We start from the raw sequence: 143,283 nt of genomic DNA, 5'->3' as shown, positions 1-143,283 counted from the left end.
TGTATGTTGACCCTGTAGGAACACAACTGGGGAATGGAGGGCTGGAAAGGACCTTAAGCAATGCCTCGTCTAATCCCCTGCGGTGCCTGAAAGTGAAGCGTACTTTTAAAAAATGTGTCTGTTACTGAATCCCATTTTAGAGTTTGCAGGGAACAACTGAGGCTGAAACTTCACACTGCTCATTGGCTCACTGAAATAGCTGCTACGTTTTATGTGATATTTTTGTTTTACAAATTTAGGACACGGGGACTATAGCATCAAGGGCAAACACGAAACTTACTGGCAAGTTGTCCTACTTGCTGTGTCAATTCTTCCGTGCTATGAAAAAGCAAGCTCTAGATGTAGAACAATAAAGATTAGAAAATTATTTTAATTAGGCTTGAATATCTTCATCTAGTCCCTAAGGTAGGCGGTGTAAATTAGAAAAATAATTGGTGTAAAAATCTTTGACGTGAGACAAATGCAGTGTCAAAGTTTCGTATGAGCGGCCTGTTAAAAATACAGCCATGGGTGTATCAAATCTCATGGAAGATTGTGCATGTTGATGGCCTTCTGAAAAAATGCCCGCACACTGCTGATGACTAAGTTGCTGATTTATATTTAAATCAGTATATGTGGTAAATTCATAGCAATGATACATGTGTTCTTTTTAGCGTTACTGCTTACAGGACTTGAAAGGATTATCGCAGAGCCAGCAGTTGTCACATTAAGTCCTGCAAGACCAGAGGAATTGTTATGCTTAGTTCAGGAAGTATGAACTGCACCTACTACAAGAGGCAGTTGCACTTTATATATGCAGTCCAGCTTTATGCTGGAACAGGCTGCTGAGATAGTGAACACCATGGACGTTTTTTGTCCATGGACTTTTCATCCCTTGGTGATTTTCTTCCACTTAGACTATTCTGTAATATTGATTCCACTTAGAACATTTTGCAAAATATTCTCTCTTTAGCCTTGGAGAACTACAAAGACTCATTTGTTGTGATGATTAATTGAAGTGAGTCGTTTGGTTTGGGTTTTTTTTCCCCTTGGCTTTAAGGTACGTTATGTGAATGATAAACTTCAGTTTATCAGAATGAGTTTGTTTTGCTACAGGCTTAGTAAATGTTCCTGAGGAGCCTATTGAGGAGGAAGAAGAGGAGGAAGAAGTTCAGGATATGGATGAAGATGACAGAGTTGTGGTAGAGTACCGTGATGAACTGCAAGCTTTTAAACAATCCCGAGATCGCAGTGCAGCAAGGCGATCGAGTGCTAGTGCATCTGATTCTGATGAAATGGACTATGATCTTGAACTGAAAATGATATCAACACCCTCTCCTAAAAAAAGCATGAAAATGACAATGTATGCAGATGAGGTGGAATCACAACTGAAAAATATTAGGTAAAAATTTCTTATTCTTTGGAAGTATTGGTGAAAAGGCATGCTAAATTTTGATTAGTGACAGAGCTGTCAAAGCTTAAAGACAAACTGTTGAAGCTACTTTTCCAATCCTTAATTTTGTAGTAGATATTTTAAAAAGCAATACAAAATATAGAAAACACTGATACAGGTTTTTAATTACACTTAACATTTTTAAAATACAGCTTCCTTTGCAGATTTGTATAACCCTGCTTATTGATAATAATGAAGCTCGAAGTGGAATCCACAGAAATGTATACAAACAAGCACAATTATCTGCTTGCATTTCATAGAGCATATTTCTCCCTAGTCTAGCTATCTTTTCCCTTTACCCCTTCCTCTTTTCTCAGAAAGAAGAATAATCCTTAAGTGTTGATGACAAAAAGGAATTTACATTCACTATGGCCATATTAATCAAAATTGCATACAGTGTAGATTATTAAAATAACTTCAACATGTGTCCCTTCAGTACCATGATTATACTTTATTATAATGTCAAGTCCTTCAACAATTTTGAAGTTGCTTATATGTTCTGAATTTTGACCAGAGGCACAGCCTTAAGGAGACAAACTTGATACCTGCCTTGAAGTGGATACTGAGGTGTTCATGTGATTGTTGCTAAACTTAGGATTCTGAGTGGAATACGTGCTCTTCAAAGTGATGTTTTAACTCACTCTCTCAGTAGAGAAATCCTGATATTGTTGTTTTCTGTGATGTAATTTTACATACAAGAGGACTTAAGAACTATACTAGATGTCATTTAAAGGATGTTAAATATCTCTGTCTGTATATATTATTTTTTTAGGAATTCCATGCGAGCAGATAGCATAGCAACCAGTAACATAAAAAATCGGATTGGCAGTAAAGGATCATCAGAGAAAGTTGCAGATGTAAGACTACTGTTAGAAGAAAAACGTCAGAATAATAGTGGGCCACGTCAGCCAAACAACACTGTAAAATCAGGTAATTTTGAACTCTTATGTTGTGCAACTGGTTCATTAAAATCGATATATTCATTTCACATCTGTGCTCCACTGCAACTAACAAACCTGAGAGAATTCTGTTCAGCAGCAGTTTCTGCATCCATACAGTTAATTTTTCTTCACCAAGAGACGGAGTTGGGGATTGCTTTGGGGAAAAATAAGTACACTTGAGTGAAAGTGATGTTTATTTTTATCCAATTTACTTGCCTGTTTCTGTTTCCCCCCCATTTTGTCCTTTTTTATTTGTTCATTCCTTGAGGCAGAGATTCTGTAGGACTCTGAGAAATGTAGCATGCAGGGGAGATCATATGCAAAATGAAACATGAAACACTAGCTACTTACATGAAAGAACGTGTGTTACATGGATATGGAGGCAATTTTCAATTGGCAGTCTTAATTGACTGTTGCTTTTTTGACTCAGCTATGTGTAATTTAAGCTACTCCTGACATACGTAGTATCCAGAGGATTATCTGCCTGAAAAACAAAAGATACTCTTTTGTATCAATGTAATGGAGAAGTTAGGTTAGTATATTTTACCCCTCATGCACATTTTGGGGCTCTGACAAGTTGGCACATAAATCCTATAACTTCCTTTGCCTTCATGTTGTTGTTTGAACCTTCTTTAAGACGAGGAATATCTACCTAAACCAGACAAACTTCAGAATGTAAGACTGGCATCATGGTTGAAGTATCGATATATTTAGGATTCTTGTATTCTGGTTTTCATTTTATTCTGCAGAATATCAAGCAGTATTAGACTAATAGCATAGCAAGCTATTATCTGAAAAGAATCATTGAAGGTATATCAGTTTTTGTATAATCATACTTCATGCTGGATAAATACATGTTGTGCTGCTACCACAGAAATGCAGTAAGCCATGGAATAGCTTACTTTTTAGATCTTCTGGACAGAGCACTACCTGAAAACATTAAATGTCAAATTTATTGCAAAAAAAAAAAAGAAAAATGAAATCTGGATAAATTGTACTGCAGACATTGCCAGGAGTGAAATCTGAGTATGAAATATTTAAATGAAAAGACTGCAGGAAAGATGAAAACAGAGAATCTGTCTAGTTTCAAGTTGTACAAATTGTGAATGAGCATAAAATTATCTGGCAGAACTAGAGTAAATGCAACATGATTTTTTTCATTTTAATCACTGAAAATATCCCTAGATGTGCGGCAAAGACTGGGAAAAAGACAACATTCTCCAGAAATTAAACCTCCAAGTAGTACCTCTGCTCCTCGTCGAGAACCAATATCAGATGTACACAGCCGGTTAGGAATCCCCAAACAAGATGTGAAAGGCCTCTACTCTGATACCAGAGAGAAGAAATCAGGTTAGTTTTATGGCGCAAATGTAATGCTGCAGTGCCTTTGATTTCAGAGTATAAGAGAAATTTCAGCAGAAAATCATGAGGGATGTTCAGTTTAGTGAAAATAAAGATGAATTAGAAAATTCTTGTTCAGAGCTTTGAAATCTGTGTGGGTAGGTTGAGCTGAATATTTTTATGAGCAACATTTTCATATAGGTATGCTTAAAAGTAGAGGACTACTTTAAAACTGTGGTCAAAACAGGGCATTGCAAATGGGAAACAGTGAATGAGACTGCACTGAGCCTCTCGTATTTTAATTTCAACTAGCGCTTCAAAATGTAGCAAGTTTCATGCCAAACGTTAAGCTGGGAGTAGTACAAGGAGTTTAGAGATGCAGTTAATACCAGGTTCCTCAGACTTCCTCCAGAATTCCTCTTAGTCCTGTTTTTTTTAAAAAAAGTCTGTTTTTCGTCTGAATAGGTAATTTATGGACCCGATTAGGGTCTGCTCCGAAGACACAAGAAAAGCCTTCAGATAAACCTGAAAACTCTGCGGCATCTCCAGAGGAAGATGATTCAGAACTCCAGCGAGTTTGGGGTGCTCTCATTAAGGAAAAAGAACAGTCTCGGCAAAAAAAGAGTCGATTGGATAATTTACCATCTCTACAAATTGAAATCAGCCGAGAAAGCAGTTCTGGATCAGATACTGAATCATGATTGTTTTTACATTCTGATCCTCAACATTGTGACTCTGCAGTGTGGCAAGATTTCCTTTGCCCAAAAGCCGGACGCTGGCAAAGACTCTGCAGTGAAGGTTCCAGAAGTGTCTCTGTTCCTTTTATACAAAAGCAGAGATGCGTATACCACTTGAAACCTAAAGCAATCATGTTTGTCTGGAGTCTGTGGTTGGCCCTGTGTTATGTAGGGCATTGTCATTTATGTTTATTACAGCAAACTTGTAGTTAATTCTAGCAAAACACTTTTCCCCCAGCTTTGAACTGAAGAGAAGAGGCAGAAATGCTTTGTATTTTTAAGACGACCTTTTTGTTCTTAATATTTTTAACATGGAGCCTTTTAACAAAATGTTTTACACAGTTCATCCAAAGAACAGGGCATTTCATAATCGACATCACTGCCCTTCTGGCTCTTACCAGCACCTTTCCTTTCCTCTTGAAGTAATAACAATAATGCTTCCTGGGTAGGCAGCCAGCAAGAATAAAGCATGAAGGGACTATCATGTTTCCTTCCTCCAAAATACTGAATGTAAACCTAAGTTACATGTTTCAGTACAGTGAAATTTCACATAGTATCCAAGTAGCATCACCGCTCTCAAGGAATTCTGCTGATTTATTTTGGTGATACTATGTTGTGCTGTAGTAGGGATTGAGATGTTCAAGACTGCGAAGTTGGAGGTTTGAGAATTGTGTGAATTCCCAAGGGTTTAATTGGGGTTTTTTTGTTACAAGATGAGAAATTATATTTCTTTCATTTCATCTGTATTATGTTTTGAAGAAGTCTAACAATTTAAAAGCATACGTTTTTATATTTGTGAGAATTTTCCTGGTGGCCATGGTGAAAGCTATAGTGGTGTTTTCCTATGTGCTGTTTAACTATATATATAACTGAAAGAGAAAAGGAAAACTATAAGATCACTGTCTCATGTCAATATTTTTGAATGTTCTTATTGTATAGTACATGTGGATGTGGACATGGTTGACTTGTTACATTCAGCTTTTTTACCCGCGTACCCTCTCTAGGTAGGAGAAAGTTGGATCAGTGTGCAACTGCAATTTTTTCTTGTTGCCTATGGCATTTATTTTGATTGCCAGTAATTCTAAATAAGGAATAAGGCTAGCACATCACACTCTGGTAAACAGAACAGGTAGCAAAAACATTGTCTGCTACATTTTGATAGTCTGAAAATTTGTTCGCATTGTCCTTACTTCCTAGGTTCTGTCAGTCCAGAATGTCTTTGAATTATCTCTTCCCCTTTCTGCTTTTTAACAAACAAATGTTTTCTTTTTTTCTCCTATTTTTGTACTAAGTTGAAATAGGTTTGAGGCTTCACAAAAGCAAGGAATCTGCAATTAACTTTTCTTATTGCTTTATTATGTGTAAGAATAGCAGCATGTAAAATTAAAGGTAAAGTGAAAGATACAGTGACTAGAAGGGTAATCTGGGGACTGACTGGGCTTCAAGCCTCATTATTTCTTTGTTTTGTGACACTCATCCTCGATTTTATATTTAATTATTGAATATATAACTATGTCTCATAAAAGTACTGTTGAGAGTAAATGACTGCAATGTCTGATCACTGTAATAATTCATTTTAACGTATGCTTTTGTTAATATCCCTTCCGAAGTTTTCAAATAGAATCATACCCATACTGTACCCGTTTCTCAAGAGCCTGATAAAATTCATTTAACCAGTGTCTTTTTGCCAGTAAACCTCTGTATTGTATTACTGCTTTCAATCCATTATCACCTTTCCTTTTCCCAAGAGGAGATGGTAGATGTGAATCATGCACCTGGTCTATGAAGACCAGCCTCTGCATTGTTGTGAAGCCCTCCCGTCTTTTTAAGCTCCGCAGCTGGTTGTGGTCTGCTGTTAACGTTGCTGATAGCCACTGTGTTCCCACGTGAAAGTTTCTGACTTGAGCCTGGTGAAGGACAGACTAACTGCTACCAAGGGCAGGCTGGGAGCAGAGAATCTTGTCAACTGATACAAATAATCTGACCTAATAGATGTATGAAATCAAGAAAAACGGTGTAGGCAAAGGCTTGCATTTGAGGAAGAGGAGCCATGAACACTGGGTCTGTCTTCCATCAACAAGGCCTTACAAATGCCTCCCCGTTCGTCAGGTCTGTCGTGTTTCTGGTTTGGGGGGAGGGTTATGTGTGTTAATGAGACCATTGTAGCTTAGCTGCAAGAAAAAGAGGTTTACTGTTGAAGGGACCTATAGAGAGGTTCTTTTGCGATTTAGTGTTTGCCTGGTTTTGTGTTTTGATGATGTACAGAGAAGCCTTGAAAAGTGTTTGCTGGTATCTGGAATTTTAGCTTTGCTCTTCCTTAGTTACTGTACATGAACTGCTGGGTTTTGATAATTAAAAATAAGCACTGAATCACTAGTTTTCGTCAATGTGGTAAACTTAAATCTGTTTGACCTAGAGAGAGATTGCATAGAGAATTTTGTTGAAAGTCCCCTTCTCTTTGTGGTCAGCTGTTTTGCTGTTAGCTTATGTGTTCGTGATCTTTCACTGAACTCCCAAATATCATGTATATTCCTTCAAGGAGTTTGATGCAGAAATTAATGTTCTGATACTGAGGTGTGCAACCTGTGTATTTTACTAAAATGAACTTATGTTGAAAAGTGCAAGAAGTTTGGCTTTGGCTTTGGCTGGAGGATCTATGCCTCGTAGGAAAAAATGATTCTGGATTTTAGGTGGCTTGTTACAGGACCACACGAGGACTTCTAGGAAGGTTTTGCTGTTTTTAAAAGCTGGGTTTTTGGTAAATGGTTCAGGTGACTGTTACATTGTGCAAAAGAAATCATGGCAGCTGTGGGCTCCGTGCCTCCAGGTTTCCGCGGGCAGCCTCTGACTGTGCTGCTGAGGGCGAGACGTGAGTGAGGGCTGTTTTTCTTTAAAAATTTATTTTTCTATTTGAAGATGATGGCCGATGTGTTTAACGGGGAAAAGGAAAGCAAAAACCCCTCTTATTTTCAGTTCAAGATTACATTATAATGTGAAAATAACGAAACTTTTATTTAAACGAAAGTGGTCTGACATCCCACTGACCTCCTCAGTTTCACTGGAACACCCGACAGCGCTGCGCCTCTTCCTGGCGAGGGGCCCGCGGGTGCTCCCTTGGCTGCCCCGCGCGGGGCTTGTGCCTTCCTGGGGGCAGGATGAGGGGCTCTGCTTCGCGGGGTGGCCTGTCCCAGCCCTGTCCTAATGAACCAACTTCCCTGCTTTTAACTGAGGAGAGAGGAGGCCAAGGTTTGGCTCCGGGCGAGGCTGACAGTATTCCCGAAGCACGGCTGCTTCCCGCCCCGCGCTGCAGGAAATGGACGCCGCCCCCGCCGCCCCCCCCCGCCGTGGTGGAGCAGTGGCACGGCCCACCTACCTCCGCCCCCCCCGCCGCGAGTGGTACCTCCCGAGCCTTCATAAGCGGCCGCCGCGGAGCTTCCCGCCTTTTCCTGTTGCGTCCCGGGCAGTGGGTAAGGGTGGCTGGCTGGGGCAGCGGCCGGTTGGGCGCTGGGGCAGGCCCTGCTTGCGGAGCGAGGCGGGGGTGAGGCCCTCCCCGTCGCAGTGGCATTCTCCGCCGTGTCTCCAGGGCCGCTCGGGCTGGGCCCGACCATTCGAGGGAGTGGCGTGGGGGGGGTGGGGGTGGTGACGGGGTGGCCGCGCAGCGCGGGGTGCCTGACTCCTCGTGTCCCCGCAGGCCGACCATGGAGGCGGGCACCGGGCGCTGCCGGCCGCCGGGACCACACGAGCTGGGCCGGAGCTGCCCTGGGGCTCCTGGAGCGGCTCCCCGGTGAGTTAAAAGGGGCTCGGTCGGGTCGGGAGGCCTGAGAGCCCGCTGCGTGTGTGAGGTGGCGCCGGGAATCGCTGCCTGGGCCGAGGTCGGGGCGGTGCTGCCCGCGGCGGGTCGCGGAGCTCGGAGCGAGAGGCTCGGAAGGGTGAAGCCCGTTCGCCTTCGGTTCCCTCCTCCTCATCCTCCTGCCAAGCCCCTGGCAGGGCCCAGCGCAGAGCTCCGCGGGGGCCGCGGCGCTCCGGGGCCTGCGGTGGGTTTGTGGCTTTATGGCCCCGCTTCCAGCGAACGGGTCGCTTCTTTTTGGTGGTTGGATGGGCCAGGCCCCGTCTCTGCAATAGACGTTACAACCTTGGAATTGGTGCTGCGTGGAATTTCAATTGAAAAATTGCCCTCACGGTAAATGCAGCCTGGCAACCTGTATAAGGGAGATTTCTAAGTTTCCTGACTGAAAACAGTTTAGAGACGATTGTTGACTACTAATAACTGTCCGGTGTAAATACTTCGGTGATTCATGATACCAGCGCAAGCGTGGGTAGAAGTACAAGGAGGCTGTTGGTGTTGGGGTTCCGGTTTTGGTGGGGGGTTGATTTTTCGTTGTTTGGGGTTTTTTTTCCCTGGATAAACCTACTTTATAATTTTCTAAAATTACTGCTGAAGAGTATTCTAGTAATGCTTCTTTTGCTTTTGTTCCACAGCAGAAAGATGTCTTGAAGTAAAGAGTAAGTTAACGTTTATTTTGTACTGAGGCACACATACTAAAGAAAGTTCCAGGCCTTTACTTGCATGCTAATGATGTAAAGCAGTTTAATACAGAACAGTTACTCGAAATTAACCTTTGATAATTACATCTTAAAGCAAGTTAAGATTAATTAAATCTAGTTTTATGTATCAAGTTAACAGAGTTAATGAGTTGTCTAAACGAAGTGGAAAGTGTGCAAGTATTGGTTCAAAATGAAACAATCACTGTGTTTTAAGTAATCAAATAGAAAAGTTTGTGGCTGTCGATGATGATAACCCTGAATAGGAAGTGCCGTCAGATGCGAGAACTGACGATAACCTTCTTCTTTGTCTGACATACAGCTACATGCATGCAACGTTTGAGTTGTCTGGAAATTTGTCTTCCAGAACTAACCAGGCAACTTGTATTCATACTTGCTTTCTGTGAAAAGTGCTCTTGTAATATCTAATGTAGCTCCATGTCCATCTGTTTCACTTTATCTGCAGAACCTGGTCTTTCCAGATCAGTGTCACAGAATTAGGACTGGGAGCAGGTCGCTCTTTGAAGATGGCCCTAATGTGAAGGTAAGTGAGCTTCGCTGGGCCATGTAGAGCTTTATACCAGGTCGAATCTAAGCTGAGAAGAAATGAGGCTTATAGACTGCCAAAAATTTGAGAGGCATATTTTGTAGGTTCAAACTTTATAGCTTAAATCAATCTGCTTTCCCTCCCTCCTCTCTTCCTCAAAATTTAAAGCCTGATACTTATTTTCTGGTATCTCTATATTCAGATGGAGCTTGTATGCCTCTGCTGCTGTGTGCTGATTGTTACTAATGGCTACCAGTTGATGTTACAGCTCTTCACGAAGGCAGTGAGACAGCAAGAGCAGGAGATTCTTCTGGGTGAGTTTAATATTCAGCATGCTGTTAGTTTAACGAGGTGTTTTTTGGCTATGCTCTCAGAAACATTACCTAGTTAAAAACACTCTCATTTGCTGTGTTTGTGTGTTCTTAGCTCTAAAAGTATAATCAATGAAGTTCTAATCTAGGCAAAAAAAGATACTATAAAATACAGGCAATACATTTATAAAAGCAGCTGTCTTCTGCACTAGTTTTGCTGACAGCACTGTAGAGCAAAGGGATAAAAGTCTTGCTTCTGCTAGAAATGCATTAATTTGCCTAAAGATATCATATGATGAAACTAACCAACAATTGCTGGAATTACCGGCAGATTGACTGGTGGTGAGCAAAGGTTTTTCTGATGATATCCCTTACACTAACTAATGGGTTAATACTTGGTGTTGAATGGTTAACTTACACATGCTGTTGTATTACAGGTGTTTGTGCTGAAGAGGTTTTGTCTGAGGAAGAAGGAATCCAGTAAAACATGCCCGTGAGCATGGTGACCAGAAGTTTCTAGAAGTAGACTAAAAGACTACCTATTTTTCTGCCCTAAGATGTTACAAAATGGTAACAGTTACACTGTTTTGATTACACATACATTAAAATTCTCTCAAAGAAACCACAAAACCAACTGGGTCTGTTTTTGTCACTTTACTGCATTAAGAAATGACTTTCCATTACGATACACATTTTTAATAAACATGTTGAGTACTCCTATAATTTGCTATTATATGATGTATACACACTGCAGTACAATTACTGCAGATAATGTAAATGGGTTTTAGCTGTGTAAGTATTTTGTCTGGTGTTTAGTAATTTACTTTAAACAGTTTAAACAGGTGATACTAACATGGCTGCTGTAATTACTGGAGAGATTAGGCCTTAAATACCCCCAACAGCAAGAATTGCAAATGGAACTATTTCTGCAGCTTGTTTCCAGGCTTGTTATTTCTTCATTATTTTTGCCTCAGCCTTTTCTGAAGTCTGCTGCTGAGGTAGCAGAATCTGTTCCTGCAGCAGTAGTGCTCTAGCTGGTATTCTGCATCTCTCCTAAATAGTGGTCCAAATGCATGCATCTAAAATTGAGTGTGGAGAAAGAGAGAAGAGACTCAGACTCTGCAGTTTGTTGGCAATTTTCATTGTTGTTAGTAAGGCTAAAAAAGGCTGCTTTTGTCATAGTTGCTCGTTCTAAGATTGGTCTGCAGTGGAGGTTGATAAAGGGTTTGGGAGTAATCTTGGGGACTTACAGTGGAGGTGCTTAAATGAGAAAAACAGCATCTGAGGCTGAAACTTAGGTTCATTATGTCTGTAACTGGCAGGCTGTAACTCTTCTGTGCTCTTTAGAGGAGGTGTGGAATGTGAGGTTCTCAAACCTAGAGCAGCTGAGCATGTCCACTGAGACAGACTTAATAATGCAGATGTTGCTGATCGTTTTGCCCACTTGGTGTCACCAAATGAGAGGTTATAGTACAGTCTTCTGCTAGCACATGCTTTTGGAAAAAGGTAAACATCATTAATAAACTAATTGCTTGTGAGCGCATACTCCTTCTGTCCAACAAGAACTGAGGTAGTGTTAACTGTACATTTGCAAGCAGAGGATGTCTTGATACTGCTGCTGAAAGTAGTGAAACTTGCACCCAGTTGGAAATTTTCCAGTTGGGATGTGGTGAGGAAAAAGTAATTCAGGACCATGAACAACAGTCAAAAATGGTAGTTTGTGATTAGTATTTTTACTGTAGTAATTTAGGTGAACAGTTCTTGGGTTGCCATGAAATAAAAAGTTGGATACAGCTTCACCCAAGGGTTTGTAGTCCATGAAATCACTCACAATGTGAAGTTGCTTATTTTTATGATGGGGTAAGGGGCATAGTGGTGACAGCAGAATATAAAGGTTATTCTAGTCCTGTGTCACAGGTGAGACTTCAGGGGCTGCCCCTGCTGTGACTGCTCCTCCCTGTGTAGTTCAGGTAAAGACCTGAATCTGTTTTCTTGACAGTTTTACATCCTGACGGTCCCCTGAAAAAAAGATGCTATGGCTTGTTGCTGTCCGTGTGGTGTCACAGGGCAGTGTGCCTGTTCCTTGGATAGTGCTGGTGAGGTCTGGTGGCGAAGAGACTGGTGGAACTCCTACCTACATCTCTGCTTGGGGTGTGAATTGTGTGAAATCTGGGATTTCAGAGGTTTCTCATGGAAAAGTCACGAGTTAGTTACTTCAATTATGGAAGAACAGGTTTAACATTTTCAGAGAAAGTCAAAAGCAAGAAGAGTGCCTGATACTATAATGCACAGGTAAATTAACCTGGATTTTTCCTAGGAACGTTACTGTGATACATGCAGGGCTTAACAGAAACATTCAACCTTGGTAATTGAGTGTGCAAAACTTACTTGGAACTAATTCGTTTCTTTTTACCTGAATATGTATTTGAGCAGGATGAAGAACAGGTTGCTCCAATGTTAATTAAAAGTCTAAAGTAGAGTTACATTCTGTTCAAAGTGTTTAATGAAACAAAACTATTTTTGCCCCATTTTAAGAGCTTGTGTATTAGAGCATGTTGACAGAAAGCATTTCTTAGCTGGTACGATACACATTGGAAATAAAAATGGTTTCAAAGGTTTCAGAGCAAAAAGAATCCGCCTTCATTTTTTAAATGGCATTCTGTACACCATTAATGATAATAGCGGCAAGTGTAGCCACATGCCCTCCGTAAACAGAAACACCTCGGCAGATTTTTGCTAGACTGTTTAATGTGCTGTTTAATTTGCTCAAGATAGGTTTGCTGCAACTTGTTCTTGTAATTGTTCCTTCTAGTATGTATCAGAATTATCTCATTACAGTAGAGAAGAGTTGATCTGGGAATATTCATGTAAACAGGAAACAGTTTATCTGAGTTTGAGGTTCCAAGTTGGTGGTATCTATTACAGTTAACTATTCATGAGTTTCATTTCAGTATTACTGGTTTATTGTTTTCATCAAAACCAAAGTTCCTCATCAGGGATCCTCCAACAGGCAGTTTTTTTGCTAAGATGAATGAATGGAAAAGTGTTATTCCTATTAGAATATGGTGCCTTTTGAACAAAATAGATGCCCTAAACATATTACTATGATCTTACATGGGAGCATATATAACCTACTATTTATCTTGTAGTGCTTGAGGGGAAGGGAAATGAAATCACTCTGTTTTGATTACATTTGGAGCACATCAACTATACAGTGTTGGGGCATAAGCAGAAGAAAAAATCCTGATACTAAAATACAATTATTTTGGATTTTCTAAAGGTTTAAGAGAACAGTTGGCAGGAGTCCCTGGCACTTAACAGCCAACAACCATGGATGAATCTAAAATAGATGAAAGCATTAAAGCAGAAAGAAAAAATATCTTGCGCAGCGAAGCTGAGAGTGGCTGAGTACCAGCTTTTAGCAAGGAGAGATGGCAATGTTATGTAGTAATTGGTTTGTGAGAGAAAATGCAGTGGTTATGTACTACCCACAAAATATGTGACTGCTGACCTGATGTAGAGCAGCTGCACTGGGTGCTGCCCTTCCCGTTGGCGTCTTTCCTTCTGTGCCAACTGCAAAAATCCCTCTGTGATGTGAATATGCGTTCAGTAGTAACTGGGCTCAAATCCTCAGGTTCTGGGGCACTAAACAAGATGGGGTGGGACTGAGCCGTGATCTCTCTTCAGGGAATTTGTCGTGAGACTTTAGGAAAGAAGCACAAATTGTGGGCAGGTCATCACGTGTCACGTTTGAGGTAGAATGAGTCGGAATGGGCATTGTGCACATGGTTTCCTTGCATGTGCCCGGGAAGCTGCGCTGGTTTCATCCCTGCATCTCTCCAGTGTTGCATGGAAATGATGAAGGGCAAGAAAGCAAGTGTGAAGAGGCTCGTGTCTTTGGGAGGAGAGATGTTAACATGGGGAAATGGCTGCCTTGCAAGCACAGTGTCCTTTATGTAAATCATAGGCTTCATGTTTCATATAAATGCTGGTTATCATCATTATTTCTTGCTTAGTATTATAAAGCAATCGTATCTACATCAGCATTAAAATAATCACTGAGGCAAAACCATAAATTACTATAATTAATATATCCCAGCTATTAGCTAAAATCTAAAGATGTGGATTTTGTTGGCTTGGTAGCTGCTGTTTCAGCTGAATCAGTTTTAGCTGGCTTTATCCACTTAATGAGAAGGGAGGAAGGGGCAGACCTTTGCAGAATGAAATCAGTCCTAAATTTTGAAACTTCACTCCTCTTCTCTCAAAGGCAGATGGAAGAGCAGTTAATTTTTCAATTTTTCTCTCATTTCAAATTAGTGAAAGAGGTGCAAGGCCCTGTCAAAGGAGTTGCTCTTTTCTAGCAAGAAACAAGTAAGAGGATACTAGTGTTGTGCAAGGAAAATTTATGGGTTTGTTTTCTTCCATCTGCCACATTAGCAAATGCTTTGTCTGTAATAATTTCTCAGATACTACAGGCAGTGACTGTGAGCAAAGAGTGAAGGCTCAAAATAGCCGGGGGCTGTTTGGTCTTTCTCACGCTTGCCCAGGCTCCGGCTCAGCAATGTTCCTAGCACCTGATTGACTTTGTGCTGCCAAAGCTTTATCACATTTCAAGTGTTCCTGTAAAGAAAGACAAGGTTGACACATCATTTAGTGGTCTGGTAGGACAAGCATCCACCTTATTTTGTCAGTTCATGTAATTTATTGTCTTGATTTTATGCTTAAAAACAATTTTAGCCCAAATGTTATGAACTGATCCTAATACTGCTTAAAATTGTAAGAATTTAACAGGTGGAATTTGATTTAGCGCATGCAAGAACGACAAATTTTAAAAAACAGTAAGCATTCTATGTTCCTGTAGTCTAATTCAGGATGAGGGAGAATAACATCGGCCCTGTTTTACCTCCCGGTGCTCGAGCCCACGAGATGGTGCAGTGACCCAGTTCAGAGCAGTTGTAGAGGAAGAGATGTTGCAGCCTTGGAAGATGCTTGTTTTGGTTTTACTGCTGGTTCCTTCTTGGTTGTCTAATAAGATTTGCAACTTTCATTAACATGCAGAGAATCCCCCACACAGTGAATATATGACTCTTTAATTAGCTGCTAATAATGTTTTTTAGTGCAGGACCAGCAAATGCTGAGCCTCTGCTTTCCTTGACACTATGCAGGCCTGTTGCAGTAGTGGGCCCAGCCCCAAAGAGTTTCTGGCCTAAGCAGACAGCAGCAACACAAGAGTGCATACATAAACAGTGTGATGAGGAGCCAAAGGAGCTAAAATTTGGTTTTCTTTAGTAAAAATAAAAATACTACGTGAAGAATTACTTGCCCTTCATTACCTTTCGTTCAGATGCATACAGCCTCAGGACTTGCAAGCCCGGCTGCTTGCTGAAGCTGGCGACTCGAGGCGGCAAAGCCCTGCTGCGTCTGCTTGGTGGTGGGTGGTGAGCTTCAGCTCAGCTGAAGTCCATAAGCACCGCGCAGCCCGGCACCTGTGTGGGGAACTGTAAAACCTGAGCAAAATGCAAATGAGAAAATCAGTTACGCCGTGGAGACGGAATTTGAAATCCCTGCTGTTTTAATCAACTTGAAATGTTAAAAGTTTCATCTCCAATAATTAAGACATTTCCTGTAGGTGCTTTTTTTTTTTATTAGAATCCTGTTAGTTTTTGCAAGTCAATACTTACAAATTTTTTTTTTTTTGTAACAGGCTTTTTATTTGTAATGGATTGTGGTAAAATAATTGCACAGCACAGCTGCAAAATGAACTCTCTAAACAAATGAAATAATGATCCATATTTCTAAAGCTGCCTATGGCTTTTTTGTGGGCTGTCCTTGGGTTTTTTATTGGTTTATTTTATAGGGATTTTTTTTAAAATTACTTTCTTGCTTGGGATTTTCCAGATCCTGTAGGAGGATAGTTTCTTCAGGTTTGGTTGCCTCTGTTTTTCTTGTATCCTGTAAGCATGCTGTCTGCATCTGATGATGTGTTTGTGTTGGCTGTGTGTTTACCTTGGGTGCCATCATTAACTGAAAGGTGGCATAGGTTTGATGGAACATTCAGAGACAAACTTCCTAGCTAAGAAGCAAAGTCTAAGCTTATAACAAATTTTCCTGAACAGCGTAAACTCTATGAATAAATACCTGGGTCAAGATACTAGGGGTATAGAACACTGCCTGTAGTCATTCAGTTACCACAGCCCTTACCTGACAGAAAATGCAATACTGGTGTTTCAGGCGATCTGTGAACGTGTCCAGTCGTTTTATATGGCCAGCAGAGGAAATGCCTGACAATGCTTAACATCTCTGGTGCCTTCATCAGAAAATCTTGAAACGGTCTGCCAGCGTTCCTGTGAAGCTGTATGACTTCCTCCTTAGAGACGAAGAAATGAGATCAGAGCCTTGCTGGGGTGAGTGAGGAAAGGGAAGGCCAATTTGGTCAGTTGTTGGATAAAGCAATTTTACTTAACTGTGTTAAATCAGATATTTATTACCTTCAACTGAGGCAGTAAATAATAAAATCTTTGTGCCGAGTGCTCCTCGGGGTGTGAAGTACATAGGATACCTGCTGTGAAGTTGATGAGAATTGTTTCAAAGCAAAGTGCGAACTGTGAGGTTTGAAATGCACAGTGATTTCGGAAGGTAATGGGAAGATGCTGTGGCAAGGTACGTGCACTTTGAATTTGATTTAATATGTATCCAGTCATCTCCCTAAACCAGCCTGTATGCTGCTGAGATGCTCCGTGTTTGCAGGAGGCAACATAAAGCTTATGTGTCAGCGCCAGGCTGTTTGGTAGCCAAAAATGGGAGACCACATCAAGGAGAAAGTATTTCAAAGCTGCTGCTTTTAAGCTTCAAAACGGTCTTTGGAGATGACAGCAACACTGTGTCACTTGGCAGCGTATCCGCAGCTCAGAGGCTAAAGCCGGGAAAAAGAAGGGTTGTGGGGAGGAGAGCAGGACCCGAGGTCACAGCAATGACACCAAAATTATCTGAAGCACTGGTGTGATGGCCGGAGCTGGTGACACGGGTGAAGGGACAGCTCTGGTCTGATGGCTGCCCCTGCCCTGGGTGGCTGGCTGTTGGTGAAGTTCAGCCCATTTTGGGGGTTGGTTTGTTTGGTGGTTGAATGAAAGCTCGTTAGCTTGTGTCTTTGGAGGGAGTTTCTGCTACCAAGGGGAGAGGGAGAACACTGCTCTGCGTCCAGGGGAGCTCCTCTCATCGAGGGAGCAGCAGGTTAAGGTCATGGAGTTTGTAGATGGGATGCTGCAAAAGACATGTGAAGTGCACAGAGGAAATCTGAGATCGTGGCACAAGAAACGGATAAAAAGAAAGCAGAAACTGGCAGTAAAGTTACACTGGACTTGGGGAAAGTTTTTCCCTCTTTAGCACCTCAGGAGAGTACGTTCAGGGGCCGAGATGTGGTGGGTGTGGATTTTCGGTCAGTTCAGAGAGGATATTTGTGCAGAACTGTAACTACAAAATAAGATTTAAGCTGTCAGATGCAGCAGAGACTTTTCACCAAAGCGCACAGGTTCATCCTTCACAGGCAGGTCTGACTCCTGATCTGAGGCATTAAAATTGCATCCAATCAGTCTGGCAATTTTCCTCCTCCTGCCCTACAGCCCCTGGCAATCTGATCACCTGTTAAAAAGCCAGGTCTGCTGGTCATTGGAAGAAGGGGTGGCCCAGTCTGTGCTGAACAATGTTAGAGCTTGAATAATCTCGTTAAAAGCCTTGAGGATGCTCACAGACTGATGCAGGGCTTGGCTTGAACGAGGTCAGGGCATTTGCTGACCTTTATTGATTAAACAGCTGGTATTTGCTGGGGGTCCCAGGTGAGGCTCTTTAGCTCCATTTCATTTTAAACATCCAGCCCCATTTAACACTGCCCCTGAAGAGGCACAGAGCAGGGACTTTGGGTTTTCTTTTACTTTCTTTCTTTCTTTCTTCCCTTAGCAGAATCCAATACTTTATAAAAATAATACTATGGTTTTCTAATTTCTCCTGCTGCTCGCAGGGTGGCAAGCTCCAAGGATGAAACAGCAAACTTCTGGGCAGCGCTGGGTGGTTTTCGAGGTAGGCGAGGAGGAGAAGTTTCATTTTCCATCAATGATTAAGTAAGAAGCCTTTGAAAGAGGAGACTAGCAGGCAGAAGGTCACCCTTGCAAGAGGAAGAAGAGGTGATACCTATGTCCGTTAGAAGAGGAAGTTAAAGCAGGTAGGAAAAATTATGATTTCCCAGAGAAGCTGGTGTCTAATCGCACCCTCCAGATTTTCCTAGAAATTAAGGAGGGAGAAGGGAGTAATTGGTGGTCATGGGAAAATACTGATCCTGGTGTGCGGAGGGGTTTCGAGAGGAGGCTGTTAGTGTCTGTTACTTTGGAAGATGCTTTGGTGGGCTAGGAGGGAAAGGGAAAAGAAATGGATGACTTGGAGGAACACACAGATTAAAATAAGGACAAGATAATAGAGACCTCTAGACAAATATGCAAGAGTTGTACAGGACAGGCGATGTTTAGCTATGGCTACATGGCATTGCTTCAGAAATGCCCTGGGCTGGAGCTGATTTCCCGTCAGGTATCACCGCTGGCTTGCCTCTTGCTTGGCAGTTACCATCAGAGAATGCTGGTTTAATCCCTTTCGTGTGAGCTGTGCTGAATTTGTGTGGGACTAACTTTTACATGAGGCTTTCTTGGCACAGGTGGTGTTGGAGCAGAATTTGCCCATCAGATGGGTGATTTTGCTGATGTACAAACCTGAGCTGCTAAGATCAGCCTGCGAGATGTAGTCTATATGAAAAGCACTACCTAAATTAGAGCTGCAGTTCCACTGTGCGTGTTGTGTAGGTGTGGGGAAAATAGTTCTCGCCTTCTACCACTTCCTAATTAGTATTATCGCTTAAAGAAGCAATATCCACTCAGGTTGATGAGCTAGAACGAGGACAGTTTAAGCAGCGAGAGATGTGCAGAAGACTGAATTTAACTACCTCTGGGACAGAAAGCCAGGTTTTCTCCCAGTGACGCTGGGGACTTGATTCATTTAGTTTAGTGCATTGCAAACGTCTTCCCATGCTGCCAATTTACCGAACGGGCCTGACGTACCGCTGATGTGAGCTGAGGTTAGAAATGAGCAGTAGTGAAGTACAGCTCCTATCTCCCGAGTGTTGCAATGCTTTAAGCTGTTCTGCTGCTTGGTTGTTTTTTTGTTTGTTTGTTTCTTTTTTTTTTTTTTCCTGGCTGAACAATGGAGTGATCTTTGCAGTAACTTTTGCCAGTTGTTGGGAAAATGCGTATCACCCAGTTGGCTTTACGCACGCTTGCAAAGCCTCTCCAGCTGCTTGGAAGGGAGAAGTAGATGCTTTGTTCCTTTGAAAATCTCCCCCTTGTAATTTGCCTGATTATCTTTTTCTTTCCGTCTCTCACAAAGAACCTGAACATAGTTGGCAGGCTTTCATGGCAAAGGGAGGCACGTGAAGGGCACAAATAAAGGCTAAGTTTTGCGTTTCAGCCTGCAGCTCTGTGCAAAGCTGTTTCCTGTGCACGTGGTGGAGGGGAGCTCTGAGCTTGCAAGAAACCGCAGCTTCCCCCAGAGTGGCTGGAAAAACACTCAGCCTTTAAAGTCGTAATTTAACAAGCAGAAGTGTGCAGTGAAGGAGATGAAATGAAACAAAAAAGCAATGGTGAAGTTCTCCTATTAGAAAGCGATGTGTGAAGGCATGCAGTCAGAAGCAGATGCCTTTTGTTTTGTGCGTTTGAAAATCTGTCTACCTCTGAGATCCTCTGCCTGCATCTTCATGTGCAGGATTCAGTGGGAGTTTGGTAAGAGCAGGTTAGCAGGTACCAGAGCGTGATGCGCATGGTGCTCAGAGATCGATTCTTTACTGCCTTATATTTAATTTATATAAGACAACTGGAACTGCAGGTCTTACCTGGAGGTAGTAGCAAGACATGAGGCAGCTGCAAAAAAGAAAAAGGGAGGCTCATTCCTGTGGTGATGCAGCTGGATTTTCCGTATTTGTTATAGCCAATGTCCCTTCCTTTATCTTACAGTTTTGCATATAAATTCTTGTAGTTTTCCTTATATATATGAGTCTCTGCATATCTATTCCAGGAGTTTACACCTGTAGGACAGGCATGCCTTTAATAAGGCGCATCATGTAGCTGTGATTTTTCACATTGTGTTTAGCATGTCCATCGCTATTGCTCATGGCCGTGCTGCTGGCGGAGACCTTCAGCTGCTGTTTGCGATGCAAAATCCTGATCACAGAGCACCTCCGCAAAGGCTTGCACAGACCAAGGGGAGCTCTGGTTCCCGCTGGGAAAGGACACAACTGACAGGTAACCCAGTGAGCCATGGGGAGAGCCAGAAACAGAGCAACCTCACCTAGAAAAATCTTCAGTGAGTGATACATTGATTTTTCTCCTCTTCTTGGCACAGCACAAAGCAGTAGCCCTATGCGTCTCTTGTAAACCTCAAACTCTTAATTTTTGCTTTTGCTAACAATTCACAGAGGGATGTAGCGTGCAACAGGGTCACTAAAGAGCTGTGCTGGCAACTGATGGCTCAGCCCAACCCGCCAGATGCAGCTAACCGAACCCTTCTTGGAGGGTGTTATATAGACTTCGCAGGTTCATTTTCTCCTCCAATTGAATTAATGAAATAGCAAAGAAGAATGAAGGATGGCACAGAAGCCACAGAATCAATAAGCTGTTATGGGGCAGAAAACCTGGGGAATGAATTTAGAAATCGGCACAAACATTTAAAGGTGGTGGTGGACGGGTTGCATCTTTTCCAACTCTATTAAAATCAGGTCTTCAGTGTTATGCAAAACCATAAACTAAGCCAAAGGTAAAACCAGCTGTGTTCCCTGCATATTTACAGAAGAGAAGATAAAAAATGCAAGCCCAAAGCTGCCAGAAGGAGCTATAAACAAAGCGTCTCCAATTCCCCATCGACCAGGAGTAATTGAGCCATGGGCTTAGGCAGTTTTCATGTAAACGGTTGGCACTGTATTCCTAAATACCTGTCCTGCAGGGCCAGCTTGGGATTCAGGGTTCCTCCCCTCCTTTCCAGTTAGCAAAGCTCTTGCAGTACGTCCTCGTAAACAAATTCTGCGCTGACATTTGTTAATGGTAATGCACAAGCAAAATAGATTGAATACTTTATTTCCCTGCCAGCTTAGTGATTATGGCTGCTCAAAGAAATACGGTAACATCCACATTTTATTCCCAGCAAGCTTTCAGCTCAATATAAAGAACATATTTTGGATGTACAGCTCTTTTTCGGCATTCTTTTATGAAGTTCCTTGGAGACATTGGTTATTGCAAGGTCTAAAAAAGGAGGTCAGTAAGTTTGGTTATAAGCTCGACCATCTCACAAGGTAGCAGAAGAGCAGTAGTTGCTACCGCCTGGTTAATTGCTACTGTGTTTCTCTGTAATAAGCTTCCTATGAGCGATCTGTTGTAAATTAACTGGTCGTCCATCATGCTGCAGCTTTCTGCTGGGCAGGCAATTAATGGTGCTATCAATGAAATCTACTCAATTTAGCTGTGACCTCTGAAGGCTGAGCTGCCAACTTAGTACTCAGAGGCTGAGAGCTGCTAAGCTAGCCTTGCAGGCTTTCCCTTGATGCTCTCACTAGTGTAGGGCACATGGATTGCATAGCAAAAATCCGCAAGATATTTCCAAAGCCAATATTAATCCTGACAGTTTAGGGAAACTGGTCTTCAAAACCATCTTCTTTAAAGAAATAAGTTGGGAGTTACTTTAGCTGGGCGTTAGCTTTGAGTGCATGGTGGAGGGATGCCGCACTGCCCGTGGTCATGGGCAGTATTTGTTCACTGAAATGTGGGAGACAATTGCTGGGCTGGAAGGGGAGGGGGGCCAGATCTGTCCATCCCTGTCCTCCCCAGTGCTCAAGTACTTGTCAGCCGGCACTTTTTTCCTGGGCTCTGAAGTATTTTGGCATCGGTCTTCTCGCTCCAGCAAGGAAAACAATTCCAACAAAAACTGCACACATCTGAACTGCGATGTAATTTTGGTTCAGAGCTCCTTGATCAGCAAGAGCTAAAGCCCCTCTTGTTTCTAACTGTGCTTGCTCAGTGTTTTGTATGTAAAGCAGGTAGTCCTTGAGGGATAATACTTTTCCAGATGCTGCTATATACATTTTCCCCTATCAGCTGAGCTGGAGCAGACTATTCGTTATCTCCAGGGCCAGCGTTAAACACACCAGCAGGAGCTGCCAATAAATAATGCAAAAGATTTCCCTAGCTAGGACTTTTTCTTCTATTAGTAAGGGGAAAAAATATCAGGCTTCAGGTAGGATGGGAGCAGCTGAAAGTTTTAGCCTCCTGGGTTTTTATGCGGATGTTTTTTTAATCCCTGGTTTTGTGGGAGAGATTTGCCCAGGTCTCAACCTTCTCTGGTTTTGTGTCCTTCATTGCAATCCCATCAGTCACCTTCTCCCCAGGAAAAACGCATACTGCACACGTCTTCCTTTGTTCCTGCTGGTTTGTTCTCTGTTTAACCCGGTGCAGCTGAAGCATTCTTGCAAGAGGTGATTTTCCTCCAATAACCAGAGCATTCCTGTAGGTTTTGTTATGGCCTGGCTTACAGCCTTCAAAAGCACTCCCCAGCTGTTGAGTTATGGTTTAAGTGAAAAAGGCCCGATTTTGTGTGTGGCTTGACTCTTGATTTTGGAGGGAGAGACCCTGGGGTGTATGCAGGGCTGGTGGCTCTCCTCTGGACCTGTCTGCTCAGTCAAATGGCAGCCCAGCATTTGTCGATATTGGGATTTCGCTGTAGCTGTACTCCAGGCAGCTTGGAGTGCTCCTATCTTCAAGGGCTTGGTTGCATCTGCACCCGGGAACAGCAGCATCTGCCCAGGAGGGCACTCACTAAATATCTGCCGTTATAAGCACAGAAATCCTGCTCAGTCCCTGCAAAGCACTCTTCACGCTCCCCAAGCACTGCATTTTCCAATAAATATTTGTAAGGACAATAGAAGTCAGCCGACCTGCTGCTCTTCTGCAGCATTTGTGATCAGGACAAGGGGTAATGGCTTTCAGCTAAAAGAGCGCAGATTTAGATTAGATAAATGGAAGAAATTCTTTACTCTGCGGGTGGTGAGGCCCTGGCCCAGGCTGCCCAGAGCAGCTGTGGCTGCCCCCTCCCCGGCAGTGTCCAAGGCCAGGTTGGACGGGGCTTTGAGCACCCTGGGCTGGTGAAGGGGTCCCTGCCCGTGGCAGGGGCGTTGCAACTACATGATCTATAAGGTCCCTTCCACAGCAAACCAGTCTATGATTCTATTATTATTTTTCATTCACCCAGTCCACGTAAACAGCCATTTCCTACAAACCTGCTTCTTTACAGCCCAGAGGCTGCTAAATACAGCTGTAAGAAAACAACCAGCCCATACCCACACCCCCTTCCAGCTTAATTACTATTTCTGCTCTCCCCTGCAGAGCTGCGTGTTCCTGGCGAGCACACGGGAAATGTTCCACACGCTGCAGCCCTGCAAATACGTATTTCTTTTAAAAAAGCTTAAAAGGAAATAAATACAACACAAGTTGGGTTTTGCTAAGGCAGAGAGGAGGCTGCACCAGGGAAACCCCAGTCCTCTAGTAAGCACAGACAAAGCTGCCTGCCTGCCCTGCTCAGACACCCTCCTCTCTAGCTGGTATTCAGTTTTTCATCTGAATAAAGAACAGGAAAGATGAGGGACAAAAAAAAGATTTGTCCTAAAGGTGGGTGTGGTGGGTGTAAGTAAAAAAGGGGAAAAATGTGAGAGCAAAGGATGCGTTGGGCTGTACGCATCCGGGAGAGGGGCTGCAGTCCTCCTAGGGCATTTATGATAAAGTTTGGGGGGTCTGTAGCTCAGCAGGGCATTGTCCAGGCTATTGCACTGGGCTCAAAGTAGAGAGCGTGGCTGTAATCAGTGCAGGGAGACGGTGTTTGCTCCTCGCTTTGCCTTCCTCCCGGATGAGCTGTCCTTGACTACGCACATGTAAACACACCATAGGACCCAAACCTGTTGTATTTCTTATTTTTTGGCTAGCTTTGTGTGATAGGTAGCAGTCACGATGTGCTGCCTGGGTGTGTGCAAACCCATGTCTTGAAAGTGTGCAGTTGCTGGTTGTGGGGTGCTGCAGGGGAGGCAAGCAATCCCCACTGAGCCTTTAATGCCACTTCATCGTCTTAGATACCTCTACTCCCCCACAGCGTGGCAGGGAAGGCTGAATCTCCAAAGCCCGGCAGGTTCTGGTATTGCAGGGTCATCAGCTCTTTTGCTTACGGCTGTTGAGCATTTGAGCTGAAGATGGGGCCTGCTTGTACAAAGCAGTGAGACTGACATCGCTGGAGGCTGTCACAGGACTGTGAGTGACGGATCTGGTTTCCCATTTGTCCTTTGGAATTTAATGCTGAAGACATTTAATACAGCTGGAAAGATCATCTCCCCTCACTGTGTATAGTCTGCTGGTGGAATATGGCCCCCAGGCAGATAAAAACTCAGCTGCCCCTGGAGCAAAGGAACGCGGGGATCACTGTGTGATGTTTCCAGGATGACATCTGCATAACAGAGAGGTCAGGAAGAAATTATATCTGTTGCTCACCTAGGTGCGGTACACTGCAGAGGTTAGGTTAGTTGGTTTTTCCCTTCCTTGTAAGCATCAATACGTGAGTACTGCTAAGAAGGTCAATCAGTTTCCTTGGCAATAGCAGCTACAGGCGATGCGCTCCCAGGAAATGGAACATGGGAGCCTTTGCGTTTCTGAGGACATGAGAGGTCCCTGCATGAGCTCAGGAGCTTCCGCCTCTCCTGCTGCTGAAGCGAGATGTGCTGAACCCCAGGAGAGCACCGAAATGTTTGTGCACGAATGCGAAGGCAGTCGCAGTGAGAGAACCGCAATGTGGTTTCATCGCTTCGGGCAGCCCTCTGCCCTGCTCAGCCCCTGCTGCCTCCCTCATGTCCGCTTAATCCTTTGGGTCACCATTTTGCCTCTTGTCTTGGGCAGTTTTGGGTAGGCGTTTGTGGTCCTCTGCTCCTCTCTGAAGGGCTGGTGAGCAGCAAGCAATGCTTTTGGCCAAAGTGGTTTTGAGCTTCTTGATGTCCTCAGGAGTGCTTTCTGTGTCTGCCTTGCTCTCCGGCACAGTCCTGTGCTCCAGGGTGGCCATCACCAGCCCTCTTGCCTGCTTCCAATACCCCCAGGAACACAACACTCGTTTTAAATGAATAATCACCTTCAAAAGCCAAACCGGGCTCATGCAATGAGAATTCTGAGATAACCCAGCTGTAACGAGCCCTCCGGAGCGCATGGCATCAGCCGTTTCATGCCTCTCTCATTCCTCGCCTACTGCTTCGATTCCCCTCGGTGTGGGCTCTTCAGCCTGTGCAGAATGATTTCCAATTATATTTTTGTTGCTGAAGGCATAAATCTTCCCCCACAGACTAGTTTCTTTCATGTACAAGCAGGGCTGTGTGGCGCTGGTGGAGATAACTAACCAAACCGGGCTTGGATGTTTTGTGTACTTTTTTATTTTGTGGTGGCCATTTCCTCCCCTCTTTGACAACAGCTGACCTCAGTCAACTTCAGTATTCCAACAGTAGTGACTTTCAGTACTCAGATCCTTCTTCTAGGGCCATTTAAAAGCTTCTGACCAGAACAAGCAGCACAGTGTAACACTGATTATATATGGAGCGCGCTCCAAGCTTGTTTTGCTGCTGATGGGCTGGGAAGGGAAGCAATCTCACGCTGCTTTCTTTAAAAACCCCCACTCTTTCCTGAGCCCACAGGATCACTGTCATCCTGAAGTGCAATAAATGACTAATTGACCTAATCCACACTGTGAGGAAGAGACTGATTAGGTAAATCCCTCTTGTTTTTATAACAGGGTAATGGTCTCTACTAGACCTGTGGTTTTTTCCTTTTCCTATGAAAGTCAGTAATTTGGTGTGGGCTTCAGTATGCCTGAGTATATCGACAAAAGCTCCTTTCTAGTTATTTCCCTTTCTCAGAGCAGTTAAATCCTTGTGGGATGCAGAGATACTGGCACAGCCTGCCTGTACCAGTGGAGCAGAGCTAGCTCAGGTGATGCAACGTCTGCAAAGGGCTGAGGGACATGGGGTCTTTCTCCAGAGGCTTGATCTTTGCAGCATGGTCCTGGAGGATTGTGCAAGGGACCCAACCACATATCACAGCAGAGCGGGACAGCTTGGACAAGATATTCCCGATTTGCAGCAAATCTGCAGCAGCTTCGGGCACAGAGCCTTGCGTTTAGCCCTCTGCAGCTGAAAGCTGGGCTGCTGGTAGCCCCTTGCAGAAAGACTCTGATAGACGCAAAATATCTTCTGGCTGATTAATGTGTTTCACAGCAGGTAGAAGCTCGGCTGGAGGGGAAGTGTGGCAGGAACAACATCCTGGGTGGTTTCTGTCAGTGAAAGAATTGAGTGTGCAAAGCATCAATAAATGATGTTGCGCTCCAAATGCAAACTGCTTCTGGTTTATGAATTTGCACGGCCAAACTGGGGGGTCCAGACAGATCCCGGGGTCCAGGACGGCTGGCTCCTGTGCAAATACTTAGCAGGAAATAAAAACTTGCAGTAAGGAGCTTGTGATTTAAATAATTTAGACAGGGGGGCATTAGCTGTGCATAGGAAGGAGGGGAGCCCAGTTTTGAGTACTGACGTACTGAGCAAACCAGTGCCTGACCTCTTATAGAAGAAATTTCTGGAGTTTCTTTCTTGCAAGCAGAAATCTTGTTCTGGATGAAATTGCTATAGGCTGAGTTAACAAATCTCTGTGAGGGAGGTACTACGGCACAGCAGTGTGATGTGTGCATGGGCCGATGAAGTAGTGGTGGTGGATTTGCCACCTGTGTCTCATTGCCTGCCCTGGGTGCAGGCACAGGCTCTACAGGCTGCATATCAGCCTTTCTATACGAATAAAACATACGTGCCATATGGTCCGTCCCGCAGCCTGCCCCAGGCAAGGAGACCCCCTGTGTGTGGCTCCTGGGGAGGGGGAGAAGTGAAAACCCCTCCAAGGATGGGCTGATGGTTGGGGATCCAGCTGAGACCTCGTGTATCACATCTTGCTTTATTTTTACCTCTACTAAAGGTACCTTATTAAAGTTGTAGTAACAGTGGAAATGGGTCTCCTGTGAGTTAGGACAAACCTGCTCCCACCAGCACACTGACTCCCGTGTCCTATTCCCTGCCACGGCTTGGGTGCCGGAACAAAGATCATATATCGAGTCCTTGCTGCGAGTAAAAAGCCATTTCCTTCCGTGCACTGAGACTGTAACACTGGAGAGAAATACCCTGTGGAGCAGTGTGCCATTCTCAGTATGCCTTTCCCCCACGTTAGTTTTGCACACTCGTGACATTTAATATTTAACAGATGCTTTTATGATGCTTCTGTGTCCACTCTTGTGCCCACCCTGCAGAATCCAGCCCATAAACTGGGCTATTTATTTCTCCAGCCAGCTACAGCGACCTTTTTTTTTTTTTAAGCACCCTGGAGAACCCAGAGCTGCAGTGCTTAGCACGTTTGTTTTTTTTCTGGGGTGCTCTGAGCTGCCAGCTGGGCATTTCAGCCTGTACAGAGGAAAAATTCAACACTGGGTCTTTATTAAAAGTTGTCATTTATTTTGAGTACGGATAGCTCCTTTATTTCAAACAGAACAGTTTATTCACCGCAAAGTTTTTTCATGCCTGTTGGAAAGAGTTAGCATTAAAAAAAAGGGAAAAAGGCTTGGATACATGCAAATCATACTGAACGTTGCCAAATGTATTAAAATGGGTAGCAGAGTTTCTTCTAAGTTATCTACTTGCGTACAGAGGAGAAACAACAGCCAGCAGCATGAAGCCCCTCTGGAAAAAGCTTCCTGGTGTGGTGATGTCAAACAAACAGAGCCAACGAGATGACCAAAAGGTCTGACTGTGTTGGCACCCAGAAGGACCAAAGCCAGAGGGTCGCTGCTGCGAGACAGGGAAACGATGCTGTAAAGCTGGGCAGGGGAAGGGCTTTGAACAGATAGAAAAGGGCTCCCTCTGCGCAAAGGGAGTTGTGTTTGGTCCTCTGAACGTAAGGGCGAGGAAGTTTTTTCATACTTTCCTGCCCTTCCCCAGGTTTACGATCAATTAAATTCTCATTCGAAAGCCAAAGTGCACGTTCCAGTGCTGCAGCTCTGGGATGATCCATTTTCCATCAAAAATAAATCAAAACCAAACCAAGATTTTAGAAACAAAGCACTTCTGGTCCGTGAGGGGATGGACACAGCCAAGTGACCCAAGAGCCCTTCGGAGGCTTTCAATCTCCAGCTGGCTGTGTCCACCCAGCCCTCAGTGGCAGTGATACAGGGATGAACCCCAGGATTATTTTTTTCTTTTGTAAACCTTCAGTATTGTGGTTTCTTTTGTCAGCAACAGCAATGAACCTGAGCTGAGCCCTGGCTCCAGATTTTGCAGATTACTCCCCAAAATGGACCAAATACGCACTCCCAGCATTGCTGGTGCAAGCTCCACGTACCACATTAAAAGCTCTGGAGTTATTACAGCAGCACGGCTGGTGGGAAACTGGATTTGACATCTGAATAAATAGTGGGCAGGCACATGTGCCAGCTGATTTCAGTAAGGCTGGAGGGTGAGAGTGGCGTCCAGGCACGCAGCGGGCTGGGATTTAGCTCAGCACCAGGAAAGCAAACCTCTCCTTTTGGGCTGGCTCCCGCTGTTAAGAGAAACAGCCCCTGTTAGCGTGTGATCAGACTTCTGTTGTATCTCACCAGGTATGCTATTCATCAGCAGCTCCTGAAGTCAGGACTGGAAAGGATTTAGGGTTTATCTCAGCAGCAGTCCTCTCTGGGGTGACCGCTGTCCATCCATCACGCGTGGGAGAGCAGCTGGGATCTTGCTTGATCCAGCACTAAGGAAAGGGAGCCCTTCCCTGCAAAGTCTGGGCACCTTCTTCTCCCTTTTTGTGCTCTTATAAGGGCCTCGTATTACACCAACTTGGAGACACATTTTTGGGAGTTTAAAAAGCACAGCATGTCACTAATGTTTCAAAATACCTGGCCAGCTTTTATAAAATGCAAGTATTCAACGCGATCACCTTTATGTGTTCTTCGAAAAGAAAAAAAGTTGACATTCATCGTATGGGAGGAAGGCAGCAGTCAGACTCCCAAAGCATCCCACTGTGTGAATCGACCCTCCACCAAGACCTCCAGCGCCGAGGTCTTGGTTTTAAGTCAACCTTGTTTAACGCGCCCACCCAAGAGCCAGGGAACCTGACATCATGTCTGCAGCGCCGCAGCACCTTGCTCCGAGTTGGGGAGCTCCGCAGCCTCGACTGTTCTGTCTGTCTGCTGCAAGCCTTTGTTGTCAGTCTTGCCTGGTCCAACTCGCAGGTCCTCCTGGCTCTCAGCCAGGCCATCTTGGCTCTCCAAATCGCTTACCTGACCCTCACCAAACTCCAGAATGGTTGGCAAGTTGCCTTGCTTTGGGCATCGTCTCTTTAGGCTGACCAAGAAGGGTTGCGGCAAGGAGAAGATGTCCACATTGTTGCCGAGGTCAATCCAGGTGACACTGGGGAACTTTTTGGGGTCCTTCAGGGTTTCAGTGAGGTCCCGTAGGATGGCTTTGGTGAGCCGGTTGCCATTGAGGGAGAGGGTGGTGAGGTGGGGCAGCACGCAGAGCGCCGGCAGCAGTTGCAGCAGCATGTCGTCCGTCAGCTCTGTGAAGCACAGCTCCACCGTGTCGATGTGCTCCGAGCTGTGCTGGAGGTAGGACGTGACACGGTCCAAGTCTTTCAGTGTCAGCGGGATGCCTGACAAGTCCACTGTGTTGTCCTGAGGCTTCCCCATCAGGACAGCTTTCAAGCTGCGGGGGAAGAAAAGGAGAGGGACATTAATGTGGGGGGACATCTCTGCTTGGTGGCATCGCTTTGGGCTCCCTGGCTGCTCTCGAAGGGGGCAAGAACACGAGTATTTAGGTAGGCTGTTCAACAGGGCCTAACCATCTCTTCTGTAGAGGCCAGGAGTGTCTCTGTGCATTTGGGGAGCAGAGAGAGATTTCAAGGCTGTTTATTAATAGAAGATGGCCAGAAACAAGGAAAACATATTAAAACACCATAATTCATGCAGATTTCTTTTCCACAGCCACTGCAAAATCCTGGAATAAAGCAGCTACTCTGCTGCTTTTAAAGTTGAAATAAAGGCTGAGGAAGCCTTTGATTAGACAGATAAGAATTGTAGCTTATACCACTGCTGGTGTAACGCTTCTCACACTGCTGATTATGAACATTATGAGCAGGAGGACACGTTTTTGTTCTCTTGGCTGTACAGGTGGGAAACTGAGGATCTGCACCAGAACGACTTTAGGCCAAGACATCAAATATAGCACAGACACCTCCAGGGTTAGGTGATTTGCTCTAGTATTTCTAGTGTGGTAGACCTATTATGTCTCTTCAGTCTAACTGCCGTGCAGATGAGCACTACAGAGAAATCCTTAGATAAATAAATTAATTCTCATGATGGCCCTACAGAGACTCATTAGCATGAGCTAGACTGGAGTTTCACAGGTCAATTTATCTTCTAAAGTGAATCAAAGAACACATCTACAATCAGGACCTGTTGGCAGACTAGCGCTGCTAAGGACTTTTTGCTAATGAATTATTCTGAGTGAATTAGGAGGTGGAAGGAGCCTCACGCATGCTAATTGCTCATGTCAACTTGGTGAGCTCACATGTCATCTGCTGCGGTGGCACACGTGTTAGCCTCACGCCAAACCAGCCAGCTGCGGAAATGCTGTTGCCTTTCATTACAGCCTGAGCCAGGGAGTGGTTCTGCCCAGCATCTGTTGGTTTTTCTAGATGAAAATGCAAACCAGCACTAACACTCCTTTTCTCGGCTGCCGAACAAGCCCGCCGCTCTGCTGCGCAGATGCTCGAGTGCATCTGCTCCAGTGCCAACGCACCTTGTTTGAAATTTCTCTTGCACAGCACAGTAAGATGTTTTACGGCTAGTCCCACAACCTGCGCCCTGAGCCATCAGCCGTTCGTGATCTGGGGGTGGGTGCAGGCAGCTGGTAAGCGTCGGGCTTTTCCCCTGAGAAGCTGCAGAAGTAACACAGCTAGAGAGTTGTAAATTGTGTTGAGCTTTGCTTTGTAAATAGTGCACATAGAAGACAACCTTGCAAGGTGTTGTGAGCTCCCCACTAGACTTTGGGGGAATAATTTAGAATAGAGGCAGGGTGGAAGGAAATGAAGGTTATTTATAACTATCACAGCATTTTATTGTTGACTGATCGATACCCGGGTTCACCGCTGGGGTATGAGGAGTTTGCCATGGCCACTTGATGTACTGGAGACCTGCAAGCCAAGGAGGAGTGAAATTTCTGCAGTTCCTATGGAAATGAACCCCCCAAAAAAGCACGGAGGTGTGTGTGTGTGTGTGTACTTTCAAAAATCATCACCACCAGAATAACATTCCTAAATAATCACAGGAAGGCTGAAATGGCTACAGCATCCAGTTAAAGAGTTTGGTTCAAGCCAGCATGTCTCGATGCATTAGGAAAGGGCCAGGGAGAGCAGAAAGCCTGGCTCAGCCCAGCAGCAGAAAGGGAGGTGCTGGGAGGTGTCCCAGTGAACCAAGTGCTCAAGTTTAACTAGAGATCTGCAGTCACTAGGCGGGCAATAGGCTTTGGGAGCATGGGGGTTGTACGAGGTATCATGAATGTACGGATGATGATCTGCCACGCATGTCCACTCTGCCAAGGGTTTGGAGCTACTCGCGCTGCCGTACCTGTCTGTCTTTCACAGCTTTGTGGTTTATTAGCTGCCTGCCTTTGAGTCAACAGGCAGCGATTTCCAAATCCCCGCCGGCCGCCTTGTTTGGTGGGGCAATGCAGCTGATGCGGCCAGCAAGGCAGCTAGCTTAACAGGACTTACATTGGTTTTAGCAGCAAATACAGAACAAGCTGTGGCAGGGCTGCTCTGACGTCCTGCCATCACATGCACACATGTGCACCGGTCGAGACGGCAACTGCATTTGCACTTGGGGTTAAGCTGTTGGCCAGATAACGTAATGCTGTGGAGGGCTCCGGGCCAAGACGCTGCTCTGGGCATGTTTATCCAAGCTGCCCGTGAGAGCTGACTGCCCAGGGACTGTTATTTCAAACAAGGGGAAAAATGAGCGCTTTACTCCAAAGGTCCATGCCCACAGGTTGTGTGCCAGTTATGAAGAGAGCCTCCAAATCCAGAGCTACTCTTCTGCTCTCTTGAACGGCACAAAAGCCATGTACTGGGTCTCTGTAGATCTGGCTATGGCCCAGCCGAGCCAGGGTGAGAGCAGGAAAACTCCTGGGTTCTGCTTTTAGACCAGAAACATCTCACAAATCCCGACCAGGTTCTGATGGGGAGGCTGGGAGGGGGTGAAAGCTCTCTTTTAGAGTTCCCTTGGTGATGCTGGATTATGCTCCACAGTCTGTTTAGCAGTACTTTGTTCTTACTCCTCCTTGGAAGATCTTATTACAAGGAAGAAATGGATGCAGATAAGCACTGGTATTAAAGTCAGCTTGCATCTAGAGGCTTGGCTAAACACTAGGAAAACAAGATCTCTTCCCAGTTTCAATCTGCACTTAAGCCGTGGCTTTCTGATACTGCACTGTGGCAGAATGGGAGGTAATTTCACAGAGCCTCCTCGGTACCGAAATCAGAGCTGAATCCAACAGCTGAGCAAAAGGCCTTGAACATTGCCTGGCTCTTGGATCGCAGTCATTTCACAAGAACTATTTGTTCAGGGAACACCCCACAGGAAAGAATGAAATTTGCCTTTTTTTTTTTTTTAATTCATGGTTCCCTGAGCCCTTTATGGGCTCATGTGCCCAGCGCAACCCTCCTGCTCTAATAGAAAGGCACCTGCCTGTGGTGCTGCAAGCAAAAGGACTGAATTTCACCTAAAAGAAGCTGTGCAATGATAAGGTCTCCTTAAGGAAACCACCCTCCCACCCACCCCCTGCCATGTTCCCCTTCGTGCCCCAGAAACTGCTCAGCTGCTGTGTGTGTTATTTGGAGATTTTATGTTTGAAGAGAGGAGCTTGTCCCAGCTGCGGTCGCTGCTGCTGGGGGAACATTGCTGTGGGCTGGAGCAGGCTCGAGCCAGGGAGGAGGGGAGAGACCTGGACAGGCATTGTGGGATATACAGAAGATGGTGAGTCTTCCCAAAAAATCCTCGAATGGTACTAGACCATATGGCAGCTGCAGGAATTAACTGCTCATCTTTAAAAACCTGGGTTTGTCAAGCAGTTGGCAAATTTCTTTACCACCATTAAGAAGAGTGATTGACTTCTCATTAACCTTCTAATTCTAAGTACCAGGGAGACCCCAGGGTAATTTTGATCCATCATCCTGACATAAAGAAAGTGTTGGGATACGGCATCAGGCGAGCATGCTGGGGCAGCTCAGCAACAGCTATCTGCTGTGACCATGCTTGTGCCTCAGGCTGGGGCAGGGTCCGTCAGGCCCTGGGCTGTGGGAGCTCATGACTGCACAGCAAACTCCTCAATAGGAAGCCATGGGAGACGGGGAGAAAGACAAACATCTGGGATGTCTTGCAGCAATATTACCTCTTTCTTAATTTGACATGTAGCCCTACCTACGAGGCTGTGCCAGATCATGAGAAACATCTTGTCCTTTGGCGGAGGGAAGAAAAAAATCCATAATGCCATCTCAAGAACAGAAATTGGGAGAAAAGGGATGCATCCAGCACTGTTAGGTAGGACTCCAAGGAGATGCATGATTGCAGGACCGGCAAGATCTACAGGAGTAAAACCAAACCAGCCGGAGGCAGAGGGAAAGCCATTTCCTTCTGTGTACGGCAGCAGGAGCAGAGAAACCAGAGAGCGGCAGCATGCTGGGCTTTTACGGATGTATTATTTATTTAATATGTGGTTTCGCTTCCCCAGCTTGGATGAAATCCAGAGGGTCGCTCCTCTGGCTTTTCAGGAACAACTTTAGCCAATAGAAGCCCCGGCACAGAGCTCTGCTCCCCAGGGTCCTACGCAGCTGAGTGAGACTTTTGGGTTAAAGCACAGCATCCCTGCATGGGCACAGTGGGAACCGTAAGCACAGCTGGGTCCTCCAAGTCTCTGCATTGGCTTCAGGCATCCTAGCAAGAGAGCTGTGGTCTGAAGAGAAGAAACCAAACAAGCCTTATGAGCTGCCCTTCATCAAGTGTTTTCACTGTGGGCTGGGTCTTTACAATAAACAGAAGTCCCAGCCTATGACCACCCACGCAGGCTCTGAACCTGTGATTCACGTCCATTCAGATGCACACAAATCTGATGGGAAACCTTTTTTTGGAAGCAAATCTTGGATCATTAAGTGTGTGCCTGTGACTTATTACACACATCAGCCACCAGTCGGGTTGGGGTGGGAGGAAAGGCTAATGAGAGCTGCTGCTGTTTATTATGATCTGCACGTTTCAATTGCTGGTTTGCCCTGGGAAAGATTATTCACGCAGGCTGCCTAGCAAAACGCTGGCCAGACAATTTTGGCAATTTTAATCTTTTTTTTTTACTTTTGGTGCCTTGGTGCAATGGTGCAATTAGCACTTTCCCATCTGGGCTCCTCTCAGCTGCATGAGACATGGTGAAGCTGGGATGCATTTGCTACACCCCTCTACGTCACCTTAAAAGCTAACTGTGTTACCAAACTTGCACTGCAAAGTGGTGAGTGGCATGATGGATAATGACTGGTTATTGAATTTATTCCACGCTGTGAGCTGGGCCAAGCAAAGGGGCTGGAGGAAGGGTCAGAGCTTGGGCTTGCTCCCTCATCCCCTTGCCCTGCCATCGACACTAAGCCTGGCTTTGCGAGGGGACAAAGGCTTAAGGCCATTTTGCTCACTCTTGTAGCGCAGGCTGCTCAGTCTAAGCCAGGGCAATTACTAACTTGGTCTTTGTTTTTCATGCAGGTGCAGCTGTAGGCAAATAGCTACCCAGCCTAAAACCTGCCAGAGAAAAGCGATGTCAAGGCATTGATGCAAATCCCCGTCGTCTTAGGTATGATCCTGAGCTGCTCTTCCACAGAGTTGTGTTTTACATCAAAATTGCCAGGGTGAAGCTAAGCGTCGTTCGTCCAGAGAGTTGGGCACTCACTTTAACAGTGTTAGGTGAGTCTTAAAGCTTATTTAACATATGGAAATGGCTCAGAATTTCTAGGGTAAACAGCTCTGGAAGCTCTGGTAGAAATAACTTAGGTGTGGGATCAGTCCTCAAGCACACCGCGGCAGCAGAACAGAGTTACAAAACTACTGATGTTTTTCCATGTTTAATATAAGAGGTGTTTTGTTTTTTTTTTAATCTTATGGCAAGACAGATCATACAGTGGAAAAACTATTATTAAATGATGCGGTGCCAAGCTCCAGCAGGTATGTCAATAATGTCCTGGTGCCCAGCACATCTGGACTCTCACTAAACTCTCCTGCGCCTTGGGGACCCATTTCACTGCCACGGTGGCACTTCCATTAGTGACAGCGCGGGGTTTGCTGGGTTAGCTGGCACCTCAAACACACACCTCTGCAGTAATTTAGCAAGATCTATACTTATCCCGTTAGAAAGTCTCATTTAACGTGTATGTGGGCAGAAAGACAGCTGCTAATGTGATGTAGTTCTCTCTACTGCTAATTTTTGGAAACCCTGGGAAAGAAACCGATGAAATAGTGTATTTATTATTAAAAAAAAAGAATTGATGTTCATATGTTGGCAGCTACTTCTCTCCCATATGTACCGCTGCATCATTTTTTGGAAGCAGCCCCGGCGAGCAAGGTGTAGTGGGGTAGTGAGGCTGGGGCCGGTGTGCTGCCTCGGAAACAAGCTCTTCCCACCGAAACTAATAAAACTATATTACTCTTGTTTTGCTGTCTGGGTGCCCAAAGCTGGTTACACCAGGCTCTCACTGTCAAATAAAGCACATAGTATACCTGTGAATAAGTGATAACCATCTAAAAGCATGGCTAAAATACGCATTCAGGGGTTGATCCTTGTTTTATCCAGCATGGACATCCTCTGCATGGAGCGATGCTGCCTGCCTTCAGGTAACTTCTTGTGGGCCTTCTAGTGTCGCTTTAATTTAGCAAAACCACGAAGATAAGAAAGTGCGAATGGGGATAACTTCAGGGCAGTTCTTTTTTTGTTTTGAGCTGCTTTCAATATTGCTTCGCATCTACTTTTTTTTGTTCCTTGGAGCATGCATACAATTTCTGCCAGCAAGTAAAAGAGAATTTCTCACTAGGGCTCTATCCAGTTCCCCTTGAGAGGGATTTAGCTGATACCGACTGAAACGGATTGATTATCTTGTACAAACAGCCTTTTCACCCTGACGATCTGCAGTCTATATCAAAGGCAGAGGCAATCTCCTAACTCGGCGGGTCAGAGCAGCCCTGTGCTTGTGCTGGGGCTGGTGTGCTGTTCCGCAGCAGCCTACGCTCAAGCTGTCCCTCGGGAAACAAACCAACCCCAAACATGATTTAATACAAATAGTTCTGTGGATCTTCTGAACCATCTCATGGAAGTGAGGAGGATATTATGTTAACAAACAGCTGTAAAAACTTTTATCCCTGCCATAAAGTTTGCCACAGAATGGCCCCAAATCTCTGTAGGAAGATCTTACCATTAAACAAATCCCTACGAGCTTTAGTGAGGATCAGTTACACCCACTTGGTTCCATTCTCACATTTTATGAGACTGTTCCATAGGGGAAGACACAGGTTGGGTTTATTTTTCCCCAGCTGGAAACAGTAGATGGGGTTTTGACCGATGTAATGATAGGATTGGGTATACAACCCCGCGCTAAACCCCAGTAACGCCTTGGCAGGATGCGGATTTACACACACTCACGCTGAACTGAAAGCTGCTCTGCATGCAGTATTGAATCAGATCAGAAAATGTTCCCATGAACAAGAATATTGATGTTTAGATCAAAGAGAATTAAAAGAAAGGGATTTCCTCTTGGTTTAAATTCATGGCATTCCCCTAAAGAACCACACAAATCAGGATATGAGATGCCAATGTGTCATCTAATAAAGCATAATTGGGCTATTGAGCCACTTCCTTGGAGGGCAAAGGAATAGCTCAAGAAAAATGAAGAAAAGGCAGCCCCACAGAGTGAAGAATTACAGTAAGAAATTTATACGATATCACTGGTGAGAAAACTATTTACGAAAATGTCAGCAAAAAATTATTAAACATAATGAGTCATCAGAAAAAAAGTAAAGTCTTGAGATAAAAGACCTGTCCTGAAATACTGGTGGTATTAAAGATAAATATTAAAGAGCCTTTTCAAAGTCCCTACTGCTGCTTCAGATGATGACAGTCAAACACTGGAACCGATCTTTTGGAAATGGCAAGAAGGAATATAAACTAATGCATGTAATCTGTCAGTAATAATGTTGACAAAAGGGTTAAGCTCCCCCAGTCTCAAAGGAAGAGCAAAGCCAAGAAAAGATAATTATTTATCTTAAATGAGGAATGTGACTGACATGTATATCATAATATATTATATATTACATATTATGTAGAATGTATTATATATTACTTTATATATGTGATGTATATAGGGTAGTAAGGATGAAGATGAGAACAGACTGCTCTTTCTTTGTCTCTCGTAATGCATGAGCCGAGGGACACCCCCTGACGCTGAAAGACTAAACTCCCAGCGGATAAAAGGAAAGAAGTGTGTACACAGAGCTCAAATTAACCTCCTAGCTCCAGCCATGGGATATCACCGAGATCAAGGGCTTTGTAGGAGGTCCAAAGCGGACACAGCACTGCTGTGGCTGATAACATCAAAAGTCATGTTAGAATGTTAAAAAAAAAAAAAAAAAAAATTGGCTCAGTCTATGTCCCGGAGGGTAATTGTATAAATTTTATAATTCACCACTATGAGGCCTTTTCGCTTCATCGCCAGGAGCCTGGACAAGGGCTGGTGCTTTGAGCCTATGTGAGCAGCCTGTTGGTGAGCAGCGACGGCCGTGGGACCGTGAGAGGCACTGGCTGGTCCAAGGGCTGTGTTGGGAGGCTGGGGGATATAAAAATATACACGCATGTGCCTCTGTGTGTGTTTTGCAGCTGCTTTTTATTTAAGCTAGGGAAAGGCATTACAGTCCCAGAGTAAAAATACTTCTACTTACGCCAGCAACGAGGAAAGAACTGTATTTCCCAAGTTAAGTTCAAAAAAAAAAAATCCTTTTAACAGGTTTGTGATGCTGTCTGGTTGAATACTTTCCTTATTTTTCATTTCTTTTGTTTTAAAAAAAACTCCCAATGCTCATCAAAACATGACAGATGAAATCCAAAAATAATGTAGACAGAGCCCAGCTCAGAACTGGAGCTGCCAAATTCTCCAGAATTTGAAGAGATTGGACCACCACAGCTTATACTCATCTGTTACTTCATTCTTCAGTTTTACTCGTCGGCACTCCAACGTGTGTGTGCTGTTGTGATTCATCACTGGCTGGTTTAGCTCGTTGTTTACTGCCACAGAAAGGTTTAGAGAATTATTAACAGCATAGTTTAAAGTCTCTGTTTTTCACTGCCTTTACAAATGAATAGCTTGGGAAGATTTCACTCTGCTTAGATTCAGGGTAAAGAGGATTTTAAAATATATAAATATAAAAATATGTAACTTTAAAGCCCCTTCAGAGCTTACCAAGAAACACATAGGAAATTCCTAAGTCTTTACTACTAAGAGGGAAAGTACCAGTGGGGATTAGTTATTTTGGTCTTCTCTTGTTCCAAGAGCCTTCCCAGTTTTGCTAAGGTCTGCAGTTTTCATGTCACAAAGCCCAGACATCCCCTAACTTCCTCCCCTGCTACCAACATCCCAGCCTGCGCCTCCAGCGAGTGCCGTCGGATTTGGGGGAAGGAATGGCAGATCGCTCAGCCTGGAGCTCCTCATCTGCGGGCTTTGCTCCCAGTTTTGGCCCTGATGTGTGACATCAAAATTAACTTCATTATAGCCATTTATAAAATAATTGTGGCTGCGGGAATGCTCTGTGGGAATGACATCCTCTAACATCTCCAAACACTGCAAGACCGAACACTGGGCTGTTTCTCAGATCCAGCAGAGCATTTTTTCAAGCATCTTGCTAAGAGCATACCTGGAGGGAATGCTAAAATTTCCTCTACATTTTTCTCTTGCAGCAGCATCCCCAGCGCTGCGTGCTGCTGGTCGCTGCGTGTGCGGTGCTTGCAGCAAAGCTTCCTCCATGTGCCCAAGTGCACGGGCTGCTCCAGGAATAGCTCTTTGTTTACACTTCTTTCCTTTCCAAATCCCACTGAATTTTCTTTGGCTCCACACCAAGCTACACAGGCCTGTTCCTCCCCTAATCCAGGCACAAAACTTGGTAAGTGCATGGGATATTTGATGGAAAAGTAATTTCTGTGCACGCAAGAGCATCCCCTGCACCAGGAGAACTGACACAGGTCTTGTGGCTTCGGCCATGGCGTGGTAGTGGAAAGACTGTTGGCATCAGGAAGATACTGATCAATAAATCCTTCCCGTCATGGTGAGATAAACTCAAGCACCTTTGGTTTATATTTCTTTACTAAATTACTCCATGCCTGTGTAACATCTCCACATATTAAATTCTAAAACTCGTGATACAAACAACAAGAAAAAGTAATTTTTATCCCTGAATGAATGCTGACCCTTTGCACCAGCCTCAGCTCCTTCATCTTGACCTGCCTGATGAAGAGCCATCCACCACAGAGCAGTGGCACCCACCCTGCTGTGCCGAAAAGCCAGCACATCACCCCAAACCCATATCGGGGGGACACAGCCCCCAGACTGCACCTTACAGATGGGATCCCACCTTGCAGGGGACAGGACGCTGTCTCTTCCCTGGTGTGGTGAAGGGATGAGATGTCCCCGTGCCATCAGATGTCCTGCTCATGACACAGCCCTTGGGTCTTCTGTCACACTGGCTAAGTTATCTGGGAGCCGACGGTGGCTTTGGACAGCTGTGCTCAGACTTTAAAGACCCAGATCCAGCTCTAAACGCACCTAAGCATCCTAATACTCAAAATAATGTGCATGTGGAGGAAGCAATCTGATATTTTGCGAAGAAACAGAATGTAGAAGAAGTGAACAGAGAACAGAAGAAACAAAGAAGAGTCTCTGTTTGGGGCTGGGCAGATTAATTTATTTTAACATCTCCCAAAATGCCTCTAATTCCACTCCAGAGCATCTTTCTGAAGAAGGGAAATAAAGGACAGAAATTTTCTTTGCATTAAGCTTTTTGGCAATGCGATACTTAGTCCCTTTCTAAGGCTGATGTGCTTCGATCTCGTGCTAGCACAGAGGAGACGGGAGACCAAGGGAGGAAGGTCCGGCAGCTCGGGCAGGGACTGGCTTCTGCACAGTCTTTCATGGGCGCATGGCCTGCGGGCAGTGCGAAGGCTGCATTGGAAGCTGAGGAGAAAAAGATCAGTATACAAAAGGAAACCAGACACATTGAATAAGTTATTGAAATGAATTTTAAAAGGGGGAAAAACCCCATGCAATCCTTTAGGTTTTCAGTCCAAATCATGTAAATCTGACCCACTAACATTGGCCAAGTGGAAGTCACAGATCCATTACACGGGAAGTCAAGATTAGTCCATCTGGGTCCAACTGCAGGGCCTCATGCCCAGGCTGCTGGAGAAGCAGCTGCGCTCAGTGGCTATCTGATGACCTATGGCCACTGATGGGGCCCTACGATGGTTAACCCCTAGAGAAGGTCCAGAGGTAAGGTTAAACCAAACAAAAAGTCTGGGGTGGACCAAAATAGCATCCACTCCTTCCCACGGCCAAGAAAACTGCTCTTCCCTGCAGCTCTCCACAGTCTGCAGCTGTGAGATGACTGCTGCGTCATAATTTCACGGCATCTCTGTGGTATTTAGTAAAAGGACCCAATTAAACCTTTAAAAGCAACAAGCTTCTTGGAAAATGAAGTACTGTTATCCAAAGAAGCAACTTGATAAATATCTCCAGTAGGGATAATTAAGCAGAAGAACTGCTCTCATTTGCATGCCGCACAGCCAGCTCCTCGTCATGGTCCGGAGCCGAGGAGGCTGGATTCAAATGTTTAGTGGAGCGATGGTCTTTTGCTCTGTATGAGAGCCACCATTTATGTGTTAAATGAACAGGGATTTTTCCCAACTTGTTTTTAATTTCCTGCTAAACAAAATTCTACAAATAAGCATTTGGGATCCATCAAAATGCTTTGCTATAATTATAATTCTATTTAACTTATAGTGAAAAAATGTAAATACCCTGCTGTTGGGAGTACTCCATTTTTCTATCCTCATCCTCCCTAGATGAAATGTATTTATATACTCCTTCCTATGATACATTTTGCTCTCAAGAAATCTGCAGTTTCCTATAGAGAAACTGTGCTGGAATAGTTCCAACAAACTCTACTCCAGCGTAATAAGAAACTGCAGCTGACACTCCATTAATGACACGCATTTGCAGAAAAGGCAATTTGCACAAGTGCCAACAGAAAAACAATCAAGAATTTACAAGAAAACAACATGTTGGGATTGTTGCTTCTGTAAATGACCTCTCGGAAGAGAACTGGACCAGAACAAGAAACTGTGCAAGTCTGCATCAAAACAAACTATAGTTTGCAATAAAATAAACAACATTTTATTTAAATTCTAACACAGGGGAAAAAAAAGGCTGAAAAAACTCTTGGAAAGGGACTCTTATGATTGAGTATATTCAAAATACCAAAGTAACTATTGGATTTACATGAGCAACTCCCCACGAGAGAGAAAAGACGCTGACGTGCTCTGGTTTGACTGGGAAAAGGACATCTGAAATGGGTTGTAGTCCTCAATGTCCAAAGGAAAGAGGCCACAGGAAGAAAAATCACTAGTAAATTGCTCATAAAAAACATATGATTTGCTGCCAATATGTTTAAAACAGTTTCAAACTGGTGAGCTGAAAGGAAGAGGAGGAAAAAGGAAAGGTCCCTGGAGGCTGAGAGGTGGGGGGCAAGGGGAAGGGGCTGCGATGGTGAGGGCTGGAAGACCTGTGGGGATGGATGAAGCACGGCCTGGGGCTCCGGCCCGTTCTGCAAAACCAGGATGGCTGGTTGCTTGAAATCCTTGATTTCAGTCTCTCCCTTTGGTTTCGTTACCACTTTGTCTTGTGGTTGCAAGGAATGACCCGGCAAGCAGGCTGGACAGGACCCCCAAGGCAGGGTGGGAGAGCGTGGCTGCTCCCTCTCTGTCCCCCTCGCCACAAATCTTAGAGAAAAAGAAATTCGTTTGGACACATCTTGTCTATTCACAGATGAAAGGGGCTGTTGTTAATTATCTCCATCCCTTTCTCTTCCTCAAGAGGCAACTAGGGCTCAGGGAGCTTTGGGGTGGAAACATGCACAGTCAGGCAGGGCAGCTTGAGAGGCATCAACTCCTGTTTACTTCTGCCCACCAAAGTCCTCTCCCAACCCTCGAACCTGCCCCTGGTGCTGTCAAACAACAACAACAACAACAACAAAAAGCCCAGGAAAAGTTTGCAGAGAACTGCATGTATCAAACCAAACAGGCTTTCGCTGCAGGTTTGACGTTCACACTTTGTAGAGGCTGTTTGTGTTTCCTGTTCCTTGAAACAGGCGGAATTCCATCAATGCAAAGGGGAGAAAACAGGATTTTTGCTGGGGAGGGGGTTAAGCGGAGAGAAGCTTCAACTCTGATCCTCCAGCCCAGTTTTCTCACCAGAAAGCAGCCCAAATAAGAAAAAAAAAACCCTCTCCCAACTGCTCTTCCTGCAATTAGGGAGTGATCAGCTGCCAAAGTGTGTGCCTGGGGCTTCGCTTTCCCTAAACTGTTTATTTTATTGGAGCACAGATCACATTTGGAAGAGTTTAGGCAGGCAGAGGTCCCCTATTGCCTGCGCTGCTCTAATGAGAGCCAGAGCACGAGACGCAGCCGCCAGCCTGGCTCCCAGGGTCCCCAGTGTCCCTCATACTGCTTGGGAAGACATTTTCTCTAGGGCCAGGAGCTGATATCACCCCTCGTTTTCCTCTCGTCCCCCCCTGATCCTTGGCACATTTTCCATTTCAAGCCAAACCCCTGCCCTTCCTGCCGCCATCCCAACACCTCCCGTGTCCGAAGGGAGGGTCTGAATCCCGACACGGGTCCTGATGCTCTCATAGGTGGATCAAAGGGAAACCACCGACTTCTGTTGCAGCCTGAGCACGGACACGTTTCAGACAGAAGGTTTCTGGGGGGTCACATATCATTTCCCCCACCCAGGGCGGAGGACAGACAAGCCTGCAGCCATCCCACAGCTATGGGGCTGGTGTCCTCCAACCATGTCCAGGGGGTCAGGAATCCCCCCCAGCTCTCATTGCCAGCACCCTACCGACAGACCACAGGGCACCCAGGCATCTGGGTCAGCTCTCAGTCACAAGAGTAACCAACCAGCCACCAAACAAAGAGGAGATGGGTGAATGGAGACAGCCAAGGTGAATGAATGCCTTTCACCTGATGTTTGACCCTGGTGTCAGTTTTTAATTGTAATTTACACATCTATCAAGCCAAAAAAGTTCTGTTCTGCATGACTTTCAATAAACACCCATTATGTTGGCCACGAAAGCCCTTTTACTGTCACCATCCGGCTCCCTGGGGAGCATACGATACTCACGGAGGGACGAGACCCCTGGGATCAGGCAGCCTTAAGCTAATGAGACTTGACCGGTGTGTGGCCGCTCCCCCGAGCCCTCCCTGTGCTGGGAGATGCAATCTGCTTTACGTTAACGTGCCCAGAAAATAATGGGTCCTACTCAGCACAGCAGAACAGAGCAACCATTGTAACCTCAGCTTTCACCAGCTGAGGAATAACAGGATACAACCTGATCCACTCCTAATTCCCTGCTTGTGTCTTCAAAAGAAAAAGGGATGGGTTTTGTAGCTTTTTCATATTCTGTTCCAATGCGAAGATTTAATAGCACCTCTGTCCTCCTCTCTTTATAAGCACAGCAAAAAGTTGCTCACTGGAGCAGGGGGTTGAATCTGCTTTATTTGCATCCCACAGGTTCCTTTTCCTGCTGGCCATGGTTTCTCATGCAGCTTTGCTACCTGCTCACAAAGTTGTTTCATTTTAACAGACCCTTTCCGTGAGCCCGGGGTCGGCAGAAAGCACCCACTACCACTTCTGGGGCTGCAGAGCCAAACCAAAGAAAACAGGCAAGGACGAGTGTCTTTAACGGCCCAGAGAAAAACCCGCTCTTCCCCCAGCACTTCATTGCTTTTGGCAGATTAGTTCCCCACTAGTGTTGGGGATTTCAGCGTTCATCTCCCCTAGAAAGATGAAAACTGAGCTAATGCTGGAGGTGAAGCTGGCTGCCAAGACTGGGCATAACAGAAAAGTCATTTCAGATACTGCTCCTCACAGCAAACCATCAGTGCTGCCCAGCTCCCCGCGTCCCTGCAGCACTGCAGATTCTGCTTGACAAGCAGGAAAACCACAAAAACCTTCCCTGCATTGTCCCTGCCTGGCTGCGTCACCTGCTCGCTCTTCTGAGAAAAGCCAGGCCCTCTTATCAGCTGTATCAATACAACTGCAAGCCAGCCACCCTCTCCCATTCAGCTTTCCAAATGCAAACACTTTGCCCTTTTTTTCTGCTTTCTGTCCCCATTGGTGATAAGGTTTTGTGCCGCTGTGCTCCAAGCTGGCTGTTAGAGGTGAACGCGTGATGATGGAGCACAACAACAAATCTTCCCAAGGTAATTTGTCCCTATTATCCGAACACATAGATATTTTTCCCCCCCCACGTCCCAACTCATCACCTTTGGGATGAGCCACGCTCAGTGGCCAGCATGACCCAACAGCTGATTAAACCGGGGAACGTGGGGGAGGGCTCGCTCCAGATGGGCACTTCTCTTAGCCAAGATGCTGCTGAGGAATAATCCTCGTCCCCAGCAGCAAGGTGAGAAGTGACCTTCACGAGAGACTGAGCACGCAGGGAGGCCAGCACACGAGTTTAGGCTTCCTCCCAAAAAACCCTCCCCGACTCCCCAGTCTGGTGTGAACCCCGGACAAGAGGAGGGTGAGACACCTGGAAGAACATATTGCCACCCTGGGCTACACGTTGCTAGACAAAAGAAATCAGTCTTGGGGCTGAACGCCCTGTCCCTCAGGGATGGGGATGTGTCAAAACACAGGCTGCCACGTGTTGGCAAGATATGCAAAAGCCAAAGCTGAGAATTGAACACGGGCAGTGACTGCACTCCCTTTTCTTGGAGGTGCCAACCAGCCCCTTTTGAGATGCAAAAGACCCTTCTGCACTTCCCTGAGCGCTGCTGGGATGCTCGGCTCATGACCAAGGGGGGCTTTTTACCATTTTTCTCTATCCCATCACCCATGAGCCAAGGGACTGTGCCACGTCTAATGATGGAGTCTCAAACTGGAAGGGGATGAGTCAAGTCTGGGTCTGGGTCACCCATGGGGTGAGGCTCCCAGGGGACAGATGGAAACCCCTGGTTACAAGCAACTGGAAAACCAGGGCTCTGAGTAGCTGGGCTTGAGACGCAGGAGCTTGTGCCAGGAAAGCTTCAGCCGTGCTGGTGTTCTCCCATGCTTCATCGCAGCCCTGCTGCAACCTGCACCCCGCTGCTCACATCTCCTCATGCACGGCTCGCAGCCTTCTCCGGTCTAACCCTCCCCACCCGGGCTTTCCCACCCCTGCAAGTCCCACAGCAATGCACAAGAAAAGAGAAACAACCCAGATCCAACCCATATACACCTCGGTGCCCCTTCAAAACGCTTGATGCCCAGCTGCCACCATCCGAAACCTTCGCGCTGAAAACCTCGGCCCGGCCCTTCGCCTCCGCACGGCAGCCAGGAGCAGCGTCGCTTCCAGTGCTCTGATCACTGCTCTCCTTCACACTGCTATTTTAAAGCATTATTTTCATTCAAAGAGAGCGGCAGTGGGTGCGGGAGGTGAGAACCAGCGAGTGGGAGCCCCGAGTCGAAGTGATGGATGAGCTCACTAAACACCTTCATTTACCACCGCTAACGACACACGATGTGAAAGGGCTTGGAAAAAAATTTTAAAAGCTTCTCTCCAAGCTTCATCATCAAGCTTGATTCCCCTAATTGGGAAATACAGCCAGGGGTGACAGGCACGCCAAGGTTGGCTGGTAAGATGGGCACCGCTGCTTCGGGGAGCGATGCCTTTCTGGCACGGTGGCAGACAACCGGCCCCGTGCAGGAGCAGCAGCCGGGCCCCGGGGAAGGGAGCAAATTGCCCCACACCAGCTAAAAAAGGAGTAAGGCAGGGGCTGTTTTACACAAGGCAAATAATCACGGGGCGTTTGGAGGACTTCCAAGGCAGGGAGGAAGCTTGTGTGTGTGTGTATTAATTATTTCACCAGCTGATTCCCTCATTTAACAACAATTTCTACTACTTGATTCCCGGCTCCACAGCCCAAATTGTGAGGATAGATTTAAATAATTGCTTGTCCTGGTTTTGGCTGGGATAGAGTTAATTTTCCTCCCAGTAGCTGCTGTCTTTCAGATTTAGTATGAGAAGAAGTATAAGAAGGATCCATGACATCGCTGCCATGTGTCAAAAGCAAATCTAATTTCCAGTCTCCTCAGAAGTAGAGGAAGTGGAGAAGTAATTATTAAAAAAAGAAAAAAAAAATCACACTTTTCACAGTCAAAGGCCTCTTCTAATCAGGCACAGGACTAGAAAACATTTCAGGGACCACAAGCACCTAAGTGCACGGAGGCGGGATGGATGTTCCCTCCAAGGGGAGGAAAACTACTGGGCTATTCCTTAGTCTAGTCGCAGGCGGGAAGAGGAAGGAGGAGGATGAAGGTGGCTTGAAATTGAGGTTTTAAATCATAGGTAGTGCCTGCGACCACCTGAAGCATTTAAGGCTGCACCAAGAGTGTGAGCAAACTCAGAAAAGCAAGCAGGTAGGAAGGGATGTCCTGCTCCTGTAAATCACCTCATCCCAGCCTCAGTGCCAGATTTTTTTTCTACTTTGGGATATTTTCTAGTACTTCTGGCTGTCAGTTCACTTGCTCAACAAGGCAACAGCAAAGGCAATTCAAGCATTTATCAGTGTCAATATTCATAAGCGGGAAAAAAAAATGGTACTCCACAGTTTGGGTTGATTATTTTAAATTCTGGAGCGACCCAGACGACTGGCAGAGGGCAACGAACAGGGTAAGGGCTCATTTTACAGACCGAGTCAATGGGAAACCTGAAGCCCCTTCCAACGCGACAGCTTGCCCTGTAACACTTACCCGGGTGGCATTTCAACACGCATGCATTATTTACAGTTCAGCTCTAACAGTTTAAAAAGTAGGTCTTTGCTATCGCCAGCTCCTTCCGACTGAGCACGGTGCGACGGGGCTGGCACGGCAGCTCGGCTGGCACACAGGCAGGAGCTGCAGCCTCGCCGCGATCAAGGAGCTGTAAGGGACAACCTCTCCACCAACAAGACAGCCAAGAGGTGCCATCCATCCCAGCTCGCCGGCACCAACCCTTCAGCTGCACAGAGGAGGAAAGCAGATGGACTGAGGTGGGATGCGCTGATGTTGGATGATGCGGGTGAAGCCAGGGAGGCACCCAGTTACGCACCAAAAGGTTCAGTGGGTTGGCTGTGTCACAGGAATGGAGATCAGAACCAACACAGGACAGAAACCCGGACTGTAACTGGGAAGCCTTATTTGTGATGCGTCCTATTTGAATTTGCTGAACAGTTGCAGGAAGATTAACCACACGTTTGCATTTCCTGTGCTCCATAATGGTGTAAGAGATCCCTAATGCTGCTCAGCAAAGCACCCAAAAACCAGGAGATACCAACCCAAGGGCATCAAGCCCCACTGCAGGGTACGACTCCGACCACCCCAAGTGATGCTTTACAGCTGGTGTGGACACGTAAACCCGAGTCCCAGCCAAAATCAATGCTGGCTGATGCCTTCTTTCAAAACATCTCTGCCAGGAGTTATTTCAGGCAGAGGAAATTCCCTGAAGAGGTACTTGCTGTTGGTAAGCAAAGGGGCACTGCCTCCAGCAGCGAGCTCTTGGTGGCTGAGGCAAATACCCTATTTCCAAGTCAAATTACACCAGCTCCATCCCCACGTGTCCAAGACACCAGAACCAGACTTTGCTGCTGAGCCACGCTCTCCCAAATGGCCAAACTTGATTTCTCCCCACCCCGGCTAGCGACGAGCAGCCCCAAACCTCGAGCTGACATTTTCAGATCAGACGGCTGCTCATCCCACCTCACGTGGCACCACATCTCTTTGCAGCCGGTGTCTCTGGCTCTCACGCTCCAAGGGCCGCATCACCACACTCGCCTACATTTTGTTTTCCCCAAATTTGCTGAAAGCTTGCAAATTCACGCCCGGGCTCAGCCCCTAATAATCTGCTTGCATACCCGTGTCCTGAGGTCTTGAAAGAGTCCCAAGGCAGCCTCAGTATTTTCCAATAAAGTGAGTACACCGTGCTCCCTTCCCATGGCTATGAGCCCTCTGCAAGCAGAAGCACACTCTGTGCCTCCTCATCCACTTCCAAACAGGCTTTTCTGGACGTGCAGTGTTGGGATTTGGCCTGTTTAATCACGGAGTCATCTGCCCTAAATGTCATCGGTCCAGCTATCATCAGAGCCAAAGCAGCGAGCGAATGCCCGGCTTCCCCCGCTCCTTTGCTTCAGCAGAGCGATGCTTGCTGCTCACACGCAGGGGATTTTAGGGGAAACGTGGCTGTGGTTGCCCATGGCTGTCTCAGCCGCATGGTGCTTAGGAAGCTGTGCTGGATCAGCAGCAAACCAACCCCGTACATCAAACCTTGTGACTGCCCTCTTACCTCCTGCAGTTTATCAGTGCCGACAGCAGCAGTTGGAGCTTAAGGCTTGATGTTGCAAAGCACGAACATGCTATAAACATCCTCGTGCAGGAGCTGGGATGCACCTTTCTTCAGACAACTCCATCAGATGTCAATAGGATGGAATGGAATGGAACAAAAAGAATATTTCAGCTGGAAGGGACCTACAGTGATCATCTAGTCCATCCGCCTGCCCACTTCAGGGCTAACCAAAAGTCGCAGCATGTTGTTAAGGGCATTGTCCAAATGCCTTGTAGACACTGACAGGCTTGGGGCATCGACCACCTCTCCAAGAAGCCTGTTCCAGGGTTTGAACGCACCGGTCTGGTGTGCGAAGGGGCACAGCATCCCTCGCTCACGCACGCAGGGATGGGCAGCCATGCCCTAGCCCAGCAAACCCCTCCTGGGCAGTAAGGTCACAGCACCGTGCTCTCCGGAGCTGTGCCAGCCCATGACTAATCCGCTGGCCTGCAACAAGCAGCCTGATGTATCATCTGATTTCAGCCAGATGACTTGAACTCGCTGAGCATCTGGGAAATTTAACCAGCACTTTCATCTCTGTTGCACAAACGGGGCCCCACGGCGCGCAGCCCTGGCTGGGAAGGCTTCGGGCAGTGCCCAGCAACAGGCCCACCTTCCAGATGCTGCTGCGATATTCAGAAAAAATAACTCATTGCCATCCCATACTTGCCGATCTGGTGGCCAGATAACTCTCACTGCAAACGAAGAATAAAATGGGTGATTTCACCGCCCACTTAGCCTCCCTGTCTGGTGCGTTTCCCAGCAGATGCAGGGAGCAGACCCCACAGCTCTTGCTCCAACAGGCGCAAGAGAAATCAAATTTCCCCCGAAAATCAGGAACAAGCAAACAGGGTGGCAGCTCCTTTAACTGCCACGAACAGCGTGTGGCACAATTATCTCTTAATCATAGCCCTCATCAATCTTTGCTCCCCCAGATTTGCAGTGCTTCACCTTTCCCCCCACAACAGGCATTTAATTCGCTTGCCTTTTAGTCCTGTTTTCATTGTGCCAAAGGTCACTCCAGTGTCTCCGACTCTTTAAATTCAACAACAAACATCGCAGCACTTTCCCTTCCAGCTTCTTGGCTTCCCCCGGGAAAGACAAGTCCCCCTGTCATCTGGTACAGCCTGACGCGCACTGACTTGCCGAGGGACCCTGGCAGGGGACCCCCCAGGCTCGATCAGCATCGGAGCGCTTCTCCTCTCTGCAAGGCATCTAAATCGCTTTTTCTCCCAGGCCAGCTCCTCTCTCAGGTCAGTCTCTGCACAGATTTTCCTCTGAGGACTGCACTTCTACCTGTTGAGGGCTCTCCAAAGCACAGGAGCAAGCAGAAATAGGTCTGGCCCGCTGGAGACGGACAAAGTGGGCAGGAAAATCCCAGCGATGGAGGGGCGGGCTCGGGACCATGCACTGGTCGTATTTGGGCTCTCCCTTGACAGGGAGAATGGTTTCCAACCCACGCAAAGGAAGCGACGCAAGCCCAAGCCAAGAAATGATCAGTTCAGCATCGTCACCGCGTTGTGCTGCTCTGACACATTCCCACTTTGCTCACTGTTTTTATCTATCAAGACAGAAGGGCAGGAATCACAGCCTGGAGCGAGCCTCTGCAGTTCCAGGTGAATAGCAGGATGCTGCAGACCCTCGAAAAATCTCACCTCCCACCACACGAATGCTACCAAGCATCAGTGCAAAAAAATAACCATTCTGGGCCACGTCAAGGTCTACTAAGGCCAGATCTCCTGCCTGGATGTTAGTTAATGTTTAGGTAAAGGATCTAGGGCTTGATTCAGTTATTCCTCCCTGGCAAATCCTCCCAGCTTCCCCTGCTTTAAAGACTTCTAGAGCCAGACCTATGGTATTTAATGGTCACTGATGAAGCTGTCCTTAATTCCTTTCTGAACTCTCTGTGCTTTTGGGCCCTTCAACATCATTCGATGGGGAGAGCTGAGGAGAAAAGCAATTCCTTCTGTTTGTTTCCAGCCTGCTACCTGCTGATGTCGAAGCTTCACTGGAGCGATGCACACTCTTTTGTCTGCTTAGCTGGGGGAAGCCGGGAGCCGGCTCAGAGCATCCTCGCTGCACCATCAGGTTCATCCCTCCCTGTCTGATGCACACACGCTGATTCAGGGAGAAAGTGCACACCAGGGACAACCTAACACCCCGGTAGTTACACCCCACTAACCTTAAAAGAGCATTATTTAAAGCAAAAGCCACTTAGTGCTGTACATTATTGACTTTAAAATGACTTTGCTATTTTATTTTATTCCCCTCTCATTCAGTAGACACATATCTTTCTCCAGCTGGATGAAATCCTTCCCCTCTTCTCACCTGGCTTAGCCTGCGCTGCTGACCTGCGGTGGGTCATTGCTGGCCTGTTCATCCCCTCCCCTCCAACATCACACGCTGTTCCCACTAGAAGGATGAAACGTTTCACCAAGGTTTTCACACTGTCACAAAATGCCACACCCACTAGATGGGATGCCTTCATTTTAAACAGCATTTTTTGAGAAGAGATTCATCAGATTTTCTACCTAGCAAGGGTGAGCGAGCGCTGCGACACAGCTGTAGATAGCTGCATCTCAGCGGCGTGTCCTCGAAGCATCACGATTCCCCAGGGATAACCCAGCTTCTGACCGCCAGGCTGGCGCCGGTGGGGATGGGGCTTGCCAGCATCTCCCTCTTTTTTGAGAAAGAGCTTTGCCATATTGAACCCCAAGCTTCACGTGCCCACCCCGCTCCCTCAAACCCATCTGTCGGGGTGCCAGTGTGGAGCAAAACATTCTGGCCCAGCTACCTCGGTGCACGCAAAGAAACAGCCCCAACAGGTTGCTCTGGTTCAGCTATCTTGGAAAACAGAATTTCCACAAACAAAGCAGCCGCTGACCAGGCAGTTTTGAAGCCACATAAACCATCAGAGAGTAAAAATACAGAAGGCACTGTTCTTCCAGTCATGCATGTGCCAAAGGGAATAAACTCCAGAGGCAGGAGCCCAGAAGAAGCATCATGCATAGGAGCACTGGGAACAGAAAAACTGACAGGTCAAATCATGGTTGTTTCAATCCCAGCTATAAAAGAGATATAAAGTCATCTCTTGACTAACTTTAAAAAGTCCAAAGAGTCCCAGATTGGCAGATGTAAGAAATGCCCCGTGGCCATGGAGGAGACAGAGGTGAGAAGGATAGAGGTGAGATGGAAAGAGATGAAAAGTGCCCTCCTGTGACACACGCTGTAAAATCACCCACATCCAAATACTTCTCCCAACTCCTTCTTGTCTCCTGGTACCTCAAAAGATTTCTTATTGCCCTTTGTGTTTCGCGAGGTTGTATGCCTTGAACCACAGCAAACCTGCTCGTTCACTGGGCTGCGCGTGGCTAAGAGCCATATCAAACGGCCAATCACGGCGCTGCTGAAGACAGCACCCTCCCGGTGCTGCGACAGTCTCCAAACATTTCTGCCAAAGTATAGAAAATACTCTGGGTTTACGTCTGTTGGTTGAATGCTGCGTGTACCAGACCAAACCTAGAGTGAGCACCTCCCGAAGGAGCTGCTGGAAGCGACGCCCGCGTGCCAGGCATCCTCAGCACTGCTTGAATCTGGTGTTGCCCACCCGTGTACCTGGGATTTGCTCCACGGGGGCTGAGCCAGCCCCATCTTTCTGATACAAGGGTTAACACCGTACCTCTGACAGCGGCCAAGGGAGAGGTTTCTTTTTGTCTTGCTCATCCTCTCCTTGTTTTCTATTCTCTCTTCCAAAAATCTTAGCTGCCTTCTGACTTCTTCTGTGTCACTCCAGGTCTTCCCATCACATTAAGTCATCCTTCTATTGCGGGAGGATTACTCAATCCCCACGGTTAACCCTCACCATTGCCAGTGTTCACGCAGGGACACCCCTTTGCACCGACCGGATCTGCAGGATCTGCTGCCCAGGGACTCCCTCTGACAGCCAGCACAGTGACGAGGGACAGCCAGACATCAGACTCGATGGTCATTTAATATTTCCAGAGGAAAGTCTGGTCTGCCTTGGCCAGGCTGGGATTTGAATGCTGAACCACAGCAATATGCAGAGATTAAATTCCAATTTCCAACCCTCTTGGTACAATCACAAAAATGGGTTATGATAAGCTTGAAGATGGCCTCTCGTGCTCTTAGGGTAATTAAGAGAAAAAACATAGTAAATAACCACAATATTCCTAATTCTGCAGGATACACACACGGAAAAGCTCCACTCCGCCCCAGCAAAGCTCTGATTAACAATCGCCCTGCGCAGGCAGACAGCAGCCGGTATTTAGTGCCCACCCTGGGAAATGAATCGCTTTCTGCCTGCATCCAGATTGCAATCATCTCGGAGACAAACAGAGCCCTGTGCTACAGCCGCAGCCAACGCGCGGGCAGCCGGAGGTGGCTGGGAGCTTCGCGACAACGCGCCCGGGCGAGGACAAGGGCAAACATCGGCAGCCTGGTGCTGCGGAGGGTCACACCCTGGGGCGTGATGCATCTTTCTGAGCCATCACCAAATCGCAGCCTGCACGGCAGCTATTTAACTCCTGAGATGGATGTCAGTGTAAGGATTTATAGACTCAGTGACCATGCAGGTACCACGAGGCTGCAGACCTCAGTCATTGTGGTAGGACCCAGCAAAGGTTCAGAAGATCCAACCATGGCCAGGAGCACCTCTGTCCCTCACCCACGTCCTCCTGTGAGATGCAGGACCCTGCCTGTAAGCCAGGGCCAAGCATCCCACTGATGAAGCCTGATGCCCTCAGTTCCCAATCCCAGGCAGCCTGAAGAACTACTGAGAACCAGAGTTCTGCTTTTCTCCATCCCAAACACATGCACAAAGTCTCAGGCCATGCAGGCAAGAGCAGAGAGATTTGGAAATTGCCTGCTTTCCACTGCAAAGGTGCAGTGATGTGCAACACAACCCGAAATCACAGCACCAGGCAATATCCCAGTCTGGTTTTTGTAGCGTTTGCCCGAAAGCTCTTTGCTGCTCTGCTGCTTTTGATCTCTGGGACAGTCACGTAACATCGGGCAAAATAAAGTCCCATTGACACAGGCAGAAGAGATCGCCCACTCGCAGGTCCCAAAGGTCTCCAGCTCACAAATTCTCTGCTCTTCTGCAGCAGCTATCAGCACGCCCGCTGCACAGGCACACACACACACACTGATGGGATTTTAATGAAGAGGAGAGACTGCACAACGCTTGCTCCAGCCTCCTCCCACCGACAGCAGATTTGTGTTGGATGCTCTGAAGAGACTGTTTGTTGCAGGAGCTACAACTTCTCCTATCGCTCGCCCACAAGCTCCCAGCAGCAGCAGAGGATTTACATCCACATTCACTCTCTTTCTGTTTTCAAAAGGAAAGGCGCATTATTCAGGCACTGGGCTTCCCCTCCCCGCCATGAAAACTCCCTTTTTTTGCTTCACAAGGGCTTTGCAGAGAAATGCAAGCAGACACTGCAAGCAAATAGGAAAATTCAGCACCCAGCATTCTTCCAGGACAGAAATGTTTTGTGCTCCTGGTGAAATTACAAGTGGGTTGTAAAATATCATTCCTACCAACAAAGTAAGGCTGCTTAACCTCTGCAAGTTCATCACTAATTCAGAACAGGCTTCTCTTTTCTTTGAACAGGTCTCTGTACCTGGCTGCCCAGCACAATGGAGAACATCCAACCCACAAGTAACCACGGGCTGAAAACTGCCACAGCCCAAAGGAGCCTCCTGACTTCCCAAAAGCCGTCCCAAACTATTCCTTTGCACTTTCATTTAGATATTTTCAAGGTGAGTTCTAATGACTTCATGTCAGGGGGTCTTAAGAGAGCAAAGGGGAGCGTTCAGGCTGACTCCCAGGTGTAAAGGAGGACACCAAAGCATCCTTCCTCTGTGAAATGCATTTTACTGGCGTGTTTCCACATCTCCTTTAATATCATGGAAAACCAAGCAATACCATGGAAAACCAAGCAAGCAGCTTGGAGACGGTGAACTGGTTTGGGAAGAGACAGGAAGGGCAGCCTTCAGTGTCTGGGTGCTACAGCTGAACGGGAGCTGGGAACTCTGCCTCCCACAGAGGTGAAATACCTCCAAATTGTTGCCGTGCTGATCCTGAAAAGAAGGGTGAAAAGCACATTTTCAGCTGCCTCCAGCAGCAAGGGACCATGCCAGAGCCTTGCGGGGTTCCGCTCAGCCCCCATCAGTGTGCCGTCTTGGGCACGCCTGGCAAACTTTCCCTATTCCTGCTCCTGTCAGATATTTGGGCAGGTTTCCACGGCGTCGTGCTTGACGGTCCGGTAACGCCTTTTGCAAAGCACTGGGCAAAAGCCCAGGGTGGCAGGGGCGGAGGCGGACTCCCGCATCCCACCATGACAGGATGCCAAGGCAATGGGAGATGCTTGCAAGTGAGGAATGAGGGGGTCCAGGAGAGGTGTTTGTGCTGCTTCTTTCAGGCTTATAAAGTAACATGTTGCTTTTATAACTAACTAGGGTCTTGCTCAGGAAAAAGCAACTTGTCACGCTCTTCCAGTCCAAAGAAAAGGGGGTTTAGCTCTCCATGCAGGCAGGGGGCAAGGCAGCCTCATCCCAGGCACACATCACCCTTCTGTGGGAAAAACATATTGGGACAAAACCAATTCTCTGCATTTCCCCTTGCAAATCTGATTCCTGCCTCCACAGAGCAGCAGTTACGGCCCCATCCTCCTCTCCAGCACAGCTGCTTTGGCAGCACCTATTTTCCCAGCCCAACAGATCCAGCCCGCGAGTCGTTAAACCCAAGCTCAAACCCCAAATTTCCCAAATGCACTGCAGGCCTGAGTGCTGGGACAAGGCAGGAGCTGGAGGAGGATGAATCAAGCAGGATTTCTGCCCTCAGCAGCAGCATTTTACGCCACACTGGTGGAGCTGGCATGCAATGGATATGGCACACTGTGGCCACTGGACCAAACCCTGCAGATACCACAGGCTGGAGGTATCAGCCCTTTAAACCAGCTCCAGAAGCATTCACCCTCTGCCCTGGGCTACCAAATATCCTCCCTGACTTGTTGTTTGACAACGTTTGACAATGTATTGCAGGGCTAAATTCATGCTCGGTTCCTATCCAGGCTGTGCCAGAGGGATGGAGAAAGCAAGAGCTAATGGTTGCTGTATTTTCAGCCCTGCTGAGGCTGGGAAAATAAAAGAAAACAAACACAATATTGTGTCTTACTTTATCATGCATAGCCCTGTAATTTGCACATATTACATGGAGAAGTACCTATTATGCAAGGGCTTTTACACCCTCAGTGCGGTTCCCACTGATGCAGGGCCACAGGCAGTAATTTCCCTGCAGAAATGTACGGCAACAGAGAAAAAACCCCCGCTTGCTGCGTTCACCCTGTTCATACCAACTCTCACAGAGCGACGGAAAATGACAGCTACTGTTGGACACTTTTATGCTTAAATATATCCTCCATCTCAGAGAATTACAACCCATTCAATCCAACTTTCCTAACCTGTCCCGACAGAAAAATGATGGCTTTTGAGCTGCAAAACTGTTTGAGCTGGAGAAAAATCAGTGCTGCCCAAGTGGTGAGCTACAAGAGAAAACGCGTGAGGCTGCCAGGCCCCCTTCGGTGAGGACTCAGGGGCTCACCCTTCGCGCTGGCAGTGAAGCATCGAGGTCATGCACAAGTGGGACATCCCCCCCACCCCCTGAGTTGTGTTAAGAAAACAACAACATAGAAAATTAGGCTTAAACTTTAAGAGAGAGAAGAAAAAAGGTGCCTAATATTCGAGTCCTAAATCAATATACAAGTTGCTCAAAAGAAACCGGACTTTTCCAAATGCAAAGACCTGAGAGGGGATCCCGGTGTGCTCCTGCCACCTTCTTCAAGCACTGCAGCTCCTGCTTTTCACTGACCTCGTCCCTTCCTACCACAGTTAAGAAACCAATGGCTATTGCAGTAAAACACAATAAATTAGTACAAACAAGTTTGTTCCTCAAGTGCCTTAGGAGCAAAGCCACTTTCCTACAGACGGACACGTCAGAGTAATGGATAACAAAGCAGAAATGTGGTTTAGCATGGACTGGCACTGCTTGTCGAGTGGAGATGAAAGAATACTCTGTTTAAACTGGAATTTAGCTGAACAAGATCTAGTGCACCAAAGTAATAAAGGGGCTTTTGGACTGGAATGAAGGAGAGATGCAGCTCAGCCCATAACCAAGACAGCTGCTGCTAAGGGACGGGGGGAATGCAGTGGGGAAAATCACAGCAGCAGAGACACAAGAAATGGCAAGAAGAAAAGTGAACGATGTGACATCCCACTGAACGATGTGACATCCCACTGAACGATGTGACATCTCGTTGAATGTGAGCTCTGTGGGCAGATCTGGTTTCCACGCCAGCATGTACGTCTCAGAAGGCCAGCTCTTGGATTTAGGAAAAAAATACAGATAAACTATATTCTTGGTGTTACCAGAGCCAGCAAAGAATGTTATCCTTGTTTAAGACCTTGTTTAGACCAACTATGGGCACGATTCATCCTTTATGTAGATACATACTTAGGAAATAATTAAGATTCTCCATCAGCCATAGGCATGGGCTCACGCACGGCTGTGGGAAAGCTGGTCAGCTGCTCCGCAGTGCTCCCTGCAAAGAGAAACAGCAAACGGCCCCTTCTCCTGCAAATCCTCATTGAGCACACTCCCGGTTCGGCCGCGGAGCAGATCTCATACCAGGGCTGACATTCCCCTCTCCTTGTGCTGTGCTAAACGCTCCCAGCTGCCACCCACATCTGCAGCACGTCTGAACTCAGCATCCAGGCTGGCCCCGCCATCAGCACAAAGGACAAGTGGCAAAGAAGAGAGAGCTGGAGCTAAGTAAAGCCACCTAAAAAACCCATGTGAATTGAGGAAAAAACCCAGATCCTTGCTCTTCACACGTCCCAGCACTGGCAGAAGCATTTGCATGAGCGAGTGCCAGGAGCTCTGAAACAAAGTTTTATTAAGTGAAGAAAGCACCACGTTGGCTCATCCTGGTGGGGAACCCCCAGGGTAGCTCTGTACCAGGCTCAGGCAGACACATGTTTCTTTTGGGGGGAGCAACAACAGAGGGCAATGAAAGGGAGTGTTAAAAAATTCATGTGTTTAGGTGCAGATCGACCCCATTTAATTCCAGCACTCAGACTGAGCTGCTCCACCCGAAATTCTTCCATGCTTCACCCTCCAGTGACATCGATCGGAACTGTGTCTGAAAAAGGGTTTTGCCTGATGTGAAACAGGGCCAGATTCAGAGTTACGACATGAATAATCGCTACTCCTTCAGATGCTGCCCACTGCTCTATCCCCTCCCTGGTGCATCCCTGGCTCCTCGCTATCGCTCCTGTGCACAGAGGCAACACAGGCAGCAAATAAAGGTAACGCACTGGCCACAACTCTCCAGGGGTGGGAAAGACACAGCAAAGCCACAGAGGCCATTTGCCCTGGGGAGACACCTCGTCCCTCCCCACGAAGTGCACAAGCCCATGCTCCAAAGCAATTACAGACACACTTTGATTACCAGTTTTGTCTTTGCGATGCTGAAGGCAAGCGCTTGGCAGCAGAAGGAGCAGGGAAATTCCAGGATTTAATTCAACACTTGCTAGTTAAACGCTGGACTGTAATCATGTCCCTAGGCAGAGCCAGAGACATACAAATTGCTTTAGCAGGCTGTTTTCATCCTCCTGCCACTGGCTACCCTATCAGGCAAAATACTGATTTTCATCCTGGATATTTAATATAAATATATGCGATTCAGATGGAGGCACGGAGTTGGAGACAGCAAGTGAGGGACAGACAGATTTATAACATGCAAAAAAAAAGAAGGTCATTTGGCACAGGTTTCGGTGCTCTGGAGCCAGGCAGCACGGCAGAGCGGGGCAGCCAACGCTGAGAGCTCCTCCCTCGATTTGGCTCTTTCTGTGCACGCACCAAATGTGATGTCTGGGGTGAGATGGAAACGAGAGCGGTAGCCTCCCCCTCTGCCTGCGCAGCAGGCTGCCTGGCCGGAGCACGACCAACCAAAAAAACCATCTCCAGTTCTCTCTATCATCTGTCCCCATCCGCCTCCTCCAGCTGCTCTGCTTCCAGTTATCACCTGTAACGAATACAGTAGCTGCAGAATAAGGAAAAGCAATTTTCCCTTGTAATTATTTCGCCGCGTTTCTGGGGAGAGCAATTACAGCAATTTGGCTTTGCTCAGCGCTTGGGCGAGCTGCGCCCACGTGCAGGGCTCTCACTCACCGCGCCGGTGAGACCTCGACAGAGGTACCCAGGGGTCCGGGACGGGCTGGTCCAGGAGGAAGTGATCCACCCCACCGCTTGTGGCTACGTCCCCCGAGACCTGCTGGAAATGCCAGCGGGCGTTTAATGAAAAGGGGCTGCTATGCCACCAAAAATTTGACTGTGGACATCCAAAGACGTGGCCACACAATGACATCCAGAGGCCACCACCCCTTCACTAGCCCTGAGCAAGAAGAGAGAAACATCCCAGTAGTGCCTGAGACCCCCTCGATCCCACAACTGGGGATCAAAAAGAGAGGGATCAGCATTGCACTAACGCAGCCGATGCGACTACATATCAGCCTCCATTTCCCACAAATGTGGTCCCAATAATTAGGGATAATTAAACTCCAATTCCTTCCCAAACCCTTCAAACACATCTAACCCAGCTGCAGGGGACAGGGTACTGTGGAGCACCAGGAGACGGGCACAGCCGTGAGCCCGGAGAAATGATGCCTCTTAATGAAGCCACGGCACAGATTACAACGTGTGCATTTCTGCTTGTTACAAGTCAGTGCACTAACGAACATGTCTCTGGCAAACGGGACCCAGGAGCACAATGCATCACAAAGATACAGATTTCTAATTAACAAAGTATTTTCAAGTAACGCCGCAGCTCCGGACCAGGAGTTCTCCATGACAGGCTCCACCTCGCCCTGTTTTTGTGCTGCAGTCCCTAATTATCAGTAGGGAACAAGGGACAGAGCCAAAACTTCATTATAAGGTCAAGTGCAGGAGACAAGAGATCAGGTTTCCACATCCAAAGCACGTGGTTCTGTGCTTCCCACAGATGGACCCTCCAGGTAGGTTGCAACACAGGACAGGGGATGACTCCAGATTGTCCCTTTCTGACCCAAGTTGTGCAGGAGAGTCAGAAGACCTCCTCTCCAACAAGAAAGTAAATGAAAAGAAAGAGCAAAGAAAAATACAATCACAGAATCACAGAATACTTTGGGTTGGAAAGGACCTCCAAAAATCATCTAGTCCAACTTCCCTGCCATCAGCACGGACATCTTCAACTGGATCAGGTTGCTCAGAGCCCCATCCAGCCTGGCCTTGAATGTTTCCAGGGATGGGGCATCGACCACCTGTCTGGGCAACCTGTGCCAGGGTTTCACCACACTCACTGTGAAAAATTTCTTCCTTATATCCAGTCTAAATCCACCCTGGTTTAGTTTAAAACCATTACCCCTGGCCTATCACAACAAGCCCTGCTAGAAAGTTTGTCTCCATCTTTTTCATAGCTCCCTTTCTGTACTGAAAGGCCGCAATAAGGTCTCCCCGGTGCCTTCTCCTCTCCAGGTTGAACAACCCAAACTCCTTCAGCCTTTCCTCACAGGAGAGGGGTTCCAGCCCTCTGACCATCTGTGTGGCCTCCTCTGGCCCCGCTCGAACAGGTCCATGTCTGTCCTGTGCTGAGGGCTCCAGAGCTGGACGCAGGACTCCTGGTGGGGTCTCAGATCCCACCTCGAGAGAGGAAAAAGGAGAAGAAACGGCTCAAGAAAGCATCATTCACGTGGCGCAGGCTACAGATATTACAAGGTCGGTACTGTAGGGAGAAGGAGAGGAGGGAAAGGAAAAATCATCATCTCTTCTGCAAGCAGCCCCTGTCTTGTTTTCCCCAGGCTGGGCTGGGAGCGGGCAGGAGGAGCAGCCTCAGGGCTCATCCCAGCGAGCCGGGTTCACGCACGTATCTCACCCCAGCAGGCAACACATTTTCCTCCGCAGACCTCTAAGGGAGGTGATTTCTCATACCTCGTTGTTTCCTTGAGGCACCCAGGCTCACACACAGCTCTCAGGAGGACGCCCCGGATTTAGGGGTCTGAAGCCCCCGGAGCAGGCACCTCTCCCTACTTATAACCTCCCGCTGGCGGCTGCTGCCGTAGCGAGCAGCCACTGCATGCCGTGCTGTGGGCACCGCCGCAGGCTTTCGTGGGACCTCACCGACTTTGTTGCAAAGCAAGAGTAATTCCAGGGAAGCTGAGGGATTCTGGAGTCTATGAAAAGGTGGTAAGAGGAGACTTGAGCCCCAGACATGACTGATATCACCATGACAGGCAAGATAAAACAGGCTTTGAACAATAAAGCCCTGTGCTGTGAGCGAGGTTACATCTGTGCTGCCCAAGCTTTCAGCTTTAATTTTCATCCCCCCAAAGAAGAGCCTTGGCAGAGGGGGTGAAGGCTTGCAAGGCACCCATGAACCTGCTGTCAGGGCCAGCCGGGGACCCCAGGCTGGACCACGGGGCATTCGCAGCCTGCGGGACCTGCAGCCCTGACGCGGGCTGACTGCTGCGCTTTCTGTGAATCATTCGTACTCTATCAGCTCGCTGTTGCAACACAACAGCATGCGCATCGCAGTGTGTTTTCCAGCGCTTTTCCCTTAATAACCCACGATGGAAAGTGTTGACAGAGCCCTCTGTGCCTTGGCCATGTTATAACCAAAGGCTCGTTGTCACAGTTCCGCATTTAAGCCAGTTTCCACCCAAAAAAACAAGGGCAGAGCCTTTCCTTTCAGAAAGACAGCTCCTAACACCTGATCTCTGCCCCAGACCGGCTGCCGGCTGCGTGGTGCAGGGGGCCACTGAGGAGTACCTCTGAGCATCAGGGAGAGATACCAAGTGAGCCCTGGCATCGTAAGAGGAGCAGTTAATCCACAAATGGATGGGATTCCCATCACAAGTCCCAGACTTCCCAGGCACTAGGTTGCACTGCTTCTGTGCCTGTGCAAATGGCGATTTTACAAGGGTACCCTCCAATAAATCAAAATAAACCATATCCTAATTACAAGGGCCATCCATCGCTACTTACCAAACACACCTTCTCCACGGCGACAGAGTCATTTCGCCCCAAAAACCAGCACGGAAGGAAGAAGAGGAATAGGAACTTTGAAGAAAGCTCAGGAATCGCTGGATTTATTGTCCCTTTTCGGTTTCTAAATGAAAAGCCAACAGCCAAGCAAAGGAACAGGACAAGACATGGTGTGATAAAACCAGCTACAGAAAGAGCTAGGAAAGTATTCCCACAAGCCCCATTTTTATTTCTGATAAAATGGGCCTGTTCTCTCCTACTCCACCAGTGGAGCTGAAAGTCCTGCTGCTATCACCACACCAAGCTGAAGTTCTTTGCCTTGCAAAGAGACAGATGTGAAGAGGGGATCTGTAGCTCCCTGGTCATCAGAGCCAGCTACTAATTATACCTCAGAGCACTGATGGGTTGTGGATGGCAAACAGACCCACAAAACAGTGTGGAAACTTAATATTTGAAAGTTCCTGCAACCTCTGACAGCAGGGCTGGGTCAAGCCAACACCGATACATGGGAACTAGACCCCACTGCTCGCTCGGAGGCATCACAGGGCACTTGCAAACCCCACCCAGAGCAGCGGGGCTCTGGGGAAACACAGGGAAGACAACACAGATGCTCGCTCTATTCTCTATATATTTTATATATTCTCTATATTATGGCATTTAGACCTTAGAGAAAGATTGACTTCAACTTCTAGCAAACGGCTTCAACTCACAGCTGCCTCCTAAACGAGCATCTAAACCAGAAACCCAGGCAAACCCCAGCCTACAAACCCTCGTCGGGGCAGAGCCAGCAGCCAGTGCCATGTGTTTGCAGCCCTGGGGTCGCTGCTGTGTGGTCAGGGCTCGTTTACGGTCGAAACCTCATCTCCGCTATTAAAACTGAAGAACCTCAGCTATTTCCCAGCTCTTCCAAGGACAGGCAAGCATTGCGGTCGGCGTGTAAGATAAAGCCTGGCAGATCTCTGGCACAAGGACGCACCCACACAACCGCTCCAAGCTGATAATTAAGGACAGGGATTGGTAATTAAAGACAGATTGGCACAAAGCACTGCTTTAAATTTTTTCATTTTCAAGAATTTCTTGTCTTTGGGGCTGTAAAGAGCTCCCCACTGCCATATCAGCATAACTTTAATAATGTCCTGATGGGATGACAAGGGGTACGCATTTCCTATTCTAATTAAGAAAAAAACACATGAGGGTAACTGAGCTCCTGGGTCATTATCCGGTTCTGTGTGCTGAGCCCAGCCCGTGGGGCACAGCCTTGCAGCACGCAGCCCCAGCATGCTCCCTCCATTTCTGCCACTTTATGGGAAAGAGCAAATTTTAGTCAGCAATACACCTTAATAACGCTCAACACACAGAAGTATGGTTACCACTGCTAATGGAACGGAGGCATTCCTCCACATTTCGGTCTCTAAGGACAAGAGGGTGCAAGGGATGCTGAGCCAGATCCCTGGGAGACGTGGTCCTAATCCTGTTTGATCTCTGGGAGACGTGGTCCTAATCCTATTTGGCCACACAATCCTTTATTCCCTTGTCTCTGTTTTCCTCGTGTGTCCCTTTTCCTCCCCTCTTCTTCTCTTTTCACACCAAGTTTTTCATGGGATTAGCCTCAACTATGGTTACAAATCGCATGTGCTACAACAGGAACCAAAACTCTCTTGGGAGCCAGCACCTGTATACAAACCCTGACTCTGCCAGATTGCGGCTTCTTTTATATTGCTCATTTCCTTAAACAAAAATAATAAATACATAACGCATAACATCATGGAAAACAAGGAGCCCTTTCTGTTCCCATCAGCCTCATCCACCAGTTTTTCGGCTCCGTGGATCCAGGACATGGGCAACTGAGATGCTCTGCTGAGGACCTGGGCGAGGAGGGGATGGAGGTCATTTACCCCCAGTTCCCTTCGTGCAAACACGCTGCAAACCACAGCCTGCTCGGTGACATATGCCTGTATATTAATTACCAGCTAATTAGGATGTCTTGGAGAAGTTTGTCTCCCGCTCTCCAACAACCAGCACAGGGATGTTTGGAGGATGGATGGCTCAGGATTTCCAGCCCGTTCCCCCTCCCCAGGCACTACTGTGCTGCTCTCCTCTACAACCGGGATGCAACAGGGGAAAAAAAAAAAATGGAAAAGGAGGAAAACACCTCTGGGTGAGCATGAAGCAACCTGGTAACACAATCACGCATGGGGGAAACGCTGGCTAGTTTGGAGACGACTGAGGATTTTGGAGGTTGTGGAAAGTTGGGAAGGTTTTGACCTCCTGGCTCCGTCGCAGTTCATGGTTTTAAACATTTTCCTTCATCGTGGTGGATGTGTTCCTCCTGTCGCTGCAGTGTCCGACAGGTAGCTCCCACTGGCACCCACGTTTGCACATCATGGCCAAAAGCATCATGGAGAACCCCTCTCCCTGCTCTCCCGAGCCTGCGGGTGGCCCTGAGCACCAGGGAGGGGACAGTGACCCACAGGGGTGATGGTGGCTTTCGAAAGCCGACTCACCAGGACTGCGGCTTCCTCTTCATGATGCCCTGGCGTCTCCACTGCGAGTGCGGGCTGAGGTGGTAGGTGAGCTGCCGGCAAAGCTTCTCCATGGCCCCGAGCGAGTCCCCCTCCTGCGAAGACAAGGGAGAGACCCCAGGTAAGGTGTCTGCAGCGTCACCAGGATGCCTATGGGATGCTCCAACCCTGGAGCGGCTCCCTGCCAGGAACTGGCAAGCCATAGGGGACCACACTAAAAATTGTATAGAAACAGGGGAAAAAGAAACCCCACTGATTGCTAAGATGCTGCAGGAACAGGGCGTTTCACCAAGGGCCACCCTGTCCTGCACAGCCGTGGCCATCGCTGCTGGAGAGCGAACGCAGGGGTGCCCGAGCCCTGCCTCGTTAAGGACGACGAGGTCGCTTCTCGGCTGCTGTGCTGGGGTTCAGGGGATCCACACGGCGGGGTCGTTTCTCTGCAATTCATTCAGCAGCAGCACCGCTATCATTTGACACTACGTAATAGCTTTCAGAACTAAAGCTTTACAGAGATTAATTAAATAAACCAAACAACCCACCAACTACCATAAAAATTGCTTTACAGAAGAGCAAACACTAAGAGGCTTCGTGAACTGATGGAGATCTCCCACAGAGATCTGATGCCCCCTCCCTGGAAGTGTTCAAGGCCAGGTTGGATGGAGCTCTGAGCAACCTGGTCTAGTGGAAGGTGTCCCTGCTCATGGCAGGGGGGTTGGAACCAGATGATCTTTAAGGTCCCTTCCAACCCAAACCATTCTATGATTCTATGATCTTGGGAACAGCGCTTAGCAGAAACTCTCAAAACATATATTTATTAGGGAAAAAAAAGCTTCTGGGAAAACAGGGATTTTGGCAGAGTTTTCTCAACTCTGATGAAAGTTTCCATGCAAAAGGATAGTGGCTTGGAAAAGTTTAACTCTGAAAGTTTCTAAGAATTTGGTTCTAGAAATTTTGGTTCCTAAAAATTAAACAAAATACAAATAGCAGTATCTGGACTGTTGAATCATGTTTCATGTAAGTTGTTTATATACTAACACATGATATGACATCCAACAATATAAACCACCCATCTTGCTCTGCCTGGCTTGCTCTCTGAAAGTCACAGAGATTAACCTGACTTAAAGAATAATAATGATTAAAAAAAAAAACAAGATGTGACAATTTGTGGCGTCTGCCTGGTTTTATGCAATTGCTGCATCATGAAATGCAGAAACTGAACGGGAAGCCCTAAAATGAGCACTCAGCCTGGCCTTGGCTCGCCGCTGCTCTTCATTCACACTGATTGCTCAGGATTTGGCTGTGTGCTGGGACGAGCTGGGCAGGGATGCTGAGGAAGATGCTGCATCTTCTCTGCCTGGACATCCAATTACTGCTGCCTTCACATCCTCCCATCAAGCCCAGGAGCCTCGGCAGAGCTGTGCGGTTCGTGCAGCCTAATTTACACAATGTATTCTCCCACCTCGCCTCGAAGTCAGCAGAGCAGGACCGGCCTTATAAAGACATTATAAATATTGAATTAACCAAGGAGCAACAGAGATTTTGATAAATCACCTCTGGGTGTGCAGGGAAACAATTACAGCAGGTTTGCTCAGGGTAAAAAAAACACCACAAAACCAAGACAGAAAGGGCATATCTGCCGATGGCTGGAGCTGAAATACCAGTGTGGGACTTGTGGTTTTCAGCTTCTCTGTTCAATCCACTCTGTAAGATACAAAACCCTGACAGAAATTGGGGTAGTTTTTTCCCAGACTTGTCCATGTGCCTTCGTGGTGACTAACATTAATCCAAAGCCGATTTGGTTCAGGAGCGATGCTTGCCCAGCTCCAGCTGCGCAAACCAGCAGCGAAGCGACGGTACCAGCGCTCACCCCTCCATCAGCCTCGTGGTGTCGGATGATTCCAGCAGCTCAGGTAGAAACTCCAAATCCACAGGTACGAGCAGGGCACGGCATGCGGAAAACACCGTGTCAGCACGAGCTGGACACAGTGCGAGCCAGGAGCCTTTCCACATCCGAGGTCCGCAAGCGCTTGACAGCCGAATCTCCTGTTTCCCAGTTTGCGGAGGAGGAAATATGGGTTTAAGAGCATATTTAAACCCCTACTTTTCAACACCTCATTTATCACCACGCTTCACTTGAAACAAGGGCTTTAATCCTGCAGACTTCCATGGGACGTCAGCCTATGCTAAACCTCAGGCACGCTGAAATCTCCCCTCCTGCTGACGACCCTGCGGCAAGAAATATCTAGTGCTCTAGGTGTGGGGATGGATGAGCCCTAGGATGCTCAGCCTGTCCAATTAACACAGAAAAAATGATGAAAGAGAAGGCTGTATTTCATGTTTTCCACTAAAAGGCCTGGAAACACATTGCAGCCATTCTTTAATTAAAGCCTCAAAACATTTTGGGAAGATAATGGCACACGCTACTCGCTTTAACTGCTCTCCATTTGCTCTCTGCCAGCAACACCTTCTTCGCCGTGGAACCAGCACCCCTAATGTGAGAAGAAAACGCTATGAATTTTGACACCTACCCTATTTTTTGCACCTTTGCGTAACATCCACAGCAAGCTGCCTGGTGCCATCGGCTTTCCTTTAATCTATTTTTTTCAGCTGTTACACCTGCAAAGCATTGCAAATGACCCTGAAATTACAGTGTCCGCCCTCAGTGCTGCACGGGGGTTTCCATCTCCAAGGCCTCACTGCGTTATGTGAAAAATCTCTTGCTGAAAAGGGAACAACGTGCTAAGATACTTTGGAGTAAGTACCCACCGTGTTGCAATTCAGCACTGCAAACTGCCTCCAACATAATCCTGAAAAAGACAATTAAAATTGTCTCCAGCATTATTCCAACAACTAAACTGGCGGGGAACTGAAACGATTCCCAAGAGTAATGTGGCAAAAAAGCAGAGAAAGCAAAAGAAACAAGTTTTTGCTGGTACAAATATGGCAGGACCATCTTCTCTCTCCGATAAGAGATTTTTTTCCCCAAGCATTTTGATATTTTTTTCCCCATGAGCAGCGTGCTCACGCTGGCCCTTGGTGCGCAGGTGCCAAAGCTCCCAAGCGGTGTGTCCAGACGGCTGCTGGAAGCTCAGACCTGAACTTCACATCAAGCCGACTTCTGAGAAATTCAGCCCAAAGAAATCCTCTCGACAGAACCCAGCAAATCGTCCATCAGCACCGATACAGCACATCAAGGGCTCCAAGGAAAGATGCTAGAGCAGGGCAAAGCACGCTTTAATCCTTCTCTCTCTATACTGGTGGCCACAGCCAGCTCATCCTGCCATGGCTGTCCCCACCAGGCCACTCTTTCAGCCCCTTTCTTTTCACGAGCACGCTTGACACACAAGCCCTGGAGGTATCAGGCTACCTCTATTTTGGGGCTTTAAAACATGATTTAGAGAACATGACTTCTGCTCACAGCAACTCATTTATCTCCTTCCAGTCTTGGTACTGGGCAAGGGTCTAAGGCGGCCACAGAAGTATGGTCTTTTCCACACTGGTCTGTAAATACCCCAGTTTAGCACTGGGATAAATACGCAGCCCACTTCAGAGCCTTCATAAGACATGCTACTTTGGGGTCGGGCTCCTTGCTTCAGCAGATCTCATTCCTGCCCCTGCACTCCACCTGCCCACGGGTGAGACACAAACCTCCCTGCTTCAAGCACCCACTTTTTCAGGTACCTCCTCATCTCTGCAATTCCTCCCACGAGCTTTGCGGGAGGCTCCAGCGCAGCCCCAGGCGTACGAGAGCTGCTCTGGGTTGCACAAAACACGTGCGCAGAAGAACAGATTTAGCTGACACGGTGCCAAAGGCGGAGCTGGATGCTCGTCTTATGGTTTAAACAAAGGCTTTTTCACTGTTTACGATCCAAGTCTATCAGGAAATAATTGAAGCTGACGCACACCCTGGTGGGACTGAGCCCAAGAGCTTGTTTGAAAACCGAGTCAGCTTTAAAACCAGCCCAGCTCGCTCATGTTGGCAAAGTTTTAACCTCCCTGCCCGGCGAACGGGGAGAGCACGGCATGCGGCGCTGCCAGGAGAGCTGGGGGTTAGCGCGTTACACCGGCAGGAGCGATGATGCCAAGCACTGTCCCCGTGGGCCGCTGTCGGCTTCCTGACGCCATGCCAGCATCACACCAGGATGCCAACCCTCCCTCTGCTGCCCAGTACCACGCCTGCTCTCCATCCACCACGCTCCTCTCTGCTCTGTACCACCAGCATCCCTGGGCACAATGCAGACACAAACCCCTTCACGTGGGCGGGCAGTGCTGCTACCCCCCTTGCTGCTTCCAGTGATTAACCACTTCCCGCAAAATCTGGCCAAAAGCTCTTTCTGCCCCACCTACCCCAGTCTGCATCACATCACTTACGCAAGGTCAGTGTAAGGCTGGGGGTTTTTTTGCAGTCAGAGGACGTGTGAGTGGCAAGGCAGGCTTACCTCAACCTCCAGAAACTCAAACCCGCAGCACTGGGTTTTGGCAAACACCACGTGCCCCTTCCATAGAAGGGACAATAATAAATGTACAATGAGAGCTGCCATTTTCGCTAAGCATATTGTCTCACCACCAGCAGCAAATTGCAGCAGTAATCGTTCCTGAAATAACGCACAGGGATGAATCTCCAGCAAAGGCATCGCCAGTGGTACCATGGAAGACCCGGCTCCTTCTAGCTCCAGGCCTTCATGGTGCATGTGTGTGGGAACGTGCGTTTGTCACTCTGGTTTCCAGTCTCTGGGCGGAAAACTGAAAAGCATCTCAGGGTTGGGGAGATGGGACGGACCACACAGAGAGTTCAGCTTTCCCAGCTGACGATGCTGCCAGGAAAACGCCTGTTTCATAGAGCTGGGATGTGCCCTTTCTTTGAGCACCACACTCACAGGCCAGCTGACAGATGCTGGTAAGGTGCTGGTGATGAGCTACCTCCCTGCAGATCCATCAGCCACACACCTGGAAACACCTGCCAGTTTGCAAAAGCTCTGGGTGCCGTGATCCTGCACCCACCTGTACAGCCCCTATGTCAACAGGGAAAGAAACCCATGCCGTGCACGCAGAAAAACTGCTTCGAGCAGCACCCAAACAGGGGGCAAAGCCTCTGTACCAGAATCAAGAAAGCCGCACAGCACCCTCTTTCCTTTTAATTTATCTTGGCTGCTCAGCTGGAAGGTGTTCAGGAGCAGGCATGCCTCGCAGAGCACGTTTCCGCAGCATCCCCGCTCTCAGCGGGACTCACGGGCAGCCACGGAGCCCACACAGAGCAAACGCAGGGGGTGCAAGCATCAGCTCAGATAAGCAGTTTTGGGGCAATATCTTGGCTCCCACTTGACCGTGTCCTCTCCGAGCTGGCAGAGACCCAGCGCAGTTCCCAGCCATCAGACACGATGCCGAGCGCAGGACAGAGGAGGGATGAGGGGAAAGCTAAGGGCAGAGGCTCTTCCCTGCAAAGGGCCCCTTTCCGTGTTGTTCCTCCTCCATCTTTGCCTGCCTTCAGCCCTCTAGAGAAGGCGGCGGCAGCGGCTGCTCGCTGCTGGGAGGAGCCCAGAGATTCATGAGATTTTAATCCCTTAACAGATTTCAGCTGGGAGAGGGATTCATGGCACATGCCCCATCTGCGATCCGCAACCAGCCCCGTGCCAACGGGATTTCGTTCGACTGGAAAACACGGGGGACAGGCACGAGCCGAGCCCTGTCTGTCCCCATGGCAGAGGAGGGGGTGCCCAGGCTCGTGCCAGGGACCACCAGGCTCCCGACCCCGGCTCCAGCCCCGAGAGGAGACCTCTGGATGACGGGACGGAGCAACAGCGCTTGAAATGGGAATCAGTTAAACCCCAGGGATAAACGAGAGCAGGTAAAGGCTAGGAGCCATGCTCACCCCCCTGGTGTCCTGCTAAACCTGCCCTGGGGACCTGTTTTATCCTCACTGATGGTCCCATCTGTGGCACAGGAGAGAAATTGTTCAGCCTCCATCAGCACCATGCACAGACAGATCCTGCCGGCGAGGTGTCACCCAGCATCTGCACACCACGTTCAACCACAAATGAGTGATCCTTGGATGCGTTCCTCGCCGCTCTGCCGGCGGAGCAAGGGGGGTAATTGGAAGCAGAGGGATGACACCATGGGAAAGCAAACATGGGATGAACAGGACCGTGTTTTCACTGGGGATAAACAACCGCGGTGTCACTGCCTGCCCTCCTTGCATCACCGTGTGGCAATGACACCTGGGCGACGCAAGGAGGTAAGAGCTGTATTCACAACCCGAATTTCAGGGCTGCTCCAAAAGAAGCAGCCAGGGAGCTCGGAGGAGGACACCAAGCATGTGAAAGCCTTGTGATAAAGACATTATTGCAAATTAATTTGTTTCCATTAAGAAATGAATCACCCGCTCCCCTCCCAGCAGCAGAATCCCTGGTGGTGTGCAGAGCCCTGGAGGGGTTGCACCAGGGCCAACATTAATGATTCAAGAACCCTGGTAAAGAATTCCTGCTGCAGCACAGCAGTGGATTGACCTAAATTAGAACAATTAGCCATTGTCTCGGGTCGGAGGAAGCACAGGTTCTTGCTTGCATCATGACATAGTCCGATGTCTCTGTCACTTGCAATCAGTCTCTGGGCAAAAAAAAAGGCTCTGTACTGCAAATCTGAACATGTAAAAAGTCCCAACCCGGCCTCCAAAACCATGATTTGACTTCATTAAAATTAAATTTTTTTTTTCCCTTTTCTGTTTCTTTTAAAAAACTTTTAAAACTTCAAGCATTCCTTTCTGGACGCTGCAGGATTCGCAGCTGCCGCTCCGGTGCGCAGCAAGCTGTGTCCACGCACAGACCGCTGCAGCCCCAGCCCAGGGGACCTGCGCTCCTCCTGGGAGCACCATCCCCCACATGCGAAATCTTTGGTGTGGAGATCCCTCAGCCAAGACGTTTGCTTCCCATACAGTTCAGGGGACGGTGACCCTTAAAACATCACCTATTTCATACCCAGAAAATACAGAGGATGATAGATTTCTTTCCAAATCCTCCTCCTTGTTTTATTTGTCTTGGGAGATTAACTAGGACAATGGGATAATAGTTTGGACTATTAAGCAAAATAAAAAAACCAAGCCACAGCTGAGAGAAAAAAACCCTATGTTCACAATGGTAAACAGAGTTATTACCCAGTAAAAGAAAGACATAAAACAGTGAGAGATGCTCTAGGAAGCCCTAGGACAGATCATCCTCAGTTATTACACATCAGCATGAAGCAAAGGAGTACAAATCCACGTAACCCATGCTGATGCAGGGATAAAGTTTGGGGTTTGGAAAGGATGACAACAAAATGAAGAGGAAATGTTATCTCAGCACCATGAAACGTCCCCGCGTGCAAAGCTTTCACACCAGGAGATCCCTAACGTGTGCCAAAGCTGACAGGCCACAGGGACCTCCACATACCTACTAGGATGGCACAAGAGGAGGCACCAGGACACATCTCAGGCAATTAGTAAGTGAAAGCCACGTCCACCATCCACCAGCGCAGAGCGGCTGAACCCGACCCAGGTCAACGCAGCAGCTGGGAAAAAGCTCTGCCCACTCAAAATCTGCAGCTGCTCCTGTGGCCCCGCAAAGGGCTTTCCCTGGCTGCTGGCAGCAGAACGGCATCCTGCTCCTGGGCACCGGGGCCCAGGGTTTAATAGAAACTGAATTTACGACGCCTTCCCTTTTGATGTAGTCATGCAGAGCGGAAGTCATCTAACGGCTTTCTGGTTTTCTTTTTTTCTTTCCTTTCTTCTTTTTTTTCCCCCTCCCCCCCGCTTTCAAAGCATGGGGCTAAACTGCAGCCTATTGTTGGACGCAGACATCTGTGCTGCAGCCAGCCCCGGCCCCCGCAAGCCACTGCCAGACTTCCCTTTTGAAGCCTTGATGGAGTTTTCTCCAGCGAATTGTCCTACTCCTGCGAGACCAGGAGCCAAGGAGGTAGGCAAGGCTAAAATCCACCATTTCCCTCTTACCAGAGGCCAAAACATGCCAATGCCCAGCTGGCAGCGAGCACCCAGGTTGGTGTGAGGTCGTCCCACCACAAGAAGCTTGGTGGTTGCTCCTACCTACAACCCCATCCACATGTGCCGGGAGGAAACACGCCAGCAACAAAGTCCTCTTGCTGCATGGCTAGTTGGTCACCAAGCTCCTTGGGCAAGGCATGAAAATGCACCTGGAAAAATCCCCATCATGCCGTAGGGAAGAGCTCCCCAGGGAGGGAGGGGTCCTTCAAATAACACTGTAAGGGTATTGCAATTCCCTCTCTGTTGCTTCAGACTCCTCTGGGAAGAGACCCCAGCATGTGGGGAATGAGTCATGAGGTGGATGATGCCCAAAGGCAAGCAGACAGGGGCATGGTGGATGTGATACATCTTGTCCACACAGAGGAAAACAAAATCCAAATAAAGTGACACTGTGGCTTTAACTGGGTCCATTTGACCACCCAATACACCCGTGCAGAAATTCTTTTTTAAATAAAAACAAGGCCATTTTAATTAAAATTAGAGGAGAAACAGAACAAATTTAATAGAGGCCATTTTAATAAGAATGAGGTTGTTCCCAGCAGGGTTCACTACAACTAATCCACTCGATCTTTCCTGAGTTTCCCCAGGTACGCAGCCATGGGGCCAAACACGACCCGGGGCTTCCCCTGCTCCAGGTTAGGGCCAAGCACTCACTGGCAGCAGAGACGCTCCGACGGCTTTTGTAAGGGAAGGATGTGCCCCAGGATTAATTCACATTATGAAATGGCCAAGAAAAGACTGGCTGGTCCTGGAAGACAATGAAGATCTCTTACATGAGATGAGGCACTTGGATTCTTACAGGAAAAATGCTTTTTTTTTTGGCATGGGAAATTCATATTTGGGTTTGGTGACCCCTTTCTCAGCACAGCTCCAGCAGCGAGCTTGCTGCAGAGTCCTTCCTAAGCTCTGCTTATGCTCCCTCTCCAGCCATCCATGTAGCAGCAGGAGGTTTGAAAAGACAATACCAAACAAGCTCCTGTTTCCCAATGCAGTAGGGCACTTGGGGGTGGAGCTGGGTCCATGAGGCGTGGGATTTGGGTCATGGACCTGGGAACCGCTAGCAAGACCCTTGCAGAGCTTGTCAAATTACCATCTACAGCCGGCTCCCTTTCTGGGAGGCTCTGCCAGGAGAGGAGCGTCTCCACCTTGGACAAATCTCTCATTTCTGTTCTACAATGTTGTATTTTACAATGACCACTGCAGGTCCACAGGAACTCAACAGGGCTTACAGAAGGTCAAAGCCCAGCATCAGATGAGCTACTGTATCTTATTTCAAATCACCTAATCTAGAGGTACCTTCGTATAAAACTATCTCAAATATTAGGAAGTGGGTTGTGGGAAATTCAACTCAGAGTATGTCAAGAGTTACACGGAAACAGAACTGCATACACACAGAAGTTGCACAGAAGCAATGCAAACCAGCCAAACAGCTCCAGATGCTGTTTGGATAAGGAAAGTTGTTGATACTGGAAACCCTTCCTTCTGGCTTGCTAGGATATAGGCTTTACCATCAAAAATTCCCTCTTAAAGAAGTGCAGAGGTAAAAGCAACTGTCTAAAGTAGCATAAATAAAAGGCAAATGAAAAGATGGCTTATTTTGGAGGAGGAGGAGAAGGACCAACCTTCTATCAAGCAATAAACTATACTTTAATAAAACCTTATCAGAAAGTACAACTTCCTGTCCAGCAGCAAGCCTTTTGTACAGGAAGAGCACTTTGGAGATCTTGCAAGAACTGAGGAACCACTTCTCATCAGCATTCCTGATCAGAAAACTAATCCTGTTACCTGGCAAAACCCAAACCCAGCAACCAAACCCCCCACCACAATCTCAAACCCCGTGCCCAGGCCTGCAGCTATCAGGCCAGGTATGTAGAAACAGGAATGACAGCCCCAGCTACTGCACAACGTCACCCCAAGCTGAAAATACTTTTGCAAAAGTCTCATTGAATGTTGGAGCTATGATTAGCTGCAAGGCCTGGGCTGAGAGCACATAGCTTAAGCAGCACTTCTGGTCTTCACCACTGTATTGAAGAAGCCTGACGCGCTGGTAGGAGCAGTGGCTGAAGGTGTCCCTTAGCAGATGGCAGATAGTCCTTGCCAGGGCACACAGCATCAGCTCTGGCAGCAAGCACAGCAAAATTAACATTTTGTGGAGTCCTGGCTGATAACAGCATAAAACTTAATGAGGGAGAAAGTCAACAACTGGTGCAAAATATAAGTGGCCTCAGCCTGGGGCGGGAGGTGCCCACAGGGATAACCAGGCTCTCGGCTGAGGGTAACTGCCTGACTCCTCGCTCCTCACCATGCTCACTGCAGTCCGTCTCCAGAAGGTCCCACTAACTGCTTGGTCCAAAAGGAGCAACTGGCCTTGATCAAATCAACCAAATACTCGGCCATTTGGCACACTGTATGCAATAACTTCACAGTTCAAAAAAACCCAAATCCTCTGCTTCCAACAGATCAGTGGTGCAAACCCTCTCCCCAACTCAGCCCAAACCACACAGTCATGAGATCGCCACGTCTTGCCATCACATGCTGGTTGCAGAGATGGGAGTGGACGTTCACTTCCATAAGATGACCAGCAAGGGACTGAGCACCAGCAAGGTTAAGCTCTCAGTAAAGGATTTGATCCTGTTCAGCTCTTACAGAAAACGGCCAGACCACTCCAGCTCTGGACTGGCCTGACACCACAAAGCTACTGCCAAACCTGGGAAACCCATGGCTGAGGACACCTATACTGGCATCCTGACGCAGCACTGCGTGCTCACCTAGGACAATTGCAGGGTACCAAAGACCCCGCTAATTAAACCCTGCTTTGAACTAGCCCAAATTAGGAGCTGGCAAAGCTGCAGCAGTAGCAGAACACTGAAAGAGGAAATCTGTAGAAACAAAGAAATGGAAACCAATTTTGCCACTCAGATACCGCTATAAGAAGCGCTCATCATCCGCTTTGACAACAAAGCCAAAGTGCAATGCATTAGATTCAGTGTTGACACACCAAAATGAAAAGCAACGGACAATAGGGCTTATCGAGAGAGCCAGAAGTACAAGATGAACGGGATCGCAGCAGCTCAGGAAGTTATTCAAAAGGATCCTGGAGTAATATTACACTTGGACTTCAGAGAAGCAATTAAAGGAGGCAATAAAATTCGAGGTGATAGATGGCCCTGGGGGGAGCATGTAAGAGAAAGGGAAATTGCAAAAAAGAATATAAAAATCTTTTGTGAGAGCTATTGGAGGGTACCCGGCTTAGCTTCCGCAGCAGAGGATAAATGAGCAGCAGTCAGAACGACATGGGGAACGGCAGGGGATCCGTGTGCTGCTTTGCACCCATCAGCGGCATTGCCCCGTGCTGCGATGCCTAACGCCACTGACTGCATCCTCAGAGGAGGCTTTTGAGCATCAACACTCCACCATGTGCTCCCCACACACACAGCAAGATCCTCAGGCAAATAAATTGGACCCACTTCAGTGCTATAAACAAAGTCACTAATGGAAAGGCCATTTAGATGCCAGTGTTCATTCCTGGAGGGGTCACTGGACCACCCTTTTAATGACAAATGCATCTGTAGCCTTCTGATAGATGCAGGGAGTTACCATAAAACAAAGCAAGAAGCTAAAACTCCAAGAGAGCCATTGATTACTCTGGAAATACCTCAGCAAACAACCAACTCGGGGAGTTAATCATTGTAGCTGCTTTAGAACAGCAAAGGCAGAAAAACACCCAAGGTGCTGCACTGGCCGGACTGCAAATGGGACGAGGGGTCAGAGGTGCCGACCTCTAACGTCTACCGCAGTCAGTGTATGATGGCACTCACCATCCTCCCACCCGCACAGACAGGGAGGGTTGATCTGGGAGTCCTGTGGGACGCAGAGCCCCTGGGCCCTTCCCAGTGGGCTTCACGTGCTCCCCATCACTCACGGCCACTGTCCAAACGCGGTTTGCAGGCAAAGCTCCCCTTTGTTTTGGCAAAGAGCATCGTCCACCACCTACAGCCCTGCTGTCCCTATCCACCTGCGTGGCCCCAGGCTGCAGCAAGCGATGTGTCACCAGGAGGGCTCCTCCATTTGCTCTTCAGGCTCTCAGACCCTGCTCGGGGGTGATGCGCACAGGATGGAGATGGATGCTGGAGAATGATGAGTGCATGGAGCTTTGCACAGTGTCCATGACAACTCCCACCATCCTGCCCTGAGCAAACATGGCTCTGCAGCCAGACCCTGCCCTAGCTGCTCATTCTGCAGGACCTGGCATTTCTCAGAGGGCATCCCACTGGGAACCGCATGTTGGAGCCCAGCACCTGCCTTTGCTGCTAAATGCAGGAACTGCTCGCCATTCTTTGGACCCCTCTCACCCCAGTGTTAAACCAGAAGTAGATTATTTGGTTATTTATATCCAGATGTAGGACAGCATATAGAGATTTTCCCAGCCCAACAAGTCTCCTACAGAGCCTGTGTCTCAGCTGCACTGCACGGGATCCCACGGGAAGCAAACCCCAGGCCAGTCCGTTATTGCTGTTGGAGGAGAGCAGGAGCGTCCCCAGGATACCACTGCAAATATTTATGTCATTCCGTGGGGGCTCTCAGCCCCTCACCACAACCCCTGGGACCCTCATGACGTCCATGAGAGCCTGGGAAGGGACGGCAGCAACCCCCTCGCACCAGTCCCCATTGGTCCCTGCTGCAGGCGGGCACAGAACCGTGAATCCCAGTGCAAGGGCATAACCCTCAGAGCCACGCTCGCCTTCAGCTCATCAGCCACCACGGGGCCCTCAAAGGCACCAGAGAACTGGAAATTGTCTTTTTTTTTAAAAAAAAAAGCAAGATAAGATCATGGTAATGAAGCAGCAGCTGATAGCAGTGGCTGCGCTCCCACCAAGCTCTCCCAGCAACAGCTCTGGGATGCAGCGAGGCTTGAGGGAGTGGGGTCACTTCATCAGCTGCTCCAAGCAGATATGGAACTACAGACGCAGACACAAGTGCTGTACTGGGGATTTCCCGGAAAGCTGGATGGAGAGGAGAAAAGGGAAACTGACAGAGAAATCGTGAGGATTAGCAAATTGCCTAATGATTGCAAAACTCTTTGAAGATGGAAAGGGTGGGATAAAGCTTTTACCCAAATCTCCAAATATCCCAAACTGTGAGATAATCACTTGCTGGACTTTGGCCAGAAATCACAGTCCTTGTCATCTATGGGGAGCAATCACTGAAAATCCTGCTGGCAGCTCCCCTACCTGCCAGGCCTTGGCTCTTTGCATTTCTTTATTACTTTTTGTCTTTTGCGCACCTGCATCCCCTCTGGAAGGAGCAATCACCTGGTGATCCCCAAGGGAAGGAGGACACGGCGTACACGTGGGGTGAGCCAGACAGAGGGGGTCCTCTCACCTCATCAGCACCCCATGGGGTCCTGACCCACCTCAAATCTGCAATGCTGCTCACCGATACATCTCTATTTGGCTGGGTGAAAGCATCTCCAAGACCTGGCACAGCAAAACTCCGAGGGGCTGCAGAGCTGTCCCAGCAAGGTGACTCTGTGCTGGGGGCTGCAAAGGCAGAGCTTGGAAATCAGCAGCAAAGGGCAGAACTTCTCCTTGCTCCAAGAAATAGCCTGAAGCATCCATCAATTCAGCTGTGATGCTGCGGACAGGCTAATCATGAGTAACTCTTCAAATTCCAGGATCAGCAGTGGAAATGCGAGCGCTTCCAAGACCCAGAGGTGTTTTGGTTCAGCCCTGAGGAGTGCAGTGTTGTGCACAGCCCTTCCTAACTCCAGGCATTGCTTTCCCCTGCTGTGAAAAGTTGATAATGCTCTTTCCCTTCTTCATACAGGGCTTGAGGAACCAGGAAGGAAAGTGCACAGAGAGCTGCTTGGCAGTAACAGTGTTTTATCCTCAAGGGCTTTCAGGTCAACCTGAAACTTCACGGGTACTCAGCACCTCTGAAAGCCCCTGCAATGGCTGACCATGCTCCCCAGCAAAGAAGCTGAAATTTGGACTACATGCAAACCAATGGAGTTTTCTTCAGGTTGATGGCACAGGACCAAGGCAGGATTTGGGGCAGACAACTGCATCATCGTGTAGGATCCCCCACGTACATCATTCAGTGCCACTAAGCCTCGCTAGGTAAGTTCCACATGCTCCTCAGCAGGGCTTGCTTCTCTGCCCTTCCAGAGACTCTGGATACGTCACCATCTCCATCCCTTCCCCCAGAGGCTGGGAACTGCCCCGGGTTTGCAGGAGAGCAGCAGTCCCACCAGGATGCAGCAGGGCCAACTAAAATGAGTCCTGGGCCTTCGGCAGTCAGGGTTGAAAAACGAATGTACCAGTTGCTTGCAGGCCCAGAACAGCTGAGACTGGGTTGTAATATCTATCAGAGCTTCCTTCACCCATCTTGACAAATAGTGAGCAGGACTTTTCTGCCTGGCACACAGGAACCAAGTTAGATGTGGCCGTAATCCATGGCTGGGCAATTCCTCAGCCACCAGCAGCGGTCTAGCAATAGAGAGCAAACCCCTCCTTACTAAAACCCTCAAATTCTCCTTATTAAACCATTCATTTCTATAAATCCACATTGCCAGCAGACCATTTGCTTGCTTTGTATTCACACACCTGTGAGTTAGGCTGGAAATAGATATTAAAATACCCATCCAAGAGCCAAAGGCACCCAGCTTTCCCCTCCAGCCATACTACGGGAGAGGTCTCCACCACACACTCTTCAGTTCTCAAGGTAAATAATTAACGCTCCCATGAGGAGGCAGGGAATCAATACACTTCCTTCCTTTACGGTAAATTATGTTCTGATTAAAAGCTAAATGAGCTGAACTCAAACATCAATTGCCATCAGAAAACATCAATAAAATATGTTGTTACTGTTTAATGAGGTACCTGTTTCTTCATCCGTCATCTCCCTCAGGGACGCTTACCTGGTGTTATCAGAGGCTGCAGGGGAAGCACGTGGCAGGGCAGACGGTCCCAGATGCTCAGCTCGGGATGGAGATGGAACCTGCCTTTGCACCAGTAGATCTGTGCAATGACACGCAACTCTTGGCTGCCAGAGCTGTGCCAGAAGAGTCCTTCGAAATGATTTAAATTAAATCAGGGCAGCTACAGCCCTTGCCGATCTAGTGAAAGAAGCTCAGCCTCAGTGGTTCATCCTTCTTCATCACAGCTTTTCTGAGCAATAAGCCCCATTCTGTGATTCTCTGGGATCGAGGGACAAAATCAGACAAAGTCTGCTTGACCCAAATTGGTTGTGTGGCATGGATTGCGTGCGAGTGGCTCTTCAACGTGCTGCTTAAGTGACATTTTTTGGAGAGGAGCAATGCACTGAGTAAGAGACCAGGGACTTGGTTCGGATGCTTTCCACATTCATGTGCTCTCAGTCTCGTTATGCTTTATCACATCAACAGGGCTGAGCAGCAAACCCTTCCCATGTATTAACAGATGGAATTTTCTGAAATTTCAAAGACCAAAAAATGCTGCCTCTGTCAACCCTCTTGGAAAGGTAGTATCAGTCTGCAGGCAGAGGTGCAGAGCAGGCAGGTAACAACTATTTCTTATACAGACTTGAGGTTCTAAGGAAGAGGCAGGTAAGGTCTGGCTTCACCACAGGAGACGGCATAAACAAGAAAGTGTGGGGTGAGGAATGAATATTTTCCAGAAGACAATCTGAAACTCCCCAGCACCTCATGTAAAGATATAGTTTCTTCTTTTATGTCAAGGCAGAGCTGCTGAGCCCCAGGTGCTGCCACAATCACAGAATCATAGAATGCTTTGGGTTGGAAAGGACCTTTAGAGGTCATCTAGCCCACCCCCCTGCAGTGAGCAGGGACATCTTCAACTGGATCAGGTTGCTCAGAGCCCTGTCCAACTGGCCTTGAATGTTTCCAGGGATGGGGCTTCCACCACCTCCCGGGGCAACCCGTTCCAGGGTTTCACCACCCTCATTGTAAAAAATTTCTGCCTTGTATCTAGTCTAAATATACCCTCCCTTAGTTTAAAGCCATTACTCCTTGAATAGATACTAGAGCCTTCTCCAAGAGACTTCACCAAAACTAGAAGTGAGCCTTGCTCATCACGACCAACAGCAGAACATCTCTTATGGCTCTTTCTCTTGCCCACAAGGAAGGGGAGGCCACCAAGAAGCAAGGTGAGAGAAGCCTCTTCTCTGTCCAGCCATGAAGCATCAATGGGAGAATCAAGAGCAGGGGCAGTGGTGGTCTGTATCATCTCCTGTGGGGTTTTTTCTCTAGAGAAGAAATTGGGAAGAGAAACAAGGAGATGGGGAAGAAACAACTGACCCACTGTTCGGAATTGGTAGATCCTTCCAAAATGCAGCCACAGACCTTTTCCTTCTCTTCTTGGCATTAAAAATACTTGTGCTGACCTGTCCCCTTCTCTTCTGCTTTGGATTCAGCTCTGAAGTTTACTTGAGGTGCTTGGCAACTGCTGCCTTTTGAGGAAAGATGGGGACACCGTGAAATGTCTTTTCCTGCTCCTGGTTCTTTTTTTAATCTTCTGCTCCAGCTCTGACCTGCATGGTGATGCCCATCACTGACAACTGGTGTCACACAAAATGCTCTCAACTGCTTGGCAGAAGAGGGGAAGCTGTGTACGTGCTGGCTCGTGTGGCACCTGACATTTTGGAGGCATTGCAAAATCCATCTCCAAGCTGACAAAATCCACCCTGCGGCATTTAGGAGGGTTTGCAGATGGCTGGGCCGTGGTTAGGAAAGGTCGTGTTATTGTTACAGGAACTAAGCGAGGGGCCAGCTGGCATGGAGATTTTGGGTTTAAGCAACCCAAAAGAGACAAAAAGATAAAAGTTTGATAAAAGTCACTCTAGCCACACTGGACCTTTTGTTTTTTTTTTTCAAAAAGCTTCCGTCAGCTCGCCAATAACCATTTGTGTTTATACAGCCTCTTTCATCCCAAATTGTGCTGCAGCATTTCAGAGACTTTCTGATCACAGATTCTCTATTCATTGACCTCTACACAGTATCAGTTCAGTAGCTGGGAAGGCGAGAAAGACTTGTCTCTCCACACTGCACTAAGAGTTGCACACACTGCCATGCCTTAGCCCAATTACATAAAAAAATCAATACTTCTTAATCCAAGGGAATTTTTTATGGCAGTGATAACAGGGCATGTCGGGTGGACTTCCCCAGGCTGCTCCCCCACGCCTGCCTCTTCTGCACCTAACAGGCTCAACTCCCATCACAAGCTGAACATCCCTCGGAGATACAACTGGTATAAAAGTCCATAAAGTGATACCTGATTTTCATAAATAGGCCATAATTTTCACAAATTAGCCCAGACATCCAAGGGAGATACTAGCTAGCCAGAAAGGGGGGTTGCCCCGTCACACACTGCCTCAGAGACGGGAAAAAAGAGCAGCCCTGGGGTTAAGGGCAGACAAACCCTACACACACACGACCCCAACAAAAAATTACGGTGTCTTGCACAAAGAGAAGCCAGCCATGACACTGGTGCTGTGGGGGGAATACAGATATAGCATCTTTATAAGGTGCTATTGCTTGAAATACAGTTAATCAAAAAAAAAACCCCACAAACCCTAAACCATTAAAATGTCAGGGAAAGGACAGGAACACTCTCTCTGGGTTCCTACCCCACGCTATGAATGTGCTTAAATAAAGGGCTGCACCCTGCCGCTTCCCCGCTGATGCTGGCAAGGCGTGCTTTTGAAAAAGAAAGAGAGACGCCAGCAGAAGAGCGTCACGGATCAGACCGCGATTAACTGCTCGACATCCCCATGTGCAAATTCATCAGGCAGGGAGGGACGAGGACAGCAGAGGCTTCCTCGCATCACTCGGGGTTCAGACAAGGAGGCTGAGGCTGGGCACATCTCCTCTCCCTCTGCAGTCCCATTTCACATACAAAACCAGTAATTTGCCAGTAGCGGTACCATCACAGCCCATCTAGACCTCACCGTTATTCCCTTTTACCTTTAATATTAAAAAAAAAAACAAACAACTTACAAAGAGAAACCTTAAGTGTAATTTTCCCCTATTTCCAAGGCACTCTGCTTAGCTTTAGCTCACACACAACGGCTTCAGGGAACATCTCTCTTCTTGTAAAGCAAAAATGAGCAGAGGGTATGACACGTTAAGTTAGGAAAGAACCAGAGTTGTTATTAGTGGGGTCTGAGCTTCGCAGCCTGTTTCACACTGCATGATATTTTAATGTCTTGCAGATGTCTTCAATACCCATAAAGAGTGATCTTCACACTTGGAGCAAGACCGGGGGGGGAAAAAAAGAGCCATTAATACAGAATACAATTGACTTAGTTGAATCTTCATCATCCCCTTTGCTTTTATACCAGGTATTTGGGGGTCTAGACGGTTTGCACTCAAAAATCAGCTTCTTTTTATGATGTTTTCTTACAGCAAAGAACAAATAATACTTAGTGCTCTTGTAGCATTTTGCATCTGGAATCTGAGAGCTTAGCAAGAAGATGTTTGAGATGCATTTTCCTTGCACATTTAATGGCAAAAGGCGAAGGTAAGAAACTCTTCGAGGGTGACAAGCTCACCCAACAGACTGTGCCTGAGTGTCCCTCAGCATGTCACCACTTCACACCTATAATTTCAGCTCACACTCCTACAAAAATGAGGGTGATGTCAGAATCCTGGAATGATAATTCGAATTCAAGATCAAACAATAACACGCATGGTGGAGGAGCTGGATTAGGCACTTGCTTTGCAGATAAAGGCATCGAGCTGGTGGTCATGACATCCTGATTATATTCGTCCTGTATAAACTGAGTTTATTAATACGTTTTCAGCCACATGTCACAGCACCCAGGATAGTAAATAAGAGGAAAAATACTCATTCTAGCTTCAATGCAGCTCCATCAGAAATAACATTTTAAAAATGCAGGGCATAAAAAACCCAACATCATCTGTAAGTTAAATCCTTATACCACAGGGCTGAAGAAGAGTCAGAAATAGATTATTTCACCCAGGTCACAATAACCACTTTTTCCTTCTATACTTTCTTGTTTTCATGGGTGACAATTCATGTAATCAAACCCACACTGCAAAACTCATCAATTTAGAGCTCATGCTGGAAAAGACATCTGAGCCAGGGATGCGGCTAAGTGTATATTTCTCAAATGACACAGAAGCAAATACAGAAATAGATCTTCACTCTACCCAGAGCTACACGGGCAAAATCCATTTTGCTTCCAGTCCCAGCACATCACCTCTCCAGCTGCACCAATTGCTTAGAAGAGTTTTTAAATGCCCTCCCTTACACATTGCTGTCACCACATCTCTTGAAACACCACGGATTTTGGTGGGGAAGCCGAGGACCAGGTTATCTGTTGCTCACAGATTCCACGCCCAGATGTTTGCCCATACCTAGCACCCTACGTGCAAAGGGGATTGCATCTTCCACCTGTCTTCTTCGTCAAGCTGCAGCCTAAGAGGTGTGGGCACCAACAGAAGAACGGACAGGCAAAGCTGGACTTTTGGACAGGGTTTTGCTAAGCTGCTCTGCCAGCTATTCCCTGGCCACCGACCAGCAGAACAGCCTTCCTCCACAGAACGCAGCAGGATGGGGATCAGCAAAGCCAAAATCTCTCTTCGGATTTACTCTGGGTAGCCTGCAGGGGTTGGAGGAGCTTCCACGGTGCATCCCCAGGACAGTAAGAGCTGGTGCAATCAAACACCCAAAGGTCGCAGGGGAAAAAAGCAGCCTTTGCCCAAGGCTTCACTTTCTCCTCTCCCTTGGCTCTGCTCAGCACTTATCCCGCGTTCAACAAGTCCTCAAACCTCAGGAAAGCCTGACTCACTCCCTGTCACGGTCATCAGTCATCCATACACGTGGCTTTGGTCTGTGGAAAAAGAAACCAGTCTAATTTTCCAATAGTTTACGTCCAGATATTCCTGCTGGCAAAAAGAGCTGTGAATTTTTTACGGGGGCCCTTTGCTCCTTGTGCGTTTGTGTTTTCAGCATCTTCGCCTGGAACAACCCCCATTGGAAACCTGAGCAGCTGCAGGAAAGACACGGGGCATCGGGGCAGCTCCGTCCCATGCCACGCAGCTTTGCTAAAGCATTTTGTCCCCTTTCCCCGTTCATGGGGCAACCCTGGACAGACAGACATTGCCCCGGGGGCTGACAGCCCCAGCAGCACTGACCACCTCCTTACCCTGGCCCCCAGCAGGCTGTGCCTGGGGCTGAGCCACTTTCTGAGGAACCCGCCACGCACCTTTCCATGAGGCTGGGGTTGGAGAGAGGCAGGAAGATAAAAGACTGCCCCAAGGTCATGGCTATGGGGAAGAAAACACTTGTTCAAATGGCTTTGATCCTATGCAAACATCCCGTTGGAAAAGCACGGCTGCACAATTTGTTAGAGAGTTTCCTCAAGAGCAAAACTGCCCCTTCTCAGGCACAATCAACACCCAAGGTTTACAATAGCTATGCAAGGCGATAAATATGGAGTGCAACATCTATGGGCACCACTCAACAAAACATCCACGTGCAACGGCAGCAATTATTTAATCTGAAAGCTTCCCCGCCAGATAGCAACCCGTCAAACCACAGCTGGAGTTGGGTGGTTGCTCTCGCATGGCTCCATCGGCGCTTCTGGAGATGCCACATGGGCGTGCTGCAGGCACGTCCCAGGCCCTCGAGGAAGGGGCACTCAAGACACTCGGCTTTGGTTGAACTGCATTATACGTTTATATAGGGATGGGACCAAATCCAAACCCTGACTTCCAAGTGGAGTTTTTGCTTGGCTCCTTTAGCAAAAGTCACCCGAACACAAGTGCCTTGGGGAAGGTCTGGGATCTCAGCAGGGTCTGGAGAGACACAGCCCAGCCTTGGCATGACATACCCTGACGTCCATACGAAAGCTCACCCAAACGATTTGTGCGCTGGGGCTCATTCAAAGCACTCCAGCTCCTCCAGTACAAGTTACATTTTTTGCCTAGCTGCTGGTTTGAATTTACTCGCTGGAATAAGCATCCACTGAACTGTGTTGAGCCACAGCCATGTTGGACAGCCCAGGCCAACTTTTCTTCTGGCCACACAGACCAGAATGTGTTTACCCAGAGCTCGGAAAAATGATTGAACTTTTATTTTCGCTCAGAGGAGAGCCCAAGGGGTCACCTTTAAGCTAAGGGTGGTATCAATAGAGGCTGAGTGGAAAGAGCAATGTACAGAAAGCCAGGGGAGTGCTCTCTCCAGGAGGGAGGAGGAAAGCAAGACCCCATAACCCCGAGCAGACATGTATTTAATAGAGCAGTTAATAGGGACCAGGGTCCAGGTCAGCCCCATCTGTCCCACTTCTGCATGGATGTGGGCAAGGTGACAGCTGCCTCAACCTACATATTCATGTACATTCATGCCACAGGATGTGACCACATGCCTTCGGCAGGCAGAGCAAAAGCCAAAACTTCTGCAGCACTCCTGGCCCTGAGCTTTCTCCTGCTCTCGTACGCCACTGCCAAGTCTCTGACAAAGAAACTGCAGGGAGAGAAAGATGTCTGGCAGAGGAGAGGACTGGACGCTGTAAAATAACCCAGGTGACCAAGACATGCAGGTTTTTGGGGACATAAAGAAAATCAGTGTCTCAGAAAACCGCTGCCAAATACTGGGATGAGATTACTTTTCACCCAGCACCCTGAGCTGCCAAAAAAAAGAGGGTTTAAAGCACAGCCAGTAGCACCCAAAGCCTGAGCAAGGCTAAGTCATGGATGAGGAGCTGCAGCACAGTCCTGCTGTTGCTGGACTTGTCACCTGCACAGTCCCTGCTTACCTCTCCATGGCAACACCCATCAATCTCCCAGGGATGCTCCAGGGCTTAGCAACTGTCTGGGAGCCCCTGAGGATCCCTGACAGAGCGCCTCGATGCACAGCAGAATACGGCGATATTTTCTTTGCTCTATTAATACAGCTGTCGCAGCTCTCATGTGAACACTTGCCACCTGCCAGCATTTGCCGCAGCAGCCTCAAAAGGGACCGCTGGCCCGGAGAAGCCATCCCTTGGCTCTGGCACCAAAGCAACTGCACAGCATGGTGCAAGCCCCAAGCTGTGCAAAGAAGGGGGAGAAGACCAAGTGCATCCAACAAGGAGCACCTCATGCAGAAGAGCCTCAGTGCTGCATGGGCTGGATTGATTTGGGTTTGCTATTGCATATTTTACCACCATGGTTTGCTAGAAGTCCATGATTCAGTATTAGGAATTTGCATCTCTATGCTTACACTGGCACCAACTTCTTCACAGTGTTTAGTGCCAGAAGAAACATGCAGGGAGACATGCGAAAGCAGGTATTCGGCAGCGGGACGGTTCGCCGTTGCGTCAGCGGCCTCGGGTTATTTCTACGAGAAGTGCAGAGCACACACTTGGCTGCAGCTCACCATTAGTCTCCCAGGGCAAAACGTGGAGGAGAAATCAGCTTAGTCACGATGCTTTGGAAAAGGGTAACCTCAGTGGGGGAACAGGGCCTCTCTGCCTGGAAACATGCCCGTCAAAATAGGTTTCTCCAGTTTCCCATCTCCTTGCCCCATGGGGGAGGAGAAAGGAAAGGATCGTATTCTCCATTAGAAAAGGGAAAGGCATATATTGGTATCCTCGTACAGAATTAGCTACGCAGAACTGGGATGTGTCTGCATCTTGAGCTCACGCTGTAGGACATGGGACATCCATCCTTGGTCTGGAGATGGAGCTTTGGGTCCCTGATGTCCCCGTCTGCACACTGCTGCACCTGCTCCACCCTTCCCAACACGGTTTATTGAGTGTAGAGAGTTTTATGAAGCACTTCCAGAGCCAGTTTCACACCATAGCCCAGGCAGACACACCCCAAGCATCACCGCAGTTTTCCTCAGCAAAATTTAAGGAATTTTAAAATATTTCAAAAAGGCAATTTCCCTCATTTTTAAGTAGTGGTGGAAGTTATCATGAAGAAAAACATCCACAAAACCCAGCAGTGAATTACTCTATCCTTCATACAGTCTTACAGGAAATGAAAAACCTGTTCTTAGCAGTAAGAACAGAAGAGTGATGCCTGCAGGTCCCAGCTCGGATCCCTGCCCCGTTGCACCATGCACATCACACCTATGGACGGTCGCTTCCCAAGAAGACCTTAAAAATGCCATGTGCAAATCAAAAGGAGGCCTGGGATAGGTAAATGCCTTGCAGTTCAGCAGCAGAGATGAGAACAGATGAGCTAGCTCTAAGTTTGCTGTCTCCAGGAGGGAAAAACAAACAAACAACCCCCTTGTCCCCAACAAAATCCAAGATTACAGAGTTCAACAACTGTGCTCTTGGCAGAAACTCAGAGGCCTGATGAGCTCGCTGGGACCTGCTGGGAGATACACACATCTCCTCCAGGCACCGCCGAGAAATATCTGGGGTTCACCTTGTGATCCCCAAAGGTGGCTGGGTCTTGCTCAGATGACCCGCAAGATGTGGCTGGAACACCGGTGGTGTTGCCCTCTAGGAGGGCTGCACCCTTCTGCATCACAGGACCTGGACCCACAAACTTCAGGTGCGCACCCCACCTGGGGTTTTTGCACCTCTTCTCCCAGCTCCAGGTTACATCAGCGTATGAAGTCTTATGTGCAGTAATGAACCTGAATGATTGATGCCATGGCGCTGCTCCAGGCAGCTCTTTCCCAAGGACAAAAAGGTATGGGAAGGGTTTGGAGGATGGGGAAGGAGATTGTGGGGAATAACACAGCCTGGGAGGTGGTTCCTGGTGGCCCTCAAACAGAGCTCCATCACATCTGCATGCGTGACCAGAGTCAAATGCAGGTTATGGGGGTGGAAAGACTTCCTTTTTGCTCAAAGTGAACTCTTTGGCAAGTTCACAGGGAAGACAGCAAGTTCAGGGAAGCCATAGAGCTCCCACACTCCCAGTGAAGCTGTTACAATGAAGATATCCCACCATAAAACTCTGCAAACCCTCCTTCGGGCTCACTGGAAAGCATCACTCAGCCTCCTCCAACAATTCACATAATTTGTTTTAAAAGCAATGTGCAAGGGAGAAGAAAAACACAGCCATGATAGATGAGCCTTCAGCTCCCCACCACACTGACCTGCACCAGACAAGAAGAAACACGGACAGAAATGTCCAGTCATGGGAGTCTGAAGAGGAGTCGAGGGAGCATCACCAACGACAGCTCCTGCTTAGCCTACAGCCTGCACGGTACTTTGCAGAAGAAAGCCATTTCCTCTGAAAGGCACACATCTTAGATGGAAAGGAACACATCTTAGATGTCTACAACCAAATCATCTTTGGTGCACGACACGTTGCCATGACTGTAGTGCTAGGACACATGACAGCAATTTAGCGGAGCTGTGCCATCCTCCCAAAATTACAGGTAGGGAACTGCAGCACAGGAGGACTAAGAGATCAAAAATCCCTAGAGATCTGATGCCACCTACATCTCCCGTCATCAATGTCTGGTAGCTTTTGGTCTTCTCTCTTACCCCTCTTCCTCCTCATCCAGCGGGTTTTGAGAGCTCAGAGTTTTCACACCTTTCCAAGCCTATGCTGCTCTGCAAATTGCACGCAGACAATATTGCTTATTTAAAAGAAAGCAAGGGGAAAGAAGCCCTAATCATTCAACTAGCCAGTGGCCACCACACAAAGTCACGTTTACCATGGAAGAGAAGGGACGGAGACAGCCTGGGAGTTTCAAAAGCCTTCATGCTGCTATAGGTGCCAGTGAGAAAACGGTGCTGAGAACTTTAAAAGCCCACATCTGCCCGGGGCTGCGCTCACAGAGAAACCTGCCCACACATGAGCAAAAACTGCAGCCCATGGAGGCTGCACTTTTTTGGAAACCTGGCCTTGAAGGCACAGCCAAGGACACTCTCATCAGTTGGGGTCATGATAAATATTGCCCAAGGGTGAGGAACAGCCTGTTATCCTTGCAACGCAGAAAGTGTTCCTGATGGGGTAAGGTCTTTAACACAAAAAGAAAAAGTGGCAGAAAGCAGAAATCATTTGCAAAACAAAGTGCTAACAGCCAAAGGACTAACATCAGGTGATCGTCACTTGGTCAGTGGGAAAGCCCAATACTGTGCAATCAAACCACAATTTCTGGTCATCTCTGTCCAAAGACACACAAGCACAGCAGTAACCAGTAAGCTTTTTTCCTGGAACTCAGAGCTAAGCTCCATGCTCCCAGCAGGTCGGTTTCCCAAGCCAGCACAGTTATGGAGGTGTGATGTGACCATGGTGGTACCTACCGGTTTGGGGCAGTGGATGTATCTAGCAAGGCTGATGATCAAGTCATGAGTGATTGGATCCACCAGGTTTCGAAAGCTGGCATATCGATAGAGGACATCATCCAGAGAGGTTGACTCCATTCCCAAATCCTGCAGAAAACAGCGTAAAGGAGCAGTATGAGATGCGCTACACAAGCCAGCGCTAGTACGGATCTTAAAATTAGCCCACACTAATGGTCCTCATGAAGAGCCCAAGAGGAAAGCAATCCCCACCACCACGCAACACAAAGAAGGGACACATAAGCATGTCACCCTGGGGAAAGCTGCACTCCTGTGCTTTATCTGCTCTACAAAGTGGCATTAGGGTTGCAGGATGAACACCCTCACGCCACCCACAAGCCATAAATCCACTGAGCAAACAGTATGCTTGCAACAAGGTAGAATGCAAGTTGACTCCAGAGAACATGACTGCTTGAGCAGACTGAAACTGGAATTGGAGAATAAATATACCATAGATGTTCTCTGGGTCTGCTGTGAATAGGGAGGAGGGAATGAGCCTAAAATTGCAGCAAGCGAAACAGGAGGATAAATTGAGGTGTTTGGGGAAGAGCGAAGTGCTGGAGTAGATTGCCTGGGGAAGGGGTGGAGGCTTTGCCGTTGGAGACTGGACAGGGATGTGTCAGGAACAGTTCAGATGGAGCTGATCCTGCCCTGGGGATGGATCAGACCTCCTGAGGTCACCTCCAAGACTATTTTCTCTGATTTTCAATCCTTAGACATAATAATTTGAGGAATTTTGGCAGAGAACTCATCATTATATGAAATACATTTGTGCACATGGATGAGGAAGGGACCACTTCTACATAGTGTACTCCTTTTACTTCAAATATTTTATCTCCACTATGCTTTGTTCCCCAGCAGCAGCTGATCAGCAGATAGGACAGCACTCCTCTCAGAAGAATGCACGTTGCAGCGAGGTCCACCAGTCACCCCATAGGATGGCCAGAGCAAATCCCCCAAGGAGATGTGCCTCACAGGTCCCATCCAACACCAGAGCTGCAGGAGAGCTGAGTTCATTTTCCAGCCCTGCCTTGCTGGGTGAGCTTGAGCAAGCCATTTCCCTTTTGCCTTTTATTTTCGACAGGAATAAGATGGTTTGTATTTCTCTTCAAAGGCCTGCTTTCGCTTTTAAAGAGTGAAGACCAGAAGCAGCCTCCTCTATTTGGTATCGATGGGATTTATCAAAATGAAGACCCATGGGTCCTACTGCATTTCAGGAAAATCATCTTTCCTTTGGGTAATGCATCCTCCCTCCCATAGCAGAGACACCACCACACCTCTCCCAAGGCATTTACTTTCCAGCTGATGTCTACAAGACTCAGGGGGCAGGGACATACCCACACTGAGACCTGCCTGCCACTCTGCCATGCATTTTGGCAAGACAGAGCCCCTACACTAGCAAAACAACGTGGAAGCGGTTGTTTGACAGCCACCACTGAATAGTGGAGATGTAACTTGGTAAGGAAGAAGCGACCACCAGCATCATTGCAGTGCAAGCACTTGTGTAGGAAGCCACAACCTCTTGTCCTTCAAGCCCTCGCTGGCAATGAGAGCTGGGACTGTAAGCTGGCGGGCTGGTCCAGCTCTGAGTGTCTACTCCCACTTCTTGAACCAAAACACAGCACAAATGAGCAATCATTTCAACTATCCACAAAAATCAGGCAATGATGAAATCCTCATATCTGTATCTCCACTAGCACTGAGGAAAATTACTTCTGAGCCCCAAGAACAGCCACGCTGGAGACAGAGACTTGTCCACAACTGCATCAAATGCTAAGTTCTCCTCCCAGGGCCCTAGCTGGTGGCACGTGGCATGAAGAGTTTCATGATGTTTGAAAATACACATCGCTGGGGTGAAAAGGCCTGCTGCCCAGCAATGGCAGCGCTCCCACAGATTAATCACGGTACCACAAAACCAAACTGGTCCAGATCTACAAGGAATTAGAGGCTGAAAGGAGCTGAGCTGCAAAAATGAGATAGAAGTTTCAAGTGAAGAAGGAATGAGCAATGCAAGAAACATGGATAAAGGGGAAAGCATTTGCTGCTCTGCTGCTCTTCTTAGGTAAGACCAACTGGCTACGGGGACAACATATAGGAGGGACCCCCAGGACCAGGGGTGCTGTTGTGTGGAGCTGGAGAAAGTGAAACACAGAAGTTAATTATTCGGTGTCAGTAACAGGAATGTGCTGTTCGGCCATCTGGGAGTCTCCGTCTGGCTAAGTGACTCAATTAAAAAAAAAAAGCGTCAGACAAACAGCACAGGCCTGGGACGATCTTACTCACCATCACCCTGCAAAAAGCAGCCTTCCTGACTCCCTTTTTATTTATAGTTTCGACTAATAACTTGTTATTTATTGAACACTTTGCACTTCTGCAGAACTTGCCATGTGAGGACGTTAGAGCATCTCACAAACACATATTGCACTTATCACCCACAACCACAAGGACTTACATTTAGAAACGATGGACTTAAAAGGGAGGCATCACACAGAGGCATTATCTCCCTTACAGAGCTGAGCAGAGCAGCTCAGTGAGATGTTAAGCCCTGCAGATACGAGAACGGAGTCCATCTCAAACCCGTGCTACAGCCAAAGCACCGCAGCTCCCAGCCCTCGCAGTATAAATGCAGCTTTTGCTCCAACAAGTAAAAGTGCAGTAGGGTTGGATATAGCTGCTGTTGTAGGAAATAAAAAAATCAACACAGCAGTAAGGAAGCAGATTTATGTGGTCTACTAAAAAAAAAAAGATAATCACAGACCTGAGTAACTCCCCTTTGTATACGTATACATGGATAAAGACCAGGCAGAAAATTCGAAATACAATTCAGGAGCTTCAACTATCTGAAATTCATGACCCCTGTCAGACCCAGGGCACAGACGGGGACAGAAACGTGTGGTTGAGAGTGGGGACAGTCCCCCAGATCCTGGCAACATTCTGCAATTTGATCAGCTTAGGAGCGTGTTAAAAGCACCCCGAGATAACCTTCCTCTGGCCGATGCCCCCAAGCTTGGCTGCTCCAGGTTTGGAGTCTGCAGCTCGTTATTGACACCATTTGTTAATAATTTACATGAAAAAGGTCCCTTTCTCCTGCCCCCAGTGTTTTAATACAGCAAATCCAAGTCAATAACACCTTGGCACTCTGCAATAAATTGGAGCCTGTCCTGAGCTCGGAGATGCTCCAGCCCCAGTGAACTGCGTGAGAAGGCACACTGGTTGCAAGTGCTGATGCCCTGTGACTTCAGACAGGTTGAAAATGATCATCTTCACTTAAAAAAAAAAAATCTATTCCATCTTAAGGCACTGGCTGTAGCAGTCAGAGGGTGCAACTACAGCTCACGCCACAATCGAGGTGGCAAGTCTGCAGCGTACTGATTTCCTGGTTATTTTTAGGGGCATCACCACAGCCCTGACTGAGTTCGCGCTAGCTTTGCTGACACTTTGACTTTGCCCAGAGAAGCTGTGGCTGCCCCCTCCCTGGCAGTGTCCAAGACCAGGTTGGATGGCACTTTGAGCACCCTGGGCTGGTGGAAGTGTCCCTGCCCATGGCAGGTGATTGGAACTAAATGATCTGTAAGGTCCCTTCCAACCCAAACCATTCTATGCTTCTAAACACACCATTTAGTAGAAAAGAGCTGAGGCTGTTAAAAACCCACCCATGTAAGGCTGTTCTCCCTTGCCTGGGGCACCAAAAAAGCCCCAGTACAACAAATCCAACTGGCCACATAACCCAACCGGCCAACGCACCCACTGATTGCAAATGTAACTAGCTTGAAAAACAAAGCGGCCGAGCCGATTTACAATCTATCCCACGGCTTCTGCCAAGTTGGTACTTAAATAAAATTAATTAATCTCAGCATCGAGATGTAGAGCTAAGATGAGGGCGTGTGCTGTGCTCCCCAGGAGCAGCACCGTGACCGCCAGGCCAGCCCACCAAGGCTGCTCCGGCATGGTTGGGTTTAATTAAGCTGGAAAAACTAATTTCTTCATTCAAGACCGTCTTACTTTTCATGTATTTCAGCACTGCATGGATCCACAGGCGACTGCACAGAAGCAGGTGGGTTCAGGAGCTCAGGCTTCTTCACAAGAGGAAAAAAAGGAAGAAATAGAAATTGTGCTGATAATGTAGGGCAGGGAGATCCCCAAAACAAGTTCCCATTCTTTCAGGGAGAGAAACAGCTCTCCTAAGAGCAGCGTGGATGTTACCTTCCCAGTCTGGCAGAGCTCAACATTAGGATTAAACAAACATCAAGTAAGAGCTGGATTTGGCCCATGGTCATATGGCATCGCTGGCAAACACCATGCACTATTGACGGAGACGGCTTTGGAGCTAAGAAGAAGTAATTCCACACACACAGTTCCCGACATGCTGGAATCTTTGAGGATCAAACCAGGCTTAGCATCTTGCCACTTCCCTTTAAGCACTTCAAAAGTCTGACCATTTTCTCTTAAGCTAAAATTAAAATGTAGAACCAATAAATCTGAGAATTTCTCCTCCTCTCTCCTGGGAGAACTTACATTTTTCACATGAAGTATTCCCTCCTCCCTCCTGGTACACATTTTTTAATGCACAGATGTCTTTCTCAGCTGCTCCCTAAATCGCTCTGCCACACCAGCATTGTCTCCTTTCCACCACATGTAATATTTTAAAGCCACTCAAGGCTGAAGCTTGTTGGAGGCCAAGTGATGAGCTCATCTGCAATTTAATAACTTAACACCAGTTCACGCTGTCAGCAGCAAATCACAAATCGCTAGCTTCAGAGAAAACGCCCAGCATCTGGCTCGAGTCACTTGGGTTTCTTTCAGCACATTCCCTTTTCCTAGGGGATCTTCACCTGGACAGCAAGCGCAACTTTCAAATAGGAAGGGTATAAGGGTTTAAAATGATGGTATTTATGAGCTGGACAGGACCATGGCTCTCTTGGTGTGGGCTGGAGGGATGTTTTTCTAAGTGTGCACCCAAAACTCTGCACAGTGCTGAGATGGTTTGGGAAGGTCTGGCAGGAGAAGGCGAACATCTCTGCATCCCTGAGCGACCTCGAGTCCTGACAGCCCCATGGGCACCGGCAGGAGGAGGCTGAGAGGACATTTCAGAGCAGCATATTCATCAGCACATCTACCCCTGTGAGGCAGCTGGTGCTAATGGCCCAGCTCCAGCAGGATTTGGGATTAACCACACAAAACAAGCAAAGTCAGGAACGCAGAAGTGACTGAAAACAACCCAAAGGCTGTGAATGGATCAAAAAGCACCGGGGAAGAAGCTGTCCACCCTGATGTTAGGCTGCTCCCTGCAACTTGAGCTGCTGCCCCCCAGTCTGTCTTATTAAACCGTGCCTACTGCTGAGCGCATCAGCTAAAGTCTTGCTTTGCCAGGCAAGACTAAGGAGCAAGTAGAGGAGATCACTTTGGCACCAAGTAGAAAAGCAAGAGTCTTGCTCAATTCGTTTTGTTGCGCATCCTCCCTGCCATCACCCATGCCCTTCCTGCAATTCATTTGACTTGTTTCTAGCTTCAGGAGATCAAGAGAGAGCCAAACCGCTCGTCAGTCCTTGGGGACGCCTTACCCACTGGAAGGCAAGGATGGAGGAATGGCAGCTTCCTGCCACCAACCAGTTGCATTCAGCCTCCACAGGAGTCTTCTGCAAATGTAGCAACCCAAAGTTGTTACATTTTTTTTTCTGAAACCCACAAAAATAAACAAACAAACAAAAATGTGAAGGAATTAGAAATTTAAATCAAAGAAGTCCAGCAGAAAAATGTAATGCCTCCCTCCATGGCAGCCAGTGATGGAAATTTCCCATCCACAGCCAAGAAAGGCATAAGAGAACCCAATTATTTTGGAAAAACACCAAGCCAGGTGAGAGCCAGGCATGGTTAGCCCTGCTGCCCCGCAGAGCTGATGCTGTGCTAGATGCTCTCTTCAACCTGGATCACTTTTGAAAGTACCAACCGCAGAAAGAGCTCTTCCCCACAAAAACTGGCCCAAACTAAGAGCTCACCATCGAGTTCCCCAGGCCAACACTACCCAAGCAATGCCATTTTCCTAATGAAAGAGGAAAAATAAATGCAAGCGAGGCATTTGGGAGCTGTACCCCCAGCTTGTCTTTGCTTAGCGCCAGGTAAAACAATTTGCTATTCCCCTTCTGCTGTCTGTCAAAAGTTGCAGCATGACAACAGCTAACAGATGAGCAAACAGCTTTTGAAGTTCCAGGCTGTCTTTCCATGAGACGCAGCATCTTGTAATACTCCCCTAAGCCATAAGGAGACATAAACAATGGAAGTCAAGCTCATTTTCGCATATTAATCTATTCATCACTGCAAATTGAATTGCAATTAGAGGAAAATTCAGGAGGTCCATGTGAGAAGTCATACAAGAAAGCAGGTTATGCTGTTGCTGCTTTCATTAACATGGAGCGAATGCAGTTACTGGCTGCCCAAATGAAGTTACTGTGTAAAATATCACCCCGAGCTCCTGCAATCACAGCTGCTCATAAACATCCTGATCACTGCTATTTTGGCCAGCACTTCTTCCAAAACTCTTTCTTATCTCCACTAATAGCCAGGGCAGCATAATGAATTTCCAAGTGGAGAGGTTGGTATTCTAAACAAAGGTCAGACACAAAGGAAAAGATGGATTATAATTGTGGGCAATCCATCATCCGCAGCAATTTATCTGGGAAAAATGATTTCACAAGGTGAGCATTTGCAACGCGGTGAGTAAGGTCAGCTCAGAGAGACAGGCATGTGAGATGTGACTCAACAGCGACCACAACGTGGGTTGCTCAAAGGCTATGGGGTTGGTTTTCTTGATGGAGGACATATTTAGCTGCTCAACCCCCACGCCTTGTGAAGCATCCCCTTGAAAACAAGCAAACAAAATGTTTCTTGCCTTTGATCCTTAGGATGTTCGACTCCATCACAAATCCTCCGATGTCCGGCTGACTTATGAGGTTAGTAAGCCACCGTAAAACTTGGTATTTACAGATCTGTCAGCTGCAATCGGCCATGGCTGGCCACAGTGCCTAGCATCAGCCTCCGCCTGTTTTGCAGGTGATGAGCCCTCCGGCATTTGCTTCACCAGTAATTCCTTTGGTGCTGCTTTACTCTGCTGTGAGATAAGGCCATGCAATGTGGAAGTGCATAGCTGGAAACGTTATCTGCCTGGTGCATTTACTGCAGCCCAGCAGCTCTGTTCATCCACACACACCCCCTGTAAACCATCCGTTCATACATTGCAATGGGGTGTTTTACACATGCTATAAACAGCTTAATTCTTAACTGGGTATCCTAAGGAAGCAAGGCTGAAATAGTCACACTGTCCATGCATCTCCTCCTCCTCTTCCCCAAACAGCTTTTTAACACAGGAACCAATTTCACAGGTTGAGAGGGGAGTAAAGCATCTGTAACGTAATGACGTTCCAACAGGTTTTAGGAAAAAACAGACCTCAGAAAGGCAAAGATGCCCAGGTTGCACCTTTGGAGAGGGCAGGCAGCTGGTGGTGGGACCAGCATGTCTGGATGGGGCATCGCAGAAGGCACCCTGGGAACCTGCAAACAACCAGCAATTGCTACTGCAAATTTCTGTGTCTAATCCACCAGAATGGTGCAAAAAGAGTTTAAATATGCGGGATGTTTTCTGTTTGAGAGAGTAAATACTGGTTTGGAACCAATGATTGCTCATTCAAGCCTCAAGTGAGGGTGCTGTTAGAGAAGAGAGTCAATGTTTCAGGGAAGAAGTAAACATTTCCCTGGCAGATTGACTCAGATAATAAATGGTGGCAGCTTGAACCCCCTCCAGGAAGCTGGAATTATAGAAACTCAGAGAGATAGATTAATGGGCAGAGATATGATGCTGCCATCCAGACAATAAACAACTGCGAATAAGAGATTTGCAGAAGAATGCGCTGCGTTTATTTTAAACTGCGAGGCAAATGCAATTACCCCAACTGGAGCTTGGCCAGACCACAGCTAACAGACTTCTTCAGGAAAGTGCCTATGGATATTTAATGAGAATAGATAGCTTCAGCTACCCATCCCATCTTAATTTACAGTGGGATCCCAGTACAGAAAAAGCTTGGAAACACTATCTGGGGAAGGTGACTCCAGGATTTGCTTCAAACAATTCAAACCGTTTAGATCCATCACTGCCTTTAACACAGGTGTTTGTCTTAAGCTCACAAAACATTATTTTCACATCCCTCCTAGACCAGCGGGAGCTGCCTGAGTCTCAGCTTCCCACCCAACCCAGTGCATCAGTCTGGGGCTGTTGCTCCAGCTGGGGCTCCAGCCCCAAGCCAGGATCCTGCTGGTCACACAGAGCCTGCACCAGATGGCTTCTGGTGGGACTTGTCACTTCTTCCTCCTGCTCTCCAAAAGGACGGGTGACAGCAGCAACCTCCCAGCAGTCGCAGCCCTAAGGCGCAAGAGCCTCTTCTGCTCTGCACCAAAACGCTCCCAGGGACAGTGATCCTCCAGGGTTTTCCTTCCGCAAAGGAAATTAATTAAATTATTAAAGGCAATAGGGGTTGCACAGGGACTCCTGCCCCAGTATGGGTCAGTGGCTGATCTCCAGGATGGAGGCTAAGCCCCAGCCTCAACCGCACTGTGCTGCTGGCTCCTAACTGCAACTCTCCTCCCTGCCAAGCCGTATGCAAAAAAATGCTTATTCTCCTTGCAAAAGACTCTGGGATCTCTGTCAGAAAACAAACTTACAGGACCGGGCGCATCTCATCTCCTGTCAGGTAAGAATCCAGACTTGTCACCTAAGCTCAGTCTACTGCCAATTCATATGAAGATGATTCATGCTATTCTAACGAGGTACGCTGAGTCAGTCTCTGGATGTGGCTGTCTCTGTCAGTAATCCACCAAGAAAAGCCCCTCTAATTAGCTTACCCTAGACATTTAATGTTTAGGCAACTGGAGCAGGAAAATCCCACTGTTTTCACCTTTGTTTTCCAGCACAGCAAGCGCAGAGCTCTGCATGGCTTTCGTACCCACTCTCCCTGCCAAAGAACAACCCCATCTGTTCTGCAGCTGATCATCCATCAATACCAGTTATATTTTTAGGTTTTGCTTTGGGCCCCCACTGTTGTGTCGGAGCTAACCAGGAGCTCGGACAACTCTTGTCCTTGGAAGGTGACAGTACATGCCTTACGGGCACTGAAGACATGTACTTGTGCGTGCAGATACCGTACCATGTTGTGGCCACATGCACTAAATACACACACACGACTTTATAATAACTATTTACGGCAACGGAAAAAAAAAGGCAGAACTGAGATCTTTGCAGGAAAGAGGAAGAGGTTTCCAAATAGAAGATGACACTGTCAGATGGGGAGGAATCACTTGTCTTCATAATTTCCACTGCCTGTTGGAGACGGCCTCAGTGTCTGGGCACAAAATAAGTGAATGATTCCTGATACAAGAGCAGCATTCACAATCACACGCCTTTCCCTGTTTGAAATTACAGATGACTCGCCTCGCACACGCTACAATCAATGAGAGTTCTTGGAGCAACACGGAGTCTACAAGCACTTTGTGCAATCTGCTCCTTGTCCCCCACCTGCACGTACTGCATTTCATTAACAGTAACAAGCCAAACACCCTTGCTTTACACATCCCTGCAAATATCTCTGCTAAGGGATACGCTAAGAAGAGAGTCCAAAAATCTTGACTCAGACAGCCCAACCTTAATAATGAATCAAACGGGCACCAAGGCATGAGTGACTGTGCTGTCTGTCCATCCTTCCACCTCTCTGTCCTTCCCCAGGTAACTCTGTGTGTCAGCCAGTCTCATCAAACTACAGGAAAGGGGCAAAAGTCTCAAAGGTAATTAAGGTCCTGCAAGTTTTGGGGAATCAATGTCAAAGGAAGGAAGAGACTCCAGTAACGGAAGGACCAGGACTTGGCTGTGGTATGTCCTGCATGGATGCAGATAGATGGACAGAAGGACAGATGGGCTGCAGCTGGGCCAGATGGTCCACAGCTGCTGTCAGGGTGGCCCAGCCAGGACCTCATGGAGGGCACTGGAAGAAGCTGGATTTTCCTAGAGCTGAGGTTTGGCTGATGTGACAGACAACCAAGATAAGCCTGCAGGAAAGCCAGCCTCACCTGGCCCTGCACTGGGGACCACTCTCTTTTCTAAACAGAAAAGATGAGAGAATGGGAGTCCTCACCTCTCACTCTCCCCTGCTCTAACCCAGCCACTCTCTCCAAGTTGCCCTCACTTCACAGATTAACACAACACAGCGCGAGCTGCCTGGCTCTGGCATTAATTCTGTTGAACCACCCTCTGGTTAGTGGGAAAGCAGGATTTATTGCCTTGGCCCACTTGAGCCCCATCTCCTGTTTCCAGCAGCTGCCACCAGGAGAGATTCCAGGAGGAGGTCAGCACGGGTCTCCTTCCGACGTGCAATCCTGCCCGCCGGGTGAAAAGTCCTCTCTGAGCACAGTGTAATCAGCTGCTCCTAGGAGAAGGTGATCCCAAGACAGCCAAGTACAGAAGGTATTGCAAATTATGGTGGAAAACTCACGTTTGCTTTTCTACCCATTCAAAATGCTGCTTTCTGAAGATCTCCCCTCCTCTCCTCGGCCAGGAGAGCTGCTGCAATCCAAGGACGGAAAAAGAAACTTGATAATTTCAGGGGATCAATCAGGTCTGTGTTAGCATTGCTGCCAGAAATGCTGAGATGGGGAATACCCACACCTATCTGAGACGGGGGTTTTGTTTTGACGTACAGCTCTGCCAAGCAGCAAGCACGCAGACAGCCGTGTGAGCTGCCGGGAAACACTCCCACATCATCCCCAAGCTGTGCCCAAAATACTGAAATTCCCAGGCACATCACGCTGAACCTGCAGCATCAATAACGACGTTACCATATCACCGGGAAGCCTCCCGGACCCCCCCAGCGCCCAAAAGAAATCAATCCGTTACTGCACATACAATAAGAGCTTGCAATCCAATAACTGCTATCTAAAACCTGGTTTCAGTTCCAAGCCCTGGGTTGATTATTATTGCATTAGCTACGGAGAGATGTATTGTTACTGCTCAGCGAATGCTAAGCTCTACTTCAAAGGGACTGAATTTCAGCAGTGGAAGACTACACAAATGCTTTGACAATTGCTTTGGGATCCTTCAAAGCAGATAGGTGCTAGGATAAAACCTAAGATCTTATTGATACAGGCGTTAGTAAAACTAAGTGTCAATGATTCCTCAACACAGCTCTTCTCCAGAGTAGATTATGCAAGGGAAGTAATTTAAGACAACTTTGAGAGAAACAAATATTCAATTAACTCTTTAAACCGCTGCCGCGGAATAATGTGAACATTACAAAAAGATAATTTAAATGAACAAATTGCAGCTGACTCCAATAAAAACATGTCAAGCCTTTTTTTGTACCATTTATACCACTGCAGGGTCCTGGGTGGAAGGAATACAGGGACAGAAATGGGTTTGGATAGATTGCAGCAAGGGAAGAGCCAGACACCACAACATATACCACCTGCACTATCCACTGCCCACCAAATACGTCTCCAATGCGCTGCCGCGCTCTTGGGCTGCCATTGGTACCTCCAGAAAGCGAACACATGGCTGAATCTGAAGGTGGAATGTTTTGGTGTATACAAAACCAAGCCCCGGTAGGCAAGGCAATGGGTATGCTCCTCTCCCACCTCAGCCTGAGCACCCTGTCCTCTATGTGGGCACCCACGGGTGCATCCCGCAGGAGAAACAGGAGCATGTGCATGTCCTGCAACACGCACAGCACTGCTGCCCTTCCCCAAGCACCCCATGTTGGCCCTGCCGCTGCCCCGAGGCGTTGTTCCCTACCTCGTTCCTCCCAAAAATAGAGTTCTGTCGTCTTCTCTTCCCCTCACCCAAATGCACACCACGTGAACTGCCCCGGTGTCTCCACCTTGTCCAGACGTAAGTGACAACCACCCGAAAGCGGCTGAAGGAGCAATCTTGATTCTCTGATCCACAACAGGTCTTCTCACCTCAGTTCACAGGCACAGGGACACCGAAAGTCCTGGTATCTCACTGCTTTTCTAGCAGCGAGCAGAGCCGAGTTACCCTTTACAGCTACCTTGCTGCACTTCACACAAGAATCTGGCTACGTATCGCTGCCAGAAGACACGTATTAGAGATTTAGCACTGTAAAGCCTTAGAGGGAACAAGATACAGGTAGATTTCAGCTCAAAGCAAGAGGTGAGAAAATAGGGTTAAACTTGACATTGAAATAAAACCTCCCTGCCTCTTTTCTGCATTCAGACTTCGGATCCTGAGTTAACAACAGCCTTTTCCACGCCGAGGATGAAGCCTCTTTCTGTGCTTGGTACCTTCCCAACAGTTAAAAGAGGCTTCCAGCAAAGGATCAAAACAAACAAATCCCACAGCACCAAACTCATTTTCTTCCTTATGACAGAGCAGTGGGAATGGAATAAAAAGAAAGGTTTCCACAGCTTCTAACGGCTTTCCAAGAAGGCCAGCATCGTACAAGTAATTAATATGGGCAACATGAATTTCAATTCTTTCACTTGCAAATCCAGCATCACAGTTAATCTCAAGCATGGACAAAGTCCATTAATAAAGCAGATTCACATAATAGGATTCAAAGCAATGGCAAATCAATACATAACACACTTGTATGCTAGACTAATCTATGCTTCGCATAATAATCACAGTAACTGTAACGCTGTATATTTATATGGAGACATATCCAAGACCAGCCCAGGCCCCCTAACGAGCTCGGTGGGGTCTTCTTCTGCAGCGGGATGCAGCCGGCACCAGGAACGAACGGCCGCTGAAGAACTGCCCAGCAAGAAAACCAGATAAATGTGTGCATGAAGCGGTTGCAGCAGGGAGAAGAAACCTGCGAGGGTGCTCTTTAACACAGAGGGCTGGCACTCCTAACCTCACCTGAAAAAAGGGAAAGGATATATTATGTGCCATCACGTCCTTGTGATTTTGATAAAAAAAGGCTTCCATCACTGAAGGGAGATGCACACCCATGATCACCATCCAACGTGTTCCCAAAAGCCATGGGAGGGGCAGGGGTTGTCCGAGCAGTGCAGGGAAGGGACAAACTCCTCAGCAATCCCATCTCATGAATTAGACTTGGAGCTCACGGCTTGGTTTTCTCCAGATGCTGACAGCAAGCGGTTCAGAAGCAGTTTTATTAAACACACACCACAAGCACTTCTGCACAAAGATACGCGCCGCATCAAGCCGGCAAACCATCCCCTTAATTACGGGATGATAACAGACACGTTCTGAAATGAGCCACATCCACGCAGCTCCAGCCTAGGGAAAAGCAAGGATATCACCCACTTCTCCATTTAACTCCTAACCAAGCCTGTGAAATGCCTTTTTTGCAGGAGCTGTGCCTAAAAGTACGCGAGGCCAAGCTGATACGTAGCACGAGAGCTAAGGCTGCACCCAGCGAGGCACTGCGTGGCTGTGCAGCTGAAGCCCCAAAGGATGCCTGGCACCGACATCCGCACGCGGCAAGGGTTTCCCACCGGTACTGCTCTGCCTGCAATGCCTCGATCACCACCAAGCTCCCCACCTGCATGAAAAGATATTGCAACGGTGTCAGAGCTGACACCAAACAGAGACGTAGAGCAGGAGCCATGGAGGGCTGCTGCTCGCCGTCCCCATCTCTACCTTCTGCTTTCAGGCAGGTTATGAAGTTTTTCACAGGGCAAGGAGAAGAACAAAGACTCCCTAAGTCTCACAGATGATGGTGTTATTCTGCTTTTGGGGTGGTCCCCCCAAACCCCTTTGTTATCAGCAGCAGGAGTCGCAGCTCTGCACGTTGGTTGCTGAATTCCCGTGGAGTCTTGGGCAAATTATTTAATTTCTCTTTTCTTCAGCTTCCCCAGCAGCAAGATAGAGGAGAAAGGGACGGAAAACCAAGCAGATCTATAGCGGTGCGAAGGTGCCTGAAGATGCAGGCAGCAACCTCCACATTTCAAAAGCCTGGCCTCCAACCCTGGGGCAGTGTGAGCTTACTGAATTAATCCTGGTAACCACACTGCTTAGTCCCTCCAGGGTGAAATCAGGGAGGGAAGGGAAAGTATTTCTTACACCCTCGAGCAGCCGCAAGCAAGGCACTGCATTAGCCTCTCCTGTGCAGCTCTACCCATCAGCCTTCAAGTGCCTCATGCTCCACAGCTTTTCAAGGTACGAGGGGAGATGATTTCCCTTAAAGTCCCTCCTCCAGCCCCTCTGGTCTCGCCCTGGGCGCCTGGCAGAGCACTCCTGCCCCTGGAGCTCCGCAGCTGCTGGTGTGATCTTTCCTCTGTCCTCCACTGCAGGCTCAGATGCATTTACCGTGCCATGCCGATCCCAGCTCGTCTCCTGTCTCACTTCACTGCTGCCCTTCTCACCATCTTTGATGCCTCAAAGCCCCTGTGGGGTACATGCAGAGAGTCTTCCCCTGAGCAAACTGGAGAAACTGAGTCTGAGCAAGTTAAACGAACGTCCCCAGACTCACACACTGCTGCCTTCTGCCTTGAACGCCCACATCTGCAAACACCTTTAGCTGGGAGGCCACGGTTCTCCTCCTTCTCCTCCTTCTCCTTTGGGATCTCTTATCTCATGCTTGCCAAGTTAGAAAACCACTTAAATACCTGATTAACTACAAGCACATGTTTAAGTCCCACCGAAGCCGAAGAGCTTTGATTAGCAGAGCACTTAATGCAGGTTTTTCCTCAGCAAAACTTCTCTGCCACTGCCCTCTCCACCCCGGTCCCTTCACGGCAGCACAGGGTATGACTTGAGAAGCGACAGCCAGGAAACACCATGAACATCAGCTCAGCAGAGCGAAATGCAGCTTAAGTGATCAGTGGAAGAGCATTTTGCAGAAAATTAGGCAATGAGATCCCAGGAGATGCAGGCAATTTGCAGGCTAGGCTGGTCCAAGAAGAGCCCTGCCCTGCGAGAGCCAGCGCACAACGTCGCCAGCAAATATTTCCAGTAAGTGCTATTAAGATCCTCCTCTTCATTTCACCACACATGGCTGCAGACAGGCTTGAGGGTGGTGGCTGCAAGGGATGTGACAGATTAACCCACACGTGGCCAAAGACCCCTGCACTTGGCCAAGAAGAGCAATTCATCCAGGTTTCATTAGTGGTGCTAACAGACACAGAAACCACACAGCCTTTCTGCTACACACCATGCCTCTGGCCCTCTCTGCAGGCTCTGGGTCCTCTACAAGGAGGAAGAGGTGCTCTCTGCACCCTCAGATCCACAGCAGCACCCTCAAGCCAAGCAAGCTGGGCAGCAGAAGGGAGAAGCAGGCGCAACCCCTCCCGCCCAACCAGGAGCTGCCTCCTGCTCGGACAGGCAGCAGAACATCTTGTTCAGCAATAACAGATGTCAAAGTTGTCGCCCCCCTGCCGCCCCCGCCTAAAAATGAGCATATTTCTGCTTTGTTTGACAATCAGGGCCATTAAGCCACCCTTGTTGATCTTTCATTTCCCAGAGAAGTCGTTGGCAGCATGCGCCAAATGAACTCGGGACGACCCAGGTAGAAAACATACCTTTGCCCAGAAAGCTTCTGCGAAGGAAACGCCGCACGTGATGGATTTGTGGCAGTGCAATGCCCAGCGGATGACAACACGCTATTAGCCGACACTTGTGGGTGATAACAACCACGCCTTAAGCTCACTTTGCAGGAGACAGCTTCACCGAAAACCCACTGCTTCTGCCACCGAGTCACACCAGAGCCCCTGCACTTCTAGCTGATGCAACGCAGATTTCAGTACAGCCTTTTGCTTCTTGTTGCTCCCAACTTGAACTTCCTTTCGCCAGTAGCTTCTACTCAACCTCCACTGTTGGGGTGCAAGACAAGGACCGCCAATCAGTCCCAATAACAGAGCAAGTGGCAGCTCTAGAAGATGTTCACACTGGAGCTCGCCATTTCTGTGTCAGCTCCTATTCTGTGTTTTCACACCCACGGGAGCATGGCTGAGCTCCATGCCCTGGCGCTCAGGACAAAAGCCTGGACTCGCACAGTTGGTTCTCACAAGTGTAGCATGGTCAGAGAGGTCAAGATGCAAGACGAAAGTGGTGCCAGCAGTGAGCTGAGGCTCATGGCACTCCACTGAGTGAGGTCTGCAGTGCCCTGCATGCCATCGTGCCTCCTCCTCATCCACCTGGGGCCGATCCGCATCTCCCATACACCCAGCTCCACAGAAGTGGGTTCCCTCATTAGGAAGGCAGAGCCTTTACACCAGCAAAGCATCACTGTTTGCAGGAGTTTCCACTGAGGAATGGAGGTGCCCAACGGTTTCCTTCTTGAAGAGTGACAATGAGAGACAAAAGGGTGAAAGGACAGCTGGTCCTTTGTGATTTTTGGCACTGGTATTCTTTCAGATAGAAGAGCCTACGCTTCCAATGAAGATGCTGACATAAACCTCCACGGGGTGGTTCTGGGATGAAGCTTGTAGCATCCAGCATGTTAGCTGGCCAGGGCAACCCTCAGGTCCTTCATCTTAACACTCTGCAGTGTTCATCCACAGAGAAGCAAAGCAATTTTTCAGTGAACACGTTGCCTACCCAGCCTTCCCCCCTACCTGGCAAAGTCTCCAAAACCACACTGAACTGGAATCAAGTGTTGAGGTCTCCTTCAAGCGGATGGGCACTAAGCAGAAGAGTTATTTCAAGCACAACTTTCCAGGCTTTCTCTTCAACTGAGCCCTAGATAAACCCTTCAGCTGCATCTTCTGAACTAGAGCAACCATCCCAGCTCCAAATAGCTAATCAGTTGCCCAAGACCTGCAACTTGCACCTCTGGCACCAAGGCACAGGTCACCCGATGGGCCGGCTCTCATCACCTCCACCCCACAAGGCCCAGGCTGTCAGCTGCACAACAGCATCTTCAGGCACTGTGTCAGAAAAAAAAACATCCTCCACCATCATGACCCAGCAGAAGCATGGCTTTTGCTTTCACAGCTCACAGCTGGCAAGTCAGATCAGCCCTTCCATCCTACCCGTAATGACTTTAGGTCATTATAAGTACATGCTGTTAGCTTTTCCTTCATTTACCCTACTGCAGATCCTTCCTTCTTCAGCCATTCCTGGCATCCTTTTGAATTTCACCCCCCAAACTTGGCTGTTGACTGCTGCCCACACCAGTGGGATCCAACACACACCAGCCTCTGGGGCAGGTGTCCCCATGGCTCACGATGGGTGTTGCTTGTTCACTACAAGGAGCCAATTGCTGGGGCGGTTTTTGTGCCTGGGAAACTTGCCTATGAGTTCTGCTCATGCAGTCAGCAGGGACAGCCAAAACCTCCCCTTACACAAATATTGGAGGAACATCAGCAAAGGACCCAGCAAGAAAAGCTCTGCCTCCATGCCCTGGGCTATTTCCCTATTTCCTTACAATGTGACACCACCGCAGGAAGCGTCCCCAGCCAGAAGCAGAGGCCTGACATGCCGGCGGTAACAGAGTACCCTGCTAATCCTTCGTCCTTCTCCGCGGGTGGTTCAGCGTCCCTGGGAAAACTAAACCAGACCCCACGAAATGCTATGGCCAAAGAATATTTCCACAGGTGCTAGAACAAAATCTTTGGCCGGAAACTCTCACCACAACTCCGGCACTACAATCCAGGAACACTTATTTTCCAACTTCAAAATAGCCAACATTAATATTTTTGACCACCAGTTTCTCCTGAAGTTAACAGCAGAGAATGAAGAACCCTAGAAGCCTTCAGGATGCAGGACCAACTTCTTAATATCGTTTTCCAGATACAACCACAAGGCTGAATAATTGCTGAAACCTGATGCAAGATGATGAACTGAGCAAGAGCAAAGCCAAGATGAGCTCATTGCGCAGCCCCATCCGTCGGCAAGCCGAGCTTACCCTTCCCTGCTATGGTCCCACTGAGACATCCACAACCCTGGGTTGAAATTCCTCAATTGGCCATGAAACAGCTGATTTCAATATCAAGACAGCACTGAGACATGACTAATACGGTCATTGGGCTGGTTTCCAAGTGTAGAAGCAACTGGCCCATGGTGAACCAGACACCTACAGCCTCACACACAAGGGATGTGGGTAAACCACAGCATCTGCAATGGGCTGGGGTGGCATTTAATAACACACAATAACATCAAATGAGTCTTGGGACCTTCTTCCCCTTCAAGAAACACCAAGGAAACCTGCTTGAAGGAAAGTCTCCTTTTGCAAGACATTAAACAAGAAGAAAAACCTTGCTTCTCTCTGAAGATGCCACAGGCTGATCCAAAATCACCACTGATAAGTACAGAAGTTTGAAGAACCTACTCCTGAGGGCCGGCAGGCTGACAAGCAGACTCAATATGTGTTACCACTTTCCTTTTTTCCTTTATCATCCCTGATGTGCGTGCTCAGAAAGAGATAAGGAGCAGCTGTCCTGAGCCCTCCTCGTGGCTCTGGCACCTCTGGACACTGCTGTCCCTATTCTTGAGACTTCCCCTGCTCCAGTTCCCCTTCCCCTTTACCAGGGGGATGCTCAGCCCTTCTGCCCCTCCATCCCCTCTGCAAAGCGAGTAGGACAGATGCTTTCCCCCACTACACGGGTTTTGGAGTGGTGACAAAGGCAAAGACCACGAGGTGCCCAGCTGCTGCAAGAGGGGAGCCACGAGACCCCATCTCCCGCTTCCCACGGGCGACACACCTTTGCTGCTCTTCTGTTAGAGCTCAGCCCTGACAAACCCTCCTGGCCAAGCTGATCTCACCCACAAACCAGCTGCTTGCTCCCTCCATATTGCCACCTCTGTTCCGCATTTAGCTGCCGTAATGGTAAAAGCTGGGAGGGTCAGGGCAAAAAAGCATATCTCCACGTGTGCATTGCACAAACACACATGGCAGAAGCTCATAACACTCAGGTCCTACTCCAGAACCCAACCACAAAACCAACTTTTCCTTCTCCCAAGTCTCTCTTTTGCTTTGTGCAGCACCCTCTGGAGAGTTTAATTACGTTTAATTAGCAGCACAGCCTGGAGCACCCGAGCTGCAAAGCAGCCCTGCAGCAACCCGCCGACTTGTGGACAGGTTGGTCAGAGATGAAGTGTCCGGAGATGGAGCTTGGTCAGCGTTGGACTCCACCAGGACTTTGCATGTGGTGCTCAGCAGCAAGATGTCGTTCTCGTCCTTCCGCAATCAATGCAGGCAGCGCTGCAAAATGACCTAAACCTGCAGGAACAGCACTTTATCCCCGCCTTTGGTATTCTTTCAGGCTTCCATATTTTTTCTCCAGCACTGTCTCCTCTGAAGGGAGGTCACATAAGCAAACATAAATCCCTCTAGAAAATGCAGTTGATTTACATGACGGGGCAACACTAAAAGAGAATTCTTTTTAAATGGCTTGCAGGAGAGTTTAGCTTATTTATTTTCTTTCTGTTGGTGGAGAATAACAGCTGATGGGCAAGAGATGAAAGCACCCCAAGCAGAGACTCCTTACCATGTTTCAGGGAGTTAATCTCATCAGAGAATGCTTCACATCTGTTTGAACAGGGATGGAGCGGTTCACTGGAGCCAAACCTAGCGCTGGTGCAGACGGGCTGACCCTGTCATCTGCACCGTGCCAAATTCCCCACCCTCCTCCTCTGGACAGCAACAGAGTGGGAAGGAGAACAGAGGGAAGACCAACCAGTCCCAAGCCATGCACGCAGAAGGTCACAAAGAACACCAATGCTGTTTCTTTTTTTGCAATTCAGCCTGTCCGCTTAATGACTGGTGCCACGTACTAGAGAGACAGCTGGTGGTACAGCTACAGCAGCTGGTTCCCATGCGGGAGGAGGGACCCACTGTGCTGGATGCTGCACACACAGCGTCCCCCATGTTGCTTACGATGCACCCAGGGGTTTAGAGAAATGCACACAGCCTAAAAGCCGGGACAACCCGGAGTCCTAGCAGCTCTCGGAGCTGCTGACACCCTCCTCCTCAAGCAACAAGGCAAGAGAGAAGAAATGCCTCTTCTGGCATTCACCCACGGAAAGGGCTGGATTTTTATACTCAAAAAGGAGATGTCAGAAAGCAGATGTTCAAAGACACCTTCTTCCCCTGCTTATGCCAAATCCGTGAAACAACTCAGCTGAATACTCCAAGCGTGCTTGCACCAGCAAGTCCCAGCGAAGAGCAGCTGTCCCTGAGGCGCTTCCCCGCGCACCCCGACAGATGCAGCTCCAGAGTACGCTCCTGCTTCACACCCGGGGAAACCGAGACACGAAGGAACTTACCAAGCACAGAGTCCCCAGCAGCATCGGCTGGGGTTACACCACCGTGCTACAAACAACACCGGCCACAGTGCATTCGACACACCGCCCTCTCTCATTTTGGGCAGAAATAGGGCTTTCACCTATGCCCATCAAGCACTCACTTGGGTTGGGGTCTTTCCCAAGCCCGTTGTAACACGGACATCGTGGCCACGCCGCAAGTAACACTGTGGAGACGTGGAGAGAGCCTGTTTGCATCACCCACGCTGGCAATGCTCAGTGTTTTTAAGGGCACTTCGGTATATGGCTAAGAGCTACACTTGTAATCTGAAGAGAGGATGAAAAGCACAACCTCACGCTCGGCGATGGCAAGAACAGGAGGCCAGGGCAGCAGGCCCGTACGGCTCCATACCTGCAATAAACAGGGCCATGCTGAATGCTCTTCATTCCCCTCCAAAGCTATGAAGCGCAGCCCGCTGTTCAGACCGGCTGTAAAAATCACAGCCCTCCGCCCCGCTCGCCGGGCAGACAGTCTGTAATTCCCATTATACAGCCTGACAGCTTGGTAATGGCACACATAATAATAAATTGATTTTGTCTGCAGTATGAGAGGCTGCCAGGCAGCCTGAGTAAGGGAACTACCAAGATGAGGGTTTCCTCTCAAAACACCCTCAGAAAAATGGGGTGCTGATTGCGAAGGTGATAGATGAGACCATCACCTGGGGCAAATTAACTCCACTTTTCGCAGGGTGCTTCAAAAGCGTCCTATCTTCCCACCCCAAGACTCCATGAGTGCTGCGATCTGTACCATGGGAAAAGGGGAACCTTGCCCCTCTTACAGATACGTATCAAAAAGACAGTCAGGAGGTTTTGGGGGTTAAGGGAAGAAATTAAGTCTTTCCCACACTTTACCCATGCTCGTGTGCTTTATTTCTAGCTTACGATTTTTAACCCTTAGGTAGAGCAGAGGCTGTTCTGGGTTGGGACCTGGTATTTGGTACTTGGCTCTGAGGGAAGAAGCTTGGAAAGTAAAATCTTTCTTGAAGACTTTCATAGTAACTTCCCTCTCTGGCACCAGGGAATTGGGATGCTCCTCTGAGGATCCACCTTGGCAGGTGCCTCCAAACTGGGGTAAGCAAGGTACGACAGCTACAGGGGTGGGATGCTCCCAGATCGCTCAGTCTCTTCCGAGAAACCCAGTCCCCCAAAGGGATTAGGAAATGCCCAGCCTTGCTAAGGAACAATTAAGGAATGGGTTGCACAAGCATTCAATTGAATGACATTAAAATCGAATTAATACTGCTATTTAAAATAGCTTTAAACATTAAATACATTTACTTTAAAACACTCATTTCAAACAAGCAATTTAAGGTGACGCCAACCTATGGTCATGCTTTAATATTAAACAGCTTATGTAGCCTAGGCAAGCAGGACATGCCGGCTGCCAAAGCTTTGAGGAAAGCCACTGATGAAAACACAGCCAGAAAAGATCGAAGTACAAACGCAGCTTTCGGGGAGCCTGGCTCTCTCACAAGGAAAACATCTTCATTTCAGTGAATTTACCCAGTCCAGCTCAACACCTAACATCAACAAGTCAACGAACAAATCAGGGGTACAATGGAGAAATGCATGTTTTCCAATCTGCAAGTAAAACCGCAACCTGAGAGGCCAAGATTCCTAATTATGGTAACAGAATTGTAATTCATTATGTACAATTAATACTCTAGTTAATTAATCAACTTGTTTTAAATGTAAAATGTGTTTTGAGACGTTTACTTTGTCTGTCCTACATATCCAGCATATTGAGTTTATTAACTGATCAAATAGCATTAAAATACTAGTTTTCTGCATTTTAAACTCTTGTTTTCATCTCCATGTAACTTGAGTCAGAAATACAAAAAAATAAATCAATCATGTAAGCCCCAAATTCACCATTTCCCACCAGAATAAAAACATACAGTATTAATCACCCAACCAAACAGCTGCCTAAATGAATGCCCCCAGATCCGCCAGGCTCCTTGCTCAGAAAAGGCCGTATCCGATTACACCAAGCAGAAGCAGCTTTTTACAACCAAACAGGAAAACATCCTTTTTCTTAAAGAATGGCCAAAAAAAAAAAAACATCCTACCCACAAAACCAGACTGCTTAAATCAAGATTCCCTCCTCGCTGACGTTGGCTGTGGTCACCACTATGGATGTAGGTCATTCACACCTGCATCCCACACTGCGTCACACTTTCTGTCTTCACCCAGGAAGCCCTCAGCAGCCATCAGGAGCAAGATTTTCCCCAGATCCCCTCTTCTTCCAATCCTAGAGCGGGAAGAGCTGTATCCAAATAGATGGGATACATGGAAATATATAAAGGAATGCCAGAATGAACGGAAGCTTCATTAACTCTGTCTACGTGCCACCATGGGTCAACAGGGTCCTTCAGAGAAGTGACCATCAAGGACAGGCTGTTTGGACAGGTCTGAGTCCTGCTTCTGCAGAGATCTGTGCTTTGCTCTCCTGATTTCGGTGAGCTGAGGCTGGACCAGGGCCTGGGGCTTATTCGACACAAGCAAAACCCATGGTAGATGCTGCGGCAGGTACGATGCATCCCTTGTGCACAGGAGTTGGGGCTCTGTCCCAGTGTGCTCTTTTACCTTTTGGGGTTTGCACCCCTCAGGTCCAACCTGAGGCTCTTCCCCCACACTTGCTATCTCACAGGACCCCCCCCCCCCCAACCTCCTGCTTTCCACTTCCCACTGGAGGTGGGGGTCCCCCAAATCATGGTCAGAGAGACGGTGCTGGTCCCCACCACAAGCATCGTGCTCTGTGGGACCGGCTCTGCAGGGATGGTGGGAACGGGGAGAGCGGTGTCCCAGAAAAAACCCTCAGCACATCTCCAGCTAAAATAATCATTTCCCACCGCGGACTGCAAAAAGTTGAGGGCACGTCTGCTCTCCTTCCTAAGCAGATTTTGCTTTCCCCTTCTGGGACTTAATTGCTGTGCCAAAAAGATCTGCCTGGCCTTGAGGAAGATGGGGGAGAAGGAACAGCTCTGCAGAACAAGACAGTAATTAATTTCTCACCAGCTCCCAGGCATCCCCCAAGTGGGCTCAGTTTAAGCATCCCCAGAGACAGAGGAAGAGTCAGCTCTGGAGTGTTTCCCAGCATGGTACCGGCCACGGGCTCCCAGGCACAGATTTGCCCAAAGCCCCGGGCCCTTCGGTCATGGGGAATCTCTGCCTTTGCACAAGTAAAAATGCTGCCTGTGAGAGAGGAAGATATGAGAACTATTAAAGGCACTACTGTTGTTTTTTAATATAATGTTTTTCAAGCTCATCATACTTCGGAGGGGGAGGAAGCATCCCCCCAGCTGGGTGAATGCAGGGGCCAGCGCTTGCCCTGTCCCCCCCAGTTTGGGCAAGCTGCTCTGCACCCTACGCACTGCTGGCTCACCTTTTCAACTTGGCATACTTTTGCTTTCCCAGCTAGCACGCATTTTCTTGTTTTCTGTGGTGAAACGTAAAGCAAGGAGCTAAGAAACCCATCACACACTTCCCCATCATCCAGCAAAACTCGCACATCCACCCCTGCACCTGACGACCCTGCTCGGAGTGCAGGCTGGTTGGTTGGGTTCTCCCTTAATTAACTAACGCTCATTTCAACTCAACTACGATTAGAAGTTTAGGGACAGTGGCTCAGAAATAATCTCTTGTGCAACAGGAGATTGCAATCCCCTGCCCCCCGTGAGCACACCCACAAGTGTTGCAAAACCTCGAAGGGACGGGCGGGCAGAGCAGCTCAAGCGGGAAGCAGGAGCTGGTCTGCAGCGAAAGAAACGCTGCCACTGTTTCTCAGAAACCCACTTCAGAGACAAAGGGGACTGAAAGCAGTAGCCCAGACCAGCACCTGTGGATAGCAGACCTCAGGGAAACCCTCTGTGGGCCAACGAGGATGCACATGCTGTTAGAACCCAGGCAAAACTCAGAAACATCTGGTAGAGAAATTCCTCCACTGACATCAAACCGGGGTCCTGCTCCGTAACGGCAAGAGAGCCAGGCCCCTGGGAAGATGTAGTGTAAAGAGGCCCTAAGGAATCAGATACCCGCTGAGATGCCTCCTTCCCCTTGCCTTTGGGTATCTCCCTTCCATCGGATGCGACGCACGTCCAAGGCTCTCCCCCGAGCTGGCGATGCCGTGTGCTCAAGCCCTCGCACAAAGAAAGCATCACTGACTTTGAAAGACACGAAGTCTGAAAGGTAAAGAGTCCAGAAAAGATCTGAGAAAATGGGAAAGCTCGAAGCAGCTCCTGCTCAGAAAGCAGCAAGGTCAGAGCCAGGAGTAATTGGAGCTAAAGCCTCCCGCCTGGGGAGGAATGCAAAGGAGAATTTGCTTTTGCTTTTAGAGGCAAGATTAAATTTACCATTCACTGGTCTTTTCTCCAAAATTTGGAGGAGAAAAAGGCTGAGACACACAAAAGAAAGAAAGGGAATTATGCATTAAATCACATTAGGCTTTTCGCTGGGACTTGCAGAAGTTAAATGCTAAAAAAATCCCATATCTCTTTGCATGAGAATGAAATGAGTATTAATATAGAACCACCTCCCTTACCTGAGAGGAGGCCGTGGTCACCAACCCCCCCAACACATGGAACACTATTATTGAGCTAAAGCTATCAAGAAGCTATAATACACTGAATTTCCAGCGCATCCCCCCCATACCCCTGCCCATCAAGCACACCATCACAGCGCAGGTCCCAGCATTGGGATCTGCAGGGAGGTCTCTCCCCATGCAGCCGTCACACCCACGCGCTGGCAAGAGAGAAGAGACATCCTCAGACACAGGGATTTTACATTTTGAAGCCAGATAAAAAGAAAAAGAAAAAAAAAAAAGCGCATGCCAGCCTGTCTGAGGGCTGGAGCCCCGAGCTGCCTGCGTTTCACATCAGATGTGAAAGCAGCAGCAGCCTGTGGCAGGGGGAGAGACACATTCCTGCTATTGCATAAACAGATAAAGTGCTGAATAGGGGCTGGCTTGCCAACCCCAGCCACTAACCTCTCCCAGCTTGGAGATCTCTGGCTCCAGAGATGGCACAGGCAGGACGTTCTCCTCTGTTCAGGAGCAGCCGGCTGCCCGTTATCCCAAGCCCAACCCTGCAGGTCCAGAGGAAGGAACCCAAGTCTGGCCCAGCAGTTTCATCTCTGACTCCTCCAGATGAGGCAGCCTCGTGCCACATCACCTCCCGGATCCTGAGCTACGGCACACGTGGGAGCCCCCACCTCCCCGGGCAGCCAGCCCTCCGAGCCAGCAGCACTTCCAGCAAGGCTGAGCCGGGGACCCTTGGCAAGCTGGCCATGGAGGGAGCTAGCCCAGGACGTGCTCCTCAGACACAAGCAGATATATAAACACAGATCTCAGCCCTGCTCAGGTGCTCTCACTGCCATCTCTGCAGCAAACAGGGCCTGCCTGGGTGCTTTGCGTTTGTTGCACGAACGCATCCGCTAGCAACACTGATTTCTTACGCGTGTGATTCCCCAGTCCCAGGAGGGACATTCCTGTTCGCAGAGAAAACCCGCTCCGCTCCATGCCAGCCGCAGGGTGAGCATCACTGCTGCACAGGGGGGCTCTGGGGATTGAGCCCACGCTGCCAAGAACGTCGTACCACCTCTGCCCTCCCCAGCGCTGCCCAACCCTCCCCGCAACTCAGCATCCCCCAAAGACAGGTTTTTCTTAGGAGGAGCAGCTGCAGCCACCTTCGAGGGGGTTAATTAAAACCAGGCTGCTCGGATGCCAAGCAGGCACCAGGATGCATCCACCTACAAATCCCACAGGGGAAGGAAAAAGTCGAAGGAGCTGGGGTGGGAAGCAAGCGGAGAAAGAAGCTGTAAGAGAGCAGCCTGCGGCAGGGCAGGGGGAGGGAGCACGGCGAGCAGATCAGAGACCCCGTTCGGGGCAGAAAACACCCCACCACTGCCGGGCACGGTCATTTGCTGTCAACACCTCCAGCAGCCTAAGGGTTAAAAATAATTGTGGGGAGCTCTGGTGGTTTTGTCAGCCGCCCAGACCAGAGGAAACGAGTGCTAATCCCAAAGCCGCCCCGCCGAGCGCCGGCGTTGCCCAACTTCCACCGTGTGGTTCCCAGCGCTGCAGGCAGAGCAGGCACCCGGCCTCGGCCCCCGCTCCCCATCCCCGGGGACTCCCACTTGCCAAAACCCAAGCCTGATGCTGTAAACCTCTTCATCCCTGCCCTCCTGCCAGCAGCTTGCAGGCTGCGAGGAGCTGAGAAACCCCAGCCGTGTCACCTCTGATGCATCATCCAGTCTTAGCACTCAGAAGAAGGGACCAGGTGTTTGCTCGCGTGGCAGAAACGATGCTGAAGTTCCTCCACCATCCCCGGGACCACAGGACGGTCTTCACGAGGATGATACCCCATGTGTGCACGAGGCTGAGAGCAAGCTCAGAGCGGCACAGTCCAGCTACGAGGCACCCGAGGCTGCGGCTAAGCTGCATCGTACCAGCCAGACCCCAGCGCTCCCCAGGGTCTGCTCTAGATGTCAATCAGCACGTCTAACCGCACGGCTGAGGAGCAACGCTTCAGCAGTTTTGGCATCGGCAGGGCTGCAGCACGTGCTTCAAGGCTGGTGCAAAGCCGGGGCCAGCATCCTTCAGGGAGAGAGTTTGAATACGAGACAAGGCGGCACCGAAAACCACCCCTTCATCCTGATGAGCTGCCAGAGACACCACAATCCCTGAAACTCGGCTGACAACATACCCAACTCTGTGGCCATCTACTACGCAACAGTATCTCTGTCTCTGTAGAGTAATTTGGGGAAATAAATACCCCTGAAAGTGCTCCAGACCCACAGTGTGCACCGCAAAGGTTGTGTAATACACACATCAGGCTGACATTGGGCCATGAAACAGCTCACGAGCTTTTACTGAGCACACACAGTTACGCCAAGGGGCCAAATTGCACCTTCACAGGTCACTGCTTTTCAAGCCCACCCGGGTGTAATGCTGCCCAGCTGGTCTCAACTTCGGTAAACCCTCCCCTCCCTGTCTCAGCACCTCCGAGCACCCATGCGATGTGGGAGCCGACTTCCCAGGAAGGTTTGGAAACATTTGCATTTCCCTCTTGGAGAGCTCCAGAAGCGGTGACACCCTCCCCAGGAAGGCTGCCGGCCTTTTGATGGCCCATCGCTCCCTCACCGGCTGCCCCAGCTCGCTGCCTGCACAGCCCTGCGCCAAAACCCTCCCCACAAAGTGCAAAATCCCGAGCGCTGGGGGAGGAAACCAGGGACAGGGAGGAAGGGCTCGGTGCGATATAAATCACAGGGATAACTGGGGTAAGTCAGCTGCCATTTAACGCACTTACCAATGTGAATTAAGTAGAAGGACTGCCACCAAGAATTGCTTTTTGATTTTATCACACAGCCCTTTGCTCCGGTGTAGCAGGGAGAAGGCCACAAGAGCCCAAAAGTGAACTGTCTCTACATTAGCCACTTCTCAAGTTTGGTTTTTTTTTTTACTATTCCCCCTGGCCAAGCCCCCTCTTACAATGAAGATCTTCATCGTTTAATTAACAAGGCATCCCTGCGCCACGCAGTCCCCATGGCACTAGGCAGCTGCTCAGGCATTTAATCACTGACCCCAGCGGGGCGGATGTCGGGACACATCGTGCCGCTGGCTGTGAATCCCAGGGATCAGCCTCGGACAGGGCAGGGGGACGCCTGCACCCACGCAGGGATGTGTTTCGGGAGAGCCCACGGGGATCGCAAGCTGTCCGCGGCCAAGAGGCAGCTGCCCACACCACGGGCACAGGGTCTGCAGGGCTCGGTGGGTGTCAGAGCACGTTTGCCCCCAGACCCTTCCTGCAAATAGGCGTTCTCGTAGCATCTTCACCCCCCTTTGGGGCCCTGACCCTTCTTCCCCTGCCCTTCAGGCCCCACCACCGCCCAGGCGAGGCTGGCGTGAGTGGAGAAGCCACCTTACAGGTCGTGAAGCTTTGCCGCACCTTGGACCTTTGTATTTGGCTTCTGGCCATCTTCAGCGCCTGGAGGTTTTATTACAATACTTTGCCCTCTTTTTCCCTTTTTTTTTTTTTTGGTTTTAATTCCTGGAACTGTTGTACACCTCCTGCCTCGTGCAGGTGATGCCCAGAGCTGGTGGATGCCTCCTCCTCTTCTTCCTCCTCCTCCTCCCCTCTGCCACCAGCTCAGCTCCACCAGAGCAGCAGCAGCAACAGCCCAGCAAAAACTCCACGTCGAGCCATAACCAATGGCAAATTCTTTGAGTGAAACGTAATGTGCTGGGAAGCGCTTCACCATTTCACTCGGGAAAACGATCCGTTTGGCAGCAGCGAGGAGGAAAACATGCTTTGTTTTACAAATCCTCTCCCCAGCAGGAGAGACACTCCCAGAATTTAATATACTGACAGCGCCCGGCTGCTTTAACCACTGAAACTCAAGAGTAGGTCAAAAATAAAGTAAAAAAAAAAAAAAGTGATACACTATATAATATTAAAGCCTATCCTATTCTGCCACTGGTGGTATCGGGGACACCAATTCACTGTCACAGAGAAGCTGCATGGCACGGATGGGGTGCAGGGTCTCAGAGCAGGCGCCCAGGTTTCTCCAAGTGCTGGACACCCTTAATTAATTCAGTTTTCACCCTCTCTTAGGGTGAGGCCCTGCAGCAGCTCCTTGCAAGAAAGCAGAGATGCTGCTGACAGGTTAATCTGGGAAGTCGCTTTACAGCAGCGAAACTGGATCCGAAGTTCTTTGGCGCTAGGATTAGTTCCATGAAAGGCAGCCGGCTCCATCCAGGTGGCTAGGAAGCTTCTTGCAACCCCAAACCCCGGCCTCAAGAAAATGTTAAGTATTTCAGTGTATTTCCACTTACCCTCCAACGCATTTAACTGCCACAAGCATCCTACATGCAGCATCGGCGAGGATGGCTTACAGGAAAACACACCTCACCCAAAGCAGGCAGAGGACGGTGCTTTTTTGGGAGGGGATTTTAATTTTGCAGTGTGGGGTTTGGGCTCCAGGCAGTTGACAGCATTACCACAGCAGAAGGAAAGAGCAACTGGTATCTCTAGCTAAAGAACCGGTCGTTAAATCAGGCTGGCTGTGCAGAGGGAGCGCATACCCTTCCGAACGGCCGCTGCCAGCCCCTGCACGCGGTAATAACCCCAGTGTTATTTTGAGGGCAGGCAGTGGGATCGAATTGCCTCCGCAGCCGAGACCGCTCCTGACCTCTCTGAGGAGCAGCCTCGATGCAGAGCCGTCCATCAGCTGTTCGCACTTATTACCTTTTTTAACAAAAAGATGTCTGCTTCGTATCTCAGCGCTTTTCTAGTTGTTTGCAAACTCCAAGCATTCTTGGAAATACTAATTAGTCTTTACGAAAGCCCGTAAAGAAAACAGCATCGCTCCCATTTCAGGGGAGCAGGATGGATAAATCTGGTGAAATGCAAAAGGCCACGCTCAACGTCAGTGCCAGTGGTGGGGCTGGAAGGGCAGGATCTTTGGAAGTGTGGTTTCTCTGCCCTGCCCTTTTGCTGATTATCAAACACAGCTTTCATGGAAGCCCTGGCAGGCAGGAGGAGAAGCCTCCCCGAACCTTGTCTTGCAGCGGGCGGGTCGGGCAGGACGTTATGGCAAGGAAAGCTGAAAAGCTGGTCAGCCTCAGGTCTGGCAACATGCTCGTCCTGCCCAAAAAAAAAGCATGGAGCACCTCCAAACACCGGGATGCTGCCACCTCTCCCCTCGCTAGCACGCTGGGCTGGCTTCAGAGCTTGGCGAAGTCAGTGGAAAGGCTCCCAGTGATCTAAATGGCTGGGATTTTCAAAAAATAAAAAGTCTTTAAGTGCAACTGAGAGCTGGACACCAGGTCACTAGGTTTGCTTGAAAACCCCCATTTTGCGGCAGCATCACACGTTACATTAGCAACTACACGGAACAACCAACACCAGAGCCCCTTTGCGGCGGACGCCGTATAAATGGCTCATGAGAAGAGGTCTCTGCCCCACCGTGCTGCCCTCTCTGCAGGGGGAAGCTCATCTTTCACCCCAAGTCCTCATTTTCAGGCTGGGACGGGGCAGGAGCTCAGCTCTCGAAGACTCCCACCTCCTTGGGAACGAGCCGAGCATCCCTTGCAGCCACCAGCACAGCCCTAAAACGCCACCTCCCAAAAGCCAGCCCATGGAAAACCACAACCACCAGGATTTGTTCAGTGGGGCATCCCACATTTGCTACCCAAAGGCAAGGAAGAATACTGTCTCATTAAGCATGCGCTTCGAGTCTATTATAGTATCTAGGACAAAGTGTTCCCTATTTTGACACTCTAAGATATATTTTATCAGAGCAAGCTCTTCAGAAACACTCACTCACAAAGACTTCTCCGACTGTAACAGGTTCCTCACTTCCCCCAGTATTTTAAAATTAATTTCTAGCTGTTTCTTCCCCCCTTAGTCAGATGACGGGATGGCCCCAGGGTGGGATCTGTCATTAGAGCAGCCACTGTGACACATCCCAGCTCCCTCACACCCTGCACGGCCAGCCCATGGGGAGAGAGAGGATGGTCCAGAGCATCGCTGAGAAAAAACAGTATCTGAAGCCAGGGAGAACTTGGGAGCAACTCACGGGACTTCACAGGCACCAAGATTTTTCTTTTGGGGGGTGTTTGATACAAACACCTTCTAAAATTAGCACCTGACCTTCTGCCAGCTCCAATGGGCTGCTGGGGCAAGGACAAAGCTTTGGCGGGGCTGAGAGGGTGCAACATTCGGGCACGGATCTGCTGCCCATCTCACAGCCACTTCTGCCTCACGGGGTCTTCCTGGCCACACGCTCGACCCACCGCGGCCGCACAGACCCCATGAGGAGAGGTCATTGTCCCACAGAGTCATACCCCTGACTCCCAGGGAGGGGCATGTTTGTCTCGGAAGCAGCACCTTATCTCAAGGTTGAGAGCAAGTCCTGAGAGCTCTCTACAACGGAACGCAAACACAGATGAAACTACTCAGGTTCTTAGCTGGACTGCTCCAAAGATAGTCCTGAGTCACACAAACCGGGTGGAGAGAGGGACCCTGGCTGATGGGGTACCCTCGGGGGGGTGAAGGGGCCAGGGAGATGCACCAAACAACAGATCCACTTGCTAAAAAGTTAACAGGACCAGAAAAAATGCAAAAAGCAACACCAAATCACAAAGAAGAAAACAGTCCGACTCTGGATCAGCCGTGTTTTCACGTGGACAGACTGACACCGAGCAGATCAACAGGGCAAGCAAGCAGCTCCCGATGCCCAGTGAAGATCTGAGCAACTTTTCCCCGGGTGGTAGAACTGGTTACGCCAAACAGCTGGGTGTCTTGCAGGCTCCTTGGGAGGAAAAATCAAGCTTGAAGCCGGGTCTGTTTTCAGTTTGCATGGAAAACTTGCTGTTTTTCACAGCCCTGTGTGCCCCAGAGCCTTGAAAACACCCAGCACTTCGGTCTTTTTATCATTGTCTGTCTGTAGAAAAGGTTAAATGCTAATTTGCTGGATACAGAGCAATGCTCCTCAGCTGCCTCTCTGTTTGCTCACAGCAGCTTTCCGTCGTGTTGCTTCTCAGCTCACGCCCAGCTCGAGCAGACTTTCAAGGGGAAAGGTCTTGGGCTCCGTACAATTAATTCCCGGCTCCCGCACAGCGTCTCACACGCTCATTTCTACAAGCCCCAGTCAACACCAGCAAAACTCCACCAAGTGATCGTGCATCAAAAAGAACAAGACAAAAAGGCAAGCTGCCAACAGTTGGTATTTCTGAGCCGGGAAGAAAAGAGCTGATTCTCCAAAGCTGCCAGCTCACATTGCCTCGGCGCTTTTACACATCTGCTTTCAACACTAAACTTTGTCAAAGTTGAGTGGGAACCTCCTCGAGTGGGCTGTGCGTGCCACAAACCCCAGAGCTAGCAGCACAAGCGACGAGGGGAAGGAGAAAAATACACCCGCCACGGTTCCTCGCTGCGGACAACGCAACGCACCTCCCCAGGGTTATCCTCCCATCTCCACCACCACGACCACCCTGCGGCTCCTCAGCCGCTGCCCTAAAACTATGCCATGAAAGTCAGACCCGCAAGAAAACCGAAGCGTGCCCCCTCTTTGCTAGCAGGCTTCGAAACCGGGATGGCGTTTTGCTCCCGGACTCTTTTTTCCCCCACCGCAAGCAGGCAGCCCCCCCAGGAGACCCCTGCCCATCCTCACCTGCCGCAGGTGCCTCAGCAGCTCGGTGGCCTCCTCCTGCTTCCCCTGCTTCACCAGCACCAGCATGTCCTGGATCATGCAGATCCGCCGGTGGTAAGGGGGCAAGCTGCCGCCACCCCCCTTCCCAAACTTCTCGCCGGACTTCACCACGAGGGAGGCGAGGAAGTCCCCCCTTTCCTTGGGGGGTACCTTCTTGCGGTGGTGGGGCGGGGGGCTCTCCCCGGCGCTGCCCGGCTGGCAGCCTTTGGTCTGCTTGGTGCCCATGGCGTGTGGCCCCGGGTCCCGCAGCCCTGGGGCTGCATGCGAGGAGGGGAGGGGGGCAAGGGGGGAGGGGCACAAGGGGGCTGGGGGGTGCACGGGGGGATGCAGAAGGGGATGGAGGGGACGCGCAGGGGGTGGGGGAGGGCACGGGGGGGGTGCAGAAGGGGTCTGGGGGTGCACGGGGGGTTAGGGGGAAGCACAAAGGGATGCACAAGGGGTTCGGGAGGGGATGCACGAGAGGTTCGAGGGGTGCACAAGGGGTTCAGGGGGTGCGTGACGGGGCTCGGCACCCCCCGGGAGCCCTAGCCGGGGGGGGGTCGGTGCCGGGCGGGCGGGCGGGCGGGCAGCCGGGATCCGAGCAGCGGAGCGATGAGAGCGGCAGAGCTCAGCGCTGCAAAGCGGCGGCGGCTCCGCGCAGCGCCCGAGCCCCCCTCCCCGCCTCCTCCTCCTCCTCTCGGCGCCGAGGGGGCTCCCCCGGGGGGCGGGGAAGGGGAGGGGAGGGGAGAGAAGGAGGGGGGTTGGCCACGACTTGGGGGCAACTGTTGCGCGGCGGGGGCTCCCCGGGCAGGCGACGGGGCTCGGCGCGGCTCGCCCGGCTGCGGGGTGCCCGCACCGGGGAGAGCCGGGGGAGGGCCGGGGGCGGGCACCGAGCACCGAGGCAGGGCTTGCGGAGGAAGCTGGAGCCGGACGGGGCTCTTCCTTCCTCCTCCGCTGCCTCCTCCTCCTCCTCTCGCCCCGCAGCGCTGGGGATTGCACCGGGGGAGGGCTGCAGCTTGAGGGGGGGGGGTGTTGTACCGGAGGGGTTGCATGGAGGGGAGCTGCGCTGGGCTGGGGCGGGGGGGGGATTGCACCCGGGAAGGGAGGAAGGGAGGCACCGGGGGCTCGGCTGCCCGCAGCCCCGGCGGTGGTTCCCGGGGGAGCACGGAGGGTTTTCCCCGCTGTCTCTCCCCGCGGGGATGTGCCCTGGCCTGGGGATGGCCCCGCACGCAGCCCCGTCTGCACCCGGGGTGAGGCACCGGGCAGGGGGATGCTGCGGGACTCCCAACCTCCACACCAAACCGTGGCTGCCCCGCACCTCCTGGCCGCCTCCCTCGCCTCCGTCCCCAGCAGCGGCTGCTCTGGTGCCCTGGCATCCCCTGTCCCAACCGACACCCCCCCCTTGCCATCCTCATCCAGCCCTTGCCTGCACTGCTCCTTCCAGCAGCTCCCCATCCAATACTCCATCACTCCTTATCTTCCAGGCACTCCGCTGGCAGGGCTTAGCACACGGATTACAGCCCTTGTATAAAGATCATGATGAACAGACAGGGACCTCTCACCTGCTGCAGGAGACCGACTGATCAAGAAATGCCTGGGAGGAATAAGCTTTGGACTGACGAGGCCCCAGCAGTAGCCTCAGACCCTCTCCCAATGCCAGGAGCTGTTTTCCAACCCAGACAGGCAGCAAACTCTCCATCCACCCCAATACCTCTGCCTGGCCAGGGCAGAAGACCCAGTGCAGCCGCTGCGCTGTACAGTGCCCGGGCTGGGAAAGCATCTTCTCCTGCAGCAGGAACATGCTACAGGGGCATTCTGCAACTGTGCTAAAAATCATCTCGTAGCCACACGCGAGAACTTTTTGCCTCCTCTGCATCCTGTGCAACTGCACATCCACAAAGACACAAATACCATGTTACACCGATAAACAAAAGGCAGCTCTCCACGGGATATTTGAATGGCTGGAAGCCCACGTTGTTGTTTCCAAAACTCCAAAGGCCAACTGCTGTAATGCATTTCTGTACACAGACCATCAAAACGATGCAGAGCCCCGCTGACTTCAGTAGAGTTTGGCTCTGGTTTACACAGCCATGCTGCACAGGATCCAAAACCAGACCAAAGACCGGTGCCTCCCCCCAAGGCGCGTCATACTGCTGTCATGAGCTAAAAACCAGCTTTCACTGGTTCAGCCACACCAAGTTAAGTCACATGAGGAAACACGCAGCCACACGGTTTGCAGAAACCACAAGTTTGTGTTAACCAAAGGCCTCACCTCGCAGTAAATCACCCTGGAGAAGTCAGGGAGAGGCAGCCAATTTGCCAATGTCAACCGGAGGCAGTGGCAAGCAACACCTGACCCCCCCCCAGCAGCATTTTCCCCTGCAGACTCCATCCCAGCTGCAGACTCCTTCCCTTCCCTCTAAGAGAATCACCCCTCTTCACGCTGTTAGCAGGGTGGTAGCACATAATGTTAAACAAACGCTATTGTCACCCTGCAAGATGGTTTGTGGGGCCCATGTCTGAAAATCCAATTGAAGGAGCATCATTTCAGACCTGGAGTCTGACACTGCACCCTGAAATCAGTGGGAATGGGACCGGTCACCTCACACATTCATTCTGTAGAAGGTGGTTTTCCCACCTCAATTGACTGAGCATCGTCAGTGCTTTCCTGAAGAGCAACCGCACGCTCCGTCCTGCTGATACATGCAAATTTGCTGCCTAACAGGAGCTGGCAGACAAGGTGCTTCCAGGCCTAAAATCCTCTGCCTGTCCCCGAGTTTCATCTCGGAGCCTGCTCTTTACACATCTGGAAGTCTGTTGTACAGCAAGAAGCCAGCAAGATTGAGTCAGTTCACTTCTCCAACAAAAATATTAAATAATGGAAAAGAAGCAGAGAGAGAAACCCCTGCCAGGGCTGGGATCCTCCGCTCCCCTCGCTCCTGCAGAATTTGTGGCGATGGGGTCTATTCCAAAAAGACACTGCCGTACGAACAGAGCATCTCACCCAGCATGAAGGGAAAAGCGCGCACCTCCCTTATGCGGAGAGAGCCCAGAGACCAGCTACCTGCAGCTTGTCCAGCCGATGGCTGAGACCCCAAAGGCCTCATCCCTGCTGGGAGCAGGCAGCGTGGGTCCCGTGCCCATTACAATATTCATGCTGGTCCATACCAGCTCTGGTAGTGGTTTGCCGTGCAGATGCTTGTTCTGCAGGAAAAGAGATTTGGACGTGACCATCCCGGCAGGGCTGGGAGGAGGTTGCTCACTCTGGGTCAGCCAAGTGAACATGGCTGGCAGCATGGTCCTGAGCTCGCTCGAGACCCAGCGACCACAGCGACAACACAAGGTCAGTTTGCAGCATCCTTGCTCACACCAGGAAGCACCAGTGGGAACTGCTCATGTGTGCAAAATTGGGATACAGAGCTTGGTCCGAAGAGCGAAGCCGCTGAGGGGCACAGGGAGAAAACTTTGGATAGTTCAGGGTTTGATCTTCTAAGACCTTACCAGGCTAAACACGTTGTTTCTAGAGGCACGTGGAGTGCTAAATTCAGCTCATGGCTAATTTTTCCCTGCTTAAACACACGCCGTATGTGCCAAGCCCAGGGATGTGGCAGCTTTGTCAGCACAGGCTGCGGGGACTGACCATACCAGGAAGACACGGACCTCTCTCCACCTCTTCAGGTCCATCCCGTGGGCCGTTTCACATTTGTGGACGACCACCGTACCTCTCCGCTGGGGATCTCAATGGAACGGGAGCTACAAACACCCACCCTTCCCCACTCGCTGCCCCGGGAAGAGGGGAGCCCAGCCGGGCAGAGCCGCATCCTGGCCGAGGAGGTAGTTCTGCACAGCAACCACGTCCCTGAGCCAATAAATAAAACCCAGCCTTTGCGCTTACGACACTTCTGTCAGCAGGGCAGAGAGTTTATCGGCTGCCCCTGATCAGGCGTATTTATAGCATACAGGACAAAGCCAGCAAAAAAAAAAAAGAGAAAGAAAGGAGTGCAGCGCATACTCTTGTTACACCAATGCAAAGCAAACACCAGGCGCTGCCGGGCTGGATTTACACTCCCTGTGAGTGGATGCAAAGGCACCGTGACGACTCACGACCACTCAGGAGCAACCTCCAGGCTCAGCACTGGTGGCTCAACGATACAACACATGCGGATACCTCAGGAATGCTCCATCCTGGGGCATTACTCACTTCTACACCCTCCAAAGGTCTCATCCAGCTACAGACCCAACCTCATGGCGACGCTCAGCTGTCTCACACACACACACAATGTTCCACACACACTCAAAACACCCGTGTACAAACCAAACACACCCAGCGCCGAAAAGCCTGACCCCAGCACTTGTGTGCTGGGAACCCAGCCTGCCCCGCAGCTCTCTGGCCGATGAAATGCTCTGCTAAACCCATTAGTGGAGCAGCAGCCAATACGCATTTTTTCCTTAGTGCAGATGTATGCAAACTGCAAATTAGTAGATGTTTGTCTAAGGGAGCTTGCTTTTTTTGTTCTACTTGAATTCATACTCCTTATGATATCTAATATTAAGAGTGTGTTAGCATAGTCCATTGCTTTAAAAGGAAATAACTTCAGATCATGAGACCGTGGAAGAAAACAGTTTCTCCTCTCCCACAAAACTCTGATTTAAGAACGTTCTCACTTCTACATCAAACAAACCCTAAACTTTTAAATGGCTTATGCAGAAGCCAGGGCGCATCCATGCCACACAAGTCAATAACCTGATGGAAGAAGCTGGCGTGCAGGAGATCCAACATCAAATACCCGAAAGCGGAGACACTCAGCCTCGAGTTCCCTGACACCCGACGTGTGGGTACCCACCACTGCACCGCTGTGCACGCGTGTACGCATATACATTTGGTTTCAGATCAGTCACAGATAAAACTAGCTTCCTGCTTCCAGGAGGGACTGACCGGTTTTACTGGAAGATCACAATCTAGTTACAGTTCCCTCTTGCCTGCCCACTTGTGTTGTCCTTCGCAATGTTCTTTTTAAGGTGCTACAACTAACCCCTGTATCCATTTACTCACAGGTTTAGATGGGGGAGAATAATTCTGCAGTGTGCCTAAGGTAGAAAACCCCTTTCTGATCCCAGGTTTTGACTAGGACTCCCATCTTAAACTGGAAAATCCATTCTGTAGAACTACAGTCCAACATGGGATATTCACAAGAGGGATATTGCTCAAAATGCTTGTAGAACTCCATGAACGGGTGTTTTGCAAGACATCCCCACCATCACGTCTGTACTTGAGAGCTCTTGTGCTCCACCTGAGACGCCCAACCACACGAAACCTTGGAACTGATGACTTCTGCCTCACCTGACAGGTCTTCGGGGGGATTCTTGGCAGCTCAGCTCTTGGTCTAAACCTCACAGTTACTGTTTCTCTAAGAAACAGAGAAGAAACACCCCCAAGTTCAAGGAGAGTTGTTCATTTTGCTTATCGCACCCCCAGCATTTAACCATTTAATCACCCCAAAAATCTTTTCCACAACCCAGATCTTGGCAGGACTGAACAAAGCCACAGCAGCTGCAAGCCCTTGGAGCACCAACCATCTCACCCACATCTCTCCCTTCCCCACGGTTCCAGGAGTTCAAACTGGAGATTGAGTTGGGACCAAGCTCTGCTTCTCATCAAATTCTCTTGCTTTGGAGGGCAGCGCAGGGCTGGCTGATTTTTCTCGATAGGGATGGCATGGTTAGGATTAATTTTAAATGTCAGCACCAGATTCAGGTTCGTGCTACTCGGTATGTGGAAAGGACTAAGCTGACTAGAAGAAATACTACTTTCAAGATGGCATTTAAAGGAATCCCAGAGTTAATGTGATTTTTGTCTCCGACTTCAAAAAAACCAAACAACTCCAAACCAGCCTTTACTGTAAGACACCACCAAATCCAGCAAGAGGAGAGCAGTCTGTCTCAACAGACAACCTCTGGGGAAGAAGGCCAAATTGAAAAATATGATTTTAAAAGAACAAAAGGCTATCCATATCCTAAGCTTGATTCAATTCGGCTTTGACAAGGCACAGCAGTGAGACAGGGCTGAAGGGCCTCGTGAAATGCTGCAAGATGTAATTGCAGATGAGCTGAACTCCAGGATAAATGGGGCAATATAATAATGAGAAACATTACATGTACTGAGAAAGGTTTTTAAGGAGAAATGGAAGAATCTCACATAGAAACACTTATGTCTCCTCCAGGCACTGGATGAAGTCTTCCTGTATTCACTACTGAATTCATTCCCCACATTTGGCTTATGCTAGGAAAGGCAAGTAAAAAGAATTAAAAAAAAAAGAATATCCCTGTCTTCATCCTCCAGAAATAGGGACAACACAACCCGAGTAGCCAGAGAAACACTGGTACAATAACGAGGGAAGCACCTTCCTCCTCCTCTTCCTTGATACGCGAAATCTGTCCTGAGGCTCTGGTGTCTGTTTGCAGCGTAACATGGGGGAGATGGTGAGAGGAGGGCCAGAGACGAGGAGAGATGTGGTGGTCAAGCCTAGGTATCAGGGTGAAAAAAGTTACTATAGGCAAGAGCACAGAGCCACCAAAATCCCAAAACCACAACGTGGAAAGCTTTCTTCTTAATTATGAATTTACTATACCTTACCACTTTTACTACACTCGAATAACCGTGCCTACACGAGCGTTTTTAGAGGAAAAGAACTCACATTTAAATCGAACCCTAACCCCTTCCAAGTAATTCTGCTGTGACAGAAGGAAATTGGGATTTTTCATTCAACAGCCATTTCACCTCCAGATGCCCCATTCTCCTCGCAAAGCTGGGCTCGCTGGGGGGCCACCAAAATGTGCCATCACCCCATTATCCCTCCAACAGCCACTGCCTCTCCTCCGCTGCCCCTGAGGACGTCCCTCCAGTGCTCGCTCATGGGGATTTTAACATTAAAAAAAAAAAAAAAAAAGAAAAAAGAAAAGTCCATCTCCCAGAGAATGTGTGTGTGGGGGGATGTTCAAGTTTTTATTGGTTTGGGTTTTTTAGGGGGTTTTGGGTGGGACTTTTTTTGCCACTGGCAAGTGTTTAATACTTTAGCCCAATCATAAGAGTAGAAAAATATTTGTTAGCTGCCAGAAGCATTTCCTCAATAAAAAGGGATGGCCCGTAGAGGTGCTTGCCTGCGTTACGCCCAGGGGTGCTGGGAGGATGGATCCCTCCGCATCCAGACTGATTCCTCTGCGGCAGAGAGGAGCAGGGACCAACCCACCTCCCTCCGCGCTTCAGTACCAAATGTGCGTGCAGGTTGCTGTCAAGAGACGCTTCTACAATCTCATATTTTCCCAGATTCAGGTGCTTTCCCCCTCCAGTGCCACCTCTCCCTCCTGCCACATTTCCCATGCAAAATATGTCCAAACTCAAACCCTTAACCCTGAGAGAACATAAAAATACTTAAGCTGCCGGAAGCAATAGATCTTCCTTTCACGTGATGGCTTCAGCTTTTTTTCCACTCAACAATCTGGATGCCGTGTTTATAAAACCGAAAGACTGTTTACACACTGTCCAAAAGTTGTTTAGCAAGAGGTTAAAACTGCCAAATATTTTTCTGGAGTCATCCTGAAAACTACCCTCTGCTTTCCCTCCAGCAGGATAAGAGAGGCTTGGACAGTTTTCTACACTTTGGTCTGTAGAGAAAAATTATTGCCTTGAGATGCTTTAGCAGTAAATATAAAAAAAGATCAATGAGCATTTTTATGGAGAATTATGCTTTTCTGCTGTTACAGAAACAGCCAATTCAAATGTGGGATTGGGAGTCAAATCTCTGGGAGTGCATTCTTGAAACTTTCCTGATGACAGCTTTGTGCCCCAAAGTCACATCACTCCTGGGCTCCGGTACCCGACCCGTAGCAGGATGCGAACACCCACCGGTGCTAAAGGGCTCGACCCATCTCCAGCCGAGCGCAGCGCCGAGGCCCAGGTCGGTGCGTTAGCAGCGATGGAGGGGGCGAAGGGCCGTCAAACGCAGCCTAAAGCAAAGGGCTGGTTGCTGCCTTGTGGGACAGGTGAATCGCTGGGAAGGGGGAACCCCCCCTGGGACCAGCCCCGTGCTCGGGGAGTGCTTTGCCAGGATGGCACCACGCCATTTCTGCAGCGAGGGGGAAGCGAGCACAGCGCCCGGTCGGAGCCAAGAGCCACGAGTCCGTTTGACTCATGCTCCTGATGCTTTCCAAATGTTTCCCAGCATCCAGCCGTGATGTGAAGATGAATGTTTTGGAAGGGCCGACCCCATCTGTCCCTGCCACAGCCCAACTCTGACCACGCTGGCCTTGGGAAGAGGGGTCATCAGTCATCGCGGGAGTCTATTAAATCCGTTTTGCTCGTGCTGGTGTCTCTGGATTAAGCGCTCCGGTTATTTGCTCTCTAATTTCTGTTTGGGATTAATGTCCATTTGGTGGAGCTGGCCTGGGGCGATGGATGTGCTGCTGTGAGCACCAGGCTGAGGTGGCTTCCAGGGACAATGCAGGGCCATGAGGACACAAACCAAACACTCTGGCCCATCTCACACCACGGACACCGACTTTCCAGCCATTACTGCCCACGCCCGATTCAAACTGGTGGCTTCAGAAGGTGAAAGGTTTCACACACCGCAAGCACCAACACCCCCAGCTGAGCTGCCCATGGGCTCCTCCATCCTGACCCTTCTGCTCCCTCCTTGCATCAGCAGCTGCTCCAGACACGGAGTTCCACGCCCAAGAACCAAGTTGCTGCTATTCGGCAGGCTCAGCCCTGCCAAATCTCAGCGCCAGATGCAGGGGAAGAGCGATGCCAGCCCGGTTACCTTTACAAATGCGTACAATAAACTGCCAGCCCAGCTCACAGTGCTTTTTGTTTAGAGCAGTAACAAAATAACCTCTGTCTACCCGAGCTACTCAGGCAGCAGTAGGAGGAGCTGAACTCGGGGGTTGTTTGTCAGAAACAAACTGGTGCAAATCCTATTAGTGCAAAGCTGCTTAAACCCTCTTGTTCGGAGTCCTTTCGGTTTGCCCGGTGCAGGGGTTGGCCACGTTTGCTCATCAGGGTCAAGGAAAAGCAAGTTTACAGCCTGGGCTTGGATCAGCCTCGATGCTTGAAGGCTGCATTACAAGCAGGCTAGAAATTTGCAGCTCTGCAGGATTAAAATGATAAATAAATGAAAAAAAAAATCTAGGCTCAGTTACCTGCTGCTCAACAGAGCCGGAAAGGAAAATAAATGCAGATGGGAGGGGGAGGGCAACAAATAAATCCTCAGAATTTCATCTCCGTTTTGGATTGCGTACGTTCATTGACTGGACGTGTCCTCGGTGAGCTGTGCTGTCATCGTGGGCTTTATCTGCGATGAAGGAACTGTTTTTGGGGCATTCTAAAGAGCAGAAAAATTAGGCTTAAACTCTTAGTTCTGAGAAGCAAACTTCACCCTGCACAGCACAACAGCCTAGTCTTAGTTTAATTGCAAAATTAAGTTTTACCCTCCTAATTTGAACTTTGTTAAGGCTAAAAAGGATTATATTATATTCTATTTAGAGGAAAGAGTGGCATGGTATGTTTTTCCAAGCAGGCGTAAGGCCCCCAAGCACAAGACTGCACCAAGACCTGGACCTTCCCAAAGTCCAAAGTGATGCTATGATCCAGCTTGGGTACCTTCTCTATTCATAAAACTGAAAAGACCCTTCTTTTGAGAAGGAATAAGTAAAGCCTTTTGCATTTGCAGTTCAAACCTGTCAAGCGTGGGGTAAAACTGACCTAAATCCAAGACCTTCGGGCCACTGAGAGGCTTAAACCACGGGTTTCTCTCCAACTTGGAGCAAAAAGTTGGTGTTTCAAAAATAATAATTATAAATCAAAGTTTTCATTCACTTGTGCAAGGAAAACTTTCTGATTTTGGAAACGCTAATTTTCTTATTGGTTTACTGTGATGAAGGGACTGGAAGCAAGGCAGCTGGTATTGACCTTACACCATGTTTCTCTTTACCAACGCATCTCCTCCTGCCTTCGTCCTCCCTCTCGGCCCGGCTGGGCTCCAGGGATGAACCCGGGATGATGCCTCTTTCCAGGCTGACGTAGCAAGGTACCTTCCTGGCTGTGCAGGGGTAGACCTTGCTGCGAAGCCTCATCCATGGGATAAAATAGGCAATAAAAAAATAACTTGCATCATGCAATGCACCAGCACCAAGATTCAATTTTGTTTCACTGAAATAATCAAACATTTTGGGGTCATTCCAGCAAAACACAGTAACGTGAGTCAGGCTGACCTGATCCAGCATGATGCACTCGCTTGGCGCTCCCCTGGCAGAAGACACGGCCGTGTTTGATGGGAAATTTGTCGAGCAATCCCGAGTGCCTGCGGGGTCACGGCCTCCCATCCCCTCCCACCGCAGCGGGGGAGCAGAGCAGCCGAGGGCTTTGCGAAACCAAGCCTGATTTTAGATTATATCAAAAGGATTTATTCAGGTATTAAACTCCTGACGCTCCCTCGATCTGGTCCCTGAGCACATCCCCAGGTAAGCAGCTCGAATTCCCAGCCAAGTGCCCCAGGACCCCCCCATCACTGCAGCAGTGGGTACGGCTCAGATTTTAACCTTGCTGATGAACACTCCCCTTCTTCCTCATGTCACCCCCAAAGGCTTAGAAGAGTTGATGGAATCGAGGATTTTCCCTTTGCCAAGCCAGCAGTGAAGCCCAGACCCGGGTGCTCCAGCTCCTGGGCTTGTCCCTATCCAACAGCCCCACTCACCTGCGAGGCAATTAGTTAACCAGCACTATACGAGGAGCTGGTGAAGTCTTTTGCATAAAATATTTGTTTCCCGGGAAGAGGGGGAGGGGAGATGCAGCTTAAAACATTCCTTGGGATGCCTAAATAATCCAGTCCAGATGGAAAATGTGTTCATAAAAGGAAGATGTTAAATGCAAAACAACTGGGGGGAAAATGCAGCAGGGCCGGAATGGAAGGGAAACAGCCGGGGCAGAACAATTCACAGCCCTCACGCTGCAGGCGATAACCAGTCCTGGGAAATCCAAAGTCTGCTCCTCTCCACTTGATTTATTTAATTTTTTTCAACAGCACAAACAGGATTATTTTTCCCATCACGACGAGCGGAGGTAGGACAAGAAAGTAACAGCACAAACCGTCTGATGACAGTAAATAGAAGGAAAGCAACTGCAGCTTTCTTAAGGGAAAAGAAAAATGGGGCTATAGGAAGAGGAGGCTGGTGGACAGCCCCCTCCCCTTCACAGATGGGAGCATCAAAAGTTTAGGGCATTTTAGAAAGAAAAGACGAGCTGTGGAGATGAGCTGCATCCCAAAATTTTGACCTGAAATCTGGGGAAAATTTAGAAACAGCGCTGAGAAGTTTTGAGAAGCAGACCTTTCCCTTTAGTGTAGGGCTCCTTTCGTGGCACTGCTCAGCATCTCAGCGATACCGAGTGCAAGAGGGAAGCAGACATGAAAGTCTGTTAGGAAACAGCATTTTAAAATGCAGTTCCTGGACTTCATCTCAGAGCAATTAAAAACAATAGCCACCATCACTTGGCAAAATTAACATTAAAAACTATCACAGCAATCAACTGCCAATGGATCAGACTTTCATCACACCTCTGCAGAAACTCAGCACAGAGGCCACCCTCCAAACTCCATCAAGGGCAGGAGCTCCTCAGCTCCTCTGCAGAGCCAACACGCTGCCGTGCCCAGAGCGGCATTTTTAGGGCTTTCTATCACCACCACAACGATAACAGCGATCACTTCACAGCTCTTCAATGACCCAGCGCCCCTGCTATTACCAGCTGCCATCAGAGGGGCAAGAGCAGCTGGGATGCTGAGAACCTCTTGCCCTGGGACAACCAGTGATTTTTTTTTTCCCCCAGCATAACAAGCACAAATTAACCCAAAGCCACAAAAAAAATTCAGCAAAGAATAGACAAAGCTCATCCCAGTGCCAGATGGTAGCAGTCCGGACTAAATTCAAAGGCCTCTTCCCCGCTTAGTCTTCTCAGCCCTAATCTAGATAAAAGCCCTCGCTCCTTGAGCAAAGAGCTTATTTTCCACAGTAAGAAGATGAGAGTGTTAAATCTTGAAGAGCCAGGGGAGTATTGCTGTTCAGAGGAGGCAATCAGACATCCCAAGACCCAACTGTCTCAGATCTTGCACTAAATGTTCCCAGTCTCGCCCTTCCTTGTAAGCAGTGGCAAATCAGTAGATGACCTGGGACAGCCTACACCCCCATCAGACAAAAAGAGCCAAAGCTCTTCAAAGAAATTTCAGCTAATCGTGACCACAGCTCAGATCCTTGAAATAACTCTTTTGCCAATGTCCATTGACATTTTCAGATGCTTTAGACCCAGATTAGTAAGAATATACAGGCTCCCAAAACACTAGAGTAAGCCCACCTGTAAGCAAACCCCTGGGCGAAAGCCAAACATGGGTCTCTTTGGATCACACTGAAGGCTCTTTGCAGGGGATGGAGTCTGGATTTCCATACGACACCTTCAGAAGGAAACCTGTGCTTGGACATGTTACCCCAGCAGCACATCTGGCATTGGAAGGTCAGCCCATGGATGGGCAGATGACACATCAGGTTTCCACATAGAACAGCATGGGAATGCCCTGGCCACAAATAGGAGTAAAAACTCATGAAAGCATGGGGAGACCTCCACTCTTGGGCACCTTCTAGCCCTCACTCTTGCTATCAAGACAGCTGTCGACATAACCAGCTGCATTTCTGCTGCCAAAGACAGGAGCGAAGCCGGCTGTCTGGCAGCTGCAGATAAGGGATGAGCAGATGGATGTGGTGAGGTGGATCCCAGGGGGTAGGAGGGAAAGTTACAGGTCAGAAAGCCTTAAAAGGCACAAGAAGAAAGAGAAATCAAATCAAAGTTATATGCTGCAGCTCTCCCTCTCGCTACAACCTTCAGCATTGAAATAATCCAGGAGTACTTTGAATTCCTGCAAAGAGGGCTCTGAACATCTGATTCGGGATTCAAGCAGCAGTGCAGAGTGGCAAGCACCAGCAGCATTAACCCCAAGCGCGGTGGGAAGCACCGAGCCCTGCCTTTCTTCCTGGCCATCCCAAGGAGGCTTGCAGACCTTGCCACTCCCGCGACATCCTTCCAAAACCACCTCTCGTTTATCAAACATCGATACAGAGATGTGAGACTGCCACCTACGACTACAGCAGCCTCACGCCGACACTCACCCCTGCTCGTGTACGGATCCTCTCCCAACCCAGGGCTCTTTCTATCTTCTCAACCATTGGGACAGAGAGGTTTTATCCCCGTTTTGCAGATGAGGATCGTGAAGCAAGAGGCAGACTGGAGCAGGAGCATGAGGTGGTCTCCAGAAGCCAAGGTCAGGGTCACCCTCAGATTCAGCCAAGCTGGTATCTTTGCCACAACAGGAGAGTTGATTCTTTGTTTATTTAAAACCTGAAACTGCAGAGGTACAGCTATGCTTCTTATTCAAGCCTGCTTTCTCTTAAAGCACCCCTAGCTCTGTAAAACATTTCCCAACCAGAAACAGCAGTCGTCAATTCTTCATGAACAGCGGTTTGTCTCGCCACAGCTTTTATTGTGCACCATGAATTTTAATAGATACACACACAAACGCAACCCCTCAGCACCAAGGCATCGGAACAGGCGAGTTTTGTACAAGGTGAGCGACACTACTGGTTTTTAACACAGTCGCAGAGAATGGTTGCGGTGGGTGAGGGAGAGCCCAGCGGAGCCACTTCTACCCATTGAGAGCACGGAGCTGCCTGCAGCATACAAATCATCTTGGTCAGGCTCCACATCACAGCAGGGTGTCCTGACTTGGGTGCTCCATATCAGCATTTGCCAAAGCTACGACAGCCCCAAAAAACACCCCAAAAAGAAACCAATGAACCTGTCCACTCCCATCTGACTCGCAGCACTTCCCACCCCATCTCTCCACCCGTCCACGCGCAGGAGAGGACACAACGCACCAGCAGCTCTGGAGAAGCAAGGCAAGAAGCCCCAAACACAGACCCCAAACCAACCCAGAGAGATCAATGGGATTTCTGGCTTAAACAATCTTTCTGGCGCTGCCAAGGGGGTGGTTCTCTGTTGTGGCTTTGGTAACAAATAAATCAATCGCTTTGCTTTCTCTTTACGTCAGTCTTTAAAATGCACACACACACACATTACAGATGTCTGTGCTGGCATGGCACAAATCCCTGCCTTCCCACACGGAAGAGATTGGCGATTCACCCTCTGGTTTCAGCACCTCTGGAAGCCCACCAAATTAAATTAAACTTCTTTAAGACATCCTTGGCATCTTCTCCTTGAAGGTTAAAACAAACAACCCCAAACACTCCAGTTGCCAGAAGGAAAAGCAACCCCTACCAACGCTCGGCATGGAGAAGCCTGGGTGGTGAGATGGATGGAGAGCCAGTTCCGTGGAGGATTTCCCATTTCCAGGAACGGGCTCGCTCACAGGCATACCAAAGCTTGCGGTCTTACTGGCAGCTTTCTGCAACAGCAGAAACCCCAGAGGCTTCTGGCTGGAAGCGACCTGGTTTGGGGAAATGAGCAGACCGATGCCCAGAGCACCCTCTCCCTGCAGGGAGGGCAGCAGGGAGGGATGTTTCCCTAAATCTCTTGGTAGCAAGGTACCATGTGGTTTTGCAATCTGTGGCACGCTTATGGGCCAAGCTGTGTATCACATGAAATCAGGCTGGGAGGAGGCGGCAGCAGCATTACCAGCATTACTGAGAAGCCCCAGAAGCAACAGACCCCACCAGAGAGACCTCTCCAGCAGGCAGCTGATGGCTCTCCTGGGCTGTCCCATGCAGATACGGCAGCTCCTGAAGACATCGTGCTTCCAGCGACATGAACATCTGCAAGCTGCTCTCAGGAAATCTGGCCAAAAATAGCAGCACAGTGTGCTGTCCTCAAGAGTCACAAGGTTTTGGCCTTCCTGAGGTCACACCATGGGACTCGCACGGAGAGCACCCGCAGCAGCTCCTAACTCACTCCATTTACCGGCCTCCTCCTTCGCACCACAGCAGAGCTGTCTTGGTGCTAAAAGCTCCTACAGGCCACGTCTGCACACAAGGAGAGATGCTATTTGCTTTTGAAGATCCTCTTAGAGATGCTATGGTGGCAAACGTGCTATCATCTTGCCCTAAGCATGGCAGCAAACAAAAACCTGGAGGCACGAGCATGTCCGAGTCTCACCACCACGGGGAAGCAGCGGCTCGCAAGTCGCTGAGGTTTCTCACCTGCAGGTCAATGCGCATCGCTTAGGTAATGCTCAAAGCAGGTTATGAGCCCCAAACAGAAGGATTCAACACTCCCAGAAATGTTGGCTTCAGCAAGCTTCTGTTGCCGGTGCTCTTCAATGCCAGCCCTGTTTGTATACAGCAGCTCAGCCCTGTAAGCAAACCTTCTCCAGACCTGTTCCACCACCGTCAGCCCCCAAGGGCAAACGCTCCCCACGCCTGGGTGAAGACCACTCAGCTCTAAGCTGATGGTTACGGTATTCACATGGCAGCCCCAGATCAGTGCAGCACCAGACGGCCTCAAGCAACCCAGGCCATGGGAGGGTTTAGCGGCCATGCCAGCAGCAGACAGCCGGTAACCGGAGAAGCCCCTTGCCCTCGGCAGCAGGGCTGCCAGCACCCTCCCTGCACGGCGTGCTCCTTCTCCCAGGGAGCATCACCACCTCCTCTCCACCCCATCCCATCTGGGAAGGACAGCTTGGGCTTCATTACTGGGCAGCTATCGACTTCAGCTCATATTTAGCTCTATTGGCTGCTGCGGTGCTGTGAACGACTCCAGGGGAGATCTTGCTGCTGCAATAGCAGGCACATCGACCCAAGGCTGTATTATTCAGTGTGTGCTCGTACTCAGCCCTCCATTTTGCAGTGGATCTGCTCAGATCGCAGTTCCCAAGGACAGGGAAGTGCCTCTCTAAGTATTTTGACTTTGTCAGGGTGACCGTTCCAGGGGGCCATTATGTGCTGCGGCGTATTCAGCTACCCCAGCCGAGTAAAAGCAGGCAAGTCCCGGCAGTGCTGGGCTCCAACAAGCCAGTCAGCTCAAACACAGCATCTTTCAAGCTGCTTTAATTGACCAGGGTCCACGCCAGCCTCCAGCAGTGCCCAGGCTTTGAGAAGATGACGGCCGCCTTGTGTGCCAGGGTACGGGCTTCCCCCCGCGCTACAGTCACTTGTTGGTTTCACGCATGTACGGTCATGCCCGGGCAACAGCTTGTTGGAGGGAGCTTTTCTGCTGAAAAACCACCTTGTACTGGTCTTCTGCACACCAGATGCTGGGGAGACATTAACCCCTGCAGAAGGGCTGCCTTGACACCAGGCAGACCGCGGTGCTCCGGCGATGGCAGAGCATCCTTGTGCGAGCACCGTGCCCGGGACAGGCGCCGCTGGGAGATCTCCTGCAATGAAGGTTTCCTATGTTCCTACAAACCATTTTATTCATGCACAATGGATTCTCATAAATAATTACAAGCAGGCTGTGCTCCCGGAGCGCCGATTGCACCACGGTTTGCCAGGAGTTTGTCTCGCATGCTAAGAGCCAGCAGGAGCTGTGCACACAGCATCTTCATTCAAGCAAGATCCAAAGTGGTGGGAGAAAGGAGAAGAGTTCCCTCATCCACCACGGCCAGGCAACATGGGGACTGTGGTTTTATCTAAAATAGGAAGTGGGGGAAAGCTCAAATCCTCCAAAGAACAATCAGGTCCCTAATTCCCATTCCCTTCAGAGCAAAGTGAGGCACAGGAGCTGGGTCCTGGTCAAGAGATACCAATGTCTTTCTGCCAGCAGGTTTTGAGCCATCTTCCGGGAAACATCACCTCTTTCCTCCTGATATCGTTGTTGATATCAATTCTGAATTGACAGACCCTGTGCTTGCTAACCAGCACCAGCATCAGACCTGGGGGGCTGAGGTTTATGACTGCCACCACAGACAAAGGCAAATCCGCCGCAAGACCTCCTTTAATCAATAGCAGGAACAGGCTTGTCTAATTGCTTTGACCTTTGCTCGGTAAGCCTTCCGCTCTCCAGGCTGGGCTTCAGCGGGGGAGATCCACAAGCCCAATTTATTCCTTACAAATTTCCTGCTGTTCCCTTTCACTGCCTGGGAGCAAGACCCGGGAAAAGTAAACCAATTCCCCAGACTTTCCCCAAGCAACTGCAGATGTGGAAGGGCCTGCAGGAGCAGAACCGAGCTGAGGTATCAGGCTGTCTCTGCCGCACAGAACGTATCACGGAGCTACTCCTCCCCGGCACTCCCCTGGAGCGAGCACCAGTTTGTAGGACCAGCTTTGAGCCAGCCTGAAAGCCCCACACAGCAGCCCTGGGAACGCTGCAGGGCCTCTGCTGCATGAAGGATTTGTTTCTCATTAAAACAGTGCATCCACGGCCTCGGACACTGCTTGGGGAACACCACGTGCCTACTGCTAAGCGAGTGCTAAGGCTGGGCGCGCTGTTTGTTGCAAATACAGATGGAGACAAAGAGACGAGGCGGTTCGTCAGGGAGGAGGCGTTTCGGCGCAGCGCGGTCTCCTGCCGTGCTTGGGACACGGTGGCGAGCGGGACTGCGGAGGGGAGCAGCACGGGCGCGCTCTGGGCTGGCACCCCGAGCCCCCCCGACCCCAGCAGGTCCCTGCGCGCTGGCTGGGATCCCCTCTCCCACGGGAGACCTCGCAGCTCTCCCTTCCCCCAGCAGCACCTTGGCTGGGTCTGGTGCAGGAGAAGATGCCAAGGGGCACGGCCTCGACTGGAGAAGCCACGGATACAGTCAACCTCGCTGAAAAATCCCCATCTTCACTCCCGCACCCGAGCTCGCTGCACAACCCCTGGGCTCCCACCCAGCCCGAAGGAGCACGCGAACTGAGCGAGCGTTTGGGGCTGGGCTGGAGAACCGCTGCTGTTCAAACGATTTTCCATCCCTTCCCAAAGGAAACCCCCCCCCTATTTCAGGATGTCCACGACGCCTGACAAGGAACGATTCACCGGGGCAGGAGGGCAGCCCCGGAGCGGGCCTCGGGCCGCCTCACACCCTCGCTCCGCTGCCCAGTCCCTGTGTGGCTTCCCCAGGGTCGCTGCCCCCCCACGCCAGGCCAGAGGCACAGAGCGGTGCCCGCGCGCGCCGCCTCACGCCCTCCCGCCACAGACACCAGCACCGCCCCGCCCGGCCGCGGGTGAGGGCCCGGCCCCGCCCGGCCGAGCTCCTGCCGCCACCTAGCGGCGAGCCGGGCCCGTCCCCCGGGCCGAGCCCCGTCCCCAGCTCTGCCCGGGCCCGGCGTAGGCACAGCCCTGCTCTCGGCCTCCAACTCACCCCCTCAGGGTGAAGCCCCCCCACCCCGCCCCCCCCGCCAGCAGTTCTCAGGGCTCCATGTTAGCCGCCTGCGGGAGTCTCAGAGCTCTTTCCCCGACACGGATCAGCTCTTGGTTTCTCCTCGGTTCTGGGCTCTCTCAGGTCACCTGTACCAGCTCTGCTCTCACTCAGGATTTCACAGAGAATCCCAGCATGGCGGGGGTTGGAAGGGACCTCTGGGGATCCCCCAGCCCAACCCCCTGCCGAAGCAGGGTCACCCAGAGCAGGCTGCACAGGACCCTGTCCAAGCGGGTCTTGAATATCTCCAGAGAAGGAGACTCCACAGCCTCCCTGGGCAGCCTGCTCCAGGGCTCCGTCACCCTCAGAGGGAAGAAGTTCTTCCTCATGTTCAGACGGAGCTTTCTCTGCTTCAGTTTGTGCCCATTGCCCCTTGTCCTGTCACTGGGCACTACTGAAGAGCATCTGGCCCCGTCCTCCTGACACCCACACTTAATTTCTTTAGAAAATTTCCTTAGAAATTTTCATTTTCAAGCTGTTTGGTCTCTCCTTGAGCCATGATGAACACAGCCAGGTTTTCAGGAGGGTGAGGCCCAAAGGTTAGGGGCAGGTTCAGCCCCCCCCATTGCTCCAAGCCCTTAGCCCGCAGCCCATGGTCTCCTCAAGCCCCTCTGAGCTCACTCTGAAGCCCAGTTTTGCCCCACGACAGCCAAGGCACCACTGGAGACCCCCCCACAACCCCCCCCACCCCCCGGCAGGCAGGGACTCACCGGGGCCGGAGGAATCCAGCAGCTCCAGCGCAGCCCGTTCTCTCCCGAGCAGTCACTCATATCATGCTGAGCCATCGCACCCAAAACCTCCATTTACTGCCTGAAAAACCTCTCCAGGGTCCCCCGGGAGCCGAATCACCCCCTGGGCAGGGAGCAACCGGGAGTGCCGGGCAGCGACTGCCCAGCTCAGCTCAAGCACAGCCTCCCACCGCCCGGCTGAGCCGCAATCAGGGCTAATTGGCATCTCCTGTGGGTAACCGCCAGGCTCCAGCCCACAGCCCCCACCAGCTGTGCTGGGCCAGGGCTCCCAGCCCACCTGGATCCAACGAAACACCAGAGCAAAACCCGGCCAGCTCTCCCTCGCTGGCACGCGTGGGATTGCTCGTCCTTGTTACTCTGCAAACTGGAGAATCCACCCCGCCGGGACCCTCCACAGCAGAGCAGGCAGCCCCAGCCGCACGGCCAACGCTGCTGCCAAGGGAAGGAGAGGGTGAGAGCCCAGGGGAAACAGAATTAAGTTCCAGGGTGAAAATCCTGCTTGGGGTGTCGAGCTGTGGCGAGCGCTGCTGGGAGGAGATGCCCATAGCCCCAACCCTGTCTATGGGTCACAAAATCACATTTCTTACCCACTGGTGCCTGCTGGAAGATGTCAGTGTTGTTCATACAGGGGTCTGGGTGAAGTGGGTACAAGGACATAATGGGTTTACCCATATTTTTCAGCCACTTGCCTTACCTGGGTTGCTCCTGGGCTCTCACCCTGTCCCCACAGACAAATGGCATGATTTATACCAAGAATATAGAGAGGACATCGCCATCTTCCTTGCTATAAAGCCCCCTCTTGCTAGAAGATAGAGGTCATTACCAGAAGGGATCTTTTAAAAGGATAAATAATAATGTAGTGTATTGTGAAATGTTTTATTCACAAACATTAATAAAGCCTATGAAAAAGCTGGTCTATGGATCGCCCTACTTTTTTTTTTCTGGTAACTATAGATTAAATCTTACATTGTTGATTATTTCGTCAGGGTCTAAGAATCATGTGGCAAGGAGCCAACAACAGAGACAGCACAAGGAAGTCTGTCCTTAGGTCCCAAGTGTTTCTTTAAAGAAATACCTTCACAAGGTAAATAGGGAATATTGGTTCTGCTAGGACGCCTTGCAGGTCAGGACATGGCCTCCCCCTCCCTGTAGAAGCATTGGTCAATCAGATGCATTTTCTAGCTGTGAATAAGTTACTTCTATCAGTAAAGGTCACAGCACTTAGCAGAGCTGCAAAAGCTTTTAGAAAGAAGAAACTGAGCCCTACAAACACACAGCAAGCTGCCCAAGGCACCCAGCAAGGCAGAGCAAGGCACCCAGGTCTCCTGAGAGATGGGCTGGTGCCCCAAGGGACAGGGACACCACTCGGCATCACTGCTTAAGGAAGATCCACACCCACCAAGCTTGCACCTTGCTCCTCAGCACGGCTGCTGTTTATTTAGCCGAGTTGTTTTCAACCGAGGGGTTAACGAGCACCTCAAGGTCACTCCCCAGGCTCCAGCTGAAAAGCTGGCACAAGCCAGCAGACAGGAACCCAGCCAAGGGATGCCACAAAGGAACCTCTGTGCGCGCAGCTTCGCAGGGATCTTCCCAGAGGACGGTTGTGGGGCTCAGAAATAAGAAGTTTGAAAGTCAGCGAGTTAGCTGGTTTACAGCAGACAAACCAGTCGCGAGCCTTTAACAGAAACATGGGTTTCTACCGTTAGCTACAGATTTATTGTCTCGCTCTGCCATCACTAGCAAAGTTTTGATTAGTGCTGGAGGGAAAAGGAGAATTTACAGTCCAAATTTCAGCAGCTGCCAGCATACTCATTCACATGAACTTTTGGGAACAACATTTCTTTGAAACTATTTTACAAAGGCTAAAGCAAATTGCTCACAGAAAGAAGGCGCTGCTGCAAGGAGACAGATGCTGTTCCTCATTTTCAGCGAGACTTTCATGTCATACCAAAATATTTGGCACAAAGCACCTGATTAAAGAAATGCCATCGCTGATGGCAGATGGTACTTCTCATCCCAATCTGTAGCA

The 143,283-nt window shown here is 49.0% G+C and overlaps 2 protein-coding genes and 2 non-coding genes across 4 annotated transcripts in view; 3 read left to right on the top strand and 1 right to left on the bottom strand.

Moving 5' to 3' along the window:
- Positions 1-6,827, top strand: part of NCBP3 (nuclear cap binding subunit 3) — a 20,148-nt gene extending 13,321 nt beyond the window's left edge. Inside the window, exons 10-13 of the mRNA XM_075440393.1 lie at positions 1,096-1,381; positions 2,205-2,362; positions 3,559-3,723; positions 4,180-6,827. Coding sequence (XP_075296508.1) covers positions 1,096-1,381; positions 2,205-2,362; positions 3,559-3,723; positions 4,180-4,415 — 845 coding nt within the window. The 3' untranslated portion in view covers positions 4,416-6,827. The remainder of the gene's footprint in view (positions 1-1,095; positions 1,382-2,204; positions 2,363-3,558; positions 3,724-4,179) is intronic.
- Positions 6,828-9,235: 2,408 nt separating this feature from the next.
- On the top strand, positions 9,236-9,310 carry LOC142363788 (small nucleolar RNA SNORD49). Its single transcript, XR_012765956.1, has one exon. It is a non-coding gene; the product is annotated as a small nucleolar RNA SNORD49 (small nucleolar RNA).
- Positions 9,311-10,141: 831 nt separating this feature from the next.
- LOC142363792 (small nucleolar RNA SNORD65) lies at positions 10,142-10,215 on the top strand. The gene has a single exon (XR_012765960.1). It is a non-coding gene; the product is annotated as a small nucleolar RNA SNORD65 (small nucleolar RNA).
- A 17,281-nt stretch (positions 10,216-27,496) lies between these two features.
- On the bottom strand, positions 27,497-122,943 carry LRRC75A (leucine rich repeat containing 75A). The gene is made up of 4 exons (XM_009938243.2): positions 122,105-122,943; positions 89,632-89,760; positions 64,365-64,477; positions 27,497-29,724 (listed from the first exon to the last, which is right to left on the bottom strand). The coding sequence occupies exons 1-4, from the start codon at positions 122,366-122,368 to the stop codon at positions 29,139-29,141; spliced, it is 1,092 nt and encodes a 363-aa protein (XP_009936545.2). The 5' UTR covers positions 122,369-122,943; the 3' UTR covers positions 27,497-29,138.
- Between the last annotated feature and the right edge of the window lie 20,340 nt (positions 122,944-143,283).

This window comes from Opisthocomus hoazin, chromosome 20, assembly GCF_030867145.1.
Source record: "Opisthocomus hoazin isolate bOpiHoa1 chromosome 20, bOpiHoa1.hap1, whole genome shotgun sequence".
Classification (NCBI taxonomy): domain Eukaryota; kingdom Metazoa; phylum Chordata; class Aves; order Opisthocomiformes; family Opisthocomidae; genus Opisthocomus; species Opisthocomus hoazin.
This window is presented reverse-complemented; position numbering and strand designations above follow the sequence as displayed.

Coding starts and splice junctions, on each gene's coding strand:
- LRRC75A (XM_009938243.2), bottom strand. CDS start 122,368: ATGGGCACCAAGCAGACCAAAGGCTGCCAGCCGGGCAGCGCCGGGGAG. Junction 89,761..122,104: donor TGCTGAGGCACCTGCGGCAG/GTGAGGATGGGC, acceptor TGTTTTCTGCAG/GATTTGGGAATGGAGTCAAC. Junction 29,725..64,364: donor AAGAGGAAGCCGCAGTCCTG/GTGAGTCGGCTT, acceptor CTTCCCCCGCAG/CTTGAAAGCTGTCCTGATGG.